Source organism: Miniopterus schreibersii (genome assembly GCF_964146895.1).
Source record: "Miniopterus schreibersii genome assembly, chromosome: 1".
Taxonomy (NCBI): domain Eukaryota; kingdom Metazoa; phylum Chordata; class Mammalia; order Chiroptera; family Miniopteridae; genus Miniopterus; species Miniopterus schreibersii.
Window position 1 is genome coordinate 86,620,986 of NC_138101.1, and position 144,179 is coordinate 86,765,164.

At 36.7% G+C, this 144,179-nt stretch overlaps 2 protein-coding genes across 7 annotated transcripts; one reads left to right on the forward strand and one right to left on the reverse strand.

Annotated features, from left to right (window-relative positions):
- Positions 1 to 22,196: 22,196 nt before the first annotated feature.
- STAM (signal transducing adaptor molecule) lies at positions 22,197 to 87,958 on the reverse strand. 4 transcript variants are annotated; one of them, XM_081152131.1, is made up of 14 exons: positions 87,686 to 87,958; positions 68,391 to 68,475; positions 53,911 to 53,986; positions 53,735 to 53,830; positions 51,163 to 51,309; positions 46,081 to 46,171; positions 44,095 to 44,287; positions 42,796 to 42,890; positions 39,498 to 39,586; positions 37,623 to 37,710; positions 37,124 to 37,178; positions 36,132 to 36,285; positions 34,199 to 34,371; positions 22,197 to 23,499 (listed from the first exon to the last, which is right to left on the reverse strand). In XM_081152131.1, the coding sequence occupies exons 1-14, from the start codon at positions 87,723 to 87,725 to the stop codon at positions 23,274 to 23,276; spliced, it is 1,608 nt and encodes a 535-aa protein (XP_081008257.1). In that variant the 5' UTR covers positions 87,726 to 87,958; the 3' UTR covers positions 22,197 to 23,273. The 4 variants fall into 4 exon arrangements, with proteins under 4 accessions (XP_081008257.1, XP_081008258.1, XP_081008259.1 ...); XM_081152132.1 differs by lacking the exon at positions 53,735 to 53,830 and having other exon boundaries at positions 87,686 to 87,937; XM_081152133.1 differs by lacking the exons at positions 53,735 to 53,830; positions 53,911 to 53,986; positions 87,686 to 87,958 and having other exon boundaries at positions 68,391 to 68,474.
- A 22,789-nt stretch (positions 87,959 to 110,747) lies between these two features.
- HACD1 (3-hydroxyacyl-CoA dehydratase 1) lies at positions 110,748 to 133,224 on the forward strand. Of its 3 annotated transcripts, XR_013998475.1 has the most exons (8): positions 110,748 to 111,056; positions 122,963 to 123,080; positions 123,263 to 123,281; positions 123,358 to 123,446; positions 126,117 to 126,238; positions 126,914 to 127,081; positions 130,305 to 130,483; positions 133,048 to 133,224. XR_013998475.1 is itself a non-coding variant. In XM_081132919.1 (7 exons), the coding sequence occupies exons 1-7, from the start codon at positions 110,800 to 110,802 to the stop codon at positions 133,128 to 133,130; spliced, it is 867 nt and encodes a 288-aa protein (XP_080989045.1). In that variant the 5' UTR covers positions 110,748 to 110,799; the 3' UTR covers positions 133,131 to 133,224. The 3 variants fall into 3 exon arrangements, 2 of the variants coding, with proteins under 2 accessions (XP_080989045.1, XP_080989046.1); XM_081132919.1 differs by lacking the exon at positions 126,914 to 127,081; XM_081132920.1 differs by lacking the exon at positions 126,914 to 127,081 and having other exon boundaries at positions 123,358 to 123,395.
- The last annotated feature ends 10,955 nt before the right edge of the window (positions 133,225 to 144,179 follow it).

The following is a 144,179-nucleotide window of genomic DNA, read 5'->3' on the forward strand; positions in this document are numbered from 1 at the left end:
CTGGTTTGGCTCAGTGGTTAGAGCGTCGCCCCTGGACTGAAGGGTCTGGGCGTCGGGTGTGGCCAAGGGCAGGGACCTCGGTTGCGGGCTCGATCCCCGGCCCAGGTCGGGGCGTGTGCGGGAGGCAACCGATTGATGTCTCTCTCACATCCATGTTTCTCTCTCTATCTTTCTCTCCCTCCACTCTCTCTGAAAAGCAGTGGAAAAAATATACTCAGGTGAGGATTTAAAAAAAAAGAAGAAATAGAAATACTGAACAGACCTATAACAAATGAGATTGAGTCAATAATTAAGACCCTCTCAAAAAAAAGCCTGGCTGGTGTGGCTCAGCGGTTGAGCGTCGACCTAGGATCCCGGAGGTCAGGGTTCGATTCCCGGTCGGGGCACATGCCCAGTTGCGGCCCGATCCCCAGGAGGGGGCGTGCAGGACGCAGCCGATCAATGTTTCTATCTCTCTCTCCCTCTCCCTTCCTCTCTCTCTAAAAATCAATAAAAGCATTTTTTAAAAAAGAAAGCAGTCACAGGAGGACAAATACTACATATTCCTTTTACACGAGGCATCTAAAACAGTCAATGTACAGACGCAGACAAGGGTGGTTATCAGGGCATGGAGGGAGACTGGGGGAGCTGTTGTTCAGTGGGTACAGTTAGTTATTCAAGATGCGTAGGTTCCGGAGAGCTGCTGGACAGCAGTGTGCCAACAGTCAACAGGGCACTGCGCACTCGAATATTCGTTAAGAGGAGAGATCTCAGTTAGATATTCTTACTACAAAACAAAACTTTTGGAAGTGACTGGTATGTTTATTACCTTGACTGTGGTGATAGTAACATGAGTGTGTACATATGTCCAAACTCACAAAATTATATACATTGTGTGCAATTTTTATATACCAGTTATTACTTCAATAAAGTTGCTCCAAACATTGAAATGACTAAAGACTATATCTAACTTCCCAGCTGCAAGCAAATTATTCCCTACCTCTTCTTATGGTACTTAATACATTATTGTACTAAATTCTACCTGTGCTGTACTTTTATTTTTTATTTTTTTTATTTTAAATATATCTTTATTGATTTCAGAGAGAGGAAAGGAGAGGGAGAGAGATAGAAACATCAATGATGAGAGAGTCATTGATCAGCTGCAGCCCGCAACCTGGGCATGTGCCCTGACCGGGAATCGAACCCTGATCGCCTGGATCCTAGGTCGACGCTTAACTGCTGAGCCACACCTGGCCGGGCCTGTGCTGTACTTTTAAATGTAGATGTTTTATTTCCTCACACAGTTGTAACCTCCTTAAAGGCAGGGACAGTGTCTTGTGTTGCAGAAACCCCACCACCACCCCTAACTTTGATGATTCACCAGGAGGACCACAGGGCTCAGCATACGCTACTCATGGCTATGATTTATTACACCAAAAGCACACAACACAAAATCAGCAGAGGGAGAAGGTGCATGAGGTAACGTCCAGGGGAAACCAGGCACAAGCTTCCAAAAGTCTTCTCCTAGTAGAGTGATGCAGGATGAGTTTAATTTCCCTAGCAACAAGTTGTGACCACGCGTGTGACACACTGCCAACCAGGGAAGCTCATTAGACTTCATGCCTGGGCTTTCATTGGGGGCTGACCATGTAGGCACGCTTTGCCTGGCACGTACCCAAATTCCAGACTTCCAGAAGGAAAGCAGGTGCTCGGCATAAACCACGTTGTCTGTGCAAGTCGTTTGGGCACAGGGAACCACCCTTATCAGTGCTAGGAATGGTGGAACCCTCCCAAAATCCAAGTTCCCAAATACCAGCCAAGGGCCAACCTTGTAAACAGGACTTTCACAGATAGCAGTCAGGCCTGGTCTGCATGCTCTCTCCTCTCCTTTTAGTCACTGTGAGAGCCCACTAGTGCTCAAACACCTGCTGCATTCCATTTTCAACTACATGCTATTGCTAAAATGAGACACTGGGAATTAAATTTAAAAGTTTACATCTTAAACATGTCTGTGTGTGTGTTGAAACACCCTGTGTCTTGCCACTAATGAGTTGTTTTTCCCTATATTACTTAAGCTTGGATAAATCAATGTCATGTAAATATCTAGCTAATCACTACACTAAATACAGAAGCAGACAAAACGTAATGGTGATATCACCCCCACAAAGGTAAGGGCCCAAATATGACTTCTGTTTTTAACGTCTACTTAGGATCTGACCTAAGGTATTTAATCTATAGATCTTCTGTAATACTTGGGACTCATATTACAGTCATTATCAGACTGCTGATAAACTGACTCAGACTAGTAACAAACCTTAGTTTCAATAATTAAAAACCTTTGAGCTCTGGCCAGGTGGCTCAGTGGGTTGGAGTGTTGTCCCCTACACCAAAAGGTGGGGCAAGTCCGATTCCCAGTCAGGGCACATACCCAGGTTTGGGGTTCAATTCCTAGTAGGGGCACACACAGGAAGCAACTGATATTTCTTTCTCTTTCTCTCTCCCTCCCTCCCTTCCTTCCTCTCTCTAACATCATTAAAAAAACAATCCCTCCCCCCAAAAATGAAAAACCTTTGAGTGACTTGACAATGTACCTGCTGGTAGAATCAGGCCTGGTGCTGAAGGATATTTTCATAGAAGACTGAGAGCTCCCATGCTAACGGAATGACTTTTATTGTGGTACGATATGCCCCCAAATTATACTCTAAACAAGAGGCTTGTCTTTGAAAAATATAAGAAATTGAAACACACACCTTGACAGATCAACAGTCCACTTTTTTTCTTTTTTTCTGGAAGATGCCAATGACTGCAAACTATGAAATTCTGCCTAGAGCATTTTCTTAATAAACTATATTCTGGGTTGTTAAGAACTCCTGTAGGCTTTAAGGGAACCATACAGGTTCCTTTGATTTTATTTTTCAATGTGTCCAGGAATATAAATGGTAAAAGATGTTCATTTCCACAGCTCCTGACAATAATGGGAACAGTGGGCGAAGGCTCAGTCAGTAGAGTGGACCAAGATTGTGAGGCCTTGAAATCTAAGCAGGGACGTTTTAAACAGAATCTATAGGACAGGGGTTCGGAAGGTAGGACGCTAAGGGGTCTGCGAAGCACCCAAAATGACATGTAAAACCCTGGGTAGGAGTGTGTTTCTGGGGAGAGGGTCCGTAGCTTTCTTCAACCCTTCAAAGGCATTTGCGACCCCGGAATTTTTGTGAAGCCAAGGGCCACGTGCTTATGGAAACTTAGGTCAAAAGGAAGTTGCACGGTATCATTGTTTCCCAAACTAGTGTGACCATGTGGATCACTTGGGGTCCTTGTTAGATTAGACTTCCTGGCCTACCCAGAGCAACAAAGTCAGAAAGGGCCTGGGGATCTGTTAGCCCTGTGATGCAATTTGAGGACTAGAAGACTGAAGCACCATTCAAATCCATGCCAGGTTAGACCTTTTTAAACTCCATGATTTCATGGGCCTATTACTGTTGGTAAGGGGCTGCAATACTCTCTGTTTCCTGGGATTTGACAGGCAAATGGTAGCTCCTAGTGCCAACAAGCCATTGCTCATGGTTGTCTCCTGAGGTGATGCTACTGGAAAACAGAGCTGTGAAGTTCCTTGCAAGTAGTTTTCTTCTCCAGGAAATGGAATCATTTAAAAAATCTTGACACACTTATATCATTCCTTGAGCAAGAAGGCAATAGTTACCCTCCCAGTACAGCATGTCAGAAATTATCCATAATACGCTCTACAACATGCCCATCTTTCCGATTCTGTGGAGATAAGTCAGTTGCTGCTCCTCTGATTGTTGGGCAAATCCAGAATATTCCATTAAGCAAATCAAAATTGTAAAAAGCAATACTTTGCAAATGTCATGAAAAACAGTGAGTCACAAATTGACTACCCTGTCCCAAATGACCTGTCTGAACCCTCCATAATCTTCAGTTAAATGTCTAGTTTAGATTTTCCAGGATTTAATATCAGCAGCACCACCTACTGATAATTCAAATTCAGTACTTTATGTGAATTCTTAGTAATGTTAATATCAAACAGTTAACTTGAAAACACTTAGAAGATGTTGGCTTTTCATAAAATATGCATATTTGATAGAGGAAAATTTTTAGTTATTTTTACAGTTGGTGAAATCAAATTGCATTAAAAGACAACACATGCTTCAATCCTGCTACAGAATGAATGTTTGTGTCCCCCAAAATTCATGTTGAAACCTAACCACTAATGTGATGACAGTAGGAGGCGGGGCTTTGGGGAGGTGATTAGGTCATGAGCGCAGAGCCCTCATGAATGGATTAGTGTCCTTATAAAAGAAGCCCCAAAGAGTGGCCTATCCCTTCCTTCTGCCAGGTAAGGTTACAGTGAGAAGAGGGCCTTCCACAAACCAGGACATTTGGGTTCTCACCAGACACTGGATCTGCCAGTACCTTGATCTTGGACTCCTAGCTTCCAGAACTGCGAGGAATAACTTTCTGTTGTTTATAAGCCAGCCCGTCTATGGTACTCTGTTTAGCAGCCTGGATGGACTAAGACACGTCCAGATACAGTTCAAGCATGCTGGCTATTTTCCATTTGTCCTGCTACCCCTAGATGCATTCTGCATCATTTGATATTCCAGTTTGGTTCATCCAATGAGAGGACTGGCAGATCAGAGGGCAGCAGACACACTGGGATATTTATCCCCTTGTCCCTCTGTCCTGCCTGCTGTGCCAGTCATGGCTCTGTCACTCTGTCCCCCCTCCATCAACTCCAGCTCCCACTGGGCTCCATGCAGTTGCTGTGTAACTCCAAACAGTTGCTCCTTTTGGCCTAGGAGTCATGACAGTAGTGGGTGCTTCAACATCCCTTGTTTGTCCCCTTTGTCTTCTGGAAATAGTTCTTCTACAAAAGTCTGTTCAGTTGAACCTCCTGAGTAATTCTCCTTCCTGCCAGGGCCCTGGCAGATGCATAGAGCTCTCTGGAGAATCATCTTGCATACAATAAAATTGAATTGATCATTCACTCAACACTTAAGTGAATACATTGAAAAGTACTGTTCTAGGAACAATACAGATACAAAGATGAAAAATAGCCCATTATTATTTTCAAGAAGCTCATACTAACATATAGAGAAAAGGAGAGCTGAGTAAAACTTTTAAGAAAAATGATTCAGCATAATTTTATTTTCTATACATAAATTTATTATTAGGCATCAATTAGGTAACCCGCTGGCCAAGTGTGTCTCCACAGTCCCCAGATTAGAATGTTAAGATTTAAACAATCTTAAATCAGTTAAAAACCTGGAACCAATTACTTAACCTGAGAATGTATGCTTTAACATTCTAATGAGTTATTCTCACATACAAGTGATTACCTTGGGGTCCTCCTGTGGAAGACACACACACACACACACACACGAGTACAAAATTCTCCCTTAGTGTGAAGGTTCTGGAGAGCAGGGACCTGCCTCATTCGCGTTCTAACCCTGCAGCTTCCCCAGTTCTCATGGTAGAGACTGAATCAGATTCTCAGTGACAAGCAGAGAGCATACAGCACAGTACATGGGAACACAAACTTTCCCTCGCTTGAACCCAGCTATGCCACTTTCTAGCTGAATGACCTTGGCAAATTTCTAAACTCCTCCTCATTTTCCTCACCTATATCACCCTTGAGTGAGTTCTTTGAAAAGCATTCGAGTAGTATCCATCCCACAGTCAGGACAATGTAAGTGCTTGTTAATACATAAAATTAAAGTGATGTTTTTCCATTGCCTGGAAGTGCTGTAGCTGGAAATGACCTTAAGAGATATAATTCTTTCATTTTAAAGATGATATAACTGAAGCCCACGAGAAGTTAATGCAATGAGCTAGTGTAGAAGGTGTCACTGCCCCAGATAACCTCACTCCTAGGAAGATCCACTCATTGATACAGGATCCTTTAGAGAGAAATGGAGTGATCATATCCAACAAAACAAATAAAATCATTTCCTTTCACAGAGTAGAAAAGCATATGGGCACCCAGTCCATTCTGGAAAAGGTTCAGTCATGAATAGATTAATTTCCATTCCACTAGAAACAATGTCTTGACTTTATTATTATCCAACACAAGTGTGAGTCCTATGAAGACTCCAAGATTTTACCTTACTTGCAAGCTAACAGTGAGCCCTGCACCATTCTGTGAATGCTGACAGAGACATAAGATGCATGGGTCCAAGACTAAGAACTGTATTATTTTTAGCATTAGCAGTAGCTAAAATATCAGCATTTTCTTGTGCCAGTTCCCTGAGCACAGGAATGTAAGAAGAGAGTCAGCTGACACCTGCACATGCAGTGAGTTGCAAAACAAAAGAGAAACCCTGAGTTTCAGGAACCTCCATCTTTTACATTGGTGAGCCTGCCTGCACTTTGCTCCAAAGGGAGACAGCATCTCTCTCTTCCAAGGCTGTGTGAAATATAAACATCCTTGAAAAGCCAGTTTAGAAAAAAGTCAGTGCCTCCACTTGCTACATGTGCAGAAACATGAAAGAACTATGGAGAATTTTCTCTAAACAATTTCTAGCCTTTGTTTCTACATTATCTTAGTTTCTGGCATATTTTCATGAATATTAACATTCCATCGGTAACTCTGATTAATGTGTCTGACAGAGGCTGGGATCAATCTGTTTGTCTCATGCAGCATTTAATCAAAGTGACAGTCAACAGGAACCAGGCAGCAGGATGGGGCCAATTTTAACCATGTCCCAGGGGCCTGCACCCAGTTAAACAAATCCTACAAACCACTGCGTTCACCTTCAAGTCAGATGAACCTGAACACCTCTCCCTAAAGTGGGCCTACACAGGGAGCAAGTAATACTCAACAAATTGTTCTGTGGGCATGAAACCAAAACAAGGGCAGTTAAGCTAATCTGAACCAAAGCTTTATGCATTACCAGGAGAACAGTTTATTCAGGCGCTAGGATACTCCAAATACCTGGCTAAGCTTCACTCTTCCCAGTAGATCCCTTTTGCTAGACTTCAATAGTTCCACACTGCCCCTCCTTCTCCCAGGCTTTATGTTTTCCATTACTGAGTAACAAATTAATGCACATTTAATAGCTTAGGACAACACACATGTATTATCTCAGTTTCTGTGGGTGAGGAGCCCGGGCACAGCCGAGCTGGGTCCTCTGCTCACTGCACACAGATGGTGGCCAGAGCCGGGTTCTCATCCAGAGATGCCACTCAGGAAGGATCTGCTGCCAAGCTCCGTCACCTAGCAACATGGAGTCTTATAGAACATATCCACAGGAGCAATGTCCCGTCACCTTTCCATTGTCTCCTGGTTATTAGCAAGTTGTAAGTCCTGCCCTCATTCAAAGGGAGGGGATTAAACAAAGGTATGAGCCTCAGCAGGATGAGATCATGGGAAAGTCCACTCTGGAATCTGTCTGACACATCAACCAGGCACATTCTTGAGAGTGACATGGTCCTCGGAGACTTAGATCAGCACTGTCCTATAGGAATAGAATGTGAACCACATGTGTAATGTTAAGTTTTCTAGTAGCTACATTTATTTTATTTATTTATTTATTTATTTATTTATTTATTTATTTATTTATAAATATATCTTTATTGATTTCAGAGAGAGGAAAGGAGAGGGAGAGAGAGAGAGAGAAACATCAATGAGAGAGTCATTGATCGAGCCCGCAACCCGGGCATGTGCCCTGACTGGGAATCGAACCCCAATCACCTGGATCCTAGGTCAACACTCAACCTCTGAGCCACGCCTGGCCGGGCTCTAGTAGCAACATTTAAAAATTTTTTTATAAATACACATTAGAACAATACTCCTTTATGTGAGGCAGTGGTTACGGCGGAATATAGTCCCACCATAATGATAATTAACAGAAAAACTATTTTTTCAATTGCTGCATGCTTTAAATTTAAGTCAATTAAAATTCAATAAGATCTAAAATTCAGTTCCTTAATGATCCCATTACAAGGCCTCAGTAGTCCCTTTGGACGGTGCAGCCTTAGATCCACTCCCTTTAAAGCAGGAATCAAAGCCTCAAATATCTCCACGGTTGGACAAAACTGAGTGAAGTGGTGAAAAGATGCTCTCCTTGGCCAGGCTATAGCCAGGCTCCTCTAAACCCTCATCTCAACGAGGCCTCAACCTGTGCCCTGTCCTTGAAAGGCCTGAATAGCCTAGTTTTAGCAAAAATCCATCCACCCTCCTTGATATCACCTTGGCCTGAACTCAGCGAGAATCCCCCTACCCTTGCCGTCTCCTCTATTTTCCATCTACAGACCTCTCTACTCTGCTACTCAGCTATGAACCCGTAGTTGTCTTTATTATATTTGGAATTCGGCCCCGTTCTATATGAGGCCACTGTTACTCTACTGCAAGTTTCTGATTCACATCAACTAGTGTCAGGTTCTGGTTCCCTTTGACAGTGGAGGAATGAAAGGTAAGAAATGGAGAACTCAGTGGAAAACCAGGGGCGGCATGGCCAGCTGTGAGAATAATGCAGGCCTCACATTGTTAGAGCACCTCATTTTTTTCCAAGCTGAAAATCTGTATTTTTCATGGGAAATCACCCAGGCATATATATAACATTTATTATTATTATTTTTTTAAATTAACTCTAAGCAGGCAAAATAAAACATGTCAACTGTATTGGGCTGAACCACTGGTGTTGAACACGTACTTAATTGAGGTGCCGGATTTTCTACTGTGGTTCATTAGTTTTTCAGTTTAATTGCAAGGGGTAATCTTATTTCCTTTACTTCCAAAGTTTGCGGTAGCTACATCACTGACCACATACAGGGACAACCATCCAGAGAGGAAAGGCTTCTCTTAAGCGGCAAGAATCTCTCTTCCCCAGCCTTTCCTGAGATCCCACCCCATGCCTGCCTTTTGTCTCTAAAGGGCAGTCTGAGAGGAAGCAGGGATCTCCTCTTTTCATTAGATTCTCTTCCTCCAACTCTTAAATGTCAAGAAAAAGGGTATGTATGTTTTGCTGATTATTTACTTCGAAATCCACAGAAAGGGTGCTAAAGGGAAAGATGGCTTGGGAAGGTACTTGGGGGTGAAAAAGGCCACCCGCCCTTCTGTTCCCCCCACCCCTCCCACCAAAGGCTATGATCCAACAACAGATGGTTGTCTTCTAAGGACAGGTATAGGGCTTTGGATTCCCTAGGTGAGTATATGAGTTGTAGCCTGTGAAATAAAGGTAAACAAATTTAAGGATTATCATGTTGAATAGACATCAAATTAGCCTGCCTGGGGCCTTTGTTTCAGTTCAGCCTTGGTGCTTCCAGCTGTAGTCAGAAAACCACACACACACAAAAAAGGTGCTTTGGAGAAAGGGAGGAGCCATGAGACATTAGTCCTCCAATGGGTCAGGTTAAGAGAAAAAGCGATCTGGAGCTGCAAGTTGTGAAAATGGGGGAAGACTACAGGTAGAGTCATCTCTGGAGCTCTTCAAAAGAACAGGAGAGCAAACTGGCGTAGCCTGGGATTCTGAGGGTTGAAATGAGGTAAGCCCCACTGCTTATGAGCAGATGAAGTCTCAGAACCCAATTGGAATTAGGAGATATGCTCCAGGCAACCTCAGTTTAGGCTCTTGAGTGTCTTCCTATAAAGCAACCATGATATATAAATTTAACACACCATTAACACAATGCTACACTTGGTTACAGGTTGGATTTAATAGAGTTTAGGTACTAGCCTGGCATCCTAATCACCAGTTCAACATTGTCGCTCAAATGCTTCTCAGTACTAGGTTACAAATAAGCTCAGAGAACATAAATTACGCATGACATGTAAAAGACCTCATAACACACCGTATATCAAATTTTGACAAGACTGCACCCATTATTAAGTTTCTTTATTGTTCATTTTTAAAGGAAGTTTATCTGTTGATATCAAACCAAATTTGTAAATAATCTGCATTCATATTTTCTGATTTATAAAGATATTTAAATATTTAAATAAATATCTACCACATTTTCATCTATGGCATGTAAAAATTTTGAAAGCAATTAGTAAACCTTGAAAACCTGGTATACATTCAAAAGTCAACTAAATGAAATTAACCAAGTCAACACACAAAAATCAATGAAAATAATAATGTAATGTCTATATCCATTTAACTCAGAAAATGATGATTCATCTTAACTTTCCTTTTCTTTCCTTATTTTTTTGGGGTGGGGTGTCAGGATTGTAGGGCATTATTTCTTATACACTGTATTTAAGCAAAATATGTAATTCTTGAATGTGATCACATGGTAATTGGGATACTTTCAGATCTGATAACAGGGAAAAAGTTTTATATCCTACATGTCCTTAATTCTTAGCAATTGCTTAAAAATAAAAATAAAAGGTATTTTTCTAAAATTAGAAACAAATGGTGAGAAGCCACTCATTTTCCATCTCTTAATAACTTTGTCAGTTTTGATATAATATTTTCTTGGAAAACATAAACATGTTGCAGATTGATATACTAGGAAACATTATGAGCAAAATGCAAATGTCTGTTTATACATGATTTCGTCCAGGAGAAACATCAGGCGAAATGTAGAAAACTGCACCCAGCTGAACTGAGCTGTGCAGGAACACAGAGAACACACACACACAGGCACTCACACACACACACACCACCTCACACCACCACCAGCACCCTTGGTTCACTGCCAAGGCTGAATTAAACTCACCCACATCTGGTGTCACAACTTGACCTCCAATTTCAGCAGTTCTTCCTTCCACTTTCACAATAACTCACAAAATGCAAACTTTCTAACATCCACTTCACGGGGCACACTTCAGGTCTTTTTCAAAGGTTAAGTATCATATTTATTTTAATATTCATGTATTTATTAACCATGTAACATGAGTGAAACTGTGATTTTATTAGGTTCCTATCTTTATTCTTTAGTGTATTATTGCTGAAGTTTTCGTGTTGTGCCTCTAACCCAGTTTTCCCCATGAGCCTTAAGGCTTTTTTATTTCACAACTATGCACAGCACAATGATACTTGGAACACAGGTGTGTGTTACAGCAGACTTCACTACATTCTACTATGAGCTCCAGTTCATCGATATTAAAATTCAAGTCCTATATACAAGAGTTATCTGCTAGAAACCACTGCCAATGTTCAGGTTTCTCTTATGCTGGTTTTAAGCATTCCATAGAGAATTTTACATTTCTCAAACAATAGTTCTTAGAATATCTAGAAAAAAATGAGTTATAAGCAGCACTTGATTAATAGCCATGAATTACTAAATAAAAAGAATACTTAGAAATACCACTTTCAACAGATATTAACCACAGCAATTTAGACCAGACTACTTAATTTTAATTTAGTGATACCTCTTATTCAAAAATGAAAAACAGTAGATTAAAGATGGCGGGGGACCGAATGGAATTACAACTCCACTGACACTCTCCCAGGAATAAACTGGAATTACAACTAAAATGTAAAAAAAAATCCTAAATAATCAACTGCAACTGAAGGCGAGCTGGAGAGCACCCTCATAGCCAAGGAGGAAAAGTGAAGACCCCATAGAGACTGGTATGAAGTGCAGAGGCGAGAGGGCTGGCTGGGCTCCCACAGGCAGCAGCTGAAGGTCAGGAGGGAGATCTCAGCTGTGGGGGGTTCCCACGGAGGACTCTGGGGGACTAAGAGTCCAGGCAGGGCTTCCCAGCCAAGAGCACCAGCACTGAGAAAGGTGCTCACATAACATCTGGCTGTGAAAAGCAGCTGGGTTTCTGTCTGCCAGGGAGAGACGGCTGGAAATGCTGGCACCATCTTAAAGAGCCAACACACAAAGTTTCATAGGGGTAGCCACTCACCTTGGGCTTGAACAGAAGGAGGGCACAGTGGACTGGAGTTGTGTGAGGAGAACCTAGGGTTGTGGGCTCAGGTGATAGAGCTCAGAGGGCACCCCTATGGATCCCTGTGCCTCGGAGTCATTCCCCCACACCTCAGAGGCAGACATTTACCTTCTGAGCAGCTTTTGCCTGAGGGGGAAGCAACTAACCCACCCTATTGGAAAACTTCTCCCCCTACCCCATGGAGTTTCTACAGCCTGAGGCTCATTAAGAGAATCAGATTAATCAGCCTGCAGGCAGAGGCAGACCTCAGAGGGCTTTGAGTCTTTGCCTGATCTGCTTCTGGACCCAGGCCTTGGAAAAGCAGACTTTGGTGTGCATCTTGGTCCTGTCCAAATGCACCCAGCCCCAACAGATGGGACCTCAAGTTGTGGGTTGTTGATAGTTCCAAACAGGGTACTCAAGGCCACTCACAAACAGCATCTGACATTGGCCTGCACCAGAGACCTTCCAAAAAGACTGAGAGCCCTAGCAGGCCTACCTAATACATAAAAAAAACCCCAAATAGTCAGCCAAAATGGAACAACAAAATCAAGCCCCAAATGAAAGAACAAGAAAAGTCTCCAGAAAAAGAGCTAAATGAAATGGACATAAGCAATCTATCAGATATAGAGTTCAGAATACTGATTGTAAGGATGCTCAACAGCATGAAAAAAGATAGAACAATGAAGGAAATTAAGAATGACATATCAGAAATAAAAAATACATTGGAAGGAATAAACAGATTAGGGGAAGCTGAGGATCAAATCAGCAAATTAGAAGACAAAGTAGGAAAAAAAAACACAATCAGAGATCCAAAGAGAAAAAACGATTCAAAAACAGGACATTCTAAGGGAGCTGTGGGACAACATGAAATGTAACAATATTCACATCATAGGAGTGCCAGAAGAGGTCAAAAGTAAGCAAAGGTTAGAGAACCTGTTTGAAGAAATAATGGCAGAAAACTTCCCTAACCTGGTCAAGGAAAAAGTCACATAAATTCAGGAGGCACAGGGAGTCCCAAGCAAGAACTCAAAGAGGTCCACACCCAGACACATAATAATTAAAATGCAAAAAATTCAAGATATACAGAGAATCTTAAAGGAAGCTAGAGAAAAGCAATCTGTTACCTATAAAGGAGCCCTCATAAGGTTGTCATCTGACTTCTCATCAGAAACTCTACAGGCCAGAAGGGAATGGCATGAAGTATTCAAGGTAATGCAAAACAAGGATCTGAAACCAAGACTACTCCATCCAGCAAGGCTGTAATTTAAAATAGATGGTGAAAAAAAGGCTGAAGGATTTTATCACCATCAAACCAGCATTGCAGGGAATGTCAAAGGGACTGCTGTAATTAGAAGGAAAAATAGAAACATAGGCATAAAGAATTAAAATGGCAATAAATAAGGACCTGTCAATAATAACCTTAAGGACTTTAAGGGAGAGATCAACAGCAATACAGTCATAGTCATGGACTTTCACACCCCTCTGGCTTTACTAGATAGATCTTCCAGACAAAAAGTCAACACAGAAACAGTGACTCTAAATGGCACACTACATCAGGTGGATTTAACTGATATTTACAGAACATTTCACCCCAAAGCTGCGGAATATACATTCCTCTCAAGTGCACATGAGTCATGCTCAAAGATAGACCACATGTTAGGACACAAGTCTCTACAAGTTCAAGAAGATCGAAATCATATTAAGCATCTCAGATCACAATGGCATAAAATTAGAAATCAACTACAGTAAAAACACTCAAAAACATTCAAACACATGGAGGCTAAATAGCATGTTATTAAACAATGAATGGGTTACCAATAAGATCATGAAAGAAAGCAAAAACTTCCTGGAAACAAATGAAAATGAACACACAGGCCCAAATCTATGGGACACGGTGAAAGTAGTCCTAAGAGGAAAGTTCATAGCACTGCAGGCCTACCTCAAAAAGCAAGACAACCCGGTAAGGCATGGCTCAGTGGTTGGTTGAGCATCGACCTATGACCCAGGAGATCGAGGTTTGATTCCTGGTCAGGGCAATGCCCGGGTTATGGGCTCAATCCCCAGTCGGGGGTGTGCAGGAGGCAGCCGATCAATGACTCTCTCATCATTGATGTTTCTCTCTTTCTCTCCCTCTCCCTTCCTCTCTCTGAAATCAATATATATTAAAAAAAAAAAAAAGCAAGACAAATTTTTAGTAAACTATCTAACCCTACAACCTAAAGAATTAGAAAGCTCCCCTTTGAAGCTGCTTGAGCAAGGGCTTTTGTTTGCTGGGAATCTTCTTATTACTACTTCAATTTCATAAGTTGTTATTAGCCTATTCAGGTTTTGTGATTCTTCCTGATTCAATTTTACATAATCTCACTCATATGTGGAATCTAATAAACAAAATAGACTGAGGAACAAAATAGATCCAGAGATTTAGAAGCATGGAACAGACTGATGAATCTCAGAGGGAAAGTGGGGGTGGGGGAGTGGGTGGGGAGAGATCAAAGAACTTATATGCATATATGCATAACCCATGGACACAGACAATAGTGTGGTGAAGGCCTGGGGGGGGGGCGGATGTGGGGTGGAGGGGATCAATTGGGGGAAAAAGGGGGGATATCTCTAATACTTTCAACAATAAAGATAAATTTTTTAAAATGGAAAATAGTAGTACAGAGTTTTTAATCTCAAAAATTATCCTGAAAAAACTGCTAAAATGTATTTCCTAAACTCAGCTCCTTTAGCTATTAATCTATCTTCTTTGACTGAATGTTCTGAGAACAATTTTTCTGAGAATTTTCAGTTATAACATAGATAAAACAAACATTTAGTATAACCTCATTCAGTTTTATTGTTCCTCACTAAAAGCATAAACAGAACTGTTCCAATAAGCATTCTTTAGCAAATAAAAATTTGGGGGTATTTCTGCCTTTCAAATATGTGTCAGCATAGTCAAATATATACAAATATGGAGTGAAAGTTAACATAAAAACAGAAATTTACTCCTATCACACTAAAAACCTTACAGAAATTATTCTTTCAAATACATAAAAGGCATGCAGAGAAATATGCCTTAGCTTGATGAAATAAGCAAAAGCAGAATAATTTAACTTGCAGCCTAATCTAGTTTCACTCCAGATGCCAGAAGTCTTCATATTTCAAGTATATATTTAACTTACCTGAAGAGAATCCACTGGCATACCTTCCTCCCCACCCAAGTAAATTAATAGCTGGCAACCACCTGAATTAGGTTATCCTGATGTTTTGCTATTAAAACATTTCACTAAGACCAATTAGAATCTAAGTAATCTTTTAAAAAGAACAAAACATTAACCGTAGAAGCACAAAATTGGTCTTTACCATAACATAAGGTAACTTTTTTGGGGAGGGAGGGTGTAAAACCCAACTAGTATTTTTTAAAAAAATTAAAAAAAAAAAAATGCTTTTATTGATTTCAGAGAGAGGGAGAGGTAGAAACATCAATGATGAGAGAGAATCACCAATTGACTGCCTCCTGCACTCCCCCTGCTGGGGATCGAGCCCCAAACCCAGGCATGTGCCCTGACGGGGAATTGAACCCTGATCTCCAGGTTCATGGACTGATGCTCATCCACTGAGTCCCGTTGGCCAGGCGAAACCCAACCAGTATTCACTCCTAGGATTACTCTTTAAAAAATTATTATGAGAGCAAAAAAGATTCTAAGGTAGTGCCTATTCTTGCGTACAAGGGGAGACTATAACACAACCAGTGACAACTGGAAAACAATGTCTTTTCCCCTCTACAAAAAAAGCTTATCTACTCTTTTCAATACCTGATATAAGCCTTCTTTATAAGATGCCATTACACAACAAACTAATTTAGGAAATAATTTTTTTTAGTGCCAGAAAAGAATCTCATTTTCTAAAGTGCAAACAAGGAAATTAAAAACAGATATATTTTATTCTGGTAAATGTTTTCTATATAACTATAAAATAATAAACATATGTAACTGACTCATAAGAAATGTTGATTAGGAAAAAACCTTTCTTTAGCTAGCTAATGTTTATTTATATTAACTGTTAACTAAACAACATATAATGGCTTTTTCTAGGTCAAATATTTGTGATGAAAAAAATGCCAATGCTGATTTTGCATTTTATTCGGAATATCAGAGACTCTCTTAGCCAGATTACTTTCAGGAAGTCGGTTAGAAATCATGTTTCCAACTTTCAGTACCAGAGAGCTCAATTCCATTCCCACCCCTTTTCCTCCTCTAAGCTACAAGAGGGTAACTTCAGTGGTATCAGTGAGCTATTCCGGAGGAACAGCCGGGATATTCAAGAGGCTGAAAGGCACAAATACTCAAAGTACACAGATGCAGAGGATCTGAAGCACAGCCTTTCCACAACCTTCCAAGAACCATGTAGTTACATTAACCACTTCCGTTTATAAATAAGTAGAAGGCCTAGTGAAATTGAAAGATCATGTATCCAGCAAGACATGCTTTTAACAGAACATATATCTGGGTTAAAATCCAGTTCTCTACCCTGGTCAGGTGTCTCTCAGTTTGTTGGGGTGTCTTCTCATACACCAAAAGATTGCGGGTTCGATTTCTAGTCTGGCACATACCTAGGTTTCAAGTTTGATCCCATCGGGGCACATGTGAGAGACAACCAATTGATATTTCTCTCTCCTTTTCTCTCTGGAAATCAAAGGAAATGTAGCCTCAGTTGAGGATTAAAAAAAAGGAAAACAAAATACAGTTCTCTGAATACCTAGGGCAATTTACTGAAATTTCTACTTCATAGAACCCCTACAATGTAATTTACTTTTTACTCTTCAACCAAAAGTACCAGTTCTTCCTTTAAACAAACCCCTTGGTCACAAACAGATACAATTTATAATGCATATTAATGAAACCCTTTTATAATGTGCCATCCACCATTTGTAGAAATGAACTTGTTCTAAAGAAGCCTCTTTGGTACCTATGAAGTGAATTTACCTGTATCCTTGATTACAACTTCTTCAGTCATTTTTAGCAACTCCTTCGACATAAGTTACCATTTTATTTTTAAATCACAGAATATCAAGGGTACTCATATTGCAAAGTTCTTTTCTCTGAGGAAAGAAAAACAAATTCCAAAACAGTACATAGGTTTTTGTTTTACCCCTGCATTTTGGATTCTGAGGAAACTAAATCATATGATGTTTCACAATATTTAGCCTTCAAACTGGCTAACAGATATTACACATAATTAATTGAAAACATTCTCAACTGTTTATATATCTTTTTTTAAAGTAACAAGATATGTAATGGATCCTGCACTAAAAATGTTCATATATCTTGCCACAGAAACAATGGATTACAAACATTTATCTCATTTTTTAAAAGCCATTAACCAACTGAAATATAAGGACCTAAACTGGCTACTTAATAGTCTAGTAATGTACATTACTATAATTTGCCTGTGTTTCTAACTTGAATTTGATAACCAAATTAAGAAAAATAACAATCAGAAGTTTTAAAAAGAACTTTCCTTCCTCTTAAGTGATTTCAGTATCTTAATAGTTATGACAATAAGGTAATGAGGTCTTTTAAAACATGCCAAAATGTATGCTCCAAAAACAAAGTTCTGTATTTGTTGATTACATTTTCTAAAATTACCTAAAAGCCATCCAGAGTGAATCAAGTATGAATAAGCTTGAGAAAAGCTGATTTTGGTTTGAATGGGGAAAAGGGAGGCTTATTTCTACTTTAAAAGCACAAATTTTCTTCTGTGGCTCTGAATGCAATTTGAAATGAACACAGAACTGTGCTGAACTACAGTAGCACCCATGGCCTGAGCATAGTCTATCATACAGAGCAACTACACCTTAAGGTTAACCATGTTCACGTACATGTAGAGTTTTCTGTTATGAGCCTGAAAATTCTAGATTTATCACTTTTAATCATAAATAATATGGTTCTGACCCTAGTCAGTTTGAGTCAGCGGTTGGAGTTCTGCCCAGGAGACTGAAGGGTCTCTGGTCTGATTCCGGTCACGGGCACAGGCCTTGCTTTCAGACCCGATCCCCAGCCCGTCCGGCATGGGCATGCGGCAATCAATCGATGTCTCTCTCTCACGTGGGCGTTTCTCTCTCTCTCTGTCTTCTCCGCCACCTTTCCACTCAAAAAAAAAAAAAAAAAAAATCAATGGAAAAAATATCCTCAGGTGAGGATTAACTAACTAAAATGGTTCTAATTTTAATACTTTTAGGATTAAGTAAGAATAAAGAGATTATAATGAGAACAGAGCATCAAGTTAAATAACACCATGAAGAAAAAAGATAAATCCAGAATATGGGGCATTCTATGAGATAACTAGTGTACATGTTTAAAAAGTCAATGTCATGGAGGAAAAAAGACAAGATTAATCTAGATTAACACAATAAAGGGACATTAAAATGTGGTATATATCTTCCTAGATTTCTTAAAAAATGTATAAAAGTTTGGGGTACACTTGATAACATATTATAGAATTACTGTTAATTTCCTTAGATGTCTGTACTTACCCTTAGAAGAATGTACTTATAAAATACATAATGAAATACTTAGGAGTATAGTTTACAACGTCTATAATTTGTCTGTCCACACAATAAAGTACATTTGTATACATATACACATGTACATATATATATAAAAACACAAAGAAATAAAGCAAATGTGATAATGTTAATGGCCAGTGAATCTAGACGAAGAATATTTGGATGTTCAGTGTATTATTCTTTCAATCTTTCTGTGGGTTGGAAAATTCTCAACATGAAAAGTTGCTGGGAAAAGCACCACTTAGAGTAACAGATATTTACTTCAAGGGACCAACTTAATCCTACTCCCTTTCTCTGTTTAATCTCAACATCTAAAACAGTGGTCTCCAAATCAGGTACATACACATCTTGGGGCATAAACTAACAGAAACAGGGATATAGAAAGAAAATAGAATTTCTATTAATTTTTCACTTACCCTCTTAAGACTATTTTTTGGGTATGTTTTATAATGTACAATATATATTCATACAGTAGAATTTGTACAATTTTTAAATACATATACATACATATTTTGAGGTTATATATTTGAAAGTATTTGTTACTGATAAGGGTATCAGACAAAAAAACTAGGCTACTCTTCTTTTTTTTAAAGACAAAACTAATTTTTAAAAGTCTCTTGACAACTAAAAGATCATTAAAACTAGTACCTTTTACTTTTGTCCAGGAGTTTGATAATTCTTAATTTAATATGTAATCCTTATCAGAAATTCTGTGAGTCTATAAGCAGCAGCAAACAGGCAATAACGGTAGTGGGAAGTATTAGCATAAACTAGAGTCTGAAAATCATCTAAATTCAGTATGACCACAAGTTATTGCCAATAAAACATTATTTTGTTCAGCAAGGAAATTTAAGATTTTAAATACTGAAGTTTAAAATGCTATAGAACACCATAAGAAAAAAATATATTGTGGAAGCTAGGAAAACTTCAGAAAAAAAATTACTAAGTTTTATAATTTTAAAGAAAGATCATACTAAAAAAAATACTTAAAACTCAGACAGCTTTGCTTAAAAATCAGGAGGCATGTCATTACATATACTATAGAAAATAACCTAGATATTGACAAGAACACTTAAACCATGATTTTAAAATAAAACATAAGTAAACATAAACCTTTAAGAAAATGTTTAGATAAGTTTCTCCTATATATTTTAGTCTAAAGGATACAAGCAGCTCATCAACAAATAAATGAAACTGCAAATGGCCCTAGACAGTTTGGCTCAGTGATTAAGAGTGTTGGCCCTCGGACTGAAGGGTCCTGGGTTCGATTCCACCAACGGGCATGTACCTTGGTTGCAGGTTCAATCCTCGGTCCTGGTTGGGGCACATATGGGAGGTGTGTCTCTCTCACATCAATGTTTCTCTTTCTCTCTCTCTTTCCCACTCTCTCTGAAAAGTTATGGAAAAAATATCCTCGGGTGAGGATTTTAAAAAAAATTGAATACAAGAGTGAAAGTTTAAACTATAATTATTAAATATTTAAAGTTATAACAGAAAACTATAATTATTAGCACAACTGGTAAGTAAACCAAGGAAATATATGAGAAAAGGAAAACTGATTTTCATGTACTAAACCAAGAAAAATTTGACAAAATTATACCAATGGGCCTCATTTAAAAAAAATTGCCCAGCCAGTGTTGCTCAGTGGCTGAGTGTTGACCCGTGCGCCAGGTCGCTGGTCCAATGCCTGGTTAGCGTGCAAGCCCGGATTGCAGGGTCGATTCCCTGTGGGGGTCATGCAGGAGGCAAGTGATAGATGTTGACGTTCCTCTCTCATTGATGTTTCTCTCTCTCTCTCTAAAAATAAAAACATATTTTTAAAAAAATAGGAAATAATTTTATAGTTTTTAGAGTGGCATAGTTTATCATATAGGGCATTAATTTGTCTTATATAAACTTGAAGCTTTGGATTAAAGATATTTTCACTCTGAATTATACATGTCATATATGAAAACTATATCAGAAAATAATAACAGTGGTCTAGAAAGCATTTTAAATACAAAACTTAAGAGGTATAAAAACAAAGCTCCAGAAGTTTTTAAAAAGAAGGGAATCTCTTGGCACATAAAAAGGTCCCTCACTGAGGAGACAGGTAACAGTAAAAGAGGACCCCAGAGTTAGAAAAGACTGTAAAATCACAAGTACCACATATTGCTCCTAGTAGGTTTAGGGCACTGCTATAATATCACATCCAACTGGCCATGTTGGCTATTTATGCTAGATAGTAGCTGCACTTAAATTTTTCTACTTAGATGTCACTGGTGTATGCAAACACAAACTTTATAAAGGAAATAAACTGAGAAGTGAAATTTGCTTCATAGAAATTCACATTATAGTCAGTTCATTTTATAAATAATTCTATTCCTTAAAAAAAAGATATTTTAAAGACAGATATTTTTTAAATACTACATGTACACTAGTCTCAGAGCAAATCAGTGCTCCTAACTGCCCTTTACTATTCCTGTCCTCACCATGTCCTCTAAAAGATAAAAAACCCAGTGGTTCCTTTTTATTGGAATTTTTCCATCTGATATTAAAAGCACAAACTAATGTAGTATTAGTTTTAAGTATTCATCATTAAAATCTTTATAAGCACACTAATATAAAAGGTAAAAAAAAAAGTATATGCACTGTAATAAGGGTAGTTTGTTTGTTTTTTTCATTTTACCATTCTTTGACTTTTACAGGGCAAAAAGCAAGTAAGAGAATATGTAATTGATCTTACAGGATGGAGGATATCAAAACAAAATGGGAAAATGACACATTTGCCATTGGTCAACAGAAATTTATCAAAAGGCAGAGAAAATACAATATGACAAGGGAAAGTATATTAAACTAGAATATTCAAATTGGAATCAAGATTACAATGTTTGACAATGTTGATTAAAAAACATATTAAATTTTTTTAATGTGAAGTTTGAATTCAAATTTAAAATTTCTGTTTGAGGGCAACAAACTCTAAAGTCAGGAAAACACAACACTGGGGTAAAACACTTACGTTGAAGATGGTACTTTAAATTTGAAACTAATTTGGTCACTATTAAGATTCTTTGCCTGGGGGTGGGGTGGATGCGGGGTGGAGATAAATGGGGGGTAAAAAGGGGACATCCGTAATATTTTCAACAATAAAGATTAAAAAAAAGAGAGGGGGTAGTGTTGTGTTAGGGAAAGCATAATGAAGAAATGCTTCTTTTGATGATACTGTGATTAGGTCCTTGGATTCTACATTTTGTCTCTTTGAACACCCAGATAACCTTTCTGATAAGTATCCAGAGGGAACTGGGATCAAGAAACTGACTCAGACTGGGTAAAATGTATATGACATCAAATTATGTAAAAATCATTTATTTCAGTGAAAAATATAATTGTCTGATGAACTGGAGAAGAAAAAAAAAAAACAGAAAAAAAAGATTCTTTGCCAAAGATGGAATCGTTTGTCAAAAAGGAAAGAAACAAGTTATCTGATTATAATAGTCTTAGAAAATACAAATTAAATTTTCATTTATGGTATGAAATCTGTTAGATCAACACATTGAATGTGATGTTCAACTCAATTTGTTCAGTTGTTTAAATAATAGTGTTAAGTAACGGTATAATACAACCAGGAAAATTATAAATGTTTAAGAAGATTAAATGTCAGTGGAAAACATATTTCATGTGGATTAAAAGAAAAGCATTCAGTGAAAAATACTCCTGAATAGGAAGCCAACATAATTCCATTAGAACTTTAAAAAGAGAGAGCAGCCCCATAATCCAGTTTGAAAGACAGAATAAACATACAAACTGTTAAGCAAAGTCAGGAATATTGATTACTTTGAAACATCTGCTTATATCCATTTTAATGAAGAATTAAAGGATACAATGTGTTAAAGACATTTAAAAGACTAGTAGTGGGATAAGACAAATGAATCAATTTTTTTTAATATCCTAAATAATTACAAGAGACTGAAAATGTAGTGTTATTCGTGGTTTCTTTCCAGTTTAAAATTTTCTATCCATTGCCTCTATCTTTGGTGTCACTGCCACCAATAAACACAGTATACAGTTTATAAACCTAATTACTATCTTCAACTAGGAAAAAGTAAATCAACATTATCTTTAAAAATAAGATATAAAGAACATGATCATACTTAATTTTGTGTCATGGTCCCACAATATTCTGAAATATCATGCCAAAATGTAAAAGTTTAAAAGGGAACATCATTTGCTATAACTGCACCAAAAATTTAGCTACTGTATGCTGGTGTGATGACAGCTAGTAGTATGCAGAGGCTACAGAAAGACATAATGTACATATGTTTAGCTCACAATCAGTCAAAAGAAAGTTCAGTTTAATGTAAAACCAAAACACTGCCTTCATGTAAATATGCTACAGCTTTGTTCTCTTGTACTTTAAAAGGATAGTGTAATTATCTTAAATTTACACAAAACATTATGAAAATGGTAGTTGTTCATGATTAAAATAAAATAGCAATGTAAATTAATTTAACAGTGTTAAATATATTCACATGATCACCACTGTGATTCCAAATGGCCACTAATGAAGTCACATAGCAATATATGTACATAACATTTACCACAACAACTTTTGTTAAGTTTGACTTTTTGCAGACCGGGTAATTTTATGAGACAAATATTCTTGTATCAATTCTTTCATATTATGAAAGGAATTAAATGTTATAAGTAGTTTCATTCCTCTGGGTGAGGGGGAGGGGAGAACCTCTGAAAAGTCAGTGCAAATTGAAGAGAGTTCTACCTTCTTGACAACATAATCTTGAATATTTGAACTTGTTGACCAAGACAGATTCCTATAAGCTGAGGATAAGCAAATCTTAAGATATCAAAGAATCTCATAACATTGTCAGTGGCATTTAGCCAATCAAAGAGGAATCCCAAATCCTATAGCAGAGCCTTCTGAGAATATGGTTGCTGTGGCTGAGGTGGCTGTTGACTGCCTCCTGGTTGAGGCAGTGCTGATGATGTTAAATTATAGTTTGGCACATGAGACATATTAGTTCCTGCATTCTGGTATATAGTGACATCAGCAGCAGGAGCAGCAGGAGGCGGACTATATACTGAAGCTTGGTTGGGATATGTATTTCCTTGAACAGAACTGACCATTGAGCTGTAGAAGGAAAAAACACTCAGATCAATATTGACTCTTAGAGATAAACAGGAAAACCATTAAACACTCACTCAAATATTTATTACATACCTATAATGTATCAAAGGTTATGTGCTATTTTAGGTGCTGGGATATAGTTTAAAAAAAAAAAGGGAAAAAGTCCCTACTTACATTCTAGTAGGAAAAAACAAATACATTTATAATATGTCAAGTGGTAATAACTGATATGAAGAAAAATAAAGCTTAGTAGGAAGACAAATAGATTCTGAGACAAGAGATTCTGGCTTATATAGTGTAGTACAGAAAGGCATTTCAGATAAGGGAAAATTTAAGCAGAGACTTGATAAAAGAGAGAGAGGGGGAATCCTGTCAATTATATAGGAAAACAAGCTGAGGAAGCAGAGAATGGCAAGCACAGAAGCCTTTGAGAAAAGAAAATGCCAGGCATGTTCATGAACCAGAAAGGAGGCCACTATGGCTGAAGCAGAGTGAGCAAGGAGGAAAGTAGCCCAAGATAAAGTGGCAGAATTAAAGGGGAGGAGCCTTAGAGTATGCAGTGCCTTATAGGCCATAGTAAGGATTCTGGATTATATCTGAGTGAAATGGAAAGACACTGGTTGATTTTGGACAGAAGAATGATATGATTAGACTTAGGTTTTAAAAGGCTCACTGTGGGCCAAGGATACAAGCAAGGATATCTGACTGTAGGCTATTACAATTGTCCAGGTAAGAGTTGGCAGGTGGCTCAAGCCATGGTAGACTTGGTCAAGAGAGGAAAGGGTAAGATTTTGAAGGCATTACCATCAAAATTTGAAAGTGGACAGAGTGGTCAGGAATGCCTGAGGTTTTAGAACTGAATGGTAGAAATAACTGGTATAGTGGTGATTCACTAAAGACTACAGATGAGCCCTGGCCAGTGCCGCTCCGTGGTTAGAGCCGGCCCGAGCACCGAAGGGTTGCTGGTTCCATCCCAGGCCCTGGTAGGGGTAGGGGAGCGGGTGGGAGGCAACCAATCAATGTCTATCTGTCTCCCTCTCTCTCCCCTCGTCCCTCTCTCCTTCCTTTCTGCTCTCTCTAAAAAATCAAAAGAAAAATGTCCTCATGTGAGGATTAACAACAACAAAAAAAGACTACAGCTGGCACATAAAGACTACAGTAAAGTTGGGGAAGAAGAATCAAAGTACAGTTTGGGACACATAACGTGAGATATCTAGGAGGCTCACAAGAAAAGATAATGAATAGGAGGTTAGCTAGTCAAGTGTAGAGACCAGTGGGGAGTTAGGACTAGGAATATATATTTGGGAGTAATCAGCATGCACTTGGTGTTCAGAATCATGGGCATGAATAAGATCCCCTGGGGAAGGACTAGAGAATAAAGCAGTACATATTCTGAACCCTACACTAGAAGTCAGGAAGACAGAGAAGCACTAGGCAAAGAAGACTGAGGAGTGGCAACAAGGCAAAAGGACCTAAAAGAGAATGGTCATGGTCAAGTGAAGAAAGTATTTCAAAAAGGAAGTGATCACTGGATCTGGCAATATGGAAATCACCAGTCCTTGACAAGAGCAGCTCTGGTGGACTAGGGGAGATGAAAGCCTGATAACCTTGTTTCTCTTATTTCCCTGAAAATAAAGAAGCAAATAAAAGAGACCTTCTATCTCCTCTACCACATTTACCAACTACCTGTCCCTATGCCCATTCATACGCTGTGCCTTGGCTGCTGCTAGAACTCCTCAGCTGTCAGTGCCCCCACGCAAGGTGTTCTCCACTTGTGCACTGCTCCCATTCTACAAAGAATTCCTTCAGACTTGTCTGCTCACTGTCTCTGCTTCCTCTCTCCCCATTCCCAGACTGGCATTTGAGTTTCTACCATGTGAAGACACTAGTGTAGCTATTTAAAGAGAAATACTAACAGCTTTAACATTGAGATTTCCCCCCACATTTCTATTTCTGAACTCTTCAACTGCTAGATTAGACTGTCTTTTAGTGCTACAGTCCAACTAATGTAGCCACTTAATTACAGTAAGCCCTCGATTTTGTGGACCTCGATTTAATGAACTCTGGATTTAACTAAATTTCTGGTCTATACGTCATATGTGAAAATTAACATCCTGATAAATTTTAAAATGCTTTTAATCAATATTTGCTTATAATTAAATAGGTTATTTTTTTTGTTATTAAGTTACTGTTATTTTTAACAAATTTTATTGAACAGGCTACACATTGGAAGAAACGTAGTAATTTCACCAACATAAATAAATATTACATATCTACAACTACAGTCTACATATTTAAATCCAAGAGTCACGGCTCATAAACAATGTTCAGCAAATAATCACAACACATTACACTCAGTAATTGGTTCTGTTTGTCATGTGGCATGGAATGACCTTCTGCAGCAGTTTTAATGTGTGCCAGCTGATGCTCCAAAGTATGATAAGCCACACCCCAGCCAAGCGCATTTGTTTACACACGGTGACTGGTGAATGCTTGCATTTATTAGACCTATTCATTATAAGTTAAAAATTAATGTAATACATAAACTTTTGTGTAAAATTAAACTTCTCATAAATACTTAAATTACACAAACATGTCTACATAAATAAAAACAGGCAAACTAACTAATTTGTCAGTTTTTTAACATACGCATTCAGATAAACCTTCTTTATTATATAACGGACTTTTGGCTTTAACAGACGCCCCAAATTAGTCCATTATACTGAGGCATTACTGTAATGCTGAAAGGCAGCACTCTTATTCCAAATGTGTTGCTTTGTGAGATAAAAAGTATTACAAGAAGTCAGAGTTCATACTATTATTTACATCAATAAGGGCCACAATACAGCTACAATATAATGTTGGGACTAAGGGCTAAGCTCTGGAGCCAAAATGCCTGGAGCTAAATGGAACCTTAGTCCTCACCTCCTGCCTCAGTGTCCTCATCTGAGACACGGAATAACAGTGTATGTACTTCATAGGTTATTACAGTAAATAAGCTAATACATGTAAAGCAAATAGTACAGTGCCTGGCATTTACTAAACATCCCAATAAATGATCGCTATTACAGTAATTATTCACACTTTGTACTATATTCCTTATCTCAACTTACAGTTCCACCATTCACCCAGCTGCCCAAGGCAAAATCCAGCAATTCACCAATACTTCTCTCTCTTACATCTGCTCTTCACTATCTCCCCAGCTTGTCACCCACATGCAATCATTTGCTAATCTCCTAAACTTTTTCCATCTCTTTCATTATATCTTGCACTTAGACATTCATAATTTCTTGTCTAATATACAAAGTCTCCCAGCTTCTAACCTAGCTACTATAAATTCACCTATCCTATTGCCACTTAAAGCCCCTTGTGGGCTTCCCCAGACAAGACCCAAACTCCTTAACATGGTATCTAGGACCATTTACTATCTTTGGCAATAACTCCAAGAACATCTCTCACGTCTCCCACCACAGACTTTAATCCTTTGGTAACACACATTTTCACAACTCCCCAGTCCATGGGTACCGTGCCATTTCATGCTGCCATATATTTGCTCATGATAAAAAAATCTTTCTTACTTTTTCCTCCAGGCTAAGAATAACACAGCTTGGGCATATTTTCTTGGAAACCTTCCCTGGACCCTGAGGCTCTTAAAGCATCCTGCATGTACCTTTATTTGTAATTTATGTTATAATTACAATTTCTTTGTATGGTTGACTCTACTAACCAGTAAGGTCATTGAAGCTAACAAACTCTAAACCAGTGGTCAACTAATATGACCAGGGAGCTAGGAATACTCAGTGGAGAATGGTCGGTCTCTTCCATAAATGGTGTTGGAAGAACTCGATAACCACAGGCAGAAGAATGAAACTGAAATCCTGTCATACCATTCACAAAAAGAGGAACTTGAAATGGATTAAAGACCTGAATTAAGACCTGAAACCATGAAACCTCTAGAAGAAAACATAGGGGAAAGGCTTCTTGACAGTGGTCTCAGCAGTAATTTCCTGGATGTGACAGCAAAAGCACAAGCAACAAAAGCAAAAATCAACAACTGGGACTACATTAAACTAAAAAGATTCTGAACAGCAAAAGAAACAATCAATATTAAAACATAACCTATGGAATAGGAGAAAATATTTGCAAGTCATATATCTAATGAGGAGTTAATACCCAAAATATATAAAGAACCCACACAACTCAATAGTAAAGAAACTACCAGATTAAAAATAGGCAGAGGAAATGAATACACAGTTTTCCAAAGAAGACATACAAATGGCCAACAGGTATAAGAAAAGGTGCTCAGTATCACTAACCATCAGGGAAATGCAAATCAAAACTAACTGAGATATTACCTCACACCTGTTAGAATGGCTCTCATCAAAGACAAGAGGTAACAAGTGTTAGCAGGGATGTGGAGGAAAAGAAGCCCTTAGGCAGTGTTCGTGGAAATGGAAAACAGTATGGAGGTACCTCAAAAAATTAAAACTTAAACTACCATATGATCCAGCAGTCACATTTCTGAGTATATATCTCAAAGTGATGAAATCATGATTTTACAGGAGATCTACACCATGTTCACTGCAACATTATTCAAAACAGCCAAAATATGGAAACCACCTAAGCATCCATCAACAGATGAATGGGTAAAGAAGTTGTAGTATATGTGTACACACACACTCTCACACTATGGAATATTATTCAGCCATGAGAAAAAAGAAAATTCTGTCATTTGTAAGAACCTGGATAAGACTTGAGGGCATTATGCTAAGTAAAATAAGTAAAACAGAGAAAGATAAATACTGTATGACCTCACTTACATGTGGAATCTAAAAAAGACGAACAGTAGAGTGATGATTACTAGAGATTAGGGAGTGGAGAAAATACAGAGATATTAGACAAAGGGTACAAACTTCCATTTATAAGATGAACAAGTTTAGGAATCTAATGTACAGCACAGCAATTTTACCTAATAATACTGTTATATACTTGAATGCTGATGAGAATAAACCTTAAATATTCTTATCTCAAAAAGGAATTGGTGATTGGAGAAACAAGATGACGGCGTAGGTAACAGCTGCACTCGCCACCTCCCGCAACGACATCAAAATTACAACTAAAATACAGAACCACCACCACTCAGAACCTCCTGAAATCCAGCTTAACAGAAGCCCTACAACCAGGGAACTGAAGAAGAATCGAGACCGGTAGGAGGGGTGGAGACGCAGGCAGATGGGGGCTGAATCGCAGAGACGTGGCCTCGGACCCATACCCGGTGCAGCAGTTAAAACCCGGGAGGGAATCTCGGCGGTGGGGGTTTCCCGGAAGAGTGAGGGGTCCCAGCCCCACAATAGGCCTCCAGCCCAGGACTCCAGGGCTGGGAAGAGACATCCCCACAACTCCGGGCTGTGAAACCAGCGGGGACTGTCTCTGAGGGTCTTGGAGGCTGCGGGAGCCCCAGCAGCTCCTCTTAAAGGGCCCGCGCACGGACTCACTCAGACGCTCTCTTTCTGAGCCTCAGTGCCAGGCAGCAGCTTGAAAGGAACCTGGGACACTTGGGGAGGAACTAACCTGCCTGAGATCCGGGAGAGAGCTGGAGGGGCGGCTTCCTCCCAGGCAGAAGAGCTGGCAGAGGCCAGTACTCCTTTGGAGAGTCCTCCCCACACACAGCCAGCAGGCAGGCGCCATATGTGAGTCGCCAGCACCTGACTCACACCTTTGGCCCCGCCTCTCGATTCCCGGAGCCCCCGCCCCTCCCCACCTGCAGGCTCATCCAGGCCATTTCCAGTGGCTTTTCTGTGCAAGTGGCCTCTCGAGCCTTATGCTTAGGACTTCCCTAAAATCTCTCAAACTAGCAGCAGCGTGCCCCATATGGCTTGATAAGTGGCTCCAGGCCTGACACTAATAGCAGCTTGCAATGGCTCATAGCTTGGCCTCTCCTGGACACCTCCAAGCCCAGCACAAGTAGCAGCCATCTATGGTTTGCTGTGTAGCTCATGCTGGGTGGCCCTGGGCAAGGCACTGGCACAGGCTGATTGTGTACCTCCTGGGAGGCCTCAGAGACAGTGCACCTGATCGTCAGACTTGACCACGCTGGATTACAACCCTACCACATCCACAAGTGACACACTCAAGGGGAGCACTTGGTGAACACCAAAGCTCCACTAAAGTAAATCCTGCTCCATAGGGGTGTCTCCAGCACAGCAGCTCTTTGGCTGTAGCTGCAGCTGGTCCTCACGGCTGATTGGTCTGGGGGTTAGATCCTCCCAGGGACGCCAACAGCAACTAAGACTCAACTACAACAGGACAGTACACACAGCCCACACAGGGGAGCACCTAGAAGGCCCAGCTCAGGTGATTGGGGAAGCTGAGCCACTGGACCCTACAGGACACCTACTACACAAAGCCACTCTACAAATTCCAGGAGATATAGCAGCTCTACCTCATACATAGAAACAAACACCTGGAAGCAGCCAAAATGTGGAGGCAAAGAAACATGTCACAAAGGAAAGAACAGAAGAACTCTCTGGAAGAGGAACTAAATGAAATAGATCCAAGCAAGCTAACAGATACAGAGTTTAGAATAATGGTTATAAGGATGCTCAAGGATATTAGTAAGAGTATGGCAAAAATAACTGAGAAAATCGGTGACATAATAAAGGACCAATTTGAAATGAAGGCTACACGAACTGAAATGAGTAATTTACAGGGAATCAACAGTAGAGGATGCTGAGAATCAAATCAGCAATTTGGAACATGAAGAAACAAAAAACACCCAACCAGAAAAGCAAAAGAAAAAAGAATCCAGAAATATAAAGATAGCATAAGGAGCCCCTGGGACAACTTCAAGAGGCCCAACATTTGTATTATTGGGGTGCCAGAAGGAGAGGAAAGAGAGCAAGAAATTAAAAACCTGTTTGAAAAAATAATGACAGAAAACTTCCCCTACCTGGGGAAAGAAATTGACTTACAAGTCCAGGAAGCACAGAGGGTCCCAAACAAGAGGAACCCAAAGAGGCCCACAGCAAGACACATCATAATTAAAATGCCAAAGGTCAAAGACAAAGAGAGAATCTTAAAAGCAGCAAGAGAAAAGCAGTTAGTTACCTATAAGGATGCACCCATACGACTGTCAGCTGATTCTCAACAGAAACTTTGCAGGTCAGAAGGGAGAAATATTGAAGGAATATTCAAAGTGATGAAAAACATGGAACTACAACCAAGATTAGTCTACCCAGCAAAGCTATCATTTAGAATGGAAGGTCACATAAAGAGCTTCTCAGACAAGGAAAAGCTAAAGGAGTTCATCACCACCAAACCAGCACTACAGGAAATGTTGAAGGAAGGGTCTTCTTTAACAAGAAGCTAATGAACAAAAGAATCTGATGAACTAAATAGATCCAGAGACATTGATGCATGTAACAGATGATCATATTTCAGAGGGAAGAGAGAAGGGGGGTGGAGGGTGGGAAGAGATTAACCAAAGAAGTTATATGCATATATGCATAACCCATGGACACAGACAATGACGGGGTGATGGCCTGGGGAGGGGGTGGGAGCGAGGTCAGTTGGGGGGGAAAAATGGGCCACCTGTAATACTTTCAACAATAAAGATAAATTTAAAAAGAAAAAGAAAAAAGAATTGGTAACTACCTGACGGGATGAAGGTGGTAGGTAATGGCATGGTGGTAATCATTTTCCAACATATAAATGTATCAAATCAACAAGTTGTCCACCTTAATTTACAGAATGTTATATGTCAGTTGTCTCAATAAAGTTGTGCAGAGGGGAAGAAACATTTGTATGTGAAGTGTCTACCATAGTGTCTGGCAAAGACTAAATGTTCAATAAACCTTTTTAACAGAGTAGCTTGAAATAACAGACAAGTAAGTACAAAGCTTTGGTCACCTGAATACTATCATCACCACCATCACTATAGGCGAGTTTAGGAAACTGAATCCATACTACCTTCCCTAATTATAAGATCATCCTAAGGTGACATAGTCTGGAAAAGTGATAACCCTAGAACCAAAATTATATGTAAAAGAATAAGAAATTGGCCCAGCCACTCCAAATAGAACCAGGAAGTCACAGTTCAATTTCTGATCAGGGCACATGCCCAGGTTTCAGACTCACACCCTAGTAGGGACACGTGCAGGAGGCAGCCAATCAATGACTCTCTCATCATTGATGTTTCTATCTTTCTCTCCCTCCCCCTCCCTCTCTTTGAAATCAATATAAATATATATATATGTAAAAAAAAAAAAAAAAAAAAAGAGTAAGAAATTGCCTCCTAGATATGAACTAGGGCAACTAAAAAAAACCTGCCCATCAAAAATGGGGAAAAAAAATTTCCTCATTGACCTTGATCTGCAATTAGAAAGCTTGAATCAAATACAGTTGTTCACATGGAAAATACAATAATTAATAAATAATAATACAATAAGCTCTGTTTTGCATACTCACAGCTGTAAATCTACTTTTGCCCCACTCTGTGTAACTGCTCTTATATATTATGTTACACATTTATATATCTTTTTAAAAACTGCCTCAAAGTCTTTGTGAAGCCTCCATAAAGAATTTTAAAATATATTTATTTCACTGGCCTAACACAGCACTTCAAATTCTCATCTTAAACATTAATTTATCAAATATTTACTGAGCTTCTCCCAAGTCTAAAACTGTGCTACACAATAGATATAAAGGTAAAAGAAACTTGATTCCAGCTCTCAAGATATAATAGCTTAGTAGGGATACAGGCAAGCCTAAAGGTGATTACAAGACAGTACAGTACACAGTGGCTGGGGTCCTGTGACAGCAAGAGAACAGGAATACTGTTGGAGTGGTGGGAAGGTGTTCTAGTAAAGACGAAGCCAAGAAGAAATAAATTGGAATTAGTGAGACAACGAGGCCTAAAGATGTCAAGGAAATGCTCTACACAAGGCATCTGTTGAAGTACACGTTTCTTGAGAGGTAACATTAATAGCTACAGTGTATCAGTAGAGTCAGGCCCTGGAATACAATGCAGGCTCTGCACCAGATATTTCACATCTGGACTATGGAAGCAGACAGAACAACCCACAGAGAACAGCAACAAGGTGTTACAGCTCTATAGCACGGCATGCTTAAACACCTACCAAATGATCCTCTCATTTATAAGGAAATTTCTAAAGGTCCTGAACTAAGAAAGGGTCTCAGGGAACAAGAAACAAGGTAGCTAGAGCAGCATGTAACACAGTAATAGAGGACTAGCTGGGAAAAAGGCAACATTTCTGTAGGACACTAAAACATCTAAGAGGTTCCTACATAACTCATGCACACTGGCTGATTTCTCAACAATACCTACCTCTACTCACTTTGTATCTGGTTTCTAAGGCAGCATGCTATTCTTCTAATAGCTGCTCCCTACCTGTTTGCTTCTTCTCCATGTAAGGGTATTATTTATTTTCAACCAATTTCAACTAAAAAAAAAAAAGTCGTGGGAAAAAAAGAGCTACACACCTAACTTTTTTTCTGAGCTACTTTCCTCACTACCCTCCTTCTTAAGGTCACTTCATGATACTAGAAGTGACCAGAAAATAATGTCTGCAAATCCCTAAGCATCCCCAAAGTGTGACTCTTTTGAGGATGAGTAATACAACAGTAAGGGCAGCATAGAAGCATTCATGAACAACCCCAATACTGAAGAAAAGGTTTCTAGAAGTTGTGCCTGTGCCACCAAGAAACTTCTATTGTGAGTCAGAACAACATGACTTCTAGAAATTATACACTGATGACCTCTAAAGCCTATCTTTTGTTTCGAGGGAAAGACTTCAACTTAGATTCACACTGAAGCAGAAAAGGCATTTATGTAATTATAAATTACATAATATATAATCATTTAACTATGTGATAGAGGGCATTATAAGTAAATGACCAAAACAATGAGCCTGTCATTTTATATTCAACTACTTGCCCCATGAACCACAGGGGCAAATAGCTTCTTGCACCATCTCTTTTCAAATGACTTATCTTGCTATGATATACACTAAACTCCAACACAGGGCAAAAAGAAGGAAATATGTGTCTTTTAGAGCCATACATTCTGAAACAATAATGATAAAAACATTTACATTTTCTATGAAATTAGTGGAAAACGATACATAGTTGATATCTAAGTCTCATTAAAGTCCTTAGCAAATACCATATAGAGTCAAATAAAAACAAAAACAAGTTATGACAGAGTTAAAAACAGAATACAGCAGTTCAGTGAGTCAGTAAGACAGAGGACTGGCTTGCTGGCTAGTGCTGCAATAGTGCAGGGGTTCCTGTAGAACCCACTCATCACCACACAGAGCTAAATCTGACATCAGTGATGACATCTATTCTGGAGCTTTCCTATCTGGTCCTTATGGTTACAGATGATCAAAGGCACTTAAGAATTTTGCCCTGGCCAGTGTGGTTCAGTCGGCTGGAGTATCGTCCCATACGCTGAAAGGTTAGCAGGTTTGATTCCTGGTCAGGGCACATACCCAGGTTGCAGGTTTATGCACCGGGGTACATACGGGAGGCAACTGATCGATGTTTCTCTCTCACATCTCTCTTTTTCTCTCTCTGTCTCTCTCTAAAATAACATTAAAAATTTTTTTAAAGATATTAAAAAAAAAAAAAAAAAAGAATATTAACAGCACTAACTCCCAGGAACAGTCAATAATCAAATTACTTTGGGTAAGAAGCCTGAGTCTGCTGACTAGGAAGGGCTGGATTTGCAGAAGGTGGAACTGTTCCTTGGCTGAGAGAAGACAGTTGCTCTGGAGGAAGACTGTAGCTCTGGAGATGGTTCATCTGGGCGTTCCCTGCAACCAGGTAAGCACCACTCTGAGGCCCTGGATACACCTACAAGAGTTCATAATAACATATTAGATTTTTAAGATTTTAATAAGCACACCACACTCTTTGTAGAGACATTCAGTTAACAAAAAGAACAATTACATCGCTGAAACCTTCTTTCATAGTAACTTCTGTTAACAGGCATTAAAAAATATATTTTTCAGTGAAGCTGGCTTCTGATGATTTTTATTCTTAGGTAAACATTGGCTAAATTCATGTTTATCTTTATCCAGAAATAGTAAAGGAACTCATCTTGAAACTTTATACTAATATAATCTCTTTTTCCAGGTTAATATTTTAAGTACTTCCCTAAAAGGAATCCCAAAGAATGTTTAAGAAATGTCTTTGAATTCATTGTTTATATCAATAGACTGCATTTAGTTATAAATACAATTTACATTTCCTAAACTACAGTTTATTGAACACAAAGCAAACTAACTTTCTAAAGCAGGGATCAGTCAGCAAACATTTTTGTCAAGTTCCTGATAGTAAATATTTTAGGCTTTGTGGGCCGTATGGTCTCTGTCACAACTACTGACCTAGACGCATTTAGAAAGCATCCAGAAACAATTCATAAGGGAAAGAGAGTGGCTGTGTTCCAAAAAAAGTTTAAACAGACAGGAGGCAGGATTTGGCCCTTGGGCCATTGTTTGCCTACTCCTGCATCTAAAACCTATATTTGTCTGAACCTAAAGAGATTGAAGTCTTAAATTCCCAAAGTTTTAAATACAAATAATATTCTAGTTTTCTGTAGTATTCATTAGATCCTTCCATTTCACATGTTTGATAATAGAACACCACTATCTATGTAGTAAGGCTTTTTAATCAATTGTGAAGACAGCAACACAATCATCAGGAGACAAGACAACAATAATTTTAGCACTTCTGTTAAGCCCTAAGAGACGCACCATGCATCAGAATCCAAAAGGTCTTCATTGCTTCATTGTAAACACAGCTATTCTGGTCCTCATAAATGCATTTTTTTGTACTTTGCAAACTGAACATGAAGGGCTTTTTTTTTTTTTTGCTCAAATTGATATCAACACCTGTGAGTAGGTGTCATCTAGCCACGTTACTCAAGCATGGCTGCACATCCAAGGTTCTGGCCCCTTATTTCAGAGAAAATGGTCAAGCCAAAAAAAAAAATTAATCTACACAATGTTTGTGCCACTCTACATGGAGAAAATGGGAGTGCCTGGATAATTACTTCCTATACCCTAAAGTTACTGAGTTCATGGGAAAGGAGCGCTTCAAATAGTTGCTTGAGGTGAAAAGAGAGAAAGGGCTCTGTATTGCATTACAAGTATTACGTAAAGAAGTGGGGGGTGGGGATCCAGATTAAAGCAGCTCACTATAAAACTGGTAACAGTAGATATTTAGAAGAATTTAGTAATAATTAGAATTTTACTGAGACAAAAACTACAGTTCTTGACCAGATAAGTACACATAAAGCTTTAAATATATACAGATGATTGGGCCTCCCTCCTGAAGATTCTGATTCAACAGATTTGTATTTTTTCAAAAAGCTTGATGGGAGATTCTGATGCGTACTCGTACAAAAAAAATAATTTTGTTAAAACAAAAAGAATAACTGGTATAATTGTATACTATATATCATATTTGTCAAGTAAAAAATTAATTATTTTAAAATCTATTTTTACATTACTTTTAGAAAGTTTCAAATTTTACAAAAACACAGCTATTCCAAATAATCTCAAACATATTTGAGAATTTAAAATAATATACTTAAGTTTTTAAAAACTTACCTGAGAAGCAGAAACACCAGATGACTGCATATAATACTGCTGATTCTGTAATTTTGCATACATGGAATACATTGGGTCTTCATTCATTAACTTGGTATACAGTGAAAGTGCCTCCATCACTTTAACATTAAGTTCTGAGAGTTCTGAATGTTTTCTGAAATATTATAGAATAGTTGAAACATAATTGCTATTTAAGTAATACAATGTTGTAAATAATAAGGCACATCAAAATAGCAAAAAGTGGTATAAGTAGACATTATTAAAAATTCAACCTTGTGAAAGAAAATATCTTGTGTGTTAGCTCCAAGGTAATCAAAACCAAGATTTAGGTACTGTGCTGGGAAAGCTTATTGTACTTGACTTTACTTTGAAATACCTAGGTTTCCCCAGATAATTGCTAATGAGTCACTTGGGTTTTGGTAACTCCATTCATTGCAAACATGATTATAATAGTTAACCCTTATTTTTAAAAAAGACTAACATAACATAGGTAAGGTAAAATAAATCCTCACCTTGAAGAAAAAAAAAATAGAGGAGAGCTGGTCTAGAAAACAAGTAAATGAGAACTGGTTCCTTTGGCATATAAAAATAAAAAACATTAAAAAATAAAAAATTCAAATGAAACAGAATAGAAAAATTAAAAAAATAAAATAGAAGAATATAAATAAACAAAAGTATTAGTAAAATAATAAAATAATAAAATAAAATAAAATAAAATAAATAATAAAATAAAATAAAATAATAAAATAAAATAATAAAATAAAATAAAATAAATAAAATAATAAAATAAAATAAAATAATAAAATAAAATAAAATAAAATAATAAAATAAAATAATAAAATAAAATAAAATAAAATAAAATAAAATAAAATAAAATAAAATAAAATAAAATAAAATAAAATAAATAAAATGGCAGCTCTATCCGAGTCGAAGTTTACAGAGAACTTCAGGGAAGAAGGTACACAATATAGAGATGGAACATGCTCTTTTACCTATCAATATCTTCCAGCTTTTCATCAATGAGAGGTCCCATCTGGTGACACATTGCTAAGATGACAAGATTTGAAGAAATATAAGAAAACACAGCAAAAGATAGCAAATCTCTGACGGATATTCATATAAGAAACACAAGATGTAATCTGGGGTAATAAAGGTGATATTGATAAACCTTAGCCCAGAGAACCCAAGAATGATTTTCTTGATCTCAAAAATATTAAACTAACAGTATTTATTTTACAACATTCTAAAATGTTGAATAGAATATTTGGTTAAATAAAATATTTAATTTGGATAGAGAAATACAGGAATGTGCATTCTACCAAAGGTTTAAATGGAATATAAATGTGAGACTGGGTCATAGAAAAGTGAGAAATGTGAACATTTTTCATATCATTCTCAATTTTATTTAAATATAAACCATTCTGTAACAGAACAGTAGATATAACCACTAACTACCCTTTATTTGCAAGGTAAATGAAACACAAGGTTTACCTTCAAGATGAAGTAACTCTGGAAGATCTGGCTGATCATCACTGGGATCTGTACTTTGCAACATCTGTAGCAATTGGTCCATTTTATCCTACAGGAATTAAATAGTTGATATAAAAAGCAACAAACCGTAATGCAACACTATGTTCTCACTTTGTAAATTAGATAATGGATAGAGAACTTTTGTAATTCACAGATATGGAGACTCCAATTTTGTTTTTATGTGTTTAGTATCTGTGTACTCTCTTTAAGTACCATATGAAGTCAGAGCCTTGAAAGCTCTACCTACTTATTTTTGAAAGTGCTCACAGAGATTTTCTTAAATGAGAAGAAATAGAGTCATATTTAAACTTATAATGTGTGAGTTCTTCAATCTCATGTCATGGTAGTGAATTTCACTGTTTTGAAGCAGCTGTAGCCTCAACATGCTGACAGGTGTAACCTCTCTCTCAAGATGGCATTACTTATGACTAACAACTCAGTTATTCTCTGCCAGGATGAGTACAACAGCTGTTTTAGAAAGGCATAGCTCAGCTATATTACAGCTGTTCTCTTTCTAAGTAGGGCCATAAGGACTTAGTCTACATTTTCGTTCCACCAATGTTTCAGTTTGTGGTCTCTCTATTCTCCCATGTGGGAAAGGCTGGAAGGCTTGACTTCAAGGTAATGACTTAGATCTATTTCAGAATCTTTTATATTAATCATCAATGGGACTAATGAAACCATCATTAAATAAGTACCACTATACATTATATAAGTACATGTGTATTTATATGTAGGTTTTAAAATCAAAATATAGATCTTACATACTACTGTAATAATTACAAACTTTTCTCCATTCATGGTTTTTACATCGTTATGATATTAAACATAGGTACATTAGGTAAATAATGTAAAGACTACAAATTCAAACCAAAGTAGTTATTTAAACTGAAGCAGAAAATCTGCATTATATATAAAACAGATTGAGAGATGTATTAATTACTAGAGAGTGAAAGTGACACAGCATATAAGAAACTTCTGAAGTCAAAATCATTTTATATTTTGAAATGGGTACTATTTTTCAATGTAAAAGGTTCATAATTTTCATGTTAAGCACCCTAAAAAATAAGGCACATGCCAGAAAAGTTTGCCTACAACAAAAAGTTGGGGGGAGGGTCGTGGTAAAATGAGAGAGCAACTAACATGTGGATATTTTTTGTTGTATTACAGAATACTACATACACCCAATTTGAAATCACCTATCAGAGAAAGGTTTCTAGATAGACCCCTAAACTGAGTCTACATGCATTTTCTTATGTAATGCAATCAGCTAATTAACTTTCCCTGATCCAGTTGTTTCCTTAGCTCCTAGCACAGTCTTCTACAATCTACTTCTGTAAAAAAGCACCCTTCAAACTTTCTGCTTCTGGCTCCCCTTAAAGAAGGCTAAAAACCTGTAAATCCCTTCACATATTTTGAAGATGACTTCTCATTTTTCATTATAAGTTTAAAATGTTACCAAGAATATAATTTCCAGAGCATTAAGTACAGACATTTTAAAATAAAATTATACATTATTTGAAATATATCCCCAAAAAATCTCACAATAGTTTGTAATAGCAAAACACACCACACAAAAAAACCCCATTGAAAACAACCTTACTGTCCAACAGAAAAAAAATCATGATATATCCATTCTATAAAATATTAAGCAGAAATTTAAAATAATGAGGTAGAACTATATGTGCTGACATGGTTAAGAATAGGACTATATTGTTTATATTTTTATAATAACAAAATACATGCATTAATTAATCTTTTTGTTTTACAGACGACAAGAAAAATATTTCAACATCAATACCAGTATGAATCGCTCTCATGGAGGAAATCACTTACTTCATCAATAAAGGCTTGTTCCGGCTCTGGCTCTATTGTTTCTACCTGAACATCATCACTAAATTGTACCGTCTTCTTCTCCGTTTTTACTGTAAAACATGCAATATTTATCTTTTCCTTATAATAAATTTAAAAGTCTATATGAGAACACTTTAAGTTTCAAGAAAGAATCTGAGGGTTTTTTAATATTTCCCTTAAGCTGAGAGACTCAATTTAAAGAAAAATTAGGTTGCAGATTTAGGCAATAATGATAGAACATTACTTCATCTCAAGATTTCTTAATTGTCTCTTCTAAAGATTTTACATTTTCCATAAAAGACACTTTCTAAAAAGAAGAGGTACATTTCTGAAACAAAGATTAATCATCTACTACACAAGAGAGTTTAGTAAATTGGTGAAAGAAAAGCAAAGTTTTACAATGGCAAAAATAAATACACTTTTTAAATTATCCGTCTTTTCAAAGAAAAATCTTGTTTGCTAGGCCATGTTATTTCAAGGTAATGAATTGGAAAGTTAGCTGTATGTTCTCCAGCATGCCACTAAGACTTCTTACTAAGAGAAAAACATCCAGGCCAATAGAGACTTTATAAATGGCCTTGGTAGGGATCTGATTTTTCACTATATCAGCCTATCTTTTTTAGTTGTATTATTCTTTGCAATGAAAAAATGATTATTAAGGGATCCACAAACCATTGGCAGAAATACATATTTCTCTTGCTCAACAAAGCAAAAGTTAAAAATCTAGTCAATATAACATTAACTGGTACATACAAGGATATGATTAACATAGCAATTAGCCTCCAAAAGAATACCGAGGCACATACAGCTTAAAAGAAATGACCTTCCTCTCTGAATTTTTCATCCATGTATCCACAATGTCAATCAGTATTCATAAAGATATTAAGAATCAAGAGGAAAGGGAGGTGGGGGGCAAGGGGTAGAATTAGGAAGGGAAATAATATCTATTAAATTATTAAATGTGCTTAATGGAATATATATTACATTTCCTCCAATGAATCTATAATACAATCCTATGAGACAGGCCTCATTTTATAAATGAGGTTAACGGTGGCTTAGAACGAGTATAAATTCTTGCACAGATGAAAGCTAATAAATGGCAAAGCCTGGATTTGAATGCCAATCTATCTGGCTCTACAAGCCAAAACTACTGGAATCTGGCCTGTGATTTTACTCTGAGAACAGAGTATTCTGTGTTGTGTGATTACATATAAATAGTTTAATTCATCCCATTCAAGTCACCATAAAGTAAACTTCTACATACGAAAAAAATTTCAGCGGATTTCATTTTCCCATGGGGGAAAAAGAGACATCTGCTATACATATTTTTGCTTTTTATATCTTGAGCTATTAACAAGTAAAAAGCTGGGAGAACACTGTATTGTCTTCTATCCATGATAGACTTTACATTCTGACTGCTGACCATGCACAAATTTGCAGAGCTCTTTCTCATAGGAACTAATACTACTATATTACACATGTATATGTGTATAGTATGTGTGTGAATATACATATAAAATATATTTACATATGTAAAAGATAAAGTGCTTTCACAATATCTAACTGCGCCTCCAAAATAAAAGCAAACTAAGGAGGTCAGGTATTTCTACTTGACACATTAAGTGGGTTTCTGTTTCCTCATCAAGAATGATGCTGTGAGGATCATGCTAGCACTCATTTTCCAAACTCGAGAGCTGTAACTATTACAGCTCCTGTTTTTGTTTTGGGTGGTCCAGAGTGAAACATATGAGATGAGCTGAAATGCTCATTTTAAAAAGGCAATGCTATATAATGGGGAAAAAAGATGAGATGGGTATAGAAATCCAATGCTATTCTACCCTTTCGAACAGCTCATTTAGGACAAGAAAATACAAACCCCCAAAAACAAACAAAAAAACCCCACCACTATCAACCCAGGTTAAAAGTGAGCACAGTATGCACTGCCATTTAAAAAAGGTTCTACAACATGCTTTTTTAAATTCTAACAAAAAAGAATTCCATTAAAGGAATAGGTCTCAGGAATCTGTCTCTATAAAAATGACAAAAAACAGCTCTGCAATAACTATAAAAGGGCATCATTTTATCAGAGTTGCAATGTCTGGTTTGTTGTGAAAGCCTTATGTTTATGCTTTTAAAGAAAAGTATCTATTGTTAACAAATATTTCTCTCTATAGACACTTATGTATTATTTATTGTATAAATATTTATATATATATAGTTTGTATTCTGGATAAGACCCAGCACTTGGTGCTGTTGAAAATAAAAAGATGACTAAGACAAAAAGATCTATTCTTAGAATTCTTGTAAACTTAAAAAGATCTAAGCATCCTGCAGTTTATAACTCTGATTCCTTCTACCTGTCATTACATAAACAGATGACTTGAGACATTCTGCCAGATAACTGTAGCTTACCGACTTATATACAAAAACTCTTTTAAAATTCTAAAAATTTCAGACACTAAGAGAAATTTTTCTAGACTAGAATATATTTGTTTCCTTAAACAGAGGGGAGTTATGGCTTAATCTTGATGACTCAAACTCATCATTATGAAGATTCATTAAAGTACAGTATTATGAAAAAATATAGTCAACTGTCTACCAAAATTTTAATAGGCTACCGCCAGTTACATCTCGCGCGACTATTATGCCTGTCAGTAATATCACTTCCTCCTTGGCGCCACTTTCTAGTTTATTTCTCCTAGTCACCAAAGATTTGGAAATAAAACAACGAAAAAACTATTTGTATGATTAGTTATGGGTGCTTCTGAATACCTGACCCGAGGGTTTAGAAAAGCCATTATGGTTGCTTAGAGGCCACAGCTTCCAAGTTTGAGACTATAACACTAGAGAAATGGTCTCAACTTTTGAATAGGAAGACTTCTCTATGAGGTTACACTGTATTTGTCACACTTTTATCAACTGATGACAATGAAAATAGATAATGCATAAATTCCATTAACACTTTTTAGTGTGCATTTTTACAATAGCACATATATACATATATCTGTGTGTGGGTGTAGATAGATATATATAGATAAGATACAGATTTTTTTTTTTTTAAAGAAAAAGTCCATAGTCTCTCTAAAGATAATCTTGATAGACAAATGATTGCAATTCTTAGACGATTTCTGGTAAATAACCTACTGCTCGGGAAGTTGCATTTCTAATAAACAGCTTGAAGGCACTAACATTTGAAAGTCCCTGCTCCAAAAAGTTGAATTTATTCAACTTTCATTAAGAAGATTATCTATCATCCATTGACAGACGGAAAAATACTTACTCATTTCTGGTTCAGCAGTGAGATCTGCAGTTACAAAATTAGAGGGAAATAACCCCATGCCTTGATTGGTTTCACCTTTCCACCAGTTGGGATCACTATAAAGAACAAAAAAAGAATACTGATTATAATAAAGATTTTTATTTCTATGAATCTTTCCCTTTTATAGTGTTTAACTTGCATTATTACCAGATTTGAATCCCACAACAATCCAGTGAAGAATAAAATGAATATATCATTATTACAAATAAGAGATGAGGACTCAGAGAAAATAAGAAGTTATTAAACACACAGTTCTTTATTTTTTGGAAGGCTGGTGAATGCTTTAAGGAACTAATAAAAAGCTCTAAACTCTCTCCCAAAAAAAGAGGCCCCACACTTAAGAATTGTTCATTTCAGGCAGTTTGTGGGCTCCAATGTAAGAATCCTTTGTAATGATATATAGTAGGTTCTTAATCAAGATGTCTATTCTTGTGCTCTATGTAGTACATATCAGCAACTTTTTCCCCACAAGAAAACACATATCACAGATGACACTGTTTATAGCACAAAACATTTACAAGGAACACACTTTAAGGTGCATACTCATGTTCTTCACTGTATCCCAGTGTCAAAAAGAAAAACTAGCAAGCTCTCAATAAGTATTTTTGAATGAATGATCAAGGTTTTGTGCAATTTCCAGTAAAACAGCTCAAACATAACTTCATTTTCTCCTACTCAAGAAATCATACTATACTGTGATATTATAGAAATAACCTTAAATCTATTTGAATTGATTTTAAAAAACCATTTATTTACCAAGTTTAGTACTTCATTATCAGTAACAATTTTCATGTAAACATATAGCTGTAGTAAGAGACAGATGCACTGAATCATCTCCCCTATGATAATGTAAATGCAAATAATTCCTTGTAAAGTGAATTTGTTCCAAACAAATACACTAAATAATAAATAAATTCACTATATTCTGTATTTCTTACAAATTTCATAAATACATATACATGCATATTTGGCATATTTTCTAAAATCTTAACTTTTTTACTAATTTAATAATCTATATTATTAGATGGAACCAAAAATGAATAGATGAAACTAGGCCTCCAAAAAAAAATGTTTAAGTATTTAAACAGATTTTTAAAAATTAAACTAGCCAGTATAACATAAGTAAAGCAACCAACTGTCATACAAAGAAAATAGCTGGATCAGTATTTTTTTCTATTGCATTTGGTGACAGCATCCAATAGGAATAATATGAAACACAAAAGTAATATGTTATATATTTTCACACGAATGTTCCTTCACCTGTCATCAAGAACGGTAATAATTTCCCCAGCTTTAAAAGTAAGCTCATTATCTTCAGCAGCTTCAAAGTCATATATAGCACGAACTTTTCGGCCTTCATGTTGGTGGTTAGTTAAGAGACTGGATGTGCTTGGATACAAAGCGGAAAGAGTGGTGGACTGCTGCCTTTGTTCCTTCAGGGACAATTCAATGGCTAGAAAATAATGGGTTTAAAATGACCCAAAATGTTAATATATCCAATAATCCAGAGAAGTACAAAAAGATATCTGAAGGTAAAAAATATTCTTCTCTCAGTAGTATAGCTGGGAACTAGGACAACAAAAATCATTTCATCAATTTTATTCATTCATTCACAACTCAAAGTTAAAAAAAATAAACGAGCAAGAAAACTGAACAGCATGATGACTATTTTTTACTGAACTAATACAATCAAAATGATTCTGGGTAATAAAAAGATATAAACTCTTAGATCCATTTTAAAAATTTTAGCTGCAGATATATTCTTTTGTCTTTTCAATGTATTCCTATAGCCTGAGTTCCCAAAATGATAATCAAAATCACTTGAGAAGTAAAGAGTCTCAAGCCTCATTGGGGACTTAATATAAGAGCCTCAAAGGTAGCTGCTGAGAACCTGTATTTTATTGCTCCAGAGATAATTCTTATATAATCAGTCTAAGAATTGGAATTTAGAAATAACTACAGTAAAGTCTCACCTAACAAATTCCCCAAAATAATTTCAAATGTGACTCCTCTATCTCCACCACTCCTCCCCCAATGCAGGTCATCACCATGTGTCACTCGGGCTCTGCAATGTAATCTTAAGGGATTGATTACTCTGCTTTCAAATCAACTCTTAACCCCTTCTTCCCTTCCACCTCTGTTCTGGATCAATAAAAGACCTAAGGAGAAAATAAAACTTTAAAACAATCATAGGAAAATATATTTTAGGATCTTGGTGTAGGAAAAATATGTCTTAAGATATAAAAAAGCAAAAATAACAGAAAAGCAAAAATTTTGACATCAAAATTTAAAACTTGCTTGATAAAATAGACCATTAAAGTTAAAGTATAAGCCAAAAATCAACTATATCTACTATAGATATATAGGCAAAAGATTAGCATCCAAAATAAAGACTTTCTACATATCATTATGTTTTCTATTAAGAGACTCAACAGAGAGAGACAATCAGAACAGGTAATAAACATACAAAAAAAGGAATCAGCCTCACTAGTAATAAAGGAAATAAAATTTAAAATAATAGGACATCATTTTAAACCTATCAGATTCATAAAACCTAAAAATCTGACAATACCAAATGTTATCAGGAGGTTAAAAATAATAAATAGCTTTCATACATTGCTGATGGAAGAGGAAATAAAGCTATTTAGCAAAACTGAAGATATGCCTACCTCATGAGCCAAGAATACTTCACTTTTAGTCACACAAAATAACCACACACACACACACACACACACACACACACAAAGAGAGAACATGTACAAGGATATTCAATGCAGTATAATTGTTATAGTAAAAATAAAAACCAGAAAACCCAAATGTCCATCAGTAGGAGGAAAATTACAGTATGCATTTATTAGTAGATTGGAACAGTAGTTAAAACAAATAAATCTGACTTATATGTCTAATCACTAATAGATTTCAAATGTTGCATGAAGAAAACAATTGTAGATAGATGATACCGAGAGTATACTATTTATGAAAAAAAAAATTTTGTTGGTCACAAAAAGTTTTTGGTACAGTTTATGGATATTTATAGGTAAATTGTGTAGTAAAAATATTGACAAGTAAGACATACATGATAGTCACCTTGGGAGGGGAGAGGAAGAAGTGATACTGAGGGGAAAAACAAAGTAGATTTCAGCTTTAGCTGTAAAGTCCTATTTCTTTTAAAATAGCTCAGGAGGAAAAATTAAGTGACCCATCTTCTTGCCACCATTCAGGGACTTTAAAAAAAAACACCCATACCTTTTGCTAAATCTTCCTCTTCTTTTTTGTTAGCCACAGTACCAGGATCCTTGGCTACGAGAGCTGGGCTTGCTTTTGCTTGTTCTGCAGCCTAACAAAAAAAAACGGAACACAATATTTGAGGGTTGATCTCAAATATTCCTATCCTACCTAATCTGCACAGGAGCAAGATCATTCTTGTCAATCTAAAACAAACTTCTGAAGAATAAAGAAATCCAACTGGAGCAGCCTGCGAAGGAGAAGAGTTAGAATAGGAGAAAACAGACTGAGGGCAATTGGACACTTAGAGCCAGCAGCCTAATAACATTGTACAGACTTGTGTAAAGAGGATAAACTAAAAGCAGACAGTATGCAAACCAAAGAAAAACTAGAGATTTAAAAATTTTTAGAAAAATTATAAAACTGGAAAAAAAGCTGAGAGAGGGAGATGACTATTTCAAAAACAGATAGCTTAAAAAAAAATTTTAGTATGTATTTAAGGGTTGTATTCTATTGCTTGCTTCCAGATCAAAAGTCAGGGTGTTATCTTTAGGGACCCAGATTTATATATAAAAATATAAATGCTCATAAAATTATACTTTTTGGTAAACCAAAATACTTGTAGTTAATTCTGGGAATATATTACTGTCCATCTTAAATATATTTTGTAAATACGGCAGTATACAAGTAAATAAGTACATAAATTGAGTCACACTGCTAAGCCTCAATGGCCTCTTAGTTTTTCCATGGCAATCAAGGCAAATCAGACTCTACCCTATCTTACCAGTCTTATTTTCAACCATTCTATCAGTTATCAGAAACTGCTAGCACATATATAGATATATTATATGTATATAATACACACATGCATGCATACATACATACACATACACATATATACACACTGGTTCTTCTACACCTGACACACTTCCTTCTACTTATGTCCTCCCGCTGGTTCTTTTTACTCCATCCACATTTTTCCCTGTTGAGTTTCAACTCATCACTGAGTAAACAGCTAAAATATCACTTTCGCAGTGAACCATCCCTAAGCCTCTTAATTAAGCATTCGTTCCTTTGTGTTCCTCTGATAACAATTTCAAATAAGGTGCTATCACATGGATAGTTAAGAATGCAGGCTATAAAGTCAGGCAAACATGGGATCAAATACCAGATCCATCCTCTTTGTGCCTCAAGTCCTTCATCTACAAAATGAGGATAACAGCACCTACACAGTGCAGGATATTAAGAGGATTAAAACAAAACATGCAGCTTCCAAAACCAGATAAAATGGGGGCCCTTCAGGGTTTAAAACAAAAAGTATAACACTGTCTCCTGGGATCTATAATGCATGTAGGAGGATATATGTCATACATAACATGACTATAGCATAAAGGATGCTGAACTGGGAGTAGGTAAACCCTATATTGTTGCAAGGTTTCTAAATTTTACATGAAGTAATATAATATTAACTCAAAACAGATTTTTAAATCACAAATGTATATTGTAATTACCAGAGAAACCACTAAAAAATGAAATTCTAATTTTTAAATGATTGTTGAGTAAATTAAAGGCAAAATAGTATAATAAAATGCAGTTCTATATTCTTCAGTTAGTATATTTTATAATGTCAAATACAAAAGGCATTTATTTTTAGAAAAGCTGATTACAAAAAAGCTTTTTACAGTTCACTTCATAGAACTTTAAGTACTTTCAATTATGATCCATCTCTTGTTTTAATCATTATATGACTGAAAATTGAAGGTATGCTTTGGTCAGAGGCAACCTTTTTCATAATATGTAAAATTTTTTCACAATTTGGTGACTTTCACAAAAAAGACATAGTGATCCTTTGTGCTCTATGAAGAAATGTCTATTAGTTAAGAAAAAAGTGCAGAAGAAGCTGCATTAAGCCCTGCATTCCTGCACTGCACACTTTTCAAAGTTCCTTTCTATCAGGTTCTAAGTGTAGCAATGACACTTGTCTTATTAACTAGCCAAATAGAGTAGCAGTGTAGCATTACTTTTATCTCTATATCAAAAGTTAGTACCAAAAAACCAAAATCACAGCAACATAAAAATAAGTTAAGTGACTAAAGTATGACTTTTCTTAATATTTTTATATTATTTCCTTTCTATACTTGGATAAATAATAAACAGCCCTAGCCAGTGTGCCTCAGTGGTTGGAACGTTGGCGCACGGAGGGTCATGGGTTCAATTCCCAGTCAAAGGCACATATCTAGATTGCAGGTTCAATCCCCACCCCAGTCTGGGTGCGTGCAGGAGGCAGTCAATTGATGTCTAGATATCTGTCTCTTTCTTTCTCTCTCTCTCTGTCTCTCCTTCTCTCTTTCTCCCTCCTTCCCTCCCTCCCTTCCACTCTCTCTAAAAATCAATGGAAAAGGTATCCTCAGGTGAGAATTAACAAAAATAAATAAACTTTAAAAATTCTTATATTTTCAAAGGCTTTTGTTAAGTATGTTAACAAAGATCTAGTCTGACTAAATGTGATGACAAACAACTAAGTGACTTCAAAATCCAGAGGGACTTCTACAGTTGATCCTAGATGATACATTTTTTCATTAAATATGAAGCTCCTTACAAATAGGGTTTTCAATGACACACTTTTTAGAAACTACTGTAAAAAAAAAATCACCATTCTACTTCATCATATTTTACTTTATATGCATTTTATATGTTTCTTGTGGCTAAATGATAGTAACTATAACAAAATTAGCTTTCACATATTTTGTAACATCTAGACCAAGGGTGGGGAACCTTTTTTCTGCCAAGGGCCATTTGGATATTTGTAACAGCATTCACGAGCCATACAAAATTATCAACTTAAAAACTAGCTATGAAAAAAGCTCCTAGATTTATTAAATTTTGAGTCCCACACCTGCGGTTGCCTTGGCAGGGCCAGAGCAAATGACACATCCTGCAGGCCGGATGTTCTCCACCCCTGATCTAGATGAAAAGAAGGAAAGTAACTCTTAACTTTACTGTTGCTGATCTATGTCCTGAATCTTTTGAACAGGAGAGTAACCTAACATCTACGCCAATCAATAAATAAATTCTCTTGCCAGTGTTCACTCCACTTCTCGTCCTTTGAAGCCCAGTCAGGACAGACACATATCCACTAACCTCTATATCAAACGGAAGGCAGGATCGTGTAGTGGAAAGAACACTGTACTGAAAGTCAGGAGGCCTGTGTTCTACTTCCAGCTCTGTCAACTACTCTTGCCCAAGTGGCCCTGGGCAAGTCACTTAACCATTCTGGGTCTGTTTCCTCATCTGTAAAATGAGGGGATTAAATTAGAAAATCCCTAAAGTTGTTCCCACAACTAAGACTCTAGGTTAACCAAACAATGCTATATATCAAATATATCATTAATTCTTCCTTCTCTTATAACAACAAGTCTCCTTGTGGACAGATGTGCAGTTTTCACTTGCACTGAAAGCTGTACTCTAAAGCAGTGCTTCTCAAACATCAATGTGCATACAGAATCATCTGGGGACCTTGTTAAAATGAAGATAATAAATCCATGAGTCTGGAGTGGGACATGAGATGCTGCATTTCTAACAAGCTTCCAGGTGATACTGATGATGATGGGCAATGAACCACATTTTCAGTAACAAGCTCTAGACTAGGTTCTTGAGGCAAAGAAATTGCGTCTACACTTTGGTTCTCCGTAGTGAATCTACTTTGATAATTACACATTGCTTCTATTGTCAATAAACTTGTAAGACTCTTGGATTATTTTGCATAAAACGATTCCTTAATTATACAGTTTTAGAAATTATTCTGAGAATAGTAAAAGCCAGCTGTCAATTATGAATGAATACTTCTAAAAGATATAATTTATCATTGTAAAACTATTCAAAAGCCAACTTTTTTCAAGTAAGAAGAAAAATATCCTTCCTTCCTCTCCTAAGTATATTTCTGGTTTTTTACAGTTCAAGAGTACACAGATAAACTAGATATGCCTTGGGAAGAAAGCCTAGAAAAGTCTGGATGAATCACCTCATGATTCCCTGAGGTGGTCACAACCCTGAACTTGAGCCCTCCACAGCTCAGTTTTCTGCTCATGCTTTTGTACCACTCAGTATATTTTACTCCAATCCTTACATTTTAAACCCCCTTGATTAGTGGGACATCCTAAAGGATGGTTACTTAGAGTAGAAAAAGAATAAAACAGATAGATATACATGAGGATATGTTTATTGATTTTGGAAAGGGAGAGAGAGGGAGGAAGAGGGATGGAGGAAGAGGGAGAAAGGGAGGGAGGGAGGGAGAAAGGGAGGGGAGGGGAGAGAGGGGAGGGGAGAGAGAGAGAAGGAGAGGAATGTGAGAGAGAAAGATGGATCAGTTGCCTCCCATACTCGTCCCAACCAGGGATGGAACCCACAACCTAAGTATGTGCTCTGACTGGGAATGAAACCCGAAACCTTTTTTGTGTACGGGGAAAACACTCCAACCAACTGAGCTACCCAGCTGGGCCCCTTTCATTTTTAATATGACAAATTAGAGATCGGTCTCATTACATACTTTTCTTTTTGAAAAGGAAAGTTAAGCCTTTCTGTCAGTCATATTTATTAGAAGAAAGGGAAAAGGTGAAGGCAACTCGTCAGTTTTTATTAAGGGAAGAAATGCTTCAGGTGCTTCTCTTCCCACTGACTCACTTGTATCTCCTTCCTACTTTTAATACAGGTATTCATAAATTTCATAATCAAAAGAACCTCTAAACTCATCCTTAAATTTTAAAGCTATCCCGCTTTCTTACATCATAAGAGCATTTAACAAGGCTGTTACTTGATATAATAATTTTGTCTATATTATTAAAACTAAATTAAAAAATTTTTTAATTGCAAAATGTTAAAGCAAGTTCATTTATAAAAAAGGAGAAACAGTGGGGAAGTAGAAGTTGGAACACATTAATATTCCACTATATTTTTATGGCACCTCTAAATGCAAGATTATTACTATTAACAAAAATTCCTTTGAAGTAATAAAAACTACCTGGGTTTGGAGGGGGGGGGGAATTAAAATAAACACAGCTACTTTAGAAAAATAAATTGTAGCACACACACAACTATACAAAATACCTGAGAACCAACCGCTGGAAACGTAACTCCTTGTTCCTTAAGGTTCTTAATCATTGCCGATATTAGACTAAGCTGTGGATCATTCTTAAATTCATCTGTCCATTCAACCATGAGGGCTTTTAATTTTTCACATACTTTAGGATGACCCTAAAAATAGAGAAAAAATTAATAAGATTTTATCTGTAAATAATCAGCTGATAGAGAAATATACCTGGAAATAATCAGTTGATAGAAAAAGATCAGTAAGCCAAATATGCTTGAATTGTAAGTCATTTTAAATGGTTTTGTTATTTAAGTTTTGTGTGATTAATGTTTTCATTAAAGTTTTCATACCAAAAAAAATAAATAAATAAAATATTAATTTCCCGGCCAATGATTTAATGTAGATACCTTAAATATAAAAATTATGAAGTGTTGTAGTTCTCTTTCTAAATCACAAATTAACCCTATGGACAATACATAAGAAACTATAGGTGGTTATTAAAAATAAACTAATTTTATTTTCACACTATGAAAAAACAAGAAAAGATACCTTCTTAAACACCTCACATGAAATTCAAACAGATTAAATAGGTAATAACCTATTTTGGAGGTCAGAAAGACAGAACTTTTCAGAGTATTTTAAAACTAACACAGCTTTGTATATCAGGAAGAGAAAGAAGGTAGTTTGTTTTGCTTTTTGCAAACCAATATTATAAAAAGTTAGAAACAATAAGTGGCGCACTTCCTTTATTCCTAATTCCTGATTTTTAATGTGTTTATGTGTTTTTTTCCAAGCTGCTTAATTAGTTAAAGTCTGAGTTGAGGCCCACTGCATGTAGTTATCCTTGGAAACTTTATTTCTACAAAATAATACCTCACCTAAAGTATAAAACCAGTATGTTTATTCTAAAACATTTGGGGCTCACCCAAGAGCATGCTTGTGCCTTTCGCTTTCCCCTCCCCTAAGGCACCTCACCTCTACCTTCCTCATTTCTAAGCTCTAAGGACCTTTCCTTCGTTTCTATACCTGTTTCCTTTTTTATTTATTTTACTTTATTTTTCCATCATCATGTATCCCCTCTATGCCCCTTTCCACCTCCCCCCTGCTCCCACTCTGCTCCCCACAATCACCACATTGTTGTCCATGTCCATGAGTTTTTTGGTGTTTTTTTTTTCTCAATCCACACCCCACACTCCCCAACCAGAGCTATCTGCCTGCTCTCTATCTATGAATCTATCTCTGTTATGCTTGGTAGTTCAGTTTGTTTCCTAAGCCCATTTCTTCTATGAATTACTTCTACCTCTGTGATTTTCCAAATAAAGATTCTCTTATTAAATAAATAAACAAACAAAACATTTGGAAAGAGAAGTCCTTTCTCCTATAAGTAGCTGTTTTTCAAAATATTTGTTCATGCTACTAAGTAGAAGTTTGAGTACCACATCTTCAATTAAATTAGAGAAAACATAATAGTCTCTTCATAAACAGTGGTATGTTTCGATGGATATTCAGGACATTCTAAGAATGGTTACTGCCCTGGCCAGGTGGCTCAGTTGGTTGGAGCATCATCCCATATACTTAAAGTTTGCGGGTCTGATTCCCGGTCAGGGTACATACCTAGATTTGGGTTTGATCCCTAGTCGGGGTATGTGAGGCAACCGATCTATATTTCTCTCTCACATTGATGCCCCTCCTTTTTTTCTCTCTCTAAAAACCAATAAAAACATATCGTTGGGTGAGGATTAGAAAAAAAGAAAGAATGGTTATTAATTAATAGAAAATGTCTAAGTATAACTTAATAAAGCAGAACAGGAAAAAAATTATCACATAATCATGTTTGAAAAGAAGTACAGAATTTTAAGTTCTTATTTCTGTACTGTTTTCTATGAAAAACCTGAAAACACTTATTTTTCCAATAAAGGCATTTTCCCTTTTAACACTTAAAAATGCTTTCTTGAGATATAATACATCCTCCCACCCACCAGAAAAGAAGACAGAAATAATTGCCTCTAGAATGCACAGATTTTTACTGGGAAAACTCTCATATTACTTAGTAACTTAAATTTTTTAAAGTCTTAAAATTGCAGGATTTGAATTCTTTATTCTATAGTTAAGTAGATATACAGTATTAAAATCCTGTGATGGTCAAGTAGTGGCCTTATTCATATCAAGATGAAACTCAACAGTGCCATATTTTTGGAGTACTTCTGAATACTTCTACATTGGGAAAATAAATCTGTGGCTACAAAATAATTATGTGGTAACAAAAACTGTGCCTAAAAACTGACTGGTATTATTTAATCAGAGAAATACACACATTTACTTACCAGATGAAAGGAATGATAAAGAAAAAAAAGGTTAAATATATTCTAATTTGGCTTGAAAAAACCAACTCTTAAAGTTATAAAAGTGTTGTTTCTTCAGCAAAATGTAACATTTACTTATATATTGGATAGACATAGGCAAGAAAGAGTTAAAAAAAAAAAAAGGCACAGACTAGTCCTCTGTGATTTAAAATGTAGGGAACTGAACAATAAAATACATAAAGAAAAATCACTGTCTGAATTCATTTCTGGGAATAATGTTCCTTACCTTATTTAATACGTTGCTTACTTCACTAGCAAAATCTCTTGAACATACTTCTAAATGAAAAATTTTGCCACAGTTTGATACACATGCTCCTAGAAGCTAAAAGCAAAATTCCCAAGTTAAAAGGGCTCAATTTCAGCAGGTAATTTTGTGATAGAACCTAGAATCAAATCACTCACAGTCAGAGCTTGCATAGCAACATGAGGATCTTTATGGTTCACCCTCCTCATAATAGACCGAAGACAATCTTTAGGTCTAAAATATGAGAAATGTAACAATCAATTAGTAGTACATCCAGCCGCCCCTCCCCCCACAACTATACTAGGCAATAGGGAGACTATGGTAAAGAAGTTTAATTTTTATTAATGACACAATTGAAAAATTGTATGCTGACAAGTTCCTTTACATTTTCAAACAAGATTAACAAACTCTTTTCCTTAGCAATCATAGGTTAGGCACTGTAGGCTAATTTTGAGTGAAAAAAGTTTTGAAAATAAAATGGTAAAACAAGACTTCCACTTCCAGTCATGATGGAATAACTGGAACCAGACTTACACTCCTGCTATAAACAATTACAAAAAAAGAAAAATATATGTAAAACATACACTGAGGTAACTGTTTAGTACACAAGACCACAGACAGTGCATAATGATGATCTCTAAGAAGGAATACAAATTAGATAAGCCAGACCTCTGCCTCAACTTCTACCTAGAGGCACTGTCCAGATATCAATATAGGCTTTCTGTCTAAAGACAGTTTCTGGATCTCAGTGCAGAGAAGGTGATCCCAAGAAGAGAACAGTATCTCACTGAGTTGAGAGGACAGAAATCAGAATTCAAAAGGCTGAGGGAGCTAAAATTTGAAGGACAGAGTAGAAGGAACTATATGAAGAAAGAGTTCTATATACCAGCATAAGGGTTCATTTCAATTTGCTGTGGGAAAACCCAGGCACCACAAGGTGGGCAAAAGTGAGATCTATGTGTTGAAGAGCCAAACACAAAACGACAAATGTATGACTTCACTTACGTGAAGTAACTAAAACAGGCATATAATTAGAGACAGAAAGTAAAAGAGAAGTCATCAGTGGCTAGGAGGAGGGGGAATAAAGAGTTCTTTACAGTGTATACAGAGTTTGGGATGATAAAAAGGTTTTGGATGTGATAGCTGCACAACTCGGTAAATGTACTGAATGCCACCGAATTGCACACCTAAAAATGGTTAAAATAGTAAATTTCATGTTACTTGTATTGTGCCACAATAAATAAAATGAAAAAAAGAAAAAAAGAGAAGTACCGATACATACTACAACGAAGATAAACCTTGAAAACATACTAAGTGAAAGAAGCTGGTCACAAAAACCACATACTGTTTGATTCCATTTACACGAAATGCCTAGAATAGGTAAGACTGTACTGATAGGAAGTAAATTACTGGCTTCTGGGGCTGAGGAGGGTTGAGGAAGAAAGCGTTAAGGGTTTATTTTTGGGGTGACAAATGTTTTGAAATTAGACAGTGGTGACAGTTGAACAAACATCTGACTACATTAAAAACTAATGAATTGATGGATTTTACGGTATGTGAAATAAGTATGTAAATATAATCACACACACAAAAGGAAAAACATTATCAAGTGAACTGGATTCTAATGAGCCCTGGAAAATTTGGCCAGTAAGAATAATTATCCTAGGAAAGTTCTTTAAGAATGGAAAAAACATTACCAAGCATCATGGTAAAGAGGGGGGGAAATTCTTAACAGAGAAAAATTTGGATAAAAAATAGGATATCTGTTTCTAAGGATGTTTCATTGCCTGTTGGGAAGTTTCCACTTCAAGAGCATGGGGTAAGAGAAAAACATAAACAAAAGAAGTAATATTTATTGACTACCCATTATGTGTCAAGCATTCAACTATTAACAATTCTAAAGCTCTTTTTCTACTGATTTTGCATAATATTAAAAGTATCTGATAGCACCATTAGACTGAAGACATTATATATATATATAACATTTTGCCTTTTTAACAGTTGGACTTATTTTAGGAGCCAGAATCTGTGGCCCCATGCTAATTTTTGCAGTTATAAAAACCATGTTGATATAAAAACACAAAACCAGCATTTCAAAGCACTAGTAAAAGCCATATATAAAAAGAATTATCCAAATAGCAAAATTAAAACCATTAAAATTAAAGATCCAATGATAATTTAGCTTAGTGAATGAACATTTTTAGAAAGTAATCCTTTATACTTGCTTTACTACCAATTTTTTAAGGTTTTTTTTTTTTCCAATCCTTATTGGAGAATATGCTTATTGATTTGAGAGAGAGAGGAAGGCGGGGGGGGGGGGGGAAGCACACACAAACACAATGACAACACATGGATGTGAGAAACATGGATGGCTGCCTCCCAAATGTACCCAGATTGGGGATGAAACACACAACCTAGGCATGTGCCCAAATCACGAATTGGACCAGCAATCTTTTGGTGTACGGGATCCAACGTTCTAACTGAGCAACCTGGCCAGGGCTACCACCAAAGTTTTAAATAAAATTTCTGGTGTATTGGTTGTAAACCACTTTTTTTAAAGTAAGAAAATCTAAAGTTGTGATGATTTTGTAAAGGGGAGTCGAGAAAGGGGCTCTGAAAGGGAACTTTTACTTTGTATTTCATTCATTTCTATATTGTTTGGATATTTTACCATAGCTATTTTTAAAACTAAGGCAAAAGATATCTCTGGCACCAAAACAAAGTTGGCTATTACACCATAAAAAGGATAGGGCTGCAAAGCCAATCAAAATGCTTACAAATGCTGATGAACACTTTATGTATGTCAACACAGCAGTATCATTTAAACTATAAGCTTAAAAAACTCACTTTGGAATTGTGTATAAAACTGGCAGTATTCAACAATACAAGTGACCCACAAAAATTTGATACTATCTCATTCTCTTTTGTGCATTTTTTTTTTTTCAATTCAGTTTTTCAGTATTTCCACAAGACGATAAAAAACCACAGGTGTGACTTGTTATATTTTGATTATTAAATCCTACAATTTACTGAAAAATTATTATTAAAGTACTGTTTTAAAAAAGGTTTAAGAGTTAATAAGTGAATTTAAAGTAGGTATATTATGATTATTAACCTCTGAATGACAAAAGAAAGTTGACCACATACACAGTATCTGTAGTTTATCATCTAATCAAGTATCCTTTTGAGAGTGAAAGGGAGTGCCAAGTGAATATAGTACAGGAACAGCAGACATAACTGGAATTTTCCAAGGCACACTGGATGTATGGGAAACCCCAGCCAAAACTGTTCATCCACAAAACCATCTTTTTATGCATAAACCTGGGTCATGTAGTTAGTTCATGAGGTTGAGGGGGAAAGAGGGCAGTACTTTCACATAGTTGTGGCTTCTACTGGCCTTCTTCTCAAATTGTAGATGAGACAGAAAACAGACTTTTCAGGAATCAATAGGTAATGTCTAACCCTCACCTTGACTCTGGGCTGAACTCAGTGACCTGCTTGACCAACTGAATTTAAAAGAAGTGATGTTCTGAGATGTACAGTTCATAAGAAGCCATGCAGATTATATACCTAGGTCTCTTAAAACATTTGCTCTTAGGATGTTCCCTCTGGGAACCCAGCCACCTTTCTGTGAGAAACTCAAGCCACACGCAGTGGATAGCCCTAGCTGAGGTCCTAGCTGATAGCCAGCCATCAACTACCAGCCATTTTGAGCATCCATCCCAGTTAGGCCTTCAGATGACTCCAGTTCCAGCCACTATCTGACTGCAACTTCATGAAAACCCCAAGTAAGTAGTGCCCAGATCTTAATTAATTCACAGAACTGAGAAGATAATAGATTGCTCTTTTAGGCCACTAAGTCTTAGCATGGTTTGTTATGTAGCAACAGAATAGCCTCTAACAAAGTGGGCTGAAAGATGTCAGCTTTAAACAGTACTAACTTGTGTTATTTAGAATTATTTTTCATCTTCCTTTTTAAGTAAAATTTCCTTAACTGTTTATCTCCCCCATCTTGAGAGTTCCTAAAGACATGGTCCAGGGCTACACTGTTCATCCTGGGTTCCTTACTCCCTAGCCAGGCCACATAATAAATTCTCAACTGAAATTTGAGAGAAAAATAAGAATTATTTAGCAACTATTGTTGCTCTCCAGTGACTGAAGATAATACACTCTCATTCTGCACGTTGCCTAGAATAGTACTGTCCACATGGTTGATGCTCAATAAGAAGCTGTTGAGCTATAGAAAATATATTTTGTACTTTTCACTGTTGTACAGTAATTATTATTTAGAATTAAATATTCTCCCTTATAAAGCTATTTGTTACCAATTTCTGCATGTCTTCCACTGAGCTTGTTTTCTACGTGAAAAATATACATACTTTCATAAAATGTATTTCTCAGAATTATAGTAAGACCATAAGGGAAAAATGCACAATAAGTAGTACTGGAAGGAACACAGGATGTGAGGGAATAATAAACACAAATGAAGTATTTTGTAAAAATACATGCTACAATAAAATCTGCATGTGCATTTAGGAGGCTACAATGGTTTCTATCACCTACCTTTGTAAGGGTAACCAAATTCATCTCTCTCAAAAACTTCTCAAAACCACATTTTGATATTTTAAAACTTTTTGTAAGACGTAGCCTCTCTTTCCCTTACCATTAGATGGGAAAACAAGAAGATAGAGGTAAAAAAACACCACCACCAAACGAACAAAGAAAAAAACAGGAAAGGAGAATTCTCTCTTATCTCTCCCAATTTCCCAACCCCAAAATAACTGTTTTTCTTCCATGTGATAAAGGACAATAGCATAAATCACACCATTGTAAAATGTAATGGAATAGTACCATTCCAGGGGTTTGTTTGCAAAATCAAGGTTATAATGGGAATACTGCAGTTCATCAACTGTTCTTGATTAAGGGGTTACCTTTTGAAGAAAATACTCTGTCATCTCTCAAATATGCTCAATACAGGCAATCTTTCCTCAATTACTGAAGCAAACTTACTTTTAGCACCAGGTGAAGAAGTTAGCTTGCATATAGGGCCATGTTGTTTAAAACATGCTTACTCTGAGCAAGACTCGCACTCAGTGAGACATTCACAGTCTTTAAGAGAAATGGGAACTAAAATTGTGAAACAGCACATATAAGCTGTTCACTAAATGAAAAGCAGGGACAAGTTCTTAGGACAAGTAACACTTGAGGGGCTGTAAAAGAATACAGTTAAATTCAATAAGTTAAATATGCATATGATATAGCTCAAATCTATTGTCAGAGGATCAAGGAAAACTTAAAACTAATTTTGCAATCCTACAATTCTCTTTTCAAATAATAATGAAATTTCAAATCTCTTTGAGAATAGCTCCAAGTAAATTTCCAAAATTGTCACCACACATTATTTATAAATGTCTATCCACTTACATCTATGATGTTGTGTAGTTATGACAGATAGATAGCTCCACATTAGTCCATAGTCACCAGTTAGTGAGATTACCTGAAAAGGTCCTTCCATTAATATATAAGGAGAAAGCCAAAAATATTTAATAACTTTGTTAGATAAAGAAGTCAAGATTTTGTGGCATCTTATGCTTTATAAAGCTTTTTCTAATTATTTCAAATTATGTCTCTACATCCCATTTGAAAAGTACTTTTGTATCATAAAAATAATAAGTTAAGCTATGATAAAAAGGTTATTTTATACTCTTAAGGAAATTATTACCATTGAAAGACAGTAAATTTAAATTCTAATTATTGCATCTATTACTAAATCAATCAATGATTCTAGAGCCATCAACTTCTCAAAATAAGGGTACAATCTCTTCATTATCTCCCTCATGGGGCCCTAAAAAAGAATAAAAGGACATTTTCCTTAAAGTATTGCAAATATAAAAGAAAAACAGTAAAATATATATTAATAGCAATAATAATATTAAGCTCAGTTAATGAATGTGCTCACATAGTTCTAATTACCTATGAAATAGAACTTAAAATGTATAAAGACACTAGTAATATGTTTCTAAACAGGAGCACGCCTGGGTGTTCAGGACAGAAAAATTATTTGTAGAGTAAGACTATCTGGCGTATCACACACCTGGGTCCCTGCCCAATCAATGTCAGTAGTAACCCCATCAGTGTAACCACCAAAACCATCCCTAATAGAGCAATACTGCCAGGGCTGAGAACCACTGTTAGACAAAAGCAGTACTGTGGTACAGTAGAAAAAGATTTGTAGATTGACAGACCTCATTTGTAATAGGGAATTCTTATGCTTATCAATATGCTATTACAATATTAGAATGGTGCCAGGGACTTAGAGACAGTCAACAATGTTAGTTCTAGAAAGCACAAACATATCTTATTGTTCTGTCAAGTTACTTTTACAACTTTAATTTTCAAAGCTATTTTAAAGCGATTTAAATTTTACATTTTCATCTGACATGCTATAGAAAGTGCTTTACTACAACTTACCATTCAAGAATATACAGGGGTGGACAAAAGTAGGTTTACTGTTTTGAGTATGTGAAACAGTTAATAAAAGCTATTGTAATAATTATAACCTGCATGTCTTTTTCCATACAAACTGTAAACCCACTTTTGCCCACCGCCCGTAAGTGTATCTATATTGTGGAGGGAGGGAGAATAATGTGTATGCATAGCTTTTATAGGTCTTTTATACTTATACTTAGTATATAGTGCCTAGCAGGCACACACTGTGATATGGGAACTCAAATCTTTGCTGAATGAAGTCAATACATATATATGTATATAACTGTAAGGGAACTCTAATATAAAATGTGAAAGAAATCAGAACTGGAATGAATAATAGCTGTATATTCACTAACATTCAAAATGTGTATTTGATTTGTAATACACATTACATAAAATACAGTCTACACAACATAAGGGGGAAAAGGGGGAAACACTGAGTACAAATATCAAATTCTCAAATACAGTAGGTATTTCTTGTATGATGAGTGGTGGGACATGAATATAATAGACAATGTTATTTGGCTATTTAAAGAACCCAGCGATTCCATTTCCAGGAATATATCCAAAGAATTTCGAAACACTAATTCGAAAAAAAATAGGCAGCCCTATGTTCACTGCAGCATTATTTACAATAGCCAAGATTTGGAAGCATCCCAAGTGCCCATCAGTAGATGAGTGAATAAAAAAGCTGTGGTAAATTCACACAATAGACTGCTACTCAGCCATAAAAGAAGAGGAAATCTTACCTTTTTCAAAAGCATGGATGGACCTGGAGAGTATTATAGTAACTGAAATAAGCCAGTCAGAGAAAGACAAATACCATATGATTTCACTTATATGTGGAATCTAACGAACAAAATAAATAAACAAAACAGACACAGACTCATAAATACAGAGAAAATAGACTAACAGCTGTCAGAGGGAGGGTGTGGTTGGGGGCTGGGTGAAAAAAGGTGAAGGGATTAAGCAAAAAATTAAAATTAAAATAAAACAAAAAAACCCCTCATAGACTCACACCACTATGGTAACTATCAGAAGGAAAGGAGGGTGGTAGGAGGTAGGAGAAAGTAAAGGTGAGATAAATGGTGATGGAAGGAGACTTGACGTAGGGTGGTGAACACACAATACAATGTACAGATGATGTATTATAAAATTGTACACCTGAAGCCCATATAATTTTATTAACCAATGTCACCCCAATAAATTAAAAATTTACAAAAAACAAAAAAAGTTCATGATCCCAAAAGACTTTATCAGAAAAGAAAGGTAACTAAACTTCTACATACTATGAAAATTATGAAAGGATAGATAACAGTCACCACATACTTAAATTGAGTATGATGATATTCTGAATTTCCCAGACTATATAACAGTAAGGTATATTTCAAACAAAACGTAATGCAACATAATGTATAAGAGAGAGAAGAATCACTAAAACTTTCAATATAAAATTGGTATGTCTTAGTAATAATTTTAACTTTCAAATAACTGTTCACTATAGGCACTGAAGGACACAGCACAGAGAACTGAGCAAAAACATAAATCTGGGAGTAAAAAATCTGACTTTAATTTTGCCTCTCTACTACTACAAGTCACATTAAAATAAGGAAACTTTAATTTCCTTATCCATGAAATGATCTCTACAGTTGCTAGAATTCTATAGGTCCCAATCTATAAAATACATGGTGTTTTAAAAATCATACTAAAATACAAAAGTAATATCACTGTCCAGGGCAAACAAAGATGAAAAAAAAGATCTAATAAGATCTTATTCCCTAATCAGGAATGTGGCTTCTGCTACTATCCCCACTTTCTCCTGAATCCTCATCCATCATCTTAATTTCCCTCTAATTTAAATTACATTAAAGAATCCCAAATTTGGATCAGATTCCCATCTGTAAACTGGAAAAACTACAGTACTTAGAGCTGCTCTGATGACTACATAAAATATTTATAAGGGACTGAGAAAAAACCTGGCAAATAATAAGCAGTCAATAAATGTTGGCTATTATTCTTAAAAGAGGACTTAAAAGACTTTGAAAATTAAGGCCTGGAAATTGAAGATACGATTATAATAAAATATATACTGCAAGAAAACTATTTCTCTCCCTGATTCTGCCCTTCTAACTTGAAGAAGTCTAGGTCAAAGATTAGTTTTTCCTTAAAAAAATCAGGATACAGTAGTCTATCAACTTCCAGTTGACTGTCAGAAAAAGTCACAGCCCAAGTCGAGGACAGGGCAATAGAAAGCCAATGAAAAATATTTTTAACAAACTCTTTCCAAAAGGCTTATACTTTTCACAAAATGTTAGTAATGACTACTATTTTATCCTTCTAATTCTGTTTGAATAAATCAAAACTTACAACCTAAGTAAATCCCTTAGCCAAGTTAAAAAAAAGGTATGTTTTCCACCTTCAGTCAACCTAAGCAAGGAGTTAAAATATAAAATAATAGCACAAATTAATCTCACTGTCAATTACAAAACTTTAATTTTAACTTTGTTGTGGAGAAGCAATACCTATGCTCACATTTTTTACAAATAATATAAACAAATCAATCAAAACTAACAAAAGCATTTTTATTATGTGGAGATGTGTTAAAGAAAACTGGTACTACCCTTCTGAAAGTTCTCTTGATTCTAAACAAACAGACTTTTCAGTCCACCATATGACCTCATTGGCTAGGCACTTCTCAGTACTTACTCATACACTGGAACTGCACACTAAAAATCATGTGAATATCTTAGGCAGTTAGAAAAATATTTTCAGAATGCTCCTAAGGCTTTAAGTCCAGTATATTCAAACATTTCAGGCTTTTAAAAAACCCTATAACCTATATGACACAAACAGGAATTACATCTATTAGGTTTCCTGAAAATTAGACAATTATTTAAAATTAATGAATAACTTTAATAATTATTAAAGTATGTTAAATATTCTATATGTCACTAATCAAAACTGATGCTAAACTAGAAAATTATTTCTAAATTTGTCAATTTTTACAACAAATTTAATACTGAGAGACAGTAAAAAATATATATTTCTAAGTCTGACAGGAAATATTAAGAAATTACAAATGTAGAATAGTGTATACAATATGCCTATTGTGTATGAATAAGGAAAATATATTCATATCTGTGTAAAGAAACAATGGAAAGATATAAGAGAAACAAAAGTGGTTATCTACAGAGGATGAGGGAGAAAAAAGGGATATTTATGAATGTTCATCTTTTTAAATTGTTTTAATGTCTGAGCGATGTGAACATGTATTTATTTTTAAAACAAAAAAGTGCATTTATTATATAAAAATACTATAAATTTTTTTAAAATAACAAATACACACACACATACATATATGTAATTAAAGAACAGAACAGTAGTAAGATTTTTTTTAAGAGGCAAAGAATTGAGAGATTTTCAAAACATCACTGAGCCCTGGCCCGCACTGCGCAGTGGTTAGAGCATCAGCCGGTGCACCAGAGTCACAGGTTTGATTCCCGGACAAGGGCACCTACCTAGGTTGCATAGGATCCCTGCCCCAGTCAAAGCACATTCGGGAGGCAACCAATCGATGTGTCTCTCTCACATCCATGTTTCTCTCTATCTCTCCCTGCCGCCCTCCCCCCCCCCCCCCCCCCCGCCACTATCTCTAAAATATCAATGGGAAAAATATCCTCAGGTGAGGATTAACAAACAAAAACCACCACCAGGAGCCATGTTTTTGAGTCATAGTTCTGACTAAAGAAAATTTCACCGTAATGGCTCTTTTTTCCCCCCTTAAAACTAGAGAATATTTTCCAAACTACCAGAATTCTAAAACAGATGACTACAACAAAAAGGGTCTAAGGAGGAGAGTGGGGGAGGGGGAGGAGGAGGGACCAAAGGATTTAAAAATATTATTTCCTTAGGAAAGAAGGATTTAAATTAAAATAAATTATTGTATTTATGCATTAAATAATTTTATAATATATTGCTGGTTACAAATCATTTAGATAAAAAAAAGTCTTACTAAAAGAGAAATGTTTTTCCTAAAGTTCCCTTCACCATCCCTAAGTCAGCCCTCTTAAATAGGTCTATATTTATAAAACTACAGATTAATACCAAATGGTAATACTTTAAAAAAAAAAAAAAAATCTAGACTACTGCCTAAAAAAATAAACTTATGAATTGCATTCCAATCCATAACTTCTCTCTACATTAACCTACCCTGTCTAAATTTGTCTCAGGAAAACTGATGTCCCCCTTCCTCTCTCACACCAATTATACATCTCAATCTTCTATAAAGCACACCAGGTATCTAGAATACTGAATATTGTTCAATATTCTTATGTTACCATCAGTAACCCATATCTAAACATGTGTATCTAGGTTCCTAGATAACATAAACCAGATAGATCTCCATAAGTTTTCCATATACACTAACCATAAAATGATTTAAAAGATTAAAAACAAACTATATAAGTAATTTTCAGGTGCTGGGGGAAGGGAGAATGGAAAGCTGTTTAATAGGTAGAGAGATCAGTTGGAGATGATAATAAGTTCTGGAGATGGATGGTTATGATGATCGCACAACAACGTGAACATACCAAATGCTTAAAAATGTTACAGTGATAAATTTGTTCCATATACTTTACTACAATAAAAATAAATAAACCAACAAATAAATTACATATTAGAAAACTCCTCCTAAGTATCCCATAGTTTATTGCTCATCTAAAAAAAACCTTAATAACTGTCTATTATTAAGTTGACCTGATAATATATAACTCAATTCTGTAATACTATCCTTAGGCACATTGATACAATGCCTAGGGCTCACAATAATTTTAGGGGCCCACAATAATGTTTTAATGTACATTTGTCTTTACAACAATGCAATCATAAAATATTTTTATTTTTAACAGAGAAAGGGACCCAGGGAAGCAAAGGTACCAAGTGTCCATGAAAGTCAAAATGTGGTCCTGATCCTTATGTAAAACATTCTTGAAGAGAAATCATACACAAGAATAAATACTGAGGGTTTGACATTTTTTTAAAAAAGCTCCAATAATATTAGAATGGTATCACAATTATTAGATAATCCTTTTCAAACAATTCTTTATTAACAAAAGCTATAAAAAAATATTGCATTTATACAAATAAATAATTAATGAGGATTTAAAGGACCTAGAGAGCCATAACTGTCAAGAGAGGGGGAAACAAGTGGAAGGAAAAAAGACAAAGAAGGAAAGAGGAAGGGAAAAAATAGTGACTAAAAGGACAAACAGAACCACCCCTCATTATACTGAGAGAGGGAACATTGTCTAAATTTGAAAAAAAATTTTAAAAAGAGCATGTACCTAAACCTACTGGTACTTTATTTTTTAAAAATAAAAATAAAAAGTAGTTCTTTAAAGCTATAAATTAGTATATTTTAAATATATGTGGACAACATGGATGAACCTTGAGGGCATTAATGCCAAGTGAAATGAATCAACAAAGACAAATACTGTATGATCTCACTGATATGTGAAATATAAACAACTCATAGAAACAGAGAAAAGAGGGGCAAAATGAGTGAATGTGGTCAAAATGTACAAACTTCTAGTTACAAGATAAATAACTTCTGAGAATGTAATGTATGGCACAGTGAGTATAGTTATAATACTGTATTATATATTTGAAAGTTGCTAAGAGTGTAGATCTTAAAAGTTCTCATCACAAGAAAAATAGGGAGAAGAAAAACAAATGTTATTAGTATAATAATGTTAACATGAAGAAAAACAAATTGATCTCATCTTTATTATACATCATACAGAATTTCAGAAGAATTACAAATTTATTTTTTAACTAGAAAAATATGGACTATTTCTAGTAATGAAAAGCAGTTTGCCTTTTCATGTCACGCGACTAACCAAATTATAAAAAATATCTACAAAATGAAGAACACCAGAGTAACAATAAAAAGAAAACCAAGGGAGTAAAAAAAACAGAGAGGAGGAACTCTGCAACTGGAATGCTAGATAAAGGTTTTATCTCCAAAATATATAGGGATGGAACTAGGTTGATACCCACTCCTCAACAAACTGTCACAAAATATGACTTTAATCAAAAAGAAGCAGAGGTGCACCCATTTAACCGTGTGCCAGGTACTATTATAAACACTATATATAAAAATATATTTATATATGTCTATATCTATTTATCTATATCTCTATCTATCTATCTATCTATATATATATATATACACATACACACAAGTCTCATACTCAAAACAAGCCCCATATGAAGATAATATTTTCATATGTAGCAAATTAGAAAGGTCAGTTACTTACCAATGTGAGTAGTTAGGGGTTAAGAGCTAGGACTTGAACCCAGGCAGTCTCACTCCAGAATCCATGCTCTCAAACACTAAGCTACTTTCCTATGTATAACAAAAATTCATGGACCTTTCATTCTACAAATCTAAGTCTACTAAATGGATATAAATTACTATCATAAAAGACAAAACAAATATGAACAGTTTTGGTATGGTGCTTTAAGGATTCAGAGGACCATAATATGATTTTCAGTGAAGGGGGTAAGGAAAGGCTTTGCTGAAGAAATAGTATCTATATTGGGTCTGGGAGGATATGAGACACAGAGATAGGAAATGGTAGAAGAAAATATTCCATACTGAAGGAATAGAATGACCGACAGCACTAAACTAAGGTAGAAAAGCACTGACAACTAAAATGCTTGAGTTGAAAAGAATGGTGCACCCACATGGAAGTGGAAAGAAATGCCAGAGGTGAATTCACAAATCTAGGCATAGTAAAGAATGTCTCAAGTAAAAAATAAAAAAGGGGGTAGGGGACAATCGAAATACAGAAAGAGGAATAGATATGTACCACACAGTAGCTACTCAAATTTCAATTATATTAAGGAACTAACAAGGTCAGAAAGAACAAGACTTAGTATACTAAATATAAAGACAACAAAGGGGATGGATAAGGCCACATTTGGAGGCAACATTTTTGGGAACCTCAGACAGAATACAGTAGGGGCCTCAAAGGGCTAAAGTGAAGGGATAAAAAGGACTTGAAGACAAACTGCTCTAGCCTGGTTTGGCCATGGAGACTTTATAACATCAACATTCTGAGCGATATTATGGAGACAGATTGACAGAACTGGGTAACAACATAAATGTGGCAGTGACTGAGGTTTTAAGTAAAAATAAGAGAATAATCTTTTCATTAACAGAAGCAGGGAACAAAGGAGGGAAAGTAGGTTTAAAGATAAAAGAGACACAAGGTCAGGTTTATGGATGGCAAGATTAAGGCCTATACAGTATGATTATCCAGAAATAATGCTGTGTCCACAGAACTAGTAATTAAGAAAAATCAGAGCTGAAAAATACATGTATCACTGGAAGTTGTCAGATTTCAAAAGAAAAAGTATTAGAAAAATGTATTACGGGGGGGGGGGGAAATGGATCAAAGAAAGTTTAAGAAACTATATTTAGAAGGGAAAGAAGAACAGCCAAAGAAGGTACATCAGAGGTTAAGATCGCCAACAGAAGAACCCAGTATAATGCAGCAGTGCTCCCTAACATTTTTCACATGAAAGTACATGAATAAGCCAACATTTGTGGGGCATAAAGGCCTAAGTAAGGCTGCCAATAGCTGGACGTTATTAGCCCAGGAATTAAGAAAAGCATTAATCTATATACCAATTAATCCACTCATTGCACTATTTAGAAGCTCTGTATTTCCCAAAGGCCCATATGCCAAAAAGTTTAAGATTCTATTTCCCTAAAGTGCCTCTTTCAGTAATCACTCATCAGCTGGGTAGAATGTTGCAGATGTGACAAAGACGAAAAGAACTCAGAAATGACCATCAAACTTTGTAACTGAGAAATCCATGATGACTTGAAAAATCAGTGAAAAAAGCTGGATTTCAGGAGAAAAAGAGTGATTAATTGAAGTAGCAACATTTTTACCAGCCGTGTTACTCTAACTGGTTATAAGAAGTAACCTAAATAGGATGAGTCTTCAAATCTTTCTAGGAAAAACATTATCTTTTAAAATAAATTATAATTGTAATATGTTCTACCTTATCTTTGTTGTACTCATATTAATAAAAAGGAAAAATGAATAAAAATCCTTTGAAACTTTGCAATACTTACCCAGTGCGAGACTGACCGACTTTATCACAAATATCCAAAATGAGGCCCCAATCCTCAGCAGTATTCATCTCACTGGTTGCTTTCTCTGTATATTATAAAAAGAAATTGCAGAAATATTATTTTTTAAAAATCTTTAAAAGGTAAATAATCAGATTCAAATCATCAAACTGTAGTATAATCAAGTATCAACAACAAATCATAATAATTGCCAACAGTCTGATTAATGAGATGTTCAAGTCCATTTTTAAAAGGAAGGAGGGGTACCTTTATTATCTATCACAATTATTTTCCCCATTCACATTCGAGTCGCTTGTTACTTAGTATAAAAAATAAGCCATTCTTTTCTTTTTAATAATTATATACAGGTCTACCTCTTTCTATATATAGAAAGACAAAAATAAGAAATTTTCATTATCGAATAATTCTTAGCTTTATTTGCTAGTGAAGGAACATGACTGGGCACAGACCTCTATGACATGTTTCAGATAATTAAATTATCTAGTTTTGATTTGGGGTTCTGATAAGGAAAAACTGAACAAAAGAAAAGCAAGCTTTGCCCAGCTGGCATGGCTCAGTGGTTGAGTGTTGACCTATGATCTAGGAGATCAAGGTTCAATTCCTGGTCAGGGCACATCCCCCAGTTGCAGACTTGATCCCCAGGAGGGGGTGTGTGCAGGAGGCAGTCAATCAATGACTCTCTTACTATTGATGCTTTTATCTCTCCCTCCCTCTCCCTTCCTCTCCCTTCAATCAATAAAAACATATTTTTTAAAAAAAGAAAAACAAGCTTTAACTGAATATTTCCCTTAAATAAAAACTTGACAAATTAAAGATACCGAGAGATAGAAAACATGGGAAGCAATAACAGCAACAATACCTCAAAAGCTATATAACAATGTTGATACATAACTCACACAGAAGACCAAGAAAGGTGAAACATATATTGGCAGTAAGAAAAAAAGCATAAGAACCAGCCTGTTTTACACCACTGAATTCTCAGAAAATTCAAGTATCAGTAGCAAAAGGAAGTCTGCAATTGAGAGTGAAGAATAAAGAAGACTTAAAGTTAGTTGTAATGGGTTAACGCTGTTTGAAATGTAGGCAGGTTCCTACTTTGCCTTCCTTATTCAAGGGCTCTAGCAACCATCTCTCCTCCACCTAAGAAAATGAGTGAAGGTTTTTTACCTGAAGGTAAAGCAAAGATTTTCTAGACAAGGAGGTATCGGACATATTTGAGACATAGGCATCAACTTCTGGTTTCCAGTCTAGCTTGGAAGGGGCTTAGAAGTCATCACTCCATTCTAGTAAGTAAAGCACTACAAAAGTGAAAAATTAACAACTTTTCTTACCTGCCTCAAAAGTGAGGTCACAGGGCAAACTGCTGCTCCCAAAATCAGAAACACCAACAGGTGGATACACAGAATCATAACTTAAGAGCAGAAACCCATAAGCAGAAGCATCACCAGAAACCAGTACCAGGGCATGAAAATTTAAACTAACAAACTGCTGGGAGCTAAGTGCGTACAAGTCTAAGAGCCAAAACTCCAGAGGGGACCAGTCATAGGGAAGCCCCAACACTTCTTTGTGAGTTTTATAGGAGAAAAGTTTCCTTGTTTTTCCAGCCAGGGGGAGGAGAACAGTAACCATTGTGAAAGAGACCAGAGCATTCTCTCCTTAAGAAGGCCCACTACTCTCAAGAGAAACTACTTACCAGCACCTAACAGACTAGGGTTTACCAGAGATTAACCCACCTAGCTAAAGGAAATATCCAACTCCAATCCACTCTGGCCACCTTCCACCTGAGGGGTGGCAGGGGATCCTGATCTGATAAGCATGTGAAAAATTCATTCTCCAGTGGCAGAGGTTCACTACAAGACTGAGACCTAATCACAGGAATACAGAATATTTTTCCACTGATCTCTTACTATAAGACAATTAAGGGTTGGTGTGCCTTTTATCTAGTGTATCATGTCTAACTTTCATTAATGCACACTTATAAGGCAAAAAACTGTCTGAAGAGACAGGGCAAGCATCAGAGCCAGACTCAGACGTGGCAGGAATGTTGGAATTATGGGACCAGGAATTTTTAAACTATGATTAATAGGGTAAGAGTTCTAATGGAAAAATGAGACAACATGCAAGAACAAATGGGCAATGCAAGCAAAGATGAAAATTCTAAAAAAGAATCAAAGAGAAATACCAGAGATCAAAAACAGTGTAAAATGAAGAACACCATTGATGAGCTCTACAGTAAACTGGACATGCCTGAAAAAAAGAATCTCTAAGCTTGAGGATAATATCAATAGAAACTTACAAAACTGAAAAGGAGAAAAAAACGACTGGAAAAATAATTGGAACAGATTATCCAAGAACTGTGGCAAACTACAAAAGGTGCAATATAGACATAACTGGAATACCAGAGAAGAATAAAGAGAAAAAAAGCAGAAGAAATATTTGAAACAATAGTGACTAATATCGTCCCCAAATTAATGTCAAACACCAAACCACAGGTCCTGAAAGCACTGAGGACACCAAGCAGAATAAATGTCAAAATAACAACATCTAGGCATATCACATTCAAAGTGCAGAAGATCAACGATAGATAAAAAAATAGAAAAGAAGCCAGCAGAAGGAAAAAGCACTGTACCTACACAGGAATATACATAAGAATTACATCTGATGCCTCAGAAACCATACAAACAGGAGAGAATGGAGTGAAATAGCTGTGTTGAGAGAAAATAACCACCAATCTAGGATTATGTACCCCTGAAATTATTCATCAAAAGGAAAGGAGAAATAAAGACTTTATCAAACATGGAAACACTGAGAAAATTTGTTGTCCAGAGAGTGGTCTTGCAAGAAATGTAAAAAAAGTTCTTCAGAGGGAGAGGGAAATGATGGGGGGGGGGGGGAGGTATGGGCACGTTTGCTTGTATATAAATGAAATGAAGGCAAATAATATTCAGCAAACTAGTTATAAAAGAGAACTTCCTCAAGAACATAAAGAACATCTACAAAAAAATCTAATATATTTAACGGTGAGAAACTGGGAGTTTTACCACTGTGGCTAGGATGTCCCCTCTCACCACATCTTTTCATTATCATATGGGAAGTCCTAGCTACTACAAAAAGACAAGAAAATAATATAAGAGGTACTCGGATAAAGAAGGAAGAAATAAAATTGTCTTTATTCACAGATAATACAATCATCTACATAGAAAATCCAAAAGAATCAACAAAAAGAAAAAAAAAAACTGGAATAAGCAGTTATAGCAAGATTGCAAGATACAAGGTTAAATTAGTATACAGAAGTCAATTGCTAGGAGGGTAAGACAGATGTTTAAGAGTACAAACTTGCAAGGACTAGTAAATATGCCATAGAGATCTAATGCACAGTATAATGAAAACAGACAATATTATAGTATAACCATCAAACTTGCTAAATTGACATGCTGTACACCTTAAATTTATACAATGTTACATGTCAAATATATTCAATAAAAGAAAGTCAATTGCTTTCCTATAGACCAGCAATGAACAATTGGAATTTTAAATTAAAAACAATACCACTTAGCACTATATTAGCACTCAAAAAATGAAATACTGAAGTATAAATCTAAAAAATATATACAGGATCTATATAAGGAAAACTACAAAACCCTGATGATGAAAGAAATCAAAGAACTAAAGAAATGGAGAGCTATTCCTTATTCACTGATAGAAGACTCAATATTGTCAAAATGTCAGTTCTTCCCAACTCACAATGGATCATGGATCTAAATGTAAAAACCTATAAAACTCCTAGAGCCCTGGCCAGTGTGGCTCATTTGGTTGGGCACTGTCCCATGAACCAAAACGTGGCTGGTTTGATTCCTTGTCAGCGCACATTCTCAGGATGAGGGCTCAGTCCCTGCTAGGGGACATGTACGAGGCAGCTGACTGATGTTTCTCTCTCCCTCTCCCTTCTTCTCTCTCTAAAAATCAATAAAAATATTTTTAAAAAGGAAAAAAACGAAAACCTCATAGAAGATAACACAGGATAAAATCTAGATGACCTGAGTATGGCAATGACTTTTTAGATATAACACTAAAGACATGATCCATGAAGGAAATAACTGATAATATGGGCTTCATTAAAATTAAAAACTTCTGTTGTCCAAAAGACTCTGCAAAGAAAATGAGACAATAAGCCAATGACTGGGGAAAACATTTGCCAAACACATCTGATAAAGGACTATGACCCAAATAATACAAAGAACTCTTAAAACTCAATAATAAGAAAACAACCAATTAAAAAACGGGCAAAAGACCTGCATAGGCACCTCACCAAAGAAGATCTACAGATATCAAATAAATATATGAAAAGATGCTCCACATCATATGTCATTAGGGAATTACAAATCAAAACAATAAGAGATCATTACACACCTATTAGAATGGCCAAAATCCAAAACACTAACATCGGCAAATGCTGGTAAGGATGTAGAGGAACAGAAACTTTCACTCATTGCTGGTGAAAATGCAAAATGGTACGGACACTTTGGAAGACATTTTAACAGTTTCTTATAAAGCTAAACATACTCTTACCATACAGCTTGGTATTTACTCAAAGGAGGTGAAACATGTCCACACAAAAATGTGCACACGAACATTTTTGGCAGCTTTATTCATAATTGCCAAAACTTGGGAGCAACCAAGATGCTCTTCAGTAGGTAAATGGGTAAAATTGTGGTAACATCAGGAAAATATTATTCAGTGCTAAAAAGAAATGAGCTATGAAGTAAAGACAAGACAAACTTCAAATGCATACTACTAAATACAAGCAGCTAATCTGAAAAGGTTACATAGTGCACATTTCTAACTACATGACATTCTAGAAAAGGCAAAACTATGAAGACAGTAAAAAAAGATTAATGGTTGCCAGGGGTTAGGGGTGGAGCACAGAGGATCTGTAGGAGAGTGAAACTACTCTGTATCTTATAATGTTGGAATACATGTCATTATACATTCATTTCTCAAAACCTTCACAATGTGTAACACCAAGAGTGAACATTACTGTAAATTATGGACTTTGAGTGATGATGATGGGTGCTGGTAGGTTCACAACTGTAACAAATGTTACCACTCTGCTGCAGGATATTGACAGTGGGGGAGGCTATGTGTATGTGTGGGGGCAGGAAGTATATGGGAAATCTCTGTACCATCTTCTCAATTTTCCTGTGAATCTAAAACTGCTCTAAAGTCCATTTAAAAAATATTAATAGCCCAGCCGGGCGTGGCTCAGCGGTTGAGCGTCAACCTAGGATCCAGGCGATCAGGGTTCGATTCCCGGCCAGGGCACATGCCCGGGTTGCGGGCTGCAGCCGATCAATGACTCTCTCATCATTGATGTTTCTATCACTCTCTCCCTCTCCTTTCCTCTCTCTGAAATCAATAAAGATATATTAAAAAAAAAAAAAAATATATATATATATATATATATATATATATATATATATATATATATATTAATAAAGGAAATAAGCAACTACATGAATGCTGATACCTGCTGTGCAGAAAAAAGTTAACATACAGGCCTGACTAGTATCCTTTAAAAGGCCTACTTACAAGCGTTGGCTGGTATATGGAAATTAAGATTTCAGGAGGGTTCCCACCATTCTCTGAACTGAGAAGAATGGCTCACTACACCTAAACTGGTTGTACAAACAATATGCTTTATGCTGAGCACATGCTTTCCTTCTGAGATTCTGGAGGTTGAGTATGTGCCAGGCAGATTATGCCTACATAATTAGGTCCCAATAAAATTCCCAGACACTAACCAGAGTTTCCAAAGTGCTATTTATTTCTCTGGTATTAATCATGAGCAGATATTCAAGGACTGTCAGCTGAGAAAACCTAACATGGAAGATAAAGACAAAACAAATACAGAAAAGAAAAAAAAAACAAAAAAAAAAAAACAGAAGAAAGCAACTTAGAAACAAGAGCCTAAGTAGGAGAGAAAAAAAAAATCTTCCTTATCTTCTGAAACAAAAGCTATATAGAAGTAGACGATAAATCGTCTTGACTTAAGCACTGCAATTCAAAGAACAAATATGCTGAAAGATAACATCACAAAGATCCTAACATTCCCCATTTTCTTAACCTAAAATGGTTTATGGGTGAGAGGTCTGACCCATACCAACATTCTAATCTATAATGGTTGGTCTTGGTGATATGGTAAAATTCATGCTCCCCTGCTCCGGTCAATGCCCTGCTATCTAGTTCAACAGAGAACACTCATTTCTCCATTCTGACCTACTACTGAGAGCTGGAGGTAGGACATAGCCAGTTTAAAAGGAGAAAATAGAAAGCAGCCAACTTTACCCAAATTTTTGCAGGCTTACAATACCTGATCCATATCACAGCCCCAAGGGACATAGCAAATACCTACCAGTTAGTCTCTGCCACTAGAGAACTAGAATTAGTATGTAATAAAATGGCAGAGGGGGATTACCAATGGGTAGTGGTAAGAAAAGTATCTATGCCTAGTCACCCTACTATCTCCTAAAACAGAAAATAACAAAAGGAAGTCATTTATACAGATGAATTCCTTGTGTAGGAATTAATATCAATGTCTAAAACATCTAAGATGTTGGTTAGGTGACTTATTTGTAGGAAATTATAAAATTTAAATATATATGCAACAAAATGGAATTAAGTTTCTAGCCTATGCCAGGCCTGATCTGAAGCAACTTACCTGCTAAAACAGAAAATAATGGTAGGAATGTAAAATGGCACAGGCACTACGGAAAACAATATGGAGGTTCGTCAAAAAACTTAAGAGCCTGGCCAGTGTTTCTCAGTGGTTAGAGCATTGGCACGGGCACTGAAAGGTTAGATTAGATTCTCCCTGGTCAAGGGCACGTACCTGGGCTGCACATTTGCTCCCCAACCCCAGTCGAGGCACATGCGGGAGGCAATCAGTTGATGTGTCTCTCACATCAGTGTTTCTCTCTCTCTCTGTCTCTGTCTCTGTCTCCCCTCACTCCCCTTCCACTCTCTGAAAAGCAATGGAAAAAAATATCCTCAAGTGCGGATTAACAAAAATGAAAATAAAAACTTAAGAATAGAGTTACCATATGACCCAGCAATCGCTCTTCTAGGTGTCTCCCAAAAAATTTGAAAGCAATTATTCATAAAGACATATGGTCCCCTATGTTCACTGGAGCATTGTTCATGTTGGGTAAGACATGGAAATAACCCAAGTGTCCTTCAATGGATGATTGGATAAAGAAGATGTGGTACATATATACAATGAAATACTACTCAGTCATAAGAAAAGATGAAATGTTGCCATTTGCAACAACATGGATAGATCTTGAGAGTATCATGCTAAGCAAAATAAGTCAGATAAGGAAAAGAATCATATGATTTCACTCATACATGGGATATAAAACAGAAAGCAACAAGTGAAGGAACAAAACAAACAAAAAACTCATTGACACAGACAACAGTCTGGTGGTTACCAGAGAGGGTAAGAGGAGGTAGGGGGAATTTGAAGAGGGTAAATGGAGGTCAAATATATGGTGAAAGAAGGAGACTAAACTTTGGGTGATGAGCACATGATGCAATACACAGATTATGTATTATAATATTGTACACTTGAAACTTATATAATCTTATTAACCAATAAATTTAATTAAAAAAAGAAAAAAGTTATTTGAGGACTCAACTAGCAAGAGAGAGAGAAAGAGGGAGGGAGGGAGGGAGGGAGGGAGGGAGGGAGGGAGGGAGGGAGGGAGGGAGGGAGGGAGGGAGGGAGGGAAAGAGAAACTGGCAGAGACCTAAATATAAAATAGAAAAGGAGTCACAAAAAATGCAAAGCTGAAACAACTGAGAAACAGGGAAAGACCTGGAGGAGAGAAAAGGAGTATCCCAAAAGGCTTCTTCTTAGTATACTAAAACAGAAGAGAATAGGATTACTAATAAACTGTTTCTATTTAAGTGAATACAGAAAGAAATAAAGTTACGAAAACTGAAGAAGTATAATGAAGAATCTAGTCTGGCTGAATCACAGACCACTTTGTAAAAGGTTAGAACCATTGTAAGGCCCAAAATACCAGTTGAGGTGTTAGTATGAATTCAAAAAACATCAAAGAGCCAAGAAAGAGTTTTGAGCAAGGAAATAATCTGATCAGAGATGGACTTTTAGGAAAAAAATGAATCTACAGCCAATAAGTAAAAATGGTTTGGTACAGGGAAAGGAAGAAAACATGAGAAACTAACTCTACTCTGAAAATTAAATAGGTTACTTACAAACCAAATGCTGACATGGTGTTTAGTTGTGTTGTTGTTGTTGTTTTCTAATATGTCTTTATTGAGTTCAGAGAGAGGTAGGGAGAGGGAGAGATACAGAAACATCAATGAAGAGAGAGTCATTGACTGGCTGCCTCCTGCATGCTCCCCACTGGGGATTGAGCCCAGAATCCGGACATGTGCCCTGACCAGGAATAGAACCACAGTCTCCTCTCCCAGATCTTAGGTCAATGTTCAACCGCCGAGCCACACCTGCCAGGCAACATGGTGTTTAATTTTGTCAGCAGGGACCACAGATAACTGACTCAAATTTACCTGTTGCTGTCCAAGCTTCAATAATATATTATAAATCCCTTGAAAGTAATAATTTCTGCTTTGAGTAAATCTTTCAATATCCATGTTCTCAGTATCTATGCTCAATAAATACTAAATCTAATCACATAACTACAATATGAATCTATAAAAGACACAGAAACACATAGACTTTAACAGCAACTACTTCATTTGTTGTCAATTTTTACTCTTCAATGCAGAAACCCTCTACAATGTGATTCTGATGCTAACTACCCAGAGTTAATACAGATTTCACAAGCTGAGAGCATAGAACTCCACAAGTCTACCCTCACGTCAGAAAGCAATAAGTTCTTGGGTTCCCAAGCCACATGAACTTCTGACCAACTGGCTACAAATATAGGGGTTCCCAATGATACCACTGTAATTTAACCTAGCTATGAATAACTGGAAAGGAGCAAAGGGAAGGCCAAATAATATAGGCATGTCATTTGTGCAACTCTGCCAGGAAGCTGCGCTTTAACACTCCCCAGGTCTATTCCCCACAGACCACTGGGAGAATAGAAGCATGCCCAGTAAAGTCTGGGTGACAAAGGGAAGGTACTTACCTGCTAGTCACACCTGGGAACAGGTCACTGGCCAAAACAGGTGTGGCCACTGCAAGCAATGGAATATTTGACATATTTAATCTCCTAAAACAAAGGAGTTTACTCTCTTGGTTCCCCCACATGGCTCATGGCCATGTGGACCCCACTCAATGAACTGATAGACTGCAACTAGCCTAATGCTGTACTGGACCCAATTCCAACATGGAAAGGAAACTTTGTAAAATGGTTTTGCTTCCAGCTCTACTGAATCCCCAGCTACACACCTTTCAGGTCTGAATTAAGGGAAATGGAACTTTGGGAACCTAAGGATGTAATACCACGAAGATAAAGCTTTCTACCACATCTCCTCCTCCTGTGGGCGCCTCCGGAAATGCTTATTCCAGCAGTACTCCAAGAACCCCACCCCCTCTACAACAGAGAAAGACCACCCATGCATTTCTCTGAAAGCACCACTATCCCCTCAAGTTCAATAAATCACTATAATGACAACTCACAGAATTCAGGAAAGCACTTATGATTACAGTTTTAATTAGAAAAGATACAAATCTGAACCAGGCAATGAAGAGATGCACGATGCACAGGACTAGCTCTGGGAGGGTCCCAAATGCAAAGCAAGCTTCTGAGCCCTCAGGAAGCATCACCCTCCCAGCACATGTGTGTCACTGTAGTAGGCAGTTAGACTGGCATGAGCAGAGTAGAAACAATAAAATGTCACCAAGGTGGAAAGCCCCGGGTACCTAGCAACAGGTAAAACTGGGAAAACAAGGACCTCACCCCCAGGGTGACCTTTCCTCCCTTAGCATATGGCTGGTTATGTGGTTTAGATCCCTTCCTTCCTTCCTTCCTTCCTTCCTTCCTTCCTTCCTTCCTTCCTTCCTTCCTTCCTTCCTTCCTTCCTCCCTCCCTCCCTCCCTCCCTCCCTCCTTCCTCCCTTCCTCCCTTCCTCCCTCCCTCCTTCCCCCCCCTCCCTCCCTCCCTCCCTCCCTCCTTCCTTCCTTCCTTCCTTCCTTCCTTCCTTCCTTCCTTCCTTCCTTCCTTCCTTCCTTCCTTCCTTCCTTCCTCTTTCTCCCCCCCTCCTTTTCCCTCTCCTCTCTACTCTCTCTCTATACAGGTGATGCGATTCGGACCCTCCCCTGACCTTTCCTCCTCTAGCATGTTGCTAGTCATGCAGTAGACCCCCTTAGAGGAGGAAGAAAGGGGCTGTAGAATAACCTCATATGACTCCCATACAAACCCTTGCAATGATCACTCCCTTAAGCATTGAGCCCTCATGACAATAAGGTTCTGGCCCACATCAAATCTTAGTAACAAAGACTCAGGTCTGTTGACCACAGAGACAGAGTTTAGGTCAAACTAGAGGTGACATTTAGGTCCCAGTTGTGTTTCAGTCCCAGGCCCAGAAAAGCAGCAAAATCAGACATAGTGACACCATGGCTGCCATCCAGACCAGATGCAGTAAATAATGATCCCCTCCCCTAGGGCTGACCATTCAGTTGACACCAAAAACACCTGAAAGGACACACCTGGAAAGCTGATGAATATTCTACTGAGATCCTCCCTGAAATATCTCCTGAAATCCCTGCCTTTAAAGACCCTCAAGACAAAGGACCCAGTGTGCCGTGCAAGCATTCTCAGGCTCTCCTTCTCTCTCTCTCCATTCCTTCTCCTCCCACCCCTCTTTCTATATACAGGCCTCAACCCCCAACCAAGCCTTCTTCCATTAGGTATGTCTCTGCTTTCTTTCTCTTAAACTCCAAGGACCCTTCTTTTGCCTCTGTAACTTGTTTTCTGAGCCCATGCAGCCCAACTGGCTTACTTCTTTTTTTTTCTTTTTTTTAAATATATCTTTATTGATTTCAGAGAGAGGAAAGGAGAGGGAGAGAGAGAGATAGAAACATCAATGATAAGAGAGTCATTGATCGAGCCCACAACCCGGGCATGTGCCCTGACCGGGAATCGACCCCGATAGCCTGGATCCTAGGTTGATGCTCAACCGCTGAGCCATGCCGAGCTGGGCTGGCTCACTTCTTCTACCTCTGTGACTTTCTAAATAAACTTTTGTTTGTATTGGAGTCTTGGCTCTGAATTATTTCTTAGCAAGAACTCAAGTACCAAGGTTGCTGAACCAAGTCCAATTGATACTGTTATAAATAACCTGATTATTAATTAAATGGAAAGGAACAAAGGGAAGGCCAAACAGACACATACCCAGTAAAGTCTGGGTGACATAGGGAAGGTACTTGCCTGTCAGTCACACCTGGGAACAGGCCATTGGCCAGAATAGGCATGGCCACTGCAAGCACAGGAAGATTTCAGATATTTAACTGAGTTCTCCTAAACAGCTGAGTTATCTCTCTTGGGCACTGGGCTCCTGGCTCTCTTGTTGCAGGGGGCGCACTCGCCTGCATTCATCCACATGGCTCACAGCCATGTGGACCACACACAATGGACTGATGAACTGTGACTAGCCTGATGCTACACCAGACCCAGCTCCACCATGGAATGCTTCTAGCTCTGCTAAATCCCCAGCTTCACCTCTTCCAGACCAGTTTAAGGGAAATGGGACTTTTTGTAAACACAGGGATATAATTCCAGGCAAATAAAAACCACTCATCCTCCCATGTAAGTCTTAGAAAATTCTTTTTCTCAAGCTATCACAAGGACCCAACCCCGAGCATCCAGTGGGGAAAGGGATCCCCTACTTCCACCAATGGACACCTCATTTCCACCAATAACGCAATCACAGGGAACATTCTGATGCAGCTTCGCCGCTAACATCACTAACTAGGAAGCTCAACTGAGCTTCGGTTTCCAGAGTTTTTACTGGAGTATCCTTATTAAGGTATGACTAACCATCTCTTGGAATTCTATTTCGAGTCCCCTCCCTGCTTCCTGGTGGGGCTGTTCAAAGCTCCAACTATCTAGTCACAAAGTTATTCCTTCTAGAATGGCCAGCCCCCTTGCTGAGTACATCTAAACTAAGGTGTAGTACCAGGAACCTACTATGACTAAGAATGATGCTCTTATCATTCAGGAAATGGCAAGGATTTATAGGCTCCCTCCCAGGAAACAGGAACAAAGACTATTCAAATTCTTTATTATTCAGCACTCTTTTATAATGGAAAATCTTATCTTAAAAAAAAAAATACAACCACCAATATGTAAAGCAACTCTAAATGGAATTGTTCTAATTGAGGAGTCTCATAGCCCTACCCAACTGATCCTCAACCCCTCTGAAGCCCAAGAAGATTGAGTAAGTCATCCTGAACAATATCCTCCAGCCTAACATTCACTACTTCTTAGAAAAGGAAAGCAAGTTATTACTTTGATCTGTAGTGCCTTTAAATAATTAATTCATCCTACTGACTGGTAGCCAAGCAGACTTTTTTAAAAAGCATAGTGCATTTTTTTAAAAAGAACACACTTAAACCTTAAATTCTATCACCTTTTTTAAAAGCATAATAGCTATGCTTATTAAAATATAATATTAAAAAGTTAATAGTTAACTAGAAATGACAGGCTTATGTCTGAACAAATACAAACTGCCTATTACCATAACTAAGTATGATTTTACAGTTCCTGAATTAAGTCATATACACGAGTGTCTATTATAGTCATTAGCAGATATTATGCTGAACACTCATGAACTACCTTCGTTATACTGCTACGCATAAACAGTATCAGTATCCAACTTAAATGTATACATACAGATCAGAAATGCCACCTATTCAGAGCTCTAAAACTGTTCACATCAGTTATTGATGTTGCCTCAAGATCAACTTCTCAGTAATAAAACAAGTATTTTTTAAATCAGAAAAATATAAACTACTTGCAGCAATTCAACATGGTTTTGTGAACAGTAAATGAAGTCAAAACTATTTAGTTTCTAAGACAAAAACAAGGTTTGTGGGAAAGAGAAAAGTGAAAAATATAAAAGACTTGCTTCCAAAGAATTCAAAGATTCTTTTTGTTTTTTTAAATATATCTTTATTGATCTGAGAGAGAAAGGGAGAGGGAGGGAGAGAGACAGAAACATCAATGATGACAGAGTCATTGACTGGCTGCAGCCTGCAACCCAGGCATGTGCCCTGACCGGGAATCGAACCCCGATCTCCTGAATCCTAGGTCGACACTCAATTGCTGAGCCACGCCCAACTGGGCCAAAGATTCTAAATGATCTTGTTTCATCCTCAGATTATTCTTACACAAATACTTAATAAGAGGAGACTGATAAATTTGCCTAGCAATATCCAGAAGATAACATATACAGCCTCATTTAAATTTAAATAGCCTCAATGGACTGGAGAACATTTTTCTGATAAGCACCTTCTTTTGATTTTCTCAAAATTTACTACACTCAAAGATTTAAGGAGGTTAGAAATGCTTACAGGATGATTGCCCACCATGTTTAGACTCCAGAAAAAAAACTGTCATTCAATCAGCTTGGAGATGGGAGATGCTCTTCAAAAATGAGCAACGGATGCCCAGCTGAGTGGCTCAGTGGTTGAACATTGACCCAAGAACCAGGAGATTGAGGTTTGATTCCCAGTCAGGGCACATGCCCAAGTTTCGGGCTCAATCCCCAGTAGGGGGCGTGCAGAAGGCAGCCAATCAATGACTTTCTCATCACTGATGTTTCTATCTCTTTTTCTCCCCATCCCTTCCTCTCTCTGAAATATTTAAAGAAAAAGAATGTAAAGAATTACAGTACAGAGGTCAAGAACGACCCACAGATACCTGACATATGTATTTGACTAAATAAACTGAGAACCAGTCATCAGAACAGAAGCACACCAGAGAAGAAAAGTTTGAGTATGATTTTGGGTATGCTGAACCTAAGGTATCTGAAGCATATTCAACTCTAGTAAAGAGAATGTCAGTGTTTTTATAAGTATTCCTCATAACAACTCCATGAGGCAAATATTTTTATCCCTATTTACAAAGGTGGAAAGTGAACTCTGAGGGGTTCTATACTTGCCCAAGTCCATATTTTGCCTCAGCTGCAATTTAAACCAAAAGCCCAAGGTCCTTCCATCACACCATACTGTAGGAGAATGGAACATTAATATTTATGAAGATCAATCTGGCTGTAGTTTATGATACTGAGTGGACTAAGCAAAACAAAGGAAAAACATGTCCAAGAGTAGGATAAAAATTGGTCCAAAATAATCTGACAAGGAATGCAAATTTACTATTATAAAAATAATACTTGATGATTTAGCAGAGGCAGGGGAATGATTCAAAATGCCTCTTGGGTTTCAAGTCAAAATAACTAAACAGCCTGGCCAGTCATGGCTCAGCGGTTGAGCATCAACCTAGGATCCAGGCTATCGGGGTTCGATTCCCGATCAGGGCACATGCCCAGGGTTTCGGGCTCGGTTCCCAGTCGGGAGCATGCAGGAGGCAGCTGATGAATGACTCTCTCATCATTGATGTTTCTATCTCTCTCTCTCCTTCTCCTTTCCTCTCTCTGAAATCAATAAAGATATTTTAAAAAATAAAATAACTAAACACTATCAAATTACTAAATAATGACAGAAGAACCAGACTTGGAAAGGTAAATTCAGTTTTCTGATAGATTATTTAGGTGATAACAGAACATCAAATAGAAATGCAAGACTGGAGATCTAGAAAAATATCAGTAATTCATTTTTGATAAATAGTTATTGAGTGCTTACTATGTATTGCCCCCATGGTACTGGGGATAGAAATGAAAAGTCCTTAGAAGAGATATAGGGGGGCTAAATGGTGATGGAAGGAGACCTGACTTGGGGTGGTGAACACACAATACAATATACAGATGATGAATTATAGAACTGTACACCTAAAACCTATATAATTTTATTAACCAATGTCACTTCAATAAATTCAATAAAAAAAGGAGGAAATGAAAAGTTCTTATCCTTATAGAGTTTACATTTCATACAGTCAGTCAATCAATCAATGTCAGGTAGTTGAATACTGCAAAAAAATAAGAAGATGGAACAAGGAACCAGTGAGTCAGTAAAGACGAATATTTTTTTACAGAAGGTAATTAGGGAAAGCTTCTCTTAGAAACTAATGTGAACAGTCTTGAATGATGTGATGGAAGACCTTCAAATACCTGAGGGAAGATTATTCCTGGGAAAGAAAACAGCACAATATACAGAGGCAGAAATGAGCTTGGAGTGTTCAGACGCAAGAAGCTTAGAATGAGAGAGTGTGTTTAGGAATCATAATCACATCAGAGACACACGAAGGGGCCAGATTGTGCACAATAAGGAATTTGCATTTCCCCATAAGTGGGATGGGAAGCTACTGGAGGATGCTGAGCAGGTGACATTACCTGACATTTCTCAAAGATCACTGACCTTTGTAGATGAGAAGTGATTATAGGGGGCAAGAGTGATAGCAAAGAAGTCTAACAGAAAGCTTTTGCCACAGTATACGAAAGACATAATGTCAACTGGAGTAAGACAATAGTGCTGAGGTAAGGAGAAGTGATGAAATTCTGGATATATTTTAAAAATAGAGCCCTGGCTGGTGTGGCTCAGTTGGTTGAAGCACTGTGTGGACACAGAAAGGTCATGGGCCTGATTCCAGGTCAGGACACATACCCAGGTTGGGGGTTCCATTTCCTGTCACGGTGTGTACTGGAGGCAACCGATCAATGTTTCTCTCTTTCTCTCTCCCTTCCTTGCTCAATCTCTAAAAAATCAATTTAAAAAACATCCTCAGGTGAGGATTAAAAAATTAAAATATAACAAAAGAATCAATGACGACTCCTAAACAATGGAGATAAGTGACAGGGAATATCAATGGTGCCATCTACTGAAATAGGTAATAATGAAGGAATGAGCAGGTTTGGGGAAAGAAACTAAGAACTATCACTATCTCTATATTCCATATTAAAGATAAGAAAACTGAGGCATGGAATATCTAAGCAATTAAACCAAAGTCACACTGCTGGTAAGCAGCAAACCTGGGAAATGAATTCAGGCACTGTAGCTCCAGAATCTGAATTCTTAAAGCTAAGCTAAATTGCCTCCTAAGACTCTAAGGAAAAAAATTTCAAAGAAGTTCTAGATGTGAGCTCCAGGTTCAGTTCAACATTTGGAAGTCACAATAGGAGAAGCAAAAAAAAAAAAAAAAAAAAACACTAAAAAAGGGCTAAGCAGAAAATCAGAAAAAGTTTGGTGTCCTGGAAACCAAGTGAATAAAGTATATCAAAGAGGAATGCTTAAGAGAGCAACAAAAAAATGGCCTAGGAATTGATCGCTGACCATTGGATTTGGCAAGATGGAAGTCACTAGGGATTTTGAAATAAAAGTTTGATGGAATGAATTACCTTTATAATTCAAGAGTTGAACTTTGCAAGAAATACATCCAAAATGAGATTCATTTATTCAATAAATGCTTACTGAATGTTTATTATTAGTATCAGACACACTACACGCTGGGAATATCATAGTGAACAAACAAAAATCCCTGTCCTCATGGAGCTTACTTTTTTTTTTTGGAGCTTACATTTGATAACATGTTTAGACATTTCTTCAAGGGAAAAGCTACTGCCACTATTATGATTCTTCATATGAAACGTTATATTACATAAATCAGTTCATGAATTTCTGATTAACCATTTTAGTTTATGAATAAAGTGGAAAATAATTTTGAAGAAGTACAAATGTATACTAATGCTAAATAGTAAATAATTATATCAGGTGATTTAGTGGGAGCACTTTAATTCCACTGACATATTCACTGATGGACAAAGTGAGAAGGAATATTGTTAAATGTATTCTACATACTACATTCTACATGCTATCCTAGCAAAAAATTTAACACAGGCATTTACAGGACTCTGTCTAAGGATTATTTACTGGAAGTTTCTGACAGGTCTTCTTAGATAATCTTTCAGCATATTTTGATACATCGATCATGAAGAGAGAATTGATCCAAATACCCAAACCTGACTAACTCTTAAAAGTAAGCTTTTCTGAAGCAAAACAATGTTCTTATACTCAAGAAACTTACTATCTAGCAGGCTCAAGTGACATATTCTCAATTCAACAAATATTTATTAAGCACCTATTATATAGCAACCAACAAAATAATTAAGGAGCATAACACAGGATATAACTATCTTTAATGCTAAATAATTTGGTGAAGATAAAAGGTGTTGCAGGAGTTGTAAAAAGAGTTGAGATTATGGTGGGTTAGAGCAGTGGTTCTCAACTGGGAGCTATTTTGTGGGCCTGGGGGACATTTAGCTATTTTTGGAAATCTTTTAAATCATGACTGGGGGAGGGGGATGCCACTAGCATCTAGTAGGTATATGTCGGGGGATGCTTACATTGCACAGGATAGACCCCCCCCCTGCGCACCACATATACACACACACACACACACACACACACACACACACACACCCCAAAGACATTTATCTGGAGCAAACCATCAATAGTGTTGCTATTGAAAAATCCTAGGCTAATCAGGAAATGATTCATTTACAATAAGTAGGATTCTGAGTTGGCCTTTAATCATGAGGACATGTAGAAAGGTAGAAGAAATAAAAGAAACAAACATATAAAGGCAAGAAGGAGCCTGCTTTGAACTGGTGTTGTAGGTACTGAGAAAGGTTTTGACATTAAGAAATTTATCTGAATTCAAAGAAAACGTGCACTGAAAAAGTCAGTAAGATATAAAGGTGATTGGGTAATTGGAAGCTAGATTTTACATAAACTAAGTTTACTTCCAACTCCAACTAGTTGGAACCAAAAGAAACGGGTATTAAGAAATTGTTTTATTTTAAGCATTTGCCATAGAAATTAAGGTAGAAAGCTGTAAAACTACTTAAAGAGCAGTAACCATGTCTTATAAGCAACTATTTCTCACTGAAGTGTCCTGTAAATAGTGTGTGCTAGACGCTTATTAAATCAATTTTCCAATTAATTATTTATAAGTATTATTGGTGATCTCTAAAAGTTCCATCCACTGTTAGTATTCAGGACATTCATTTAAACTCGAACAAAAAAAGCACTATCATTTAGTAGGTAACTACTACATAAAGGCACTACAGTAGGAACTCTACACATTATTTCATTTAATCATGAACAAAATGTGTTTTTCGACCTTTAAAGATGAGGATACTGGGACTCAAAGAGCTTAAGTAACTTGCCCTTGATTTCACTCAGCTAGGAAATGGCAGATAAAATTGAACCCTTTTCCAGATTTAACCCAAATCTCCAAGCTTCAATGATACGCTGTGAGGAAGGATTAAAAAAGCAAAACTTGACACCTACCATTCACAATTAAAATATACAAGCAACTCCACTTAAAGCTGTCCTCTTATCTCTTTACCACAGTAATTAGTAAATTCTGCCTTAAGGGATCTGGATATGGTATCTGGCTTGCTGTCATTCCACACCTGTGTGCCAAGGTAGTTCCTAACTGCATTCAAATCAACCCCGAATTCTCTTCACGGAAACTCAAACTCCTGTAGTTATTGCCCTTAAACCAGAAAAAGATAAACAAAAGCTAACCTGTTGAATTGGTCTGATCAGTAGCTACTACCAATGATTCAGAAAACCGAAAGGAAGGAACATTTCAAATTCAAAACAAATTAGCATTTTCGGATTCCAGGTGCCCGTCCACACTCCTTCCAGTACAGAGACCCGCTCTAAGCCAAGCAGCCCAGTAGCTCAGGGCCTCAATTCGGCCTCAGCTGTTGCCAGTGTTCCATTTTCAGCGAGGGCTTATTATAATCCTACCCTAGCCGAGATGCTCCTCCCCAGCCCCGTCGGCTCCCTTCTTCCAGAATCGCTGCCCCAGCACCAGACGCTCCACCAGCTGTTCCTCCGAAGCTCCCTACAGCAACCCTCCAAGCAATTCTTTCCAAACCCCCCGTCCCAGCGCCAGGCCCATTTCGCAGGCTCTCTGAGTCCCATTTCTTTCAAAGAGGATGCGCCAAGCCCGCAATCTCCTCCGAACTCTTAAGGTTGGAGCCTCAGTGAAGGGGGAACAGCTCGACCCCGGGCCGGGGGTCCAGAACGTACGCAGAGAGCGGGCAGAGCGGGTTTGCAGCGCGGAGACCGGTGCACGGGGAGCGGCAGGAGCGCTTACCAACATCCTGATCGAAGGGATTAGTGGCAAAGAGAGGCATCTCCACTGCGTGCGGCGCTGTCCGCAGGGACTCCCCGTCGACACCAAGGGAGTCAGGGTGCGACGGAGGAAGGAAGACTCCTCAGGCAAGAACAGCAATAGACACGGACTCTGCAGGGTCCGCGACAGGTTCTCGTCTCCCCGAACCCCAGCGACAGCGGCAGCAGCAGCGGCGACAGCGGCGGCCACAGCGAAGGAGCCGAGAAGGCCCCCGCGTGAAGCCTGTCGGGAATCTGGGCGACCTCAGCGCTGCCTGACTAGAACCTGCCCAGAACCTCTCCTTCCCAAACAAGTCCAACCAAAGCGCCCCCCTCTACCGGACTCCTCTTTTAATTAGTCATACAGGAGAGGAACAGTAATGTCTGCGTTTTCTCCTTTCGCCTTGGCCGGCAGTCTCCGAGGGACGGGGACCTCCAGGCGCGCCGAAGCCGACTAGCAGTCCCTGGCGTGATCCAGACACTAGGAAAGAAAAAGGGTCGCGTCTCCGTTGAGCAAGACCCCCTTTCCCCCCCGGTCCGTCCGTCCTAACTTGGTAGTTCCCTATGGAGGGGGATGGAAACGCCTTCGTTCGGAGTCGTCTAGGTCAAAAGGCTATGAGTAATTTGCTGTCTGAGGTGGCAAGAAACTTGCTTGGATGAAGTCATGTGAGCTGGAAGGCTTGGCTCGAATCCCTGAAGAGGGGAGTGTCCGGGCGCGCGCGCCGGGAGCCGGGCGCCGGGAGCGCTGGGGCGGCGCCGGCGCGGTCCCCGGAGTCCCCGCTCGCCAGCCTCGGAGTCTGTCGAAAGCGCTCCTAGTTAGTTGGGCGTTGGTTAGTACTGACTAACTATGGAGTCACTAAGCAGTGGTGTTGGTTGGGGTGTAAGTTTCACAACCCAAGAAGGTCCCCCTACACCGAGCAAAAAAAGAAAACTGAAAAATGGAGCTAGAAATTGATATGTTTGTTTAGTTATTTTCTGTATAAGTTTATTTAACAAATAAAAACTCTGTCATGTAGAAATTTTAAAGGGCACCTGCTAGGTTTTTCGTCCCACTTGGAACAAACAGCATCTTGCACGAGAATTGAAATTATGTCAATTGTATCCAAAAACAGAGCACTTCCAAAAGTAGCGTGTAAACGAGTATTTGCGAAGTGTCAGTAACAGGATTAGTATTACTAGTGGTATACAAAGAGTGTTTACAAAAATCCATTAAGAATTAAGTTCCATTTCTAAAAGTGAAACTGCAAATTAAAGCAGCATTTAGATACATTTTTGTCATTCAGACAAAGAATAGAAAGAATCAGGAATGTGGGGAATCATAGTTCACATTGTTAATTAAGTGTAAATATATTCTTCCTGAAGGAAATATTTGGAAGTATGTAACCGAAGCCTTTAAAAATGTGAACAGCTTTGGACCCAGCAATTCAACTTTCTGAAATTTATCCTAAAGACATTCTTTAAGAACATGAACAAAGATATTCGTAGCAACATTACTTATATTATCAAAGTTTTGTTAAGCACGAAAATGTCCAAGATTAAGAGATTAGACAAATTACTTCACTTCTTGGTGCCCCAGTTGCCTCTTCTGTAAGAAACAGGAGAAATAATAGGGTTACAAAGAGCAAGTGAATTAATGCAAGTGGAACCCTTAGGTGCCTAGCATATAATAAGCAATAAATATAGTAAGCAAGAGTTATAATTAGTATTGGTCAAGTAATTGCAATAGAAACAATGTAAAAACTCCACGGCTATTAAAGGTGGTAATATAGATCTATATTTACATAGAAAGACATCTAAATACATAAATTTTTAAAAACCGGTTACAAAACCACTCAGAAAATCATCCAGATTTGAGTGATAAGATTTGGGATGCTTTTTAGTTCTTTATGCAGTTTATGTTTTCCAAATATTTTAATGATGAGCCTATTTCCTTTCAAAAGCAAAAAAAAAAATGTAAAAAAATGTAGTATGTTTGTACCACTGGTTCTTAACATTTTGAGGAGCCAGTACCAAAAGCTTGCTTGTGTTTCATTATGACAGTATAAAATCCTTCCAAAACATCACTATTGGAATGTGAACCAGAACATTCTCTCTCAAAAAAAAAACAGTTCTTGATTACTGGGCTGACAGAATCAGGTGACAACTTGTCCATCTCAAGTTCCTGAGCAGAGTCTGGGCACATTATTATAATCACTCTGCGTCACAGCCAAATGCTTCTGGAAATGCATTTGGATGTGCTCTTTGGTTCAGTAATGAGACTAAATTATTCTGTTGTCAGCAATATCTATTGATCAAATTGTTCAAGCCTTGATTATCAACATGTGAGCACTGAGAATAGTGAGGTAATAAAAACTATTACTCTTGATAGCATTATCTATATATTCTGACCTAGAAGGATGAATTTAGCTATTTGGGGCCTTTTATAATTAATATGCTGTGAATAATAAACACTTATAAAATGTAAAATTTTTAACATTATTATTATGTTTAACATAAAAGCCAAATATAAAAAGCGAAGTGGGTTTTATTTTGAGGTTAGCTTTTCATTATTATCCCTCAAAACATTGAAAGTGCAGGAGTTTCATTTTTAGTATTACCATAGTTCTTTAAAAATACTGTAGAGACTATATATGAATTTCACTTTCAAATGTTTCAGTAACATGTGTTTACTAAATTCTGTGGTTAATTTTAAAATGCTAAATCCCTTTTTTGGTTTGATTTTGAAAATTCTTATACATTAAAAAATGTTAGCAACATGTAAGTGGAGTAACTCCAAGAAAAATCTATAATTTTAAGGTTTAGGGAAAAAAATATCCTAGGAAGATTATTAACACTACTTTCGTTCACACCCTCATCATCTCTTAGGTGAATAATTACATTCACCTCCTACTATGTTTTTCTCCTTTCCTGCTATATGGACTGAATTGTGTCCTCCCAAAATTCATATATTGATACTCATAATATCAATGTGATATTATTTGGAGATGGGGCCTTTGGTGCCTAATTAACTAATTACATTTAGATGAGATCATGAGGGTGGAGTCCTCGTGATGGGATTAGTGCTCCTCTAAGAAGAAATACCAGGAGCTTGATTTCTCTTCTCTTTGCCTTGTGAGCGAGAAGCGAGAAGGCAGCTATGCCTGCAAGCCAGGACAAGAGTTATCACCAGAACCTACCCATGCAGGCACCCTGATCTAGGATCCAGAATCCAGAACTACAAAAGAAATAAATTTCTGTTGTTTAAGCCACACAGTCTATGATCATTTCTTGTGGCAGCCAAGCTGACTAATATGCCTGCCTATCTCCCAACCATTCTCCAGACCTCTGCTGGAAGATTTTTCTAGCACACAAATCTGATCATGTTATTCCTCTGAAATTCTCACATGGTTCTTCAGTCACTCAGTCATTCAATACATATTTATTAGCTCCTTTTGTGTGCCAGGTACCATTCTAGATGCTGGAAACATCATAGGGATAAAAGCTCTATGTGAGATAACTGCTTTTTTTGGAGTATAGCCTACGGGAAATATAGTCATTAAATAAAAAATTAATTGCATGATTACAAGTGTGCAGATTAGTCTCCTGCCTTCAAGATTAAATCTTAATTCCTTGATATTACATCCTTACTGAACTGGTCCCTGAGTACCTCATCTCCTCCCAATCTTTATTCATTCTCTCTAGTTTTTCTGATGTCCCCCATACTTTCCATGGCTTTAAACAAAGAACTCTTTTTGCCTTTCCTGTTCTGATTCTCCAATCTTCAACCGTCGCTAAACCTCCACTTATATTTCATTTTTCAAAAGCCTTCCTGGTGCAGTACCTGACTGGTAATAGGCACGTAATAAATATTTGTTACTTTGATATTGGTCACCTCTATCACACAACTTATTCAGTCATAGTATATTGGAAAAGGAGTCTCCATGTCTATACTCAAGGAGAAGAAATAAATCTCCCCTCTTGATGGAAGGAATATTAAAGAATTTGGGGGCCATATTTGAAAGCTACTGCAGTATAAGTTTTAGTCAGTGATTCGTTTCTATTTCTGGGCTTTTCGCAATAGGTGTTCCATAAATATTTGTTAAATGTAGTAAATAAATGACATGATTAAAATGGTATACTATCATTACCAGCCACAAGGGAGTAACAGGATCTGGACTTATCTTTTCACTATAACCAAATAGAACACTGCGGGGAAAATGAAACAATTTCAGACATGGGACAACAGACTGTGATCCCTAGGAGAAAGGAAACATGCAATAAGCCCTATGGTTGCTGCAACATTCTGCCTAGAGTCAGTTTCTGAACTGTGCCATATGGATGGGAAACCCAAAACGAACCAGGAGGTCTAACTATATAAAAAGATAAAAATCAGAGTTTGGGGGAGCCAAGGGGCTACAATTTGGAGGACAGAATACTGGGAGGGTGCTGTTATGCAGAGGAAGTGTTCCAAAAACCTGCATAGTCTTGAGACTGTGGCTGAATGCTAACCTAGACATGCATGTAGTGAAACTCTGCGAGTTTGAGTATAGAACTTTCAGGGTTCTTTACCAAGAGCTATTACCAAGGAAGCAACATCTGAAAAATCCCAAGAACTGATACAAGTCTGGGAATCACTTGAGTTCTCAAAGCCAGAGGGAAAATACCTAATTGAATATACAGGGCATTTAGTAAATACCCCCAAATGGTAATGTCTTAGTAGTGGGGAGTAGAGTGGGAGAGAAAGCTACTCTAGATCTGCTAAAAAAAAAAAAAAAAAATTTAAATTTAAAAGTTACTTTTCAAATGATAAAGATGGATAACACATAACTATCTTATATGAACGTCAGAACAAAGTATGAAAGTTAAAAGGAATACTCCCCCACCAAAAAGATAAATGCAGCAGTTAAAAATGTAAAATTCTACAATGGCTAGACTCCAATAAAAAGTTACTGAACACATGAAGGTCAGAAAAATGTGACCAATTACCAGTGGGAAAATCAGTCCTTAGAAATAAACCCAGAAATTAAAGGATGATTGAACTAACACGTAAGAATGTTTAAAGTGCTATTGGAACTATGGTCAATATACTCAAGGAAATTACAAACCAATGAACATAGCTAAAAGAGAAATAAAAGATATAAAAAAGAAGCAAATGGAAATTCTAGAGATGAAAATATAATGTCTAAGATGAAACTTTCGGCCCTGGCCAAGTAAGCCAGCTGGTTGTAGCATCGTCTCCATATGCCAAAGCCAAAGTTTCAGGTTTGATTTCCAATCAGGAGATCAAAAATCAAAAATCAACCAATGAGTGCATAAATAAGTGGGACAACAATGTCTCTCTCTCCCTCTCTCTCTTCTGTCTCTCCCCCTTAACTCTCTCAAATCAATAAATTAAAATAAAATTTTTAATTGAAACTTTCACGAAATAGGATTAACAGATTAAACACTGCAGAAGAAAAATAAACTTGAAGATACAGTAACTGGATGTCTACAAATTGAAGCACACAGAAGACAAAAATGGAAAAAAATTAAAGAACTTCAATGACATGTAGGAAAATATAAAGCAGTATAACATGTATAGAATTTCACAGGAAGTAAAAAATGGGGGAGTAAAAGTAATTTTTATATGCCCAAATGTTCCCAAACTTAATGGAAACTATATTCCCACAGACCTAAGAATATAAGTGAACCCTAGCCATAATTAACAACAACAACAATAAAAAATGACATCAAGGCACAGCAGGAGTAAATTGCTGAAAATCACCGATAAAGACAAAGTCTTTAAAACATTCAGAAAACAAAAAGACATTATAAACAGGAATAAAAATAAATATTACAGTAGACTGCTAATCAAATATAAAAAAACAACAACGGTGGAACAGTACCTTTAAAGTCCTGAACTTACAAATTGTCAACCTAAAATTCTTGGTCAGCAAAAGTATCTTTCAGAAGAGAAGATGATGTCCCTGACCTTGGAGAGTTGCACCTGGCTTGGTGGTGCTCGTCTCGTATCAGCCAGGGACACAGTAACTCCTTGCTTATCCCGGCTTGGCTTTTGGTCTGTGCCTGTGCCTGGTTCATGCCTTGGGCACATGGGGGGGGGGGGGAGGGGGAAAGAAGATGAAATCACGAATTACATACAAAAAAAGATCACCAGCAGATCTATACAATGAGAAACGCTAAACCATATAAGCAAAAGTAACTTCTTCGGATAAAAGGACTACCTCTATGATATTAATCCTCACACAGGCATGAAGAGCATCAGAATGATCACGCATTTCTACTCATTTTTAAATTTCTTTAAAAACAACAATATTAACCAGATATTATGGGGCTAATAACATAGGTAGAAGTAAAATATAGGAAAACAATAACACAAAGGATGTGAGAAGGAAAATAAAAATGTAGTGTTGGAAGAGTTCTTATATTACACATAAAGTGGTATAAATATTATTTGAAAGTAGATTGGTAAGCTAAAAATGTATGCTGTAAGCCCTAGAGCAATACCCTTCCCCAAAAGAAAATCAAACAAAGGTGATAGGCAATGGTGGAAATAAACAGAATTTTAAAAAATTAAAATAATTCAAAAGAAGGCAGTAAAAAAGGGCATAAAGAAACAAGAATGAATGCAACAAATAGAAAACAAATAGTAAGATGATAGAGTTAAATCCAACCATTAAATACAAAATGTCTAAACATTCCAATTAAAAATAGAGATTGTCAAACTGAATTTTTAAAAAAGATGACCCAATTATATTATGTGTACAAGAAACTTGTCTTAAAAATAAAGACAAAGATAGGTTAAAAGTAAATGGGTGAAAAAAGACATACTTTGAAAACACTAATTTAAAGAAAGTGACTAGCTATATTAATATCACACAAAATAAACTAAAAAACAGAAAACTTCCCAGGGACAATGAAGAACATTTCATAATGATAAAGGAATAAATTCACCAAGAAGACATAATAATATGAAATGTGTATCAACCTAATGACAGATTTTGAAGAAAAAAAAAGGAAGCAAAACTTACAAAACTAAAAGGAGAAATCAACACACCCACAGTTCTGTTGGCTATTTTAACACTTCTCTCAGGTAAAGACTGCAATTAGAAAATCAGCAATTACACAGAAGACTCAAAGAACAGATTCAACCATCTTGACCTGCCATTCATGATGGCCCACCCAAGCATGCAAGGCAAACATTCTTGTCAAGTGGACACAGCACATTAACAAAGATAGACAGTAGACTGACCCTTGAAATGACTCAATAAATTTAAAAGATAAAATAACATAAATTGTTGTTCCTTGACTAACACAAGATTAACTTAGAAAGATAACAGAAATACCTATATGAAAAATTTCATCTTATGTAAAGATTAAACAATACAGTTCTAAATAACCTACATGTCAAAAAAAATCAAAATATTTTGAACTGATGAAAGTGAAAACACCAAAATTTGTGAGGTGCAATTAAAGTGATGCATACAGCAGCAATTTTCAAACGGTGTGCTGCAAGAATTTTTAAAACTTGCAAAACCTGACTGTTTCATTAGGGGCACTGACCTCTTTTCCCTTAGATCGTCAAAGAAAAATATGACAACAGCCAACACAACACTAGCCATCTGGTGTGATTGCACAGTCTTGAACCATAAACATACAGGTCATATAACAGAGTTGCATCACATTGCTCATGTCGAATAATAAATTTACATCTGATTGGTTAATCCTTGGTTCCAGAAATTCTTATATGCAAGTATAGGCAACTGATTTTTTAAAAAATCACTTTGGAGCAGAAAAAATAGGTGATTGCGATTATTATTATTTTCATTAATTAATCAAAATTATATCTATTTTTTGTCAGCTGGGCAAAAAATAATATATTTTTTGCTGTGCTGCAAATTTTAGTGATTAGTTTATGTGTGCCATGAGATTAAAAAGATTGAAAATCACTGGCATAGAGGAATGCTTCGAACATTAGATATTATTTACAAACATCAGTGAGCTATGCTTCTACCTTAAGAAGATAGAAAAATAATTCAAATAAATAGAAAAAGGAAATAATAAAGATAATATCAGAAATCAGTAAAACACAAATGACAAAATCAATAAAACCAAAATTTAATCCTTGAAAAAGATCAATAAAATTGATAAAATTCTACTTAGATCAAAAGATAAAGAGGGGCACACAAATTACCAACATTAGGAATGAAAGAAGCAATGTGACTATAGATTCTGTAATCAAAATATCACAGGAATTACATGATATTAAAACATTCATAAAGGAATATTCTTTTGAAAGATATTATGCCAATAAATATGACAACATAGGTGAAAAAGAGAAAAAAATCCTTGAAAGATACAAATGACCACAACTCAGTCAAAAAGAAACAGTAAACTTGAAAAAATATATATCAATAACAGAAATTAAATTGTTAGTTTAAAACACTCCACATAAATTTCCAGGTCCATGAATTCAATAGTTGATTCTATCAAACTTGTACAAAATCCTTTAGAAAATATACCAGGAGGGAACAATTTTCTACTCATTTTATAAGACCAGCATTACCCTGATACCAAAATCAAACAAAAACATTATAAGAAAACTTCAAACAATATCTCTCATTAACATAAATATAATAATCCTTTAAAATAGAAATGTATAGCCATATATAAAAAGAATAATACATCATGATCCAGTAGATTGTATCGCAGGATATGGAATTACTTTAGCGTTTGAAAAATCAATCAACATAGTTCACCAGATTAACAGAATTTAAGAGAAAAATCATATGATAATCTCATGGGTGCAGAAAAATATTTGACAAAATTCAAAAGTCTTTGTGATAATTCTTAGCAAACAAAGAATAGAAGTAACTTTTCTAAACCTGGCAAAGAGCATCTGTAAAAAACTAAGAGCTAACATTTTACTCAATGGCTAGAGAAAATGGTGTTTCTCTCTACGATAAGCAGCAACACAAGAATGCCCATTTCCACACTGCTATTCAATATTATAACGGTGCTAAAATCAAGAAAAAAATAAAAGGAATATATGTTTCAGACTTTGCCCTTGGCCAAGATGGAGTGACAGAGAATGGATTTATCTTCCTGCCTGAAACAACTGAAAAGCTGGACAAAATATGTGAACAGGAATTTTCATAACACTGGACATCAGGCAATGAAGGACAGTGATCATTTAGAGATGGGACATAACTGGAGTGAGCCTCGTGAGTGCCCTAGCTTACTGCCTGGATAGATTTTCCCTGCCATGGTATCCTGCAAAAGTTTCCTTGAGCTGAGAAAATAGAGCTGGGAATCCAGAGGGGCCAAGGCTGTTCGGGTTTGCAGGGCACAGTACTAGAAACATGCTAGGACACAATATACCCATCACCTGACAAGACAGAATATGCAATGTCTGATAGCCAATAAAAAATTACCAGGCTATCTACAAAAAACCACTTCAAATATAAACCTGTATTATGGTATATAAAAATCTACCATGCTAACACTAATCAAAAGAAATCTGGAATAGCTATGGTAATATCAAAGTAGGCTTCAGATCAGACAATATTGCCAGAGATACAGAATGCCACTTTATAATGAAAATGGGGTCAAATAATAAAACATGACAACCTATATGGTTTTTCACATAGTAACAGAACTTCAAAGAACATGAAACAAAAAATGATGGAACTTGAAGGAAAAACCGACAACTCCATGTTTATAGTTAGAAATGTCAACTCTCCTATCTCAATAATGATAGAACAGTAGAAAATCAGTAAGGCTGCAGAAGACTTGAACAATACCATCAACCCACTTGACTTAATTGAAATTGATAGAATACTACATCCAATAAAAGTTAAATACATATTCTTTTCAAGTGCACATGACATATTTATCAAGATAGAGAATACTCCAGGCCATTAAACAAATATCAATAAATTTAAAGGGATTCAAGTCATATAAAGTATGTTCTCTGACTACAACAGAATAAATTAAAAATAAATACAGAAGGATATTTAAAAGTCCCCAAATATTTGGAAATTAAATTACACACTTCTAAATAACCCACGGGTCAAAGGAGAAACAAAAATGGAAATCAGAAAGTATTTTAAATAGAATGAAAATAAACACACAACATATGAAAATGTGTGGGAAGCAGTTAAATCAATATTTAGAGGGATAGTTATAATGTAATATAGCATATATATGAGAAAAAAGGAAAGCTCTCAAATCAATTATCTCAGCTTTCATTTTAAGAATCTAGAAAAAAATAGCAAATGAAACCCATAGTAAGCAGAAAATAAGAAATAATAGACATCAAAGGGGAAGCAAAGGAAAAGAAAACAAAAACAGGAGAAACAAAAGTAAAAGCTAGTTTTTTGAGGAGACAAAGAAAATTGATAAAATTATATGTATAGTCAGACTAATGAAAAAAAGAGAAAAGATGCAAATTACCAATTTCAAGAATGAGAGAAGTTAAATCACTATAGATATTACAGATATTAAAAGGGTAATAAGGGAATATTATGACCACTTTATAAGTTAGATGACTTAATGGAAGTGGCAAATTCCTTGAAAGGCAGGAACTACTAATGCTCATGAAAAAAACAGTTAACTTGAATAACTCTATTTCTGTTAAATGTAATTTCTTTTTTAAAATCTTCAACAAAACTAACGTCCAGCTTGATGGATTTTCTTGGGTTTGCAAAGGGGTATGAGGTCACTGGGAGGGTGAGTTAGTTGATGGACTGTCTTCATTATTTTGATAGTGGTAATAGTTTCATGGATATATCTATATCTACATATATGTCAATACTTATCAAATTGTACAGTTTAAATATGTGTAGATTATTGTCTGAAAATTATAACTTAATAAAGCAGTTAGCCATAAATTATATCCTTTGCAACAAACCTTTACAGGTTTGATGAAAAATCTTAGATGATCACTTAAAAATATGAGTGAAGATAAAAATGTTTGAAAACAACAGCCTCAGTCCCTTCCACCACAAGCAGAAGGCCTCACCTCCCTAGCCTCTCCTGATAGGTAATTCTCTAACAGCTGCTTCTCTGGCATGGTTTAACATCTTTTCTTGAGCAGGTTGGACCAATCTGTATAATGCCAGGGTCTATAAATAGCCTCCTCCCAACAAACAATAGTTTTATAATAAATATAAATTTCCTTGATTTGTTATAGCTCAACTCGTGACTCACTTTTTCCCCCTTTGCTATTATAATGATCATATATTTTCTTTAACCTAACAACTGCTCAGGACTGGGTAACTGGATTAGCAACACTCACCAGCTGGTTAGGGCTTATGGTGATTGGGCTGATTCAGTCTGCAGCTGGTGCATCCTGAAGGCTCTTTGAAAATGAAAACCTCACCAAGGAATATGCTTCTCCCCAGCATTTACCATTCAAAGACTTTTCAGAGGCTTTCATGGACATTGAAATAAGCCACAGATTTTCAAAACAGATAACTCCAATTTTGAAGGCAAGTCAAAGTTTCTGGGCACAATAAAAATGTGTGTGCTTACTGTAGGAAAATTTACAAGAAAAAAAGTCATCTTCGTTGTCAAGTTCCCTGTACTATATACGTATGTACCTGTGTAGAAACTGTTCCCTAAAGGAGTATTTAAAATATTAATTTAAAAATTTTTATTTATTGATTGATTTTTTTTTTTTTTTTGAGAGAGAGAAACAATGATTTGTTGTTCCACTTATTTATGCATTCATTGGTTTATTCTTGTATGTGCCCTGGTCAGAGATCAAACCTGAAACTTGGCGTAGACGAACAATGCTCTAACCAACTGAGCTATCCAGCCAGGGCTAAAATATTAACTTTTATATTGTGTTTAGCCTAACATAATTAATGTTTATAATAGCATATGTGTATGTTTTGTTTCATTTTCATGATCAATTTGGTAAGGTATGAAACGGTTCTTCGGGAATGAAGTTCTTATGTGTAACAACACTTCTAGAGATTAGAAGGATTTTACTCACAAAGATTTGACTTTCACCTGTCAGCCTAGAACCAAATTTGTACAGATTGATTCTGCTTTAAAGGAGATTCTAGATAACCTCTAGGTGAGGACATCACTGTGCCTCCATTTCCACATCAATAAGAAATTAACTCCATGCCCCGCCAGGTGTGGCTCAGCGGTTGAGCATCGACCTAGGATCCAGGCGATGGGGGTTCGATTCCTGGTCAGGGCACATGCCCAGGTTGTGGGCCAATCAATGACTCTCTCATCATTGATGTTTCTATCTCTCTCCCTCTTCTTTCCTCTCTCTGAAATCAATAAAGATATATTTAATAAAAAAAAAGAAATTAACTCCAATATTCCTTCCAAACCACAGTGCTCAACTTAGCATTTTCTAGATGAATACCTCTGTGTTTAGAGGTTTCTCATTCTTCACATTTCAGTTCTCATTCTCTTTCTTTGCATTTGCTTTCTTATAAAAATAAAGCTTATATATATATATATTTAATATGTTTTTATTATTGATTTCAGGGAGAGAGGGAGAGAGAGATAGAAACATCAATGATGAGAGTCATTGACTGGCTGCCTCCTGCACGCGGTGCCCCCTACTGGGGATTGAGCCCTTATCCTGGGCATGTGCCCTGACCAGGAATTGAACAGTGGTCTCCTGGTTCATGGGTCCACCCTCATCCACTGAGCCACACTGGCCGGGCTGCATTTGCTTTTAATGGTACTTCATTACTTCTGCTGCATTTCACAAAAACTCTCCTCCTGAATTTACCAGCTTTCTTCTCTCTCATATTCATTCCAAATGTGAGACCAACAAATAGAAAAACTAGTTAAAATTAATTTTTTTTCTCTCTTAATGGCTTTACTTCACATTAATGATATCATTGCTCATATCCTCTTGAAATAACGACACCAAGCCTAGTCAAGTTTTATCCCTATATGCTAAAAACATGTTTTACACATCACTAACATCACTAACACTGTCACTAACACTATCACTAACATAAGTCACTAACTCTATCTGATTTCAAGATTTTTCATAAGGCTATGATAATGCAGATAGTACAATAATGGTGTAAAGACAGACAAATAGATGAATAGAACAGAACAGATATTTCAGAAATACATCTATACATGCACGGACATTGACTTTTGATAAAGGTATAAAAGTAATTCAGTGGCCCGGCTGGGTGTAGCTCAGCAGTGGAGCATCAACCTAGGATCCAGAAGACTATGGTTTGATTCCTGGTCAGGGCACATGCCCCAGTTGCGGGCTCAATCCCCAGTTGTGGGCATGCAGGAGGCAGCCGATCAATGACGATTCTCACTGATGTTCTCTCTCTCTCTCTCTCTCTCCCTTCCTCTCTCTGAAATCAATGATATATATATAAAAAAAGGCAATTCAGTGAAGAAAGAATGGGTTTTCAACCAATGAAGCTGGAACACTTGGATAACTGTAGGAAAAATATGAACTTGCCCTGGCCAGTGTGGTCCAATTGGTTGGAGCATCATCTTGTGCACCAGAAGGTCTTGGGTTCGATTTCTGGTCAGGGAACATACCTAGGTTGTGGGTTCGATCCCCGGTTGGGGTGCATACAGGAGGCAACAGCTCAATGTAGCTCTCTCACATTGATGTTTCTCTGTCTCTCTTTCCCTTCCTCCCTCTCTAAAATCAATTTCAAAACTGAACTTCAGCCTACATCTCACACTATATACAAAAATTAACTCAAAATGGATCATAGGCCTAAATGTAGAATTTCAAACTATTAATCTCCCATCAAAAAACTGGACAAAATCTTTTGTGACCTTGAGTTAGGCAAAGGTTCTTAAATATGACATCAAAAATACAATATCACAGAAAAAAAATGGTAACTAGAACATCGAAATTAGGATTCTTCTACTTTTTGAAAGACATCATTAAAAGAATGAAAAACAACCTACAAAGTGAAAATATTTGCCCATCATATATCTGATGAAGGGCTTGTATCCAGAATATATAAATTACTCTTAAAACTTAATAACACAACTGTACATTAAGAAAATTGGCAAAAGATTTGAACAGCCTCTAAAGCAAAGAAAATATACAATTGATAAATAAGCACATGAAAAGAAGCTCAGCATCATTAGTCATTAGGAAAAGGGAAATTAATACCACAATGAGACAGCACAACACACCTATTAGAATATGTAAAGTTTCAAAGACTGACCATACCAAGCCTGGATGTGGAACAACTGAAATTCTCAAATATAGCTGATGAGAATGTAAAATGGTGCAACCACTATGGAAAACACTTTGGCAGTTTTTTTAAAAAGTCAGACATATACCTACCATGTGACCCAGTCATTCCATTCCTAAGTTTTTATCTAAGAAAAATGAAAGCATATCTTTATACAAAGACTTGTCAACAAATGTTCATAGATGCTTTATTTGTAACTGCCTAAATGTCTAAATATGAATGGATAAACAAATAATGTGGTGAGTGGATAAACAAATTGTGGCAAATGCATACAATGGGATACTTACTACTGGGCAGTAAAAGGGAGTGAATTATTGATACACCCCTTAGTGTGGATGAATCTCTAATTCAGGACCAGCTACATAATTTGTGAGACACAGTGCAAAATGAAAATATAGGTCCCCTTGCTCATACATTATTAAGAATTTCAAAAACAGTGACAATACAGCATTAAACTAAGTGCCAGGCCCTTTTAAGCACAGGGTCCAGGAGGACGGCATAAGTTCCACGTCCATGAAGCTGGACCTGCTCAAAATAATTATCTGAGTAAAATAAGCCAGACAGAAAAGAGTATATGATGTGTGACCTCATTTATATAAAATGATTGAAAATGGAAACTAATCTGTAGGGAGGAAAAACTGATCAGTGGTTGTCTGGGGACATTCGGAGGATAGGATAGAGTAGGGGGAAGGGATTAAAAAGCAGCAGAAGGAAACTTTTTGGAATCATGGATATGTTCACTATTTTGATTGTGGTGAAGGTTTCAGAGATGATACCTATGTCAAAACTTATTAAATTATACATTTAAAATGCATGTATTTTGCTGTATGTCACCAATACCTCAATAGAGCTATTAAAATTGCAAAACATTGTCTGACCTTTGAGAAGGCTTTTTAAAAATATAGTCACCATCTCTGATATGCAATTCTTCCCCACAGACACAACATACACAAGAGCAGAAGACAATCTATAACTAACTGCTAAAGTGAATGACACTTTACCAATTCAGACTGTTTTAGCTGGGGAAACATAAGCATCCAGTCTGAGTTGGAGCGGTCAGGGAAAGCCAGTTGAAAGAATTGGTATTGAATGCAGCCGTGCAGAGTGAGTGAGATTTATACAAACCAGAAAGAAGGCAAAATAGCAGTTTGGGTAGGATGGTGAGAACAGAGAATTGAATTAGTCCACGGACAATGAATAAACCTGCTTGGATGGATCATAGTATTTTGGTGACAGGTGGTTACTGAGAAATTATGTTCTATCGGCCCCCGTGGGCTCAGGTTATAGTAGAGAGCCCTGAAGACAAGCTAAATAATCAGTTTTTATCCTAAATGCAAGGGCTAATCCAGATTGATAAAATAAAAGATGTTTTGAGAAGTCAAACAGTCCTCGCTTTCAGCTAAGCCACCTCAATTTTTATCTCTCTACTTCAAAATATCTCTATCTCCACTTCCTTCATTTCTGTCTGGTAAAAAAAATAAAATAAAATAAAATAAAAATTGTCTTTTCTCTTTGAAACCCAATTTCTCCAATCTATCTTGCAAATCCTACTCTCCCAACAATTAGACGGATCTTGCTTCATAAAATAGCCTATTTTCACATGGACAATTAATCTCGCCCTATCTTATGGCACCTTCACTTCAGCAAATAAACAAAAACATTTTTTTACTCTGTTAAAAAATCTCAAGACATCTCAAGATATCTCCTTATTATTCCCCTCTTCATGCCAAAACTGACCACCAACCTAGTCCCGGCCTTTATTACTTCTATGTCACTGACCTCCTTTCCTGACCACCCCCCATGCCAATTTATTCAATACACTGTTGTCAAACCTTTGAAAAGTGGTTTCTTTAAAATGATTTTCCTTCTCACACGTCTTCAGAAGTTCACCAATGCATTTTAAAATAGGTAGGAGATGGAAGAAACAGGAGTTACTGATGTCATCAGGGTGCTGGACTTTGTGTGAAAAAAACAAATAAAAATGCCTTATTTGTATAAGCCATTGTTTGATAGATTTTTTTGGGGCTTTCAGCAGAGTATATTCCTGATAAAATTATTAATGAACACTGATTTCATATCTCATAGCTCAAATTTTGTGAATTAAGCACTCTTCTTTCTAAAAAATAAATAAATAAAATAGAGTGGTTCTCAACATATTTCTATTCTGTCTTTCTCCTAATACTTTAAAGATGTAGTCAAACTGCACAATGTGGTGTTCCTCAGGCTTCTTTTCCCTGCCCCCATGTTCATGGCGAGCCTTTAACCTGCAATAACCTCTTGCAATTTGTCCATTGGAATTGCACTCATCCTTCAAGTATTCAAGTGATTTCAAGCAAGCATTTCTGAGCCCACAAAGAAGTTGTACTTTCTGACAGCTCTTTAACTCCCATAGCACTTTGTCCTTCACTGTTTCATTTCAATCTTAATTTTTAAAAAATTGTTGACAGTATTACAGATGTCTCCCATTTTCTCCCTTTTTGGCCCCCTCCAACCAACCCCTACCCTACCCCATACTATGAGCTGTGTCCGTGGGTTATGCATATATGTTCTTTGGTTAATCTCTTCCAGTCCACCCCCCACCCCCATGATCTGTTATTCTGTTCCATGCATCCATACCTCCGGACCTATTTTGTTCATCGGTTTGTTATGTTCATTAGATTCTACATATAAGTGAGATCATGTGATGTTTGTCTTTCTCTAACTGGCTTGTTTTGCTTAGCATAATACTCTCCAGGTCCCTCTGCCCTGTCTCAAAGGGTAAGAGATCCTTCTTTTTACAGCTGCGTAGTATTCCATGGTGTAAATGTGCCACAGCTTTCTTACCCACTCATCTACTGATGGGCACTTGGGCTGTTTTCAGATCTTAGCTATTGTAAATTGTGCTGCTATGAACATAGGGGTGCATAAGGGTGTGATTGGTGTTTTAGGACATATTCCCAGAAATGGGATTGCTCTGTCAAACAGCAGTTCCATTTTTAATTTTTTGAAGAACCTCCATACTGTTTTCCATAGTGGCTGAACCAGTCTGCATTCCCACCAGCAGTGTACTAGGGTTCCCCTTTCTCCACACCCTTGCCAGCACTTGTTTGTTGATTTGTTGATGGCAGACATTCTTACAGGTGTGAGGTGATACCTCATTGTCATTTTAATTTGCATTTTTATGATAATTAGTGATGTTGAGCATTTTTTCGTATGCCTCTTGGCCATCCGTATGTCCTCTTTGGAGAAGTGCTTATTCAGGTCCTGTGCCCATTTTTTAATTGGATTGTTTGTCTTCCTCTTGTTGAGCTGTATGAGCTCTTTATAATTTTGGACATTAACCCCTTATTTGATGTGTCATTGGCAAATACGTTCTCCCATACAGTGAGTTCCCTTTTCGTTTTAACAATGGTTTCTTTTGCTGTGCAGAAACTTTTGTTTGATGTAGTCCCATTTGTTTATCTATTTCTTTGTTTCTCTTGCCCTAGGAGATGTATCGATGAAAATGCTGCTACATGAGATGTCTGAGATTTTGCTGCCCTTGTTTTCTTCTAGGATTTTTATGGTTTCCTGACTTACATTTAAGTCTTTTATCTATTTTTAGTTTATTCTTATATGCAGTGTAAGAAGGTGGTCTAGTTTCACTTTTTTTCATGTATCTGTCCAATTTTCCCAACAGCATTTATTGAATAGACTGTCTTTACCCCATTGTATGTTCTTGCCTCCTTTGTCAAATATTAATTAACTATAATGATGTGGGTCTATTTCTGGGGTCTCTCTTCTGTTCTATTAATCTATATGCCTATTCTTGTGCCAGTACCAGGCTGCTTTGATTACACTGGCTATAACAAATTACTATAGTTTGATGTCTCGTATTGTGATTCCCTCAAACTTTGTTCTTTCTCAAGATTGCTGCAGCTATTTGGGTTCTTTTTTGGTTCCATATAAATTTTTGGAATATTTGTTCTAGACCTGTGAAATATGCCATTGGTATTTTAATAGGAATTGTGCTGAATCTATAGATTGCTTTGAGTAGTATAGACATTTTAATGATGTTAATTCTTCCAATCCATGAACATGATATATGCTTCCACTTGTATGTATCTTCCTCTATTTCTTTTTTCAATATCCTGTAGTTTTCTGAGTATAGGTCTTCTACATCCTTAGTTAAGTTTATTCCAAGGTATCTTATTTTTCTGTTGTTGCAGTGGTAAATAGTATTTTTTTTTTTTTTAGTTTCTCTTTCTGAGAGTTCATTATTGGTGTATAAAAATGCCATTAATTTCTGGATGTTAATTTTGTATCCTGCTACTTTGCAGAACCCATTTATTAAATCTAGCAGTTTTTTAGTGGAGTCTTTAGGGTTTTCTATGTACAATATCTTGTCATTTTCGAATAATGACAATTTTACTTCCTCCTTTCCAATTTGGATGCCTTTGACTTTTTCTTCTTGTCTGATGGCTGTGGCTAGGACTTGCAGTACTATGTTGAATAAAAGCTGTGAAAGCAGAAACCCCTGTCTTGTTCTTTAAGGGAAATGGTTTTAGTTTTTGCCCACTAAGTATGATGTTGGCTGTGGGTTTGTCATATATGGCCTTTATTATGTTGAGAAATGATCACTCTATTCCCGCTTTGCTGAGTTTTTATCAAAAATGGGTGCTGGATTTTGTCAAATGCTTTTTCTATGTCTATTGATATGATCATGTGATTTTTATCCTTCATTTTGTTTATGTGATATATCAATTTACTGAATGTGAAATGTCGCATTCAATATTGTTATCAGCTTTGCAGAATAAATCTCACTTGGTCATAGTGTATGATCTTTGTAATGTATTGTTGGATCCCATTTGCTAATATTCATTTTGGTATTACCTATTCGCACACAGTAATTTATTTACTTTTTAAAGGGAACGTTTTACAAGTCTGTTAGCATGTTATTCTTAAGATATTGAAAGTTTTTTCCCCAAAATGTCACATTCAGCCCTGGCTGGTGTGGCTCAGTTGGTTGTGCATTGTCCTGTGCACTGAAAGGCTGCTGGTTTGATTTCCAGTCAGAGAACATGCCCGGGTTGCAGGCTCGAAACCCTGACAGAGGATGTGTAGGAGGCAGCTGATCGATGTTTCTTTCACACCAGTGTTTTTCTCTTTCTTTCTCCCTTCCTCTCTCTCTAAAAATCAATTAAAAATCTTTTTTAAAAAAATGTCACATTCAACTTTGTAAAAAACACAGCCATTAGCCCTGGCAAGGTTGATCAGTTGGTTAGAGTATTGTTCTGTACACCAAAAGGTTGTGGGTTTGACTCCCAGTCAGAGCACATACCTAGGTTGTGGGTTTGATCCCAATGGGGGGTGCATACGAAAGGCAACTGATCTATGTTTTTTCTCTCACATTGATGTTTCTCTCTCTTCCCCTTCCTCTCTCTCTAAAAATCAATTTTAAAAAAACCCCAAACAAAACATATACTCAGGTGAGGATTAAAAAAAAAAAATGTTTAAAAAAACGACAACCATAGTGATTGTAAAAATGAGTTACATTTCATGTCATATTCAATGTTTTAAAGGAATAATTGGAAGAGAAACTATTAACTGCAACATACAAGCCCATTCTGCCACAGTATTTGGATTTTATGTTAAACATACCAATAATATTGTAAATTTTACACTTTAAAATATTTATTATTCATGATACTCTAAAATCAACTCTATGTAATAATTTATACACAAAGAAATGTATCCATTTTATGTGTTACAAGATGAATTTTGACAAATGTAGATACCCGTGTAACACCACAACCAATGAACAGAACATTTACATTACTCCAAAAAGATTCCTGTGTCTATTCTCAGTCTTTTCTATCCATACACATATCCCCAGCACCAGGGAACAACTTTTCTCTTTTTTGTCATTCTAGATTTTCCTTTTGCAGAGCTTCATATAAATATAATCATACACTATGTAATCTTTTGTGTCTGTCTTCTTTTGCTCAGCTAAAGTTTATGAGAGTCATTCATATTGTTTGTATTGTAATGAGTTCTTTTCCATGGCTGAGTAATATTCCATTGTATGAATACACTATAATTTGTTTATCCATTCAAATGTTGATGGATTCTTTCCAGTTTGGGGTTACTATGAATAAAACAGTTGTGAACATTTGTGTCCAAGTCTTTGTGTGGACCTGTTTTCCTTCTCTTGAATAAGTAACTAGGAATGAAATTGCTGGGTCATATGGTAAGTGTATGTTGATCTTTTTGAGAAATTGCCAAATCATTTTCCCAAAGTTGTATTTCTTTAGCCATGTATGAGAATGCCAATTGCTCTATACCCTTGCCAATATTTAAAAATATTAGATGTAGTAATATTTCATTGTGGATTTAATTTGCATTTCTCTAATGACTAATAAGACTGAGGATCTTTGCATGTGCTATTGTTATGTCTATATCTTCTCTGTGAAGTGTCTATTCAAATCTTTTGCTCATTAAAAAAAAATCAGGTTGTTGTATTATTGAATTGTAAGGATTCTTTATATATAGTATTCTGGATACAAGTTCCTTGTCATACACAGTGTGAGTATTTTCACTTTTTAAATGGTGTCTTTGGGATAACAGAAGTTTTACATTCTGATGCAGTTCCATCTATCTATTCTGATTAATCCCTTTTTGTCATTATATCTAAGAAATCTTTGCCTTCCTCAATGTCCCAAAGATTCTGTTTTCTTCTAGAATTTTATAGTTTTAGCTTTTATGATAAGGCCTATAAGGCCTTTGATCCATATCAAATTAATACTTGTATATGGTGCAAGGTAAGGATCAAGGCTCATTTTTCTTTTTTTTTTCCATGTGGATATCCAGTTGTTTCAGCACGATTTGTTGAAAATACTTACCTTGACATCTGCTGAAAATCAGTTGACATGTGGATTTGGACTGTATTCTGTCTCATTGATCCGTATGTCTATCCCTATGCCTACCTACCACACTGTCCTGTAAACTGTGGTTTTATACTAAGGTTTGGAAACAGGTATGTATGTGCTCCAACTTTGTTCTTCCTATGCATGCATTTCTGTATAAATTTGGGTCACCTTGTCAAATTAAAATATTTTTTCTTCTGGGATTTGGGGATAACTGACAATTTTAACAATTCTGAGTCTTCTAATTAATAAGCATGGAATAGCTGTTTATTTAGGTCTTTAATTTCTCTTGGCAGTGATTTATAGGGTTCAGTGTACAAGTCTTGTACATGTTTTGTTAAATTTCTCCCTATACATTTCATGTTTTGGGATGCTGATGAGCATTCTATGGTTTTATTTTTCAATTTCAATTTCCAGTTGTTCTTTTCTACTATGTAGAAAATGATTGTTATACTGACCTTGTATCCTGCAACCAGTTCCAGTAACTTTTTTGTAGATTCCTTAGGATTTTCTATTTACACAATGTCACTTGCAAATCACTTCGCTTCTTCCTTTCCAATTTAAATGCCTTTAAAAATAGTAGTTCATAGTGTTCATCAAATTTGAACAATTTTGAGCCATTATTTCTTCCCTGGGTGCACCTCAAACTCCCCATCCCCTCTTTCCCCCTTTCCCTATTAGAATATCTTCCTCAAAATCTAAATTCTCTGGAGCAGGCTGATAGGGCGGCCTGGGCAATGGGCTGAGAGCCTGGATGGAGACCCGCATGGACCAGGTTCTGTTTTCTCCTCTTTGGTGCCATCTCCAGCCCTTCTTGCCACATGGGGAAGATTCCATACCTTGAGAAGCTCCCAGCCCCTGGTCTCGGTGGTTGTCAGGAGCTGGTCCCCTGACTGCGGTCAGGCTCAAGTTCCAGTAGGAAGGCCTAAAAAGCAGATGCTTCTGTTGGTCTACATAGAATTTCTTTCCCTAGATGGACAGAGTTCAGGAATCACCAGAGAAAGAGCTGAGGTGCTGATTTGGGGTGACTCAAAGTGTTTCAGGCCTGCAAGTGGTTAACATAAGTGATTGTGTCACAGCTACCTCATGAGGTAGGTTTTTAAATTCTTCCCATTGAGGAAACTGAGGCATAGAGAGGTTAGTTGCCCACGTGCACACAGCTAAGACCACCGGTGGAGCCAGAAATTTGGGGTTTGAATTCCAGTACTCTGACTTCAGAACCTGCCTTAACTGTGTGCTTGAAGGAAAACTAGGCAAGAGCTATTAGGAGAAAACAAGGGTATTTGGAGGAAGATTTTAAAAAAAGTAAAGAGATACAGCACGGAGAACACGGGGACACTATTTTTTCTGTGGAAAAGGGTTCTTGGTAGCCCCGCGGCCCTGGATGGTCTCTATCTATTCAAACTTTTCTCCTTCGGTATCTCGCCGTTTCTTCTTTCCTCCAGCTTCCCTCTCACGCCCACAACACTGCGCGTGGAAATTAACGCCCTTAGGACACCCCGTTCCAGGGAACCCACACAAGGGGCCAGGTCCGACTGCCTTCCCGCCATCCACGCCCCACAGGCCAGTAAAAGTGAACGGGGTTAAGCGCACACCTCTTTTCCAAAAGCTCTTAAGGATGAGTCTTTGGGGGCCAGGTCCCAGTACCCGCCTCCGCCTGCAGAAACCGGGCTATGAAGGGCTGGGCGGGGCGTGCCCACCCCCTGCCCAGGTGAGTCCTCTGCCCCGACTGAACGCACCAGCAAGGCGCACGTGGCCAGGGCTCACGCCGTCCGGGGCGTCCTTCGGAGAGGAGGTCCCCCGGCCAGCGAGGCGGATGGGTTTTCCGTGGGAGCCTCGAGGTCACGCCCAGGGACTCGCCCGCGCTCCGGGCGGGGCGGCCGGGTCTCCGCCTCGCGCGCGCTGACGAGGCCGGGGGCGGGGCGCGCGGGGCGCCGGCCGGGGGCGCCCGCTCCTCCCCCCGCGAGCGGCCGGGCTGGCGGCGCCGAGCCCCCTGCGCGCCGCACATGGGGCGCTCGACCGAGGCGGCGGCAGCGGGCGGCGGCGCTTCGGCTGCGCGCTCTGCAGGGCCCCCGCCCGCTCCCCTGCCCCGCTCGGCCACCTCCCCCGGCGGCACGGCCACCATGGCGTTCAGCGAGGAGGACGGCAGCAACGGCGGCGCCTCGGAGGCCGGCGACGAGAGGGAGGCCCCCGGCGAGAGAAGGCGCCGGGGCTGGGTGGCCACCGCCTGGCTCACCCTCTACAACATCGCCATGACCGCGGGGTACGTGCGCCCGAAGGTCCCCGCTGTCCCTCAGGCCCTGCCCGCGCTGCTGTTCCCGGGTACTCCGCGCCCGGGGCGGCGGCTGGGGTGCGGGGGCCGTCCGGCGCCCGGGGCGCGCGGGTGGGGCGCGTGGAGGTGCGTGCGGACCCCGGCGGCGGGGCGGTCGCGGCGCCCGGGACCCGGGCAGAGCCCGTGGGGGAGGGGCGCGGGCGCCGCCACCGCGGGCGGCGGCGGGTTGAATGGAGCTGGGCGGGGGATCGGGCCCGGCTCACCGGCATTGCCTAATACGGTGCACGGCGGGGCGCGGCGGCGCGGGGCGCGGGCCGGAGGTTAAGTATAGACCGGGGCTGGAACGCGGGGCCGACCCGCGGGGGAGGCCGCCTCGGCCCGGCGGCCCCGGGCGCCGCCGCCGCCGCTGCCCGTGAAGAAACGCCTCGGTCCAGCCTCCCGGAGCCCGGCGCCGTCCCCGGGTGGCCCACACCCCGGGACGCCGGCCCCTGGCGTGCGTTTCCTCGTGTTGCGGATCGCCGGGCCGTTTTCTGAACTGTTAATGTCACCACGGTTCTTTTCAGCTCTGGTACTCCCTAGAGCTTCTTACTTGGTACGATTTAAAACCAAAAAAACCCCTGCCTTACTGGAGCGTGTCTCTCGTGTCCATCATCTTTATGGCCCCAGGCTCCATTACCCGATCCCCTGTCCTTTTGTTTCTGCCTTTGAGTTTAACTGACACGTTAAGGTTACACAATGACTGTCGCTCTTCAAAGAGTTGGCAGAGTGACTTCTGTGTAGACCGCTTTTCAAAAGCTGTTAAGAACACGCTCTTCCATTTCTAACTCGCAGTGCTTTTAAAAAGTAGTTGTTTTCCGTATGGCCTGAATCTAACTCACCTATATAAATGTGGGGGAAAGTTTAAGAAGCTTTGATAGACAGTTTATAGAAAAATGGGATTGTCAAAGATTTAATAAATGATTTGACACAGTACTGTGTACCTCTTCTGTGCTTAGTGTATAATCCTGGGGTATATAATATTATTCTTGATAGATTAGGAAACTGAGGCACAAAGAAGTTAAGTGGTTTGCTCACAAGCACACAACTAGCAATTATCAGACTTGAACGTCAGCCAAGTCTGACTCCAGAGACGAGTTTCTCCTTCACCGTCCTGATTTACTAAATTCTATGATTTTGAAAGTGGAAAACTAATACATTCAAAGCAACTGGAGAACAATTGAGCACCCCCTATATGCTCCTGCCTCTAAGTGTAGTGGAGGCTGAAAGAATTCTCTCTCCTCTGTGGTAGTCTCACCCAGTTAATAAACATTTTTGGAACACCTGCCATGTATTAGCTGGTCTGCTGTCCCTTCTCTTTCAAGTCCAGCCTTTCTTTAGAAGGCCAAGTTACCTTCTAAAAAATGAAAGGCAATGTATAACTCCAGTTTAAAGTCTTAAGTGACTCACCATTACTACCTTCACTGCGATCGAAGGGACTTAGGCTGTATGGCATTAAAGGCCCTTCGCAATATGCTTCTGGATTTCCCCTTTCAGTTTTATTGCATTTGATATTCCCTCTAATGCGTGATGCCCTCAAAGAACCATGCCTTTTAATTTTCATGGCTCTCTCCATCTTTGCTCAAGCTGTTCTCTCTTGGTCTAATATCCTCATATACCTCCCATGACTTCTAACCAAGCCACCCTCTTTAGTATATTCTAAGTCTCTTACCCGACCCGGAGCAGAATTAAGCACACTCTCCTTGTGCTCTCACACTTCATTCCTCTCCCTTATACCTGCCCCAGCAAATTACGGCTTGTCTGAAACCTGTCCATCTCCCTGCCTATAGTGAGAAGGTCTCTTGTCATTTTCATCTCTGTTTAAAGGCAAGGGTAACTGAAATGGAATAATCGACAGAACTAACTCTTTGGGAGATTTTCTAGAGGTGCGGGAAAAAGGAATAGGATTTGCATGTGTAGAGAGGGTAGATAATTCAAGTGATAAATTCTGGAAATAGGCATGAGATGTAAGGAAGCTTGGTATATTCTCTTGATTTAATTACAAGGTTGGGGATGTTGTGTTGGAAGTGGGACACCAAGGTCTACATTTAATGGGGTGGATATCTGAGGGTTAGCTAAAAGTCTTTTTGTTTGTTTATTGAGCTTGCCTATTTTGTTTTTCTCTTAGCAGAACTTTGGAGTGCTTATTAATTTTTGTAATAGTTTTGAAAACAGTAAAATAATAATTAAGAAATAATATTTTTACATAAATGTATAAAAACTTGCCTAATTCTATAAGCTTAGCACAACCTTTCATTTTTACTTATTTTTCATATGAGTGTCTAACCTCCTTCAGGATTTCTTTTCAAACCTCTATTCTCAGGGAAGCCCTCCCTGGCTATCTTCATTCAAATAGCAACCCCACCCAGACATTTCTTATTGCCCTTGTCTGCTTATGTCTATCCCACTAATTGCCATATAACTAACTGTACAATGTATTTTAATAATTTGTCCTGTTGCCTATAGTCAGTCATTCCCTCTTAGAGTGTAAGCTCCATGAAGCACTCAATAAATATTTATTGTGAATGAATATGTATTATAGAGTATTGTAGTTATAGTATCTGCTCTATTGTATATTCTATTTTCACTTACTATTCTGTCAAGTATTTCTGTATAATTTTCATAAATACAGTCTTCCCTGGTTACATAAGAGTGTATAGAGTTAATGTAAATCATGCTCTAATGACACTTTGCTTTTATTTGTTTCTGTTGAATTAGTTGCTTTAGGATGAATTCTCATAAGTAGGATTACACATTTAAAGGATATAAGGATTTTTATGCTACTTGTTCATAATAGGTGCATGGCTAGGAAAGTGAGCTTTTTTTTTTTCCATGAGTATTTTTCAACAAATACTTTTGAAGCTGTTAAGTGCATTGTTCTAGGTTAAGTAAGCAACATAAGATAAATATTTTAGGCCCTGTCCTTGAAGAAGTGTAACCTGGGGTATTTATATTTGGCAATAAAAGACAAATGAAATAAATCTCTACAGAGGTGCCAGGTCAGACAGATAGAGAGAATCAGAGAAACAAAGCTTTGTGGGGGAGACCATAGCATTTCACCTGAGCTTTGAAGGATGAGTAGGATTTATTAGGCATAAATGGGGAACAGCATGAATTAAGGTACAGAGATGTGACATTGCTGGACATGCTGATGAGGCAACAACAGATGGGTTGAAGTGTAGGGAGGGAAATGGAGATGGAGGGGTAGGTAGGGCCACTGCAAAGGCTTTAAATGCCTTATTAACACGTTTGGGTTTAATCTGTAAGCAGCACAGGAAGGTGTTGATTAAAGGTTATGTTTCCCTCTTTTTTAGCTGGGTAACCTCAGATAAGTTACTTAACCTCTGTGACTCTAAGTTTTCTCATCTGTAAAACTGAAACAACACAGCTTTGCTAGATTATTACAAGGAATAAGCAGATCATGGATATGAAGTGTTCAGCACGGTACCTGATACACAGCAGATGTTTAAAAATGACAATTCCTATTTCTAGTGGTTAATTTAAAAATGTACTTCTTGCAGAAACAGCAACTATTTAAGAAGTTATTGTTTATTATAGTGGTAGCCCTGGCCCAGTGGCTCAGTTGGTTGGGGCATTGTCCCATACACCAAAAGGTTGTGGGTTCAATCCCGGGTCAGGGTGCCTATGGGAGGCAACCAATCGATGTTTCTCTCTCTCTCTCTCTCTCCCTCTCCTCCACTTCCTCTCTCTTTCTTTCTTCCTCCCTCTCTCTCTAAAGTTAATAAAAACATATCCTCAGGTGAGGATTTAAAAAATGGGATAGTGGTATTATGGTTATGTTGATTAAAGATAATGCTTTTAGAGATGCATAATTAAGCATCTTATTAATTATATTACAGGATGTATGATTTGATTCAAAATAATGAGGGGAGGGGATGGTGGGGAGAGAAGTGAATAGAGGTTTGGATGAAACAAGGTTGTCCGTAAAATAATGGTTGAAGGTGGGCAATGGACACATTATACCATTCTCTATGTCTTTTTTATGTGCTTGAAATTTTTAATACAAATTTTAAAATCAGTATATAAATGTAAAATAAAAGGAGATACAGACAACCAAGTTCTTCAAGGTGGTCTCCAAGAAATCTCAGGAGAGAAAGAAACATGAGAAGATAGAGGAAAACTCCTCTATAGGGTTTTTGAGGGTCGTTATAGCCATACTGGCATGAGAACAAGGCCCTGTGTTTAGCAAGTGATGGCATATATCTCCTGTTACAGCACTGTTCTGTTTTCTCCACTTACTAATTTAGTTCCTTGAGGTAAGAACTGACCTGTTTACCTCTAATTTCCCAGCATCTAGCAGACTACCTGGCATAGCAATAAATGTGGAACCTAAGATGAATGAATAAACAAATGAATTAAGCAAGTAAGCAAGGAACCTTCTACAAATGGCATGCGTATTTATATTTTCCCAAGACTGAGTGTATCTATTTGGGTTCATATTTGGGTACTCAATAGCTCTGGCACATTTTTTTTTTTTTTTTTTAAAGTACAGAATTTTTCAAAAAAATTTTTAATGTAGAAGTTCTAATTGTTCTTGGAATTGCTTTTGGTTTTATTACAATTACTAAACTGATTGATGTAGGAAGTCCAAAGTTAGATAAAGGTAGGGCACTTAGGAGAGACTTTGTGATGGTAGGACTTAGGAAGTGGGTGGTTGTATAAGTTAGCATAGATGGTTCAATGACCCCTTCTAACCCCATTGTTAATTTCCTTTATTTCAAACAGGTTAGTGTTAATATTATAATACTAAGCTAGTTGGTACAATACTGCCACCTGTAGAGCAACAGTAAAATTTGTTGTAGTGTTACAATGCATGGATTTTTATACCATGCTATTTAAAAATATAGAAAACTTGCCCTTTAAGTGAATCCTTTGATTAATTCTTTGGTAGGTTAATAATTACCTCTCAAATTGATTTTTTGTAAAAATCTGATTTTGGATTTGCCTAAAAAAAGACAAGTGTATGGAAAAATATGAATTAAAACTTATTAAACTTTTTGTTTTCTTATTGAAACTAGTATAGGGCCTTGGAATTGAGGCTAATGAAGTAACATTTAAACTTGGAAGGTACCTAAAACACTGTCCAGATTAGTGGTCTCAGATTAGCACAAAATTCAGTGTTGATTCTCCTATGGGGGTAACACCATCAGCTGAATACAGTAAAGCCATGGTGGAGTGGAAAGGGCACAGCACTGGGGTTTGGAGACCTTAAGGGTTGTATTTCAAACTCAACCATTAACTTACTCTAAGACTTAGGATAAGTCACTTGATGTTTCTGCATGATGACTGTCTCATAAAACAGTGGCCTTCAGACTTTTTGATAGCACACTACTGTTAGTTATAATATTTGAGTATAACTCTCCATATAACTTTTAAAATTTACTTATAATTTAAATACATAAATTACTATGACTACCAAATATCTCAAAGAACAGTATGTACTTAGAACAAGACAAGTACAGCATAGTGGTTCAAGAGCATAGACTGAGCTCATTGGTGGGTTTAGGTCCCAGCTGAGTGGTTATGTGAACTTTTCTGCTTATTTCCACAGCAGTAAAATAGGGTAATAGTCACTTCCTTATAGGGTTACCGTGAAGATGAAATACTAATATGTTAAATATGTATTTAGAACAGTGTCCAGAATATTGAAAGCACTCTGAATGTATACTTGTTATTAATGTCATTATCAATAATATTTCTACATTTCAGAAGTCTTTGTGGTAGTTTCAGACATTTATCTGACTTCCTATCATGTCTCATAAGAAGTCATGGCTTTTCCCCCATTATGTGCTGAGGTGGAGTAGAAGTCCCAAGAATAAAGTGTCTGTCATCCTGCCACTTTCTTATTGTCCTATTGAGATTGCATTTTCATTGTATTTAATCAGTAGCATCTTTGTAGGAGTCTTAAAGCCATTTGTCCATTTTATGACTGTTCTTTAGTTAATTGCTTATTTTTTTAATCCTCACCTGCGGATATGTTTTTATTGATTTTAGAGAGAGAGGAAGTGAGATGGAGAGCAAAAGAGAAACATTGATGTGAGAGAGACACATTGATTGCTTGCCTCCAGCACCAGGGCAAGGGATCGAAACTGAAACCCAGCTACATGCCCTTGGCTGGGATTTGGTGCTTGGGCCAACACTCTAACCACTGAGCAACACCAGCCAGGGCCTCATTGTGGTTTTAATTTGCGTCTCTCTGATGATTAGTGATGTTGAGCATTTTTTCATATGTGTCTTGGCCATCTGTATGTCCTCTTTGGAGAAGTGTCTATTCACTTCCTTTGCTCATTTTTAATAGGATTGCTTGTCTTCCTGGAGTTGAGATGTATGAGTTCTTTGTATATTTAGGAAATTAAGCGCTTATCAGATGCATCACTGGCAAGTATGTTCTCCCATACAGTGGGCTCCCTTTTCATTTTGATGATGGCTTCTTTGGCTGTGCAGAAGCTTTTGACTTTGATGTAGTCCCATTCATTTATTTTTTTCTTGGTTTCTCTTGCCCTAGATGATGAATAAGTGAAAATTCTGCTACGTGAGATGTCTGAGATTTTACTGCCTTTGTTTTTTTCTAGGATTTTTATTGTTTCCCAACTTACATTTGAGTCTTTTGTCCTTTTTGAGTTTATTCTTATTTATGGTGTAAGTTGGTGGTCTAGGTTCATTTTTTTGCATGTACTTGTCCAAATTTCCCAATATCGTTTATTGATGAGACTGTCTTTACTCCATTGTATGCTTCTGCCTCCTTTGTCAAATATTAATTTACCATATTGGCATAGGTCGATTTCTGGGCTATCTGTTCTGTTCCATTGGTCTGTATACCTGTTCTTGTGTCAGTACCAGGCTGTTTTGATTACAGTGGCTTTTGTAGTATAGTTTGATGTCCGGTATTGTGATCCCTCCACCTTAGTTCGTCTTTCTCAAGATTGCTGAGGCTATCAAGATCTTTTTTGGTTCCTCATAAATTTTTGCAGTATTTGTCGTAGATCTATGAAATATGCTATTGGTATTTTAATAGGAATTGGGTTGAACCTGTAGATTGCTTTGGGTAGTATGGACATTTTACTTGTGTTAATTCTTTCAATCCATGAACAGGGTATATGCTTTTACTTGTTTTATCTTCCTCTATTTTCTATTTCAATGCCCTATAGTTTTCTGAGTACAAGTCTTTTACCTCCTTGGTTAAGTTTTTTTCCAGGTATCCTATTTTTTTTGTTTCAATGGTAAATGGGATTGTTTTCTTAGTTTTTCTTTCTGAGAGTTCATTATTGATGTATAAAAATGCCATTGATTTGCCCTAGCCGGTTTTGCTCAGTGGTTAGAGCGTTGGCCAATGGACTGAAAGGTCCTGGGTTTGATTCTGGCCAAGGGAACGTACCTTGGTTGCAGGCTTGATCGCTGACCCCAGTTGGGATGCATGTGTGAGGCAACCAGTCGACATTGATGTTTGTCTCTCTCTTGCCCTCCCACTCTCTCTGAAAAGCAGTGGAAAAAATATCCTGTAATGCTATGAATTTTCCTCTTAGGACTGCTCTTGCTGTTTCCCATAGATTTGGGGTTGTTGTGTTCTCATTTTTTTTGTTTGTTTGTTTCAAGGTATCTTTTTATTTCTTCCTTGATCTGATTATTAGCCCATTCATTTTTTGTAACATGTTACTTAGTCTCCATGTACTTGTGTGCTTTTCAGTTTTTCTGTTGTAATTGATTTCTAATTTCATACCATTATGGTCAGAGAAGATGCTTGATATTATTTCAGTCTTCTTAAATTTATTGATACTTGTTTGAGTACTAGCATGTGGTCTAGCATAGAAAATGTTCTATGTACACTTGAAAAGAATGTATATTCTGCTGCTTTGGGTTAAAGTGCTCTGAAGATAGTTAAATCTATCTGATCTAGTGTGTCATTTAAGGTATTTATTTCCTTGTTGATTTTTTTTTGTCTGTAAGATCTATCTGGTGATGAGAGTGGGGTGTTAAAGTCCCCTACTATGACTGTGTTACAGTCGATCTCCCCTTAAAGTCCACCGAGTTTTTTCAATATATTTCGGTGCTCCTATATTGGGTGCATATATGTTTACAAGGGTTATATTTTCTTGTTGGATCCATCCCTTCAATATTATGTGTCACCTTTGTCTCTTGTTATGGCCTTTCATTTGAAGTCTATTTTGTCAGATATGAGTATTGCTAACCCAGCTTTTTTTTGTTGTTTCCATTTGCATGGAATATTTTTTCCATTCCTTCATTTTCAGTCTGTGTGAATATTTTGTTCTGAGATGAGTCTCTTGTAGACAGCTTATATATGGGTCATGTTTTCTTATCCATTCATCTACCCTATGTCTTTTGATGGGAGCATTTAGTCCATTTACATTTAAGGTTATTATTAATAGGTATTTATTTATTGCATTTTTTTTCCTTTAGACCTATGTTGTTTTCTCTCTCTCGATTTCTTCTTCTCCTCCTCCCCTCCTCCCCCGCAATCCCTTTAACATTTCTTGCAATGCTGGTTTGTGGTAATGTACTCCTTTATTCTTTTTTTTTTTTTGGTCTGGGAAGCTCTTTATTTCACCTTCAATTTTAAATGATATTGCTGGATAGTGTAGTCTTGGATTCAGGTCATTGCTTTTCATTAGTTTGAATACTTCATGCCACTCCCTTCTGACCTGAAGTGTTTCTGTTGAGAAATCGGCTGACAGTGTAATAGGAACTCCCTTGCAGGTAATTTTCTGTCTCTTGTTGCCTTTAAGATTCATTCTTTCTCTTTAACATTTGTCATTTTAATTACGATGCGTCTTGGTGTGGGCCTCTTTGGGTTCATCTTGATTGGTATTGTGTGCTTCCTGAACTTGTGTGAGTTTTTCCTTCAGCGGGTTAGGAAAACTTTCTGTCGTTATTTCTTCAAACAGGTTCTCTATTCCTTGCTCACTTTCTTCTCCTTCTGGTATCCCTATTATGCAGATGTTATCTTTCATGTTGTCCCAAAGTTCCCATAAACCATCCTCCTGCTTTTTAATTCTTTTTTCTTTTTGCTACTCTAATTGGATGTTTTTTTTACCACCTTTTTTTCCAAGTCACTGATTCGATCCTCTGCTTCATTCAGTCTACTTTCAATTCTTTCCAGTGTATTCTTGATGTCAGATATAGTATTCTTCATTTCTGATTTTTTTTTTCATGTTGTTGCCATTCCCACTATGTTTTGTGTAATATTCACTAAGCTACTTGAGCATTCTTATAACCATTACTTTGAACTCTATGTATGATAAATTGCTTGTCTCCATTTCATTTAGCTCTTTTTCTGGAGCTTCCTCCTTTTCTTTCATTCGGGAGTTCTTTGTCTCCCCATTTTGCTCTTTGTGTTTGTCTCTGTGTATTAGAACTGCTGTGCCTCTCAGTCTTTGTGGGGTAGCCTTATGTAATAAGTGTGCTGTAGGACCCAATGGTGCTGTCGTTCTGATCTCTTGAACTAGATGCTTTAGGAATGTCCCTTGTGTGGGTTATTTGGGCTTTCCTGTTGTAATTGGGTTTTATTTTCGTTGTTTCATATATGAGTGGGATCTCTTCTCAGCTGGCTGGCTGTGAGGCTTATCCCTGAACACGTCATGTGAGCTGTTGTGCAGGTGCAGCCTTGAAGTGGGTTCTACCCTTCCTTATTAAAAGTCTCCTTTTCAGCAAGTCTTCAGTTGGTAATTCAGGTGAATGTTCCCCCATATAGTTTTATTTCCAGTTTGGTTCTGGGAGGAGGTTTAACAAAGATCCACCTACCCCCTGTCATCTTGAAACCCCTTTTGCAGTCACGCTTTTAAGGGGTACCTTGGGAGAATGTATTGAAGAGAGTGAGGATCTAGATGAGGAGGCTTAGCATGCTTCCCCCTACCATGCACCCGCCTGTGGCTATACCACATCTTCTTTATCTAAATTTCTAGTGAAGGACACTTCTGTTGTTTCCATGGCTTGGCCACAGTGAATAATGTTGCAATGAACATTGGGTGCGTACATCTTTGTGAATAAATGTTTTCAAGAGGGGTTGCTGAGTCATATGGTAACTCTGTTGAGGAGCTTCCATACTATTTTCTGAAGTGGCTGTACCAGTTTATATTTCCACCAGCAGTGAATGAGTGTTTCTTTTTCTCCACAACCTCTCCAACACTTGTTATTACTTGTCTTGTTGATAATAGCCACTCTGACAGGTGTGAGGTGGTATCTCATTGTAGCTTTGATCTGCCTTTCCCTAATAACTAATGAAGTTGAGCATCTTTTCATAGATCTGTTCACCATTTTTATGTCTTCTTAGTAGAAGTGACTGTTCAGGTCCTCTGCCCATTTTTAAATTGGATTATTTGTTTTTTTGGTGTTGAGTTGTATGAGTTCTTTATACATTTAGTATATTAATCCCTTCTCAAAACTTGTTCGCAAATATCTTCTCCTATTCAGTTGGTTGCCTTTTTGTTTTGTTGGTGATTTCTTTTGCTGTGCAGAAGTTTTTTGTTTGATACAATTCTGTTCATTTATTTTGCCTTTACTTCCCTTGCCTTTGGGGTCAAATTCATAAAATCTTCTCTAAGACCTACGTCTATATGTTTAGTACCTATGTTTTCTATGTAATTTATTGTTTCAGATCTTATATTTAGGTCTTTCATTCATTTTGAATTAATTTTTGTATACGGGAACAAGCAGTAGTTTGGTTTCCTCCTTTTGCGTGTGGCTTTCCAATTTTCCCAGCACCATTTATTAAAGAGGCTTTCTTTTCTCCATTGTATGTTTTTAGCTCCTTTATTGAAAGTTATTTGCCCACACATATGTAGATTTATTTCTGGGCTCTCATTTCTGTTCATTGGTCTGTTTGGTCTGCCAATACCATGCTGTTTTGATTATTGTGGTTTTGCAGTATAATTTGAAGTCAGGGAGTGTGATACCTGGTTTTGTTCTTTTTTTCTCAGGATTGCTTTGGCTATTTGAGGTCTTTTGTGGTTCCACACAATTCTGATGATACTTTTTGTTTTATTTTTTAAAATAACCTTATAATTCCTAATTCCATTTAAGAAGACAGTTTGGAGACCACTGATTTAAAAGCCTAAGGTAGTACTCATTTCCATGGTTATATCATAAGGTTTAAAGAAGTTACAGATGGTGGAACTTTATACAACTTAATTGTGCTTTTGTAATTGTGAGGGAAACCGGAAAAAAGTACCTCTCATCACTGACTGGAGGAGGCTGAGAAGTAGGGTGAGAAGGCTGGCCTTCTCAGGTATAGCTTGTATTTTAGTACTGTTAATTCTCAGTGTGGACTCTATATTTGATGTGCAAATACAAGTTGAAAAGGGTGGATATAGATATATATTTTAATAAATGTTATGAAATGAGCCCCATGCCTGACCTTCAATATGTATCCCTTGTGTGGCAGCACAATTGATTCTTATTAAAGATTTTACTTATAATTACATATAGTTACATATTATGCATTTGTAGAAAGTACATATTTACACACACACACCACTTTTTACCTTAAGAGATCACTGTATAATTATTAAATGCTTTATAATAACTTCATTTTTGGTAATAAACCTGATTTTTCAGTCTGTTAGTTTATCTGCTGGAACCAAAGATACATTGGACATTGTTTGACATTTGTATGCAGTTGGTCTCAAATATGTTCTGTTCATCCCCTTGAAGAATCCATGTAAAAACAATGTATGTCATTTCTTCCTCAGATTTTAAAAAGCAGAATAACAAACTGAGAGCATAATAGGACATACATGTTATTACCATATAAATTATGGCATTCTTTTTAGAAAGAGTAGCAGTATTCATTTTGATAAAACTTTATAAAATACTTTCATTTTCTCTAGGTGGTTGGTTCTAGCTATTGCCATGGTACGTTTTTATATGGAAAAAGGAACACACAAAGGTTTATATAAAAGTATTCAGAAGACTCTTAAATTTTTCCAAACGTTTGCCTTGCTTGAGGTAAGTTTTTCAATGATGCTATTTTTCTGTCATTGTAATATTTATTTGAAAATATATTTGCTGAGCAAAAGCAGTTTTGCTGATTACATACCACCTACAGATTCATTTAGAACCGATGTTAACAGGGATTTATTTTGTGTTGTATGCTACTGACTTGTGACTTTTTTTTTATTTGCTTACAGATAGTCCACTGTTTAATTGGTGAGTTTTTTATTTAATTTTTATTTTTGTTATAAATTACCTTGAAGACAATGGTTGACTTGTTTTTCTCTTTAAGGAATTGTACCTACTTCTGTGCTTGTGGCCGGGGTCCAAGTGAGTTCTAGAATCTTTATGGTGTGGCTCATTACTCACAGTATAAAACCAGTAAGTGACACGAACATGTTCTCTACTTGAGCCTGCAGGACAGCTTCCTTATTAATAGAAACCTAAACTATTAGCTCTGGTATGTTTCAGGAAGCAGAACCATTGGACAAAAAAGGCTTGGGTTTGGATTTAAATGTTTGTCCGTTGACTCAGTGAATTAGTAAAAATAATTTTGAAACACAAGCAAAACCAAATATTAACATTTTATATTGATAATATACTCTTCTCTGGTGTTTTCCAGTTTTTAAAATTAATATTCATATTCTGTAAGGTGGTTAACTGAAAATTTTCTTTTCTGCTAAGTGATGTGTATTGTTTTTGTTTATATAATGAAGTTGTCAGTGTAAATGGTTTATTTTTCCTTATTTAGCATTGAATGTTATAGCAGTAGACATAAAAAGTAAATGTAGCTCTGGAGATCTGAACAAATGACAAAGACTAAATGTTAGAAGGGTTAAGGAACTTAAGGGAAAATAAGCACATTATTTATTGAGGCATGACAGGAGAGAGACCCGAATCTAGTTAGTGGCTTAAACACTTTTAGACAAACAAACACGTGCTAACTATGTCAAGACATCGGGCCTTTTAAACCCATGACAAACATTTCCCAGATGGGCCCTTCTGACCTTCTTGACAGCCTCTGGAGTCTCCTGTCTACTTGAGGACAGATCTCTGGCCTCCTTTCCATTCCTCAGATGCCTTTCTATGCTTGAGACGATACCTAACCTCCCTTCCATTGCCCGCAAGACTCACTGGCCTCCTGTCTGCATGGGGACAGATTGCTGACCTTCTGCCCTTTTATTACTCTACGCTTTAGACTTCTCCACCAGTATCTTCCACTCACCTTATTCTATCCACCTGGTCCCTAACCAGTGACTGCCATACAGAACCCAGTGAGTGTGTGCCACATGGAGAGCCAGACTTTTAATTCAGATTGCCATGCAGTTTAAAATAGGAGTCCGACATTAACAGAACAAAAGAGAGACTATTCTGGACAGTGAAGGAATGTAACAGCTGAGCCAGGACCACAAAGAATCTGAAGACTGAGGAAGAAGAAAGAAAAGGCAGGGTGGCCAACATTAACTGGAGAAAAGAATTTAAAAACAAGCCAAAAGGTGGCTGGTCCCCAAGAGAGAAAAGATACATCTGCTTGCTCTTTCTTTTAATCCTCCAGAGGATCTCTGCCTTAATATTACTATTTAATTTTATCCAACAGTAGTTTCCCACTGGCACCTTTCCACCACTCTTTAATTCAAACAGTATTTATTGAGTGCGTTCTATACACCCGGCACTGTGTTAATTTCTGGATCTATAATGAACAAGGCAATCCCAGATGACTGGCTGTTGGGGAGTGAGGGGCAGTCATACAGATGTTGAATCATTCAACAAATACTAATTGTGCACCTGCTCTGTGCTTGACGCCATGGTGGGGATCTGGATATTAGTAATACAAATATAGTTCCCACCTCGCAGAGCCTGTAAATGGGGAGAAAGACTAGACAAGTTGTTGCACAAATAATTGTTTCATTATATTAGTGTTAGTGCTTTGAAATGAGAGACCAGCATGTACTGCAATATGCTTGGGGACTTAGCCTGACCTAGGGAGTGAAGGAAGGCTCCCCGAGGAAACAGTGTGCAAGTTGAGCACTGATAGGTATATAGGAGTCAGGCAGACAATTTAGTACAAAATCGAAAAGTAGTTATAATACAGATATGAACAAAATACTGTGAGAACAAAGAAGGTGAGCAAATAACTGTTCAGGGTGAGAAGAGGGGTTTGGGAAAAGTTTTCCCAAGGACTCGATGTTTTTGCTGAATTTTAAAAGATGACATGAGAAAGTGTTTTCTATGGGAGTAGCATTCTAGTGAAAGGGAATAGCATCTGTTAAGGCACAAACATTCAGAGCATGTTCTGGAGATAATACAAAGTTTAGTGTCACCACAGAGAGGTGTTGGGGGTGCAAGGGTGGGGATGAGTGTGGTTCAAGTGATTGTAGATGAAGTTGGAGACAGTTCTGAGCTCAGATTATAAAGCACCTTGAACCTTGTGCTCAGGTGGCAGGATTGTATCCTTTCCTCTTGTTAAGTAGTGGGAAACCCATGAGGCTTTTAAATCACAGGGCTAAGCTGCCTCCAGTTTTGTTTTTGTTTATTTGCTTCTTTGTTTACCTTTAAGGGAAAACTTTCATCCATAAGAGAATAAAGAGTAGAGAGATCTTTTAGGAGGTTCTCATGATAGTCTGGATGAGAGATGGTAAGGTCCTGGATTAAATTGATGGTAGCAGGGCCCAAGATGAGTGGGCAGATTTGAGTTAGTGCCACAGTAGAATGGGTCTGATTTGATGACTAATAGAAAGTCAGAGGGTTAGATTGTTCCCATGCTGTTTTAAGGGGGTGATGTAGTCCTGGGATAGTTGAGTTACTGGTAGAAGTGAAGGGTGGGAGAGAATCTAGTAGAAATGTGACCATTCCTGTGCTAAGGATATATTTAAGTTGTGTGTTTATGATGAGTTATGTAGTGGTGACTGCATTAGTTTTCTGTATTACATCTGTCTAACCCTACCATTCCCTTATAATAAAAGACACACAGTAAATAATTAGGATAAATTATCTTGCTGAAGAAAAAGGTCAAGCTTAAACGATACTGTGGATTTCTCTGTCATTCTGCAGATCCAGAATGAGGAGAGTGTGGTGCTTTTTCTGGTCGCGTGGACTGTGACAGAGATTACTCGCTATTCCTTCTACACATTCAGCCTTCTCAACCACCTGCCGTACTTCATTAAATGGGCCAGGTGGCGATGCCTTGTAGTTTAGCTTCTCACAGTCCTGTGCATGCGTATTTTGTTGCTGAGCTAACACCAGAGAATTAAAATTTGTGTTTTAGCCCTGTGATGCCAGGGTGCTGCTGTTTTCCGTATTTAGCAGTTTTATAAGTTGCATTCTAAAGGCTGAAATTAATGATCAGAGAGAAATCATATTAAAATATACTTTTAGTGAAATCAACATGAGGCAAATTATATTAGTATCCTTAACCTCTAAATTGGTCATTCATTTTTCTTTGAAAGCAAAATACACAGTTTGGAAAGTATGTTAAATAAACAGTATGCCAAAAATATGGCATTTTATCTGATTGATTTAAGTTATTTTAATATTCAATCTAGTAGCCACAACCTATAGTATCTTATGCATACAGTGACATTTTTTTCTGGTATGTTTTAAGTAGCAGAGAGAGACATTTTTAGAAGTCACAATTTATTTGGCATGGGAACAAAATTTATATTTCAAAGGTTCTAAATATATCTATCCTAAAACAATTTTTAAAGCAAAAGATTTTTTTTCTTTTTAAAGTTTGAATTCTTTGAGCAGCTGATATTTTACAAAATTATTATAAAAACAAGACTGTTCTTTGGAGAACAAACCATAAACCAGCATAGATTTGTTCATTTCATTCTCTGTTACACTTATAGTTGCAGTAGCATCAATAACAATAACTTAATGTGCTGTGCGCCAACTGCATACAAAGATGCAGGCATGAACACAACAAAACCCGTGTCCTCTCGATGGAGGAGTCAGAAAACTAAACCACTAACAGCATTGCGACAGGCCAGGTGGTAAGAAGTTCAAGGAGATACAGGGTAAGAGATGTGTTACCCGCATACGTCTGTCCCAAGTGGGTAGGATAAAAGGGTTCCACAGTATTTTCATTTCTTTACATTTGCTTGTTAAACTACCGAAATAATATGTTTTCATTGTAAAAAGCTCAAACAGTACAGAAGTTTGTAGAATAAACACAGAAAGCTCCTGTTTGTACTCTTACCTGACACACTCCCTTCCTCTTGGAGGGAAAAAAGTTGGAGTTTACCCATCCATACTTTTTCATATTAGCAAAATGTGAAAACTGTCTGAGTTTTTACAAACATAAATAGGATGATATTATACTTGCTTTTTGTTTATATCTTGGAGCTCTTTTTTTTTTTCTTTAAATCACTACAGGTATATTTAGATTTAGTTTTTTAACTCTTTAGTCAGTCTCCATAGTATGACTGACCCAGTTTTCTATTGCTAGAATTTAGATCATTTTCAGTTTTTAAATATTATAAATACTGCTTTATCCACATTTCTGTTATTTTTAAAAACTCTTGACATTTATATTAATACATTCCTAACTTATTTGAAGGTAATCCAAAACTAGTGTCAGATTTGTTTTTGATCCCCATATATTAAAAACCTACCACTTTTTCTTTAGTGATTACTCCTTTTTTACAACTCATATGCATATTCAAATATAATAAATGAGAATATATAAACCAATAAGCCAAAAAGAAGGAATAAAACCCTTTTAAATTCCTTATAATGTCCCTGCACAAGGATAAACCACTGTTAATTGTGTTATATAATTTTTCAGACTTTTAAAATATTTCCTCGCTCTTTTTTCAACATTTGTGGCTTACCATTTTGTACGTAATAAATGCTTTAAAATTATGATTTGTACTTAAATGTATTGTCTGTCTTAAGGTTGCATTACCATTTATATGTGTTTGGTTGTACCTGAAAACTTACTCATTTTTAGCGATTTGGCCTTTTATAATCTTGGCGGTTTGAAAAGTGGCTGAACTCAAAGCCTAGAATGCTTGTCAGTGCTGTTTTTCGTGACCTCAGTCTTCCCGACCTCTAGTGCCTTTAAAAATACTAATTCATGATGTAGTATTTTTAAATTTGCTGTATTTATAACATTTGTTTGTGGAAGAGAATGACCTTTAATGCTTTGTCTGACTTTCTTTTGGAATGCATTTGCATGTCTTGAATTTCTGGAAAAGTTTACATCTCTGCCAACTGCATGTAAAAATTTGCTGTTTTAGAAATCTGTTATCAATTGCCTTAATGTTAAACAGGGTACTATAAAATCTTTCAACTTTGAAAATGCACATGTTAGCATAATACATTAGGTCAGTTCATGCTAATCATGAATAATTCTATTTTGTGTCAAAAATCATAAAGATCCCAACCGTCTATATATATTTGCCAACCCCCTTAAATAAGCTAAAATCATATTTTGTACTTAGGTTCAAATGTTGAAGCTGTGTTCTCAAAGCTTCACTTTAGAAATACCTTTTTAATTATAACTAGTTGGCCTACTGTGATGATTTGAATATAACTTGATCCTATTTATGTTAGAAGTGTCCCTAGAAAAGTCCACTAAACAGATAATTGTGTACTGTTATGCTTTTATATTGATTTCCAGGTTAGCTTCAGAAATGCATTCCCTTCAAAAAATTTTAGGTGACAATTAGGAATCTTTAAGGAGCATTATATCTTTTTCCGAATGGTAGTTAAATCACATGGCCATCAGAACTTGATGACGTGATCTTTGAAAAATGCAAATAAAGTCAAATAAATTATATAATTTATTTCCATTTAATTAAAAAGAATCACTCTTTAAGACTTTTAACTAGTTTATTCTAGGAATTACTTTTTTCCTACTAAAGAGCAATGCTACAGGAAAAAATCTGAGAGTCACATAAAGTAAAAAAAAATTACTTAAATAAATTTGTTTTATTTGAAAAAGGAATATAATTTGTTTAGTTATATGATTTTAAATTGAGATAGGAAATTGATATTGGAAAAGATTGATTTCAGTGATACACAAATAATTGTACAGACTGCAAAGAAGGCAGGTGTTATACTGCAGGAAAGGAGGGGAAAACAGGGACAGGGCAAGGATCATTTTTCGTTCTTTACCAGTTCATCTATTCTGGCAAATAATTCTATCCCTGTCCATCTCTCATCCCTGTAAATCTTTGGCATACAGGAATAAGGTGATTTTTAGACTGTCTCCAAGCTTCTGTTATACTGACAAATTTAACTTTTCTTTATAAACATTTCTTAATGCCAACAAGATGATTAAATAAAATATGGATTCATTTTCCACCAAAATTTTGACTTTAATTTCCTGCTGAATAGTGACTGACTTGGAGAAAAATGATTTTCTTTCATGGAGAAATGTCAGTGCCTTGGGTCCTTGAGGCTCCTGGGGCTGGACATCAGTAGGAACTTGGAGACTGTTTCCCTAACTGTAGCATAAGTGGTGCCCGGCCTGCTCCATGTTAGGGAACTTGCCACAGACCAAATGAACAAATTGTGACTTTTGGATTTTGAGTGGAACTTTCTCATATCTATTTTAAGCAAACTAAACTATTTTTTAATATGGGAATTCAGGAAACAGCTTGTTTTGTTGTGAAAGAAGTTTTAGACAGTGTATTCATTACTGATTACTGGTGCTCTAGATAGTATCATTAGTTTTCTGAAATACTGATTCTCTTTTAATTAGTAGCCACAAAGTGTTTTACAAATTCCTCCAAAGAGGTAATTTCAAGGGTTAGATATAAAATTAGGATCATAACTGATCTTTTAAAGCATAGCATTTGAACAGTAAATGTCTAGCTGCAGGGGAAAAATCAGTCAGTTATGATTCCAGGTGTCAAAGATGCTACCTTTATAATAACTCACAGTGCTTACATAGGCTTTACAAACCAATACCTGCATACCTTAAATAGTTTAAAAACTGCAAATACATTTTAAAAATGTATGCAACTATTTTAGTAATTTAAAGTAAGTTGACTTTTTATTTTATTTTGATTTTACCATTTGAAATGGAAACTGCTACAAGAAAAAAGAATGATAATTAAATTAATAAGCAAATGATTAAAATAGGAAAAAATTAACCTTTTATGTGAGGTTATTGTAAATATGTATAGGAAGAAGAATTTTTAAGTTTAAGTATAGCAGCCGCAAAAGAACCATGATATAAAATCCAGTACTTATTCTAGAAAAATAACTCTGAGGTTTTTCTTTCTCCAGATATAACTTTTTTATCATCTTATATCCTGTTGGAGTTGCTGGTGAACTTCTCACGATATATGCTGCCTTACCATATGTGAAGAAAACTGGAATGTTTTCCATAAGACTTCCTAATAAATACAATATCTCCTTTGACTACTACTATTTTCTTCTTATAACCATGGCCTCGTATATACCATGTAAGTATGTGCTTATTAGTACTTTGATTTAGCATGTACTCTGAAAGTTTTTGGAAAGTTATAATCACTAGCTAAATAAGTACAGAGAAATAACTGCTTACAAATACATCAAAAGCTCTATTCAGTCCCGCATATAATCGAAGAACTAGTGAGTCAGAAAAGACTTTTTCCTAGTATGAGGAGAAAGGTGAGAAAATTAATACACAAATGATTGTCTTCTTTCTTAAAATAAGCTCAGTATGGTTTATTTTTTAAAGAAAACATAAAGCATACATCATTGAACTATTTGTAAGCATTTAGAGTTATGTGTCTGAATAGAAACATTTTATCCAAGAAAATGTCAGGCCGTTTCTTGGAGAAATCATCTAGGAGTAGTTTTTAGCTTTGTGTGTGTTGTTCTATGCTCTAAAAAATAATGAAGCTGCTTTTCTTAAAATATTTTGAATAATTCAGCCTCTACTAATTTCTCATCACCTTTCAATAATTGCAATGAATTAGTGAGGCTTCACTTGCTTCATTTAAATACTAATAATGGTATATATTTAATTCAAATTTTGATAGTCACTAGCAGGAACTAATGTAAAGCAAGGTCGTTAGTTACCCTTCCCAATAAAATTAGAGACTGATGCCACTGGGGGAAAAGGGAAATAAAAAAAGTTTATAGAATTTAAAGTCTTCATTGACACACTATAAAATATGTAATCTAAAGAGAATGAGCATAAAACTTGGCTGGCACCTGGAAGCCTCCAATTTTTAAGCTTTTCAAAATCAAAATTGACTTTAATGGTCTGGTAGTGTTTTTATTCCCCTCACTTGTGCCATTTCAGCCTGACTCTCATTAGATTTCCATCAGTCAGTTAAGGAGGCTAAGGAGTGGTACACCTATAACACTTGTTTATACCCCCTGCCTTTCCTGATACCCAGTGAAGGGCAACACACCTTGAGCAGAGCCAGACCTTGCTTCAGTTTCTGTCATACCATAGTTGCAGGTTCAGGTATAGGGTTCTCCCGTTCCTCATGACCACTGAGACACCTGCACGAAAACCCAGGGCCCAACAGATTGTGGTTTGAAACCAGCAAACTAGTAACTTTTGACTGTGTTTTCAGGTGTCCTGGGAAATGTAGACTCCATCCTATGCCAGTAGCAGGTTCTCAGTTTATCATGCTGACATTTACCTGAGAGCCCACTTGCTGGAAAATCAGTCAGCCTGGAGTTGTTTTCCACTTGATTATTAATATTAGTAATAATAACTGATTTTGCTTTTGCTTACTAAATTTTTTGCTTATTAAAAGTACTTTCTGAGTACTTGTTTTAATACTAAAAAAAAAAAAAGCACTGTTATTGCTCACTTATCATGAGGACTTTACAGATTAGAGAGGTTACGTGGATGGATTAAACATCACCTAGCTAGTAAATAAGGTTAGGATTTGAACTCAAGCCTACACTTCTACTAAACTACTCAGAATGTTAAAGCATTTGCAATCATTGGTCAGTTAGCTCTAAGGACATATGACCTGAATATATTTAGGCCCATAGGTATAATATGGTGGTTACATTTATCAAGATGAGTAAAAAGTAAAATCTGCTGTACATTTTTGCTGCATTTGAGCAAAGTTCTAAAAATAGTTATCTGAAGTTGCCAAAACAAGATATTCAAAGCTTGTTTTGTCATTAAATTCATTGGTTTGGTTTTTCTGTTTACCATTTTCAGAGATGTTTTTGCATTTGTATTGTTGATGGTTAATGTGAATTTGTTCATCCTCTAACGCTTATACTTAATTGAAAGCACTGTTTCAAATTGACTCAGAATAATTCTCCAAATTTGATAGGGCAGAAGACAGTTTGTCCGACTGGTCTAATACATGTACATTTATGTGTTTGTATATGGCAGACTACCCTTATACCCAGCTAAAAGCGGCTTCTGCTCTGGCTCACCACTGATCACCTCTCCACACAGGTCCCCCGCCTTCTAGATCACACTCTGGAACCTGGGGACCATGGAATTTGCAACCCACATGGCACTGAGTGTACATCTAGGAACTGCATAGGCCTCTTTCCCAATTTGTTCTCCTTGAGGGTTAACCATGTCAGCAGTGTACACAGCCCTGAAACCAAGGGGCAGCTAGAGGCAGCTGTTTGTGAGGGAGATGGGTTGTGTGGCTTGCATATCTGCACAGATATTCACAAGACCTCTTGTAGGATGGGGCAGCCAGTAGGATGGAGAGAAGAGAGCCGGGTGGGCAACTTTCCTTGTGCTGGGACGTTTTGGCACAGAATTCCAAATTGTTACAGGATTCTAAATTCAAACATAGCCTTCCAGGTCATTATGAAGGCATATTTATCAAGGTATTAAAGCTTGCTAAGAAACCCCACTAATGCATTAAAATATTTAGGCAGATGGTATGTGGCCTCTGTTTGTACTCTCGCCCTGAGCTCTAAATATTAGGGGGTAGTGTTGGTATCTGATGTGCTTGTCCTCAGACTTTGCCACCTTTAAGAGGTTTCAAGCGTAAGTAATTTCCAACAGTAGCTTATTTTTCTCTGTTTTCTTTTTTCACTTAAGTGTTTCCACAGCTCTATTTTCACATGTTACGTCAAAGAAGAAAGGTGCTTCATGGAGAGGTGATTGTTGAAAAGGATGATTAACTGACCTCTGCAAACAAGGTGCTTTTTCCAGAATAACCAGGATTACTTGAGTCCAAGTTTTAATAACAAGAATAAACAACTTCATGAAATATTACAGATTGTATTATTTCTTCAAATATAACTTGAGACACTTGGTGTTTGCCAGTATTTGCCTTCACATTGTGCCAGGTCCATTTTCTACAAGAACTCTGCAAGTAGTTAACCAACTCCTGGGTAGGTGGTGATCATTAAGAAAATAATCAGCGTATTACCTGCAAAAAACCCTTTTTTTTAGTTTTTCTGTTTCACTAAATTTTTTTGCAACATAAGCTCAAAGTTTTCTCAATCAATATTTAGAAATTAGTTCATTGATTCAACATTATATGCCTGCCAGTGATAATTTATGTGATATTTATAAATGAAAGTAAATACAGAGTTATCGTAACTCATTAATAATGTATTGGTGTTTCTTGAACCCAAGATTTTATTTCAAGTTATAAGGGAGCATTTTGATTAAGAGCAATTTTTGGAAGCATGGATATAACTTACTGTTGTGAGACTTTTGATATAGGTGTCACAATTGGAAAATATTATTTGAAATATGCCTAGGCCATTGAAATTACTTATACTACTAAGCAAACTTATTTTTATTTGAATTAGCCATTCAAGGACAACCTTTTCAACTCTAAAGGTTTTAAGGGATTAGAAACAACATAAGTATATACTTTGCCTCACTTATTAAAAATAAGGACATTAGGTCTGATCATAATGTTATACTCAGAGCTCTGGCCAAGAAAGGCTTCTCTATACCATAGAGTCATCTAATAAAAACCATGTTGTGATAATCTTTTTGTAATACTGAGGTAAGGAGAAGTTTGCGGCTATGGTCTGAAGCAGACTCATTCTATCTGAATTCCACTGAGTAGTCTTATGATGAAGCTGTCTATGTGTTTAATAGAAAGATACACTGAAAGACATACTTTCATACTTCTTTAATCCTTAAGTAGGTCCTTTAAAAATTTTCTTTCTTATATTAAGGGATGATGCTTTACTGACCCAGTTTAGAGAGAATATTAAATATATGGCTTAAAAAAGAAAAGGAACTTTTGCTTACTATAATATATATGTAATGTTGGCTTTAAATGTTCTGTATTGCTTGCATTTACATCAACATGTAACATTACACTTCAGAATTTTGTTACCACCTCCTTTTCAAATGATTTCATGTGATTCGTAGTTAGAATAGTTTTGCAAATTTTCATTTTAGATAACTTGATTTAAAAGGTGCTATTTATTTTATTACATTATACTTTAATATTTCCTGTGCAGCTGAATGTTTTAATGAGCAATATGTATTAGGTTACTAATACTCAAAATGCTGACGTACATTCTCTGTTTACATGGCTTGATCTGTTTTCATCTTTAGTTTTCATATGGAAGAAATTTTCAGGGAGGTTTTATCTTTGGCAACATATAGTATAAAGTGTTTACATATTTATCTTGTTAGATACCTGTCTTACGAAAAATATTTCAAACCCTTTTCCTGAAATTTGCATTAATTCAATCTGTGCTTCCTTTAAGTAGTTGTAATACTCCCCCCCTTAAGTTGTAGAATATCTTGAAGTAGAAATTGTGATTAACTTTAATTGGAAATGAAAATGCCCTTGTGCACTGTTGGGAATGCAGACTGGTGCAGCCACTGTGGAAAGTAGTATGGGGTTATCTCAAATAATTAAAATGGAACTGCCTTATGACAGCGATTCCACTTCTGGGAATATATCTGAAGAAATCCGAAACACTAATTCGAAAGAATATATGCACCCCTCTGTTCATTGCAGCGTTATTTACAATAGCCAAGACTTGGAAGCAGCCCAAGTGCCCATCAGTAGATGAGTGGATAAAAAGCCGTGGTGCATTTACACCATGGAAAACTATTCAGCTGTCATAAAGAAGGATCCCTTACCCTTTGTGACAGCATGGGTGGACCTGGAGAGGATTATGCTAAGTGATATAAGCCAGTCAGGGAAAGACAAGTACCATATGATTTCACTTATATGTGGAACCTAATGAACAAAAGAAACTAATAAAATCGAAACAGACCCATAGAGAACAGACTAACAGTTGTAGATGGGAGCAGGTTGGAGGGTTGGGTGAAAAAGGTGAAGGGATTAAGCAAAAAAAAACCCACAAAACCCTCAGACACAGACAACAGCATGGTTGTTACCAGACAGAAACGGGGGTGGTGGGAGGTAGGAGAGGGTAAAGGGGGGATAATTGGGGATGGAAGGAGGCTTGGCTTGGGGTACCGAGCACAATACAATGTACTGATGATGCATTATAGAATTGTACACCTGAAACCTATGTAATTTTCTTAACTAATGCCATGCCAATAAATTCAATAAATAAAATTAAAAACAAAAAGTACAAACTCACTGAGATTGGGGCAAGGTCTCACAGTGAATCTGTATGCCCACACCACAAAAGTGTGTAAAAGTTATTCAATAAATTCATATGGAATGATGGAAAAAGGAAACTGCCTCAGACTATTCAGTGCCCTATAGTAATGTACTCAAAGTACGCGTAACTATGCATAGCTATGCAGTCTTCAGTATCTTCCATTTCAACTAATTCTAAATCGTGCTTGGTGTAGAAAAGAAAGTGCTTAAATGGTACTTCGATTTAAAACAGAGAAAATGTTTGGAAGTCCTTTGCACTTGTTTCCTGTAACTGTCTCTTTTTGGATTGCTCCTAAAGTTGCCCTAAGTGTTCTTTCAGAAGACGAGGCAGGGCTTGAATCAAGTAGAACCTGAATTCAGTCCTATAAACTTTACCTTTTGAAAAACATATATCAACAAATTTTAATATTAGCAATTTTCAGTGGGATTTGGTGACATTCCTTCAAATTCTGGTTTTAAATTTTTAGTAACTTTATAGTGGGGTATTATACAATATATACAATGTGTCTTTTACTTGTCATGATCTTAATTTGATATTAATACAGCAACATATCTGATAGGTATGGCTTCATAAAAATAGCATGCCAAAATATTTAAAAAGTCATTTTAACTAAAAGCTTTTGTTACTTGATTATCTGTGGATTTTCAAAAACATTATTCTTGCATCTTTCGATTTTTAAGCGTCTAATTATTATTAAACTCCCATGGTTTCTGATGATATATTGCAAGTGATATGGAATTATGTAATAATCCTATTTTCCCCATCACAAATGTTTATTTTTTGCCTACTGTGTGCCAAGTACTGTTGTATGGAAATTACCATCTTCCTCCTGTCTTACCTCTCTCTACCCAAACCTTTGACACAATTACTAGGTTAAATTGGTTAGGAAATCACATTGCAAAATAATCATCTGTGCTTTAACAAAATATAGTGCATTGGTAATCTGATGGTTGCAGGGTTCTTTGTTACTTATATTTGTATCAGTGTATCAGAGCACCCCTAAATAGACAACCTTCTGGTTTAAAACTACTTTCAAACAAAACAATTATTGATATAAAACTGATAAAATAATTCATTAAGGCATTTATGGAAAAACTATAAAATGCAACACTTGAAATATTTTTCAAATGAATGTGCAAAATGTAGAAGTATTTTTCTTTAACATATATGTAGATCTGGAATATACATATAATTGCTAGGATAAAAATATGAGCAACAGTTACATATTTCTAGTATGAACGCAATAAATGGAATTGAAATTTCAATTTCATATTTTTAGGTTAAATTTACAAAACATCTTAAATAGACATGGGCAAGTCTTCTAAATAGGAAGCTTAAAAATATATTATAAAGATTTTAGATTTTTTTTTTTAGTGTTACAGCTTTCAAAAATATTTTTATCACTTTTCGATTTGAAAAAATTTCAAACTTACAGGAAAGTTGCAGAAGTGTAAAAAGCCTTCACTTGAATTCCCCACCTATTAACATTTTGTTCCATTTGCTGTAGCTTTCTCTCCATATATATTTATTAATGTTTTGTGAATCATTTGAGAGAAGTTGAAAACATTAACCCCTAATTACTTCAGTGTTTATTTCCTAAAAACAAGGAAATTCTCTGACATAACCACGGTATAATATCAAAATCAGGAAATTAACATTGGTAGAATACTTTTATCTAAACCACAGACTTTATTTAAACCCCATCAGCGTGATGTTCTGAACACGTGTATGTTCTGGGTCCAGGTCCAAACTAGGTTCAGGTGTTACATTTAATTATCATGTCTTTCACCCTGGAGCTGTTCCTTTTTTTTTTTTTTTTTTTTTAACCCTTACCCGAGGATATTTTTTCATTGCTTTTCAGAGAGAGTGGAAGGGGGAGAGAGAGAAACACTGATGTGAGAGAGACACATCGATTGGTTGCCCCCCCACACACCCCAACCAGGGCCGGGGATTGAGCCGCAACCGAGGTACATGCCCTTGGCCGGAGTCGATCCTGGGACCCTCAGTCCAGGGGCCGATGCTCTAACCACTGAGCAAGGGCTGTTTCTTATTTTTTTCCTTCATGTTTCATGACTGACATTTTCAACAGTAGCGGACAGGTATTTTATAGAAAGCCCCCCAGTTTGGGTTTGTTTAATGTCTCCTCATCAGGTTTAATTTATTCACTCTTGGGCAGGAATATTGATTTGTTCCATTTCCTGGTGATACTAACTTTGATGTTTTAGGGTTTGTGTTTTTTAATATTTTGGTTGCAGAGTAACATATAGATATTTTGGTAATAGAAGGCCTATTCATCTGATTCATCGGGGTTTGGCTTTGACATAAGGCCCTGGGATTTTTTTTTTTTTTTTTAATCTGAATATACCTTGCTCTGATACATGAAGAATAGTGTATTTTTAAGTGCTTAAAAAGTAGTAACTTCTTTTACACATGCAATTTCCAGGCATTAACTCACCTTTATAATTGCCTTTTATGCCTCTAGACTGTAAAACTCCATAATTAATACACTTTGGTTTGCTTGAAAATTTTTAGCAGCATTCTGTTCTACATTATTATATACCCTTGCCACGGTATTCTGCTTTACTGAAATATATAATGCAAGACTGAGATTGCTGTAAAAATACACTTAATGATTTTTGATGGTGCTTTACTGATTTTATATATTTATATACACACACATACACAAAATCCTCACCTGAGGACATTTTTTCCATTGCTTTTCAGAGGGGGTGGGTGGGGAGAGAGAAACATTGATGTGAGAGAGAGACGTCAATTGGTTGCCTCCCACACGCACCCCAACCAGGCTGGGGATTGAGCCTACAGCCGAGGTATGTGCCCTTGTCTGGAATTGAACCTGGGACCCTTCAGTCCACAGGCCGGTGCTCTAACCACTGGGCAAAACTGGCCAGGGCACCGTTATATTTTTAAATGTGGTTTTTACAATTTGAAAAATAAAAATGATTCGTGAGTCTACTTGTCATTTGTGGTTTTACATTGAGGATAGTGACTGTACAACAGTGGTTTTCAGACCACATCTTTTATGAGTCATCTGAGGACCCCAGAGTCCCTCAGATTTTGCATGAGTGGCTGTGGGGCTGCGAACTCACTGGCAAGGTGCTGGGCAGTTCTGATGCAGGCCTTTTAGTTGTTTCACCGCCCTTCGAGAAACACTGCAGTAGCGACATGTCAGGTGGAGGGAGGTGACTTCTTACAAATCCTATATTCAATGTCAGCATTCTAATAAAAATGAACACCATAGCTTTAAGTTTATAAAAATGAAAAGCTTGATATTTACATGGTCTGAAGTAGGACATTTTGTATGTGTTTTAAAAGCATATGTTATTTTATAGCCATATGGCTGATCTGTCTATTCACTTAAGCAATGTAGAGCATAAGACAGGTAACTAGTAAAATCCAGGTGAATAGTCAGGCTTTTTGTTTTGTGCTGAATTTAATGACATGAAATAAATGGACAGCATTACACTTAGAAACTGTGAAAAGTTATTTTTCTTTAGTAGTGTTAATTGAACAGAACTTCTAGGTTTTTCCCCCCATAAAACATTTTAGGAATAAATTCAAGATTGTGGAAAACATACACGATCCAGTTTTCGAGAAATCTGCCTGAAAGTAATTATAATTTGCCTGAATGATTTTTAATTGAATCCTAAGTTGACTAGAACTGATTTGTGGCGAAATTAATATGTTCAGATGCTGGAGTTTTTTTTAGTTAAACTTTAACTGAAGTTTATTAAAACCCTCGTAACAGAAATTATAATTGTAAGAACTGAGGAAATGAAAGATTAATTTACATTTAAGTATACTCGGGAAGAAAGAAGACTCTAAAACAATTTTTAACTGGGAGGATGTAGATTTTTAAGCCTCAAATACATTAAATTACTTTCAAAGCTACAACTTATTTATAACTTGTATGTTTGCTCCAAAATCTGGTGTTAACTTTTTTGTGTTTCAGTTCCAAAATCAACATATATGATATAATTTATATAGAAACTGAATTTGTAGCATTCAAAGTACATATATTTTTATGAAAATTAAAATTTTGGAAAGTCCAGAATTTTTTTGCAGAGGGGTTGAGATTGTAGTGAGCAGCATGAACTATGGTGCGATAGGTAGTGAAAGTTAGGCATGGGCTTGGCCAGAGAAAAGGCTTTTAAAGGTTATATTGTGAAAATGTGGATTGTTTTACAGGTTGTACATGTTCATGGTTATGAAGCATTTTTGGCCATGGAAAATTCCTAGTTAGTTGTTATGCTTATTAACTGCTTTATGTAAATGCATTCAGATAGTTTTTGAGAAAGTATTTTAAAAACATTTTCTGTGAATTAACTTTACATGCATATATACTTTGCAACTACTTGCTGAGTTTTCTTTAAAATATGGTTTTTGTTGGGTAAACATTAAGAGAAGAAATTACCACATTTATTTAAAAGTTTTGTGGAATTAAGACAGCTGTTTAGTACCAATTCTAGTTTGTAATGAGTGAAATAGATGAAAGCTATAAATATTTCTTTAGCAGTAAAGAGTATATGGATTTATTTATTGGCAAACACTAGCAAAATAAAAATTATAAACAATAGGTTAGGTTATTAGTATTATTAGACTCTATTGACACATACAATTCTGTCTCATCAGTCACATTCATTGGTGGGATGGTGATGTGTAATGATTAAGAACTGGGGCCTGGGAGTGAGACCTGTGCTAATTTGGGGAAAACTACTTAACTTTCTTTAGCTTCAGAGCCCTCATCTGTAACATTGGGTAAGAAGTTGTTCGAGTTGCAAATGAGAGAACATCTATAACTGTGTAGTGCTTGGCAACTATAAGTACTCAATAAATGTTAGCTATTCATGACTTTTTTTGTGTTTAATGTTTTTATATCAACTATAGTATGCCAGGTGAAATTTCTAAAGTCATACCAAACCCACTTATTTCTTGGGTAGAATTTAATATCACTTATAGAGAATTGTTTTAGTATAATTTTTTTCTATTTTGATCTGTTGGAAAGACTGCTTATATTGAACACTTTTTCTTCAATTAGAAGGCTATAGCTTCATTTAGTAGTAGAACAGTGGAAAGCAGCTACCTATAAATTGGCCTCCTTTAGGATATGTGTGGTGTCCTGATGATCGTGTCTTTTGATGTGTTTCCAACAAGGCAGAAGCTGTGCTGAGAAACTCTCCAGCCAGCCTGGCCCCTGGCAGTGCTTGTGGTGAAGGAAGAGGGGACTCAGATCCCCTGACAGGAGCGTCAGGGATGGAAGGATATGACAACTATCCTTACAACAGACCTTTGTAGAGAATTCTATTGTGTCCTCATGACATTAATAATTTTTATGTGTGCTCTTAATAGAAGAATATCAAAGTTTTATAGGTTTCTCATATGAATAATTCCTTAATCAGAATATGATAAAATAATTTTTTTCAGAAGTGCCTCATTAATCTGCCATTGTTAGCAAAAGATGACTTTTCAAAACTTTAAGCTCATCTTGTCCCCATTTTTAAAAAAGTAGATGTACATCTCTTATCCTGAGTGGTGTATAAAATATAGATCATAACTTATCCTCTTACCATTTTTAATCTGAAAAACTAGGTGACAAAATTGGCTAGAATTGACTGAAGTCATATAGTCCAGTTGTTAGGGTTTTAGATGAGACAAGTTCACTGGTTTCAGAAGGAACACTGCAGCTTCTTTTGGCTGATCATAAAGGCCAAAATAAACAATATAGAATGATGCAGGGTAAAAAATGAAGTTTCTCTTCACTTGTTTCCTTTGTTTCAATATTTCAGCCACTAATAACAGCGTGGTATCTTCAGACGTTTATAAAACACATTCATCCCTTTCCCTTTACACACACACACACACACACACACACTTAAATAAAAGAAAATCTATGCATACTTTATATGATTTTGATTGCACAATGTCTTGGAGATTTTTGCATGTACTTATATGTGCATGTTATGTCTTGTATTTCTGTTGATGGACATTTTTATTTACAATCTATAATTATAACCATGTTGTAATAAAGTGATGATAATAGTAATATCAATAGATAACATTTATTGGAGGTTATGTAGCAGGCGATGCGCTAATTTACCTTATTTACAATTAACAATCGAATAAAGTAGACACTATTAAAATAAACATTTTGCCAGTGAAGGATTAGTTTCAGAGAGGATAGTAACAGGCCCAGGTACATGGTATCTTTGTACAGATGTATACATGTAAGAGAGATTCATAGGTGTAAGATTGTCAGGTGAAAGGGACACCATTTTAAACTCTGGTAGTTGCTGCTAAATTGTGTTCCCAAAAAGCTGTATCAATTTAATCTTAACACCAAAGTGTGGGAGCATCTGTTTTCTTATATTGTTACACTAAATAGTGTCAATCTTTTAACTATTTCTCAATTTGTATTTACCTGATTATTAAAATTGGGCATATTTTACGTGTATTGGTTATTTGCATTTTTTCTGTGAATTGCCTTTTCATATTGTTTTCCCACTATTTTGTGGAATTGTTAGTCTTTTTTATTGACTTGTAGCTGTGTATCAGTTATATTCATGTATGTGTGTGCTTTGTCATATACGTTTTCATCAAGTGCTTGTTTAGCTTTGTTTATGATGACTTTTGTCTTACAGGAGATTTAAATTTTTATGTACAAAATCTGCCAATCTTTTCCTTGATTTTATAGTTTGCTTAAAAATACCTACTTACCTCAAAATCTTCAGTACATTTTCTTTTATTTCTATATTTTTTATGGGTTGTGTAACTTTCTTTTCATTTGAAATTTTGAATGTTACGGTGTAGGGTAGGAATCTATTTATTTTCCCTTCATGAATTCCATATTATTCTAACAGTATTCTTTGAATGCTGCCTTTATTGAAGTGAAGTGCTGCCTGTGATGTGTGTCAGGGGAACTTTTCATTTCAAGGCTACTTGAATACACAATTACTATTATGAGACAAAGGAAAAGACCCTTGGATTTGTCACATGCGTAGGGGATTTCTTTGTTTCATTTTCCATTCTTTCCTCTGTTTTTTTGTTCTACAAGTCTCTTCAAATACAAGAATGAATCTACTTTCACTTGAAACTGAACTATTTGTTTGGTGAAGGTGTGTTTTGTGTGACAGCCTCTGGAGAGTGATATTATCAGCTGGGGATGCCTGGGGCACTCACCTGGGCCTGTACGTACCCTGCCCAGAGCCAGTGTCCTGGCTGGACCAGGCCCTTGAGGTGGTTCTCATGATTTCAAGATGCACCTCAGCAACAACCATCAGGGAAGTTTGAAAAACAAGGCTCATTACTCAGAGGCCCTGGAGGCAAAGAGAGAGAACGTGGACCAGCGGTTCTACCTAGAACCCTAGGATTTTGAGGGTTCACTCTTTATTGGTAAATTTAAAACAAGAGCAGGAATGAAAGCTCAGGAGGGGAAAGCAAGTGGTCAAGTCATTTATCTGAGTCACCCAGGGCTTAATAAAAGGGAAGCTTCATGGGTGGGCGGCTATGTTGTATAGCTGGCCTTGTGTTTATTCAAGATGGGTGTCTGAAATGGGCACCTCAGCAATCAAAAGCTTAATGCCAGGCATTTAGTGGTAATCAGAATTCAATGTCATGCACTTACACTACAAGGTGAAATAGAAAAAATCCACTTATGGATTTGTTGATTAATTTTTTCTTCTTACAAGGGCAGACCTCAATGAGAAATGCCCTATTTGACCATTTCTGATTCTAGAGATGAAAGGGAACCACATATAATCTAAAATTTCTTACCTTTCAGTGGGCTGTGTAGAAATCCTTTGGTGGGACAAATAGCATTTTAATTTAGAACTAGCAACATGGTAGATTTTTTTTTTTAAGGAATATGATTTTAAAATTGAGTTTCCAACATATGAAAATCCCCAAGATACATTGTTAGTGGAAAAAAAACTAAGGGGGTGAAACTGCATATTTTGCTTAAAAAGTAGTAGTAGGAGAAATGTATATATGTATGTATATGTAGAAACTCTAGAAAAATATCATAAGAAATTAAGGATAATTTTTACCCATTAGTGGCAGAGGTGGGAGTGGATCCGGCCAGGTATGAGAGAAAATGGAGGGGAGATGTTTTGCTTGTGACAATTTTAAACTTTCTAGTTTTGGAACAATGTGGAAGTATTATTCATATATATAAATATATATGTGTGTGTGTATATATATATATATATATACACACACACACATATACACACATATGTATATGTATTGTACATATGTATATATAGTAAAGAGGGAGGAGTGGTCGGTAATCAAACATGGCAGGAATTTCAGTAAAGCAAGAATGGGAAGGTGCCTGTTAGGTTTCCCAATGATTTGTTAAATTATGAGCTTTACTGGAACAGATTCTTTGGAGTGTTGGTGGCAGAAGCAAGACTGCATGCAGTGAATTGTAAATGAGAAGTATTTTTTTATAATACATTTCTGAATTAAGAAACCACCGCAAAACTTGAGAGTTAAAATGACTTGTTTTATTTATTTATTTTTAAATTAAATTTAATTTTTTATAGGGGGATAAAGGGTGATGGGGGGGGAAAAACAAAAAAAACAGCGGTCATTTTA

Bases quoted from the DNA above. Each gene is read 5' to 3' on its own strand.
- STAM (XM_081152131.1), bottom strand. From the start codon at position 87,725: ATGCCTCTCTTTGCCACTAATCCCTTCGATCAGGATGTTG. The intron at 53,987-68,390 runs GTAAGTATTGCA...CTCATATTTTAG, and splicing joins GTCGGTCAGTCTCGCACTGG to ACCTAAAGATTGTCTTCGGT. The intron at 23,500-34,198 runs GTAATTTGATTA...TTCCTTCTACAG, and splicing joins ACTCAGGCTTCTTACCCAAA to CTCAATGGTCAGTTCTGTTC.
- HACD1 (XM_081132919.1), top strand. From the start codon at position 110,800: ATGGGGCGCTCGACCGAGGCGGCGGCAGCGGGCGGCGGCGCTTCGGCT. The intron at 126,239-130,304 runs GTGGCGATGCCT...TTCTTTCTCCAG, and splicing joins TACTTCATTAAATGGGCCAG to ATATAACTTTTTTATCATCT. The intron at 130,484-133,047 runs GTAAGTATGTGC...TTTTCACTTAAG, and splicing joins CATGGCCTCGTATATACCAT to TGTTTCCACAGCTCTATTTT.